The 142,157-nt window shown below is 41.2% G+C and overlaps 10 protein-coding genes across 13 annotated transcripts; 3 read left to right on the top strand and 7 right to left on the bottom strand.

Moving 5' to 3' along the window:
- Window positions 1-39,012: 39,012 nt before the first annotated feature.
- LOC125011928 (B-cell lymphoma 6 protein homolog) lies at window positions 39,013-44,716 on the bottom strand. Its single transcript, XM_047591449.1, has 2 exons — window positions 44,453-44,716; window positions 39,013-43,133 (listed from the first exon to the last, which is right to left on the bottom strand). Exons 1-2 carry the CDS (start codon window positions 44,622-44,624, stop codon window positions 40,294-40,296), a joined length of 3,012 nt encoding a protein of 1,003 aa, XP_047447405.1. The 5' UTR covers window positions 44,625-44,716; the 3' UTR covers window positions 39,013-40,293.
- Window positions 44,717-45,829: 1,113 nt separating this feature from the next.
- Window positions 45,830-50,196, bottom strand: LOC125011933 (zinc finger protein 771-like). The gene is made up of 2 exons (XM_047591455.1): window positions 49,951-50,196; window positions 45,830-49,483 (listed from the first exon to the last, which is right to left on the bottom strand). The coding sequence occupies exons 1-2, from the start codon at window positions 50,120-50,122 to the stop codon at window positions 48,453-48,455; spliced, it is 1,203 nt and encodes a 400-aa protein (XP_047447411.1). The 5' UTR covers window positions 50,123-50,196; the 3' UTR covers window positions 45,830-48,452.
- Window positions 50,197-51,061: 865 nt separating this feature from the next.
- LOC125011931 (RNA-binding protein 25-like) lies at window positions 51,062-57,475 on the bottom strand. Of its 2 annotated transcripts, XM_047591452.1 has the most exons (10): window positions 57,226-57,475; window positions 55,578-55,868; window positions 53,399-53,449; window positions 53,260-53,314; window positions 52,836-53,110; window positions 52,689-52,736; window positions 52,366-52,523; window positions 52,187-52,251; window positions 51,920-52,020; window positions 51,062-51,280 (listed from the first exon to the last, which is right to left on the bottom strand). In XM_047591452.1, exons 1-10 carry the CDS (start codon window positions 57,395-57,397, stop codon window positions 51,156-51,158), a joined length of 1,341 nt encoding a protein of 446 aa, XP_047447408.1. In that variant the 5' UTR covers window positions 57,398-57,475; the 3' UTR covers window positions 51,062-51,155. The 2 variants fall into 2 exon arrangements, with proteins under 2 accessions (XP_047447408.1, XP_047447409.1); XM_047591453.1 differs by lacking the exon at window positions 52,689-52,736.
- Window positions 57,476-57,925: 450 nt separating this feature from the next.
- LOC125011932 (zinc finger protein 37-like) lies at window positions 57,926-60,435 on the bottom strand. Its single transcript, XM_047591454.1, has 2 exons — window positions 59,992-60,435; window positions 57,926-59,570 (listed from the first exon to the last, which is right to left on the bottom strand). Exons 1-2 carry the CDS (start codon window positions 60,161-60,163, stop codon window positions 58,492-58,494), a joined length of 1,251 nt encoding a protein of 416 aa, XP_047447410.1. The 5' UTR covers window positions 60,164-60,435; the 3' UTR covers window positions 57,926-58,491.
- A 747-nt stretch (window positions 60,436-61,182) lies between these two features.
- LOC125011929 (endothelial zinc finger protein induced by tumor necrosis factor alpha-like) lies at window positions 61,183-66,015 on the bottom strand. Its single transcript, XM_047591450.1, has 4 exons — window positions 65,780-66,015; window positions 63,621-64,307; window positions 62,534-63,301; window positions 61,183-62,181 (listed from the first exon to the last, which is right to left on the bottom strand). The coding sequence occupies exons 1-4, from the start codon at window positions 65,949-65,951 to the stop codon at window positions 61,475-61,477; spliced, it is 2,334 nt and encodes a 777-aa protein (XP_047447406.1). The 5' UTR covers window positions 65,952-66,015; the 3' UTR covers window positions 61,183-61,474.
- Window positions 66,016-66,501: 486 nt separating this feature from the next.
- On the bottom strand, window positions 66,502-70,404 carry LOC125011934 (zinc finger and SCAN domain-containing protein 12-like). Its single transcript, XM_047591456.1, has 2 exons — window positions 70,130-70,404; window positions 66,502-68,939 (listed from the first exon to the last, which is right to left on the bottom strand). Exons 1-2 carry the CDS (start codon window positions 70,299-70,301, stop codon window positions 68,005-68,007), a joined length of 1,107 nt encoding a protein of 368 aa, XP_047447412.1. The 5' UTR covers window positions 70,302-70,404; the 3' UTR covers window positions 66,502-68,004.
- Window positions 70,405-71,391: 987 nt separating this feature from the next.
- On the top strand, window positions 71,392-77,616 carry cenatac (centrosomal AT-AC splicing factor). Its single transcript, XM_047590928.1, has 11 exons — window positions 71,392-71,710; window positions 72,476-72,642; window positions 72,925-73,023; window positions 73,105-73,171; window positions 74,075-74,137; window positions 74,419-74,486; window positions 74,582-74,696; window positions 74,819-74,849; window positions 75,721-75,822; window positions 76,832-76,964; window positions 77,141-77,616. Exons 1-11 carry the CDS (start codon window positions 71,594-71,596, stop codon window positions 77,259-77,261), a joined length of 1,083 nt encoding a protein of 360 aa, XP_047446884.1. The 5' UTR covers window positions 71,392-71,593; the 3' UTR covers window positions 77,262-77,616.
- Window positions 77,617-79,271: 1,655 nt separating this feature from the next.
- LOC125012325 (protein FAM214B) lies at window positions 79,272-109,618 on the top strand. Of its 3 annotated transcripts, none has more exons than XM_047592208.1 (11): window positions 79,272-79,634; window positions 93,911-94,104; window positions 101,024-101,209; window positions 101,300-101,515; window positions 102,112-103,468; window positions 104,829-104,887; window positions 105,239-105,338; window positions 106,303-106,461; window positions 107,499-107,567; window positions 107,724-107,929; window positions 108,075-109,618. In XM_047592208.1, exons 5-11 carry the CDS (start codon window positions 102,284-102,286, stop codon window positions 108,226-108,228), a joined length of 1,932 nt encoding a protein of 643 aa, XP_047448164.1. In that variant the 5' UTR covers window positions 79,272-79,634; window positions 93,911-94,104; window positions 101,024-101,209; window positions 101,300-101,515; window positions 102,112-102,283; the 3' UTR covers window positions 108,229-109,618. The 3 variants fall into 3 exon arrangements, with proteins under 3 accessions (XP_047448164.1, XP_047448166.1, XP_047448163.1); XM_047592207.1 differs by lacking the exon at window positions 79,272-79,634 and adding an exon at window positions 93,389-93,565; XM_047592210.1 differs by lacking the exon at window positions 93,911-94,104.
- A 2,989-nt stretch (window positions 109,619-112,607) lies between these two features.
- naaladl1 (N-acetylated alpha-linked acidic dipeptidase like 1) lies at window positions 112,608-122,696 on the bottom strand. Its single transcript, XM_047590854.1, has 19 exons — window positions 122,334-122,696; window positions 121,877-122,049; window positions 120,721-120,842; window positions 119,274-119,393; window positions 118,462-118,654; window positions 118,278-118,371; window positions 118,082-118,186; window positions 117,672-117,757; window positions 117,440-117,556; window positions 116,482-116,567; window positions 116,246-116,309; window positions 115,991-116,058; window positions 115,793-115,884; window positions 115,278-115,371; window positions 115,101-115,182; window positions 114,806-114,979; window positions 113,798-113,885; window positions 113,624-113,716; window positions 112,608-112,998 (listed from the first exon to the last, which is right to left on the bottom strand). The coding sequence occupies exons 1-19, from the start codon at window positions 122,531-122,533 to the stop codon at window positions 112,821-112,823; spliced, it is 2,229 nt and encodes a 742-aa protein (XP_047446810.1). The 5' UTR covers window positions 122,534-122,696; the 3' UTR covers window positions 112,608-112,820.
- A 1,398-nt stretch (window positions 122,697-124,094) lies between these two features.
- fxn (frataxin) lies at window positions 124,095-130,897 on the top strand. The gene is made up of 6 exons (XM_047592112.1): window positions 124,095-124,302; window positions 124,418-124,498; window positions 127,068-127,153; window positions 127,247-127,367; window positions 128,111-128,208; window positions 130,061-130,897. Exons 1-6 carry the CDS (start codon window positions 124,195-124,197, stop codon window positions 130,197-130,199), a joined length of 633 nt encoding a protein of 210 aa, XP_047448068.1. The 5' UTR covers window positions 124,095-124,194; the 3' UTR covers window positions 130,200-130,897.
- The last annotated feature ends 11,260 nt before the right edge of the window (window positions 130,898-142,157 follow it).

Genomic DNA, 142,157 nt, shown 5'->3' with positions numbered 1-142,157 from the left:
TTTCTTGCTGTAAAGTGTAAAAAAAAAAAAAAGAAAAAAGCGTAAAATGTAAGATGGATAAGTTAAATGACAAGAATTATTGGATCTGGACAAGTAATAGTTCATCATGTAACCAGGGTTAAATCATAAATTGTCATTTTAGTGCAGATAGTAGTGTTTTAAACATACAGTCCGTCTCCGGGGCATTAAATGTAAACATTTGCTGGTATCTTTGGTCTTTCATGAAGGCGAATGTCTGTCTGAGTTGCAGATTTCTCCGACGAAACATGACGATATTAGACATGAAGTGTTTCATCTTACAATTAAAAAAGCAAACAGCTTCTAGATTAGTCACTGATATATATAGAAAGAAATCTGTATGTGTTTAAATCGAGCTGAATAAACATCATGATTACACATCAGTCCAGCTATATTCATTCATTCATTTTCTGTCATCACTTGTCCTCTGGAGGGCCGTGGGGGGAGGTGGAGCCTATCCCAGATACCTTACGGTTATTAGTTTTACCAAATAATAAAAAGAATAATAAATTAATTTGAAAACAAAACGTCACTGTACTGTCTTGACGATTAAATGTAGCTTCTGTATTCTCATGTCAGTGTAAAACATCTGCTAGAAACACCAGACGAAAATGCAAATTCTCAAACAAGACCATGTAAATAAAATGTTCTCATATTTGATTCCAAGAAATCCCTTTTAACCTCGACACGCTACTACTGCATGTTATAATATATCTGCATTCTGAGCTGTCAGTAATTTATCAGCAAAACCGAACATGCCGCAGTATCATATATGTTACAGCAAAGGTGTTTACAGTTAGTTAATACAGGGAGATGGTATTACAGTGTAGTGTAATTAAGAGTATCTTTTCTTTCTCCAGCTCCATTCTCCAGTCGTATTCTCATGTGACAGGATAATGTGATGTGAATGTGTCTTCTGTGCTGCTTTAGGGCTGGATATGAGAACCTGATGAAGGCACAAACTGGCACACGAGGCAAACTCTAATTTGACTGTAAAGTTTTGTTGTTTTTTTTTTCTTCTTCTGAGGATTGCACATATGATTTGGTCCTGTGATGTACGCTTGACAGTGTTTGAAATCTGAAGAGTTATTGGGATTCTTAGAAGCTCTTGAAGGTGATTAATTGCTCAACTTGTTTTGGGAAAATAGTATAGTAAATCTTGTGTTTAACTTGTAGCCGTCTTGTAAAGGCCTAGCTCCAGTCTAGGGAAGGATCAGGCTGACAGAAGTGTTTTAAGTGTGGCTGGCTGTTAGCGCTAGAATAAAACTGTGAAGAAAAAGACAGGATTTCGTCAGTCTTCACTGAAACTAAGTGGAGTAAGTACAATATATCCATAACTATAGAAATAAATAGTTCCATGCATGCGTGCAGCACATGGCATGCAGTTGCGTAGCTAGCTAACGGGACAAGCAATAGATCTCGAAGCTATTCCAGAAACACATCGCTGAAATTCACAGAACACAGTTCATCTCTGTGGCAACTCAAACAACAAAACTAGATTTAGCAACCTTATCAAATCCACCTGCAACACTCTAAATAAAGCTTTGCTGCTCCGTTGGACTGATTGTTAGGCAGCCGAGCAACACTTTGTGCTCCCGGTTACACCGCGAAGCTAAGGGGTGGTCTGGTCTGTTATTCAAAACTGTTACTGATATGTTATCACTGTTTTCCATGTCCCGGCCCGAAATAACTCCCAGTTTTCTTCCATTAAAATAAATAACTGTATAACAACTTGTCTTCACTTGGGCTTTCGCTTTGACTGAAAGAGATAGAGGACCGTCTTAAGTAGAAGGTCTTGCCTGAGTATTTAGACTGGTCTTCTTTGAGATGAATCACATTGCCAGGAACATTTTTGACCCAACCAGAGTATTAACACAAAAATGCTTTTTAGAGAGCATTTCCAACGGTTATTTCAGATTTAGAGTGCAATCAAATCTCTGGCGTGTTTGCCCAGTGAGTACAATCTGTCTTTGCTGGTTTGAAACCTGTCAAATGAACCCTAATGAAGACCCAAACCACACATGCAACAGTGCGAGACACAGAAATGCCCCCTGAAGCACACTTTTGTACAAGAATTCACCTTTTACTTATCTGTTCATCTAGAGCATGTGGGACAACAGGGAAGATTTAACCGTTTTTTTGGTTAACGTATTAAAAAAAGCAATCTCAACCAAACCACATGCACAAAGCAACACAGTATTATATTTTCCCTGTTCTGGGTCAAATTAAATGACAAACGCTTGACAGTGTGCAGAGATCGAAAGCAGTTCTGTTGGCCCCATTTTCTGTATTACCCACAATAGCCAGCTCATTTCAAAAAAAGCTATTGTTGCTGGTGAAGGTCTTTGGTTTTGTTTTCAATGCAGCAAAGACCACAAATGGCGTCACTGGGCAGCTGCAACTAAATGGTGTTGCTATCATATATCTTTTTGTACCTATTGGTGCTCGGCGCACTTTACAGTCACAATGACACATCTACCCAATTGTTCACACAAGCGCACACCAGTGCCTGGCAACGGTGAGCATCTCAGGTTTCAGTTCCTTCTTGCTCAAGGACACTGCAGATTGTGGCCCATGTACTGTTGATCAACCCACTAAACCTGACCAGAGCCACAGCTAAAAGAAACAGATTCCTATGTGTTATTTGTTGAGAAGAATGTACTAGATCAGGCCAAGGACCCAAAACTGATGAAGAGATTAAGTAGGGCCCCCCTAGACACATCTAGTGCTATTTATAAACTTACATTACTCTTATTATTATCATTTTGCATTCAATATTAAGCTGTTCAAATAATACACAGGGTCAAATATTATATTATTATACATGTGCAACAGCAGAGTGGCCATCTAAACCTTAACATACCTGATATAAACACAGCAGTGTGCAACTGGGATTTCACCTGGGGGCTGAATAGGATCTCAGCCAATTGCCGGGAACCTGACAATGTGTAATATTCAGCCTTGTGATTGGCTCGGCAGCGATAGGGGCGGGTTAGATTGACAGGTCTCAGCAAGTGTGGTGCTTTGGGTCAAACAGTGCGGTGTTGAGACAGCTCCTGTATCAGTGAATGAGTGTTGAAGTGCTGACAGAAAAATAACGTCACTTATCCCTTGACTAAAATATGATGGATTCATGTTAATATGTATTTAAAGAGATTAACATTTGTGGGGGAAAATTAAAAAAAAATATATGAAAATGTCTAATCAACCAATGATTTTGTAACCTCACTTCCCCATGGACCCCATAGGGGTCGCAGGCCCCTTATTGAAGACCCATGTCTTAGCTGAATGTCTTAATCACGTTATTGATAGTTTAGTTCTGATCTTTCAAAGTAAAAGTGACCACTTTTAATCAAAAAGTTGATCAAAGAGTGAGCTAAAATCTTCTCAAAAGGCCGTATACCTGGTTATTCATTTATTTAATATTTTTCCGGTAACACCACTGTAACTTCTTTCATAAGAAAGAAGCTTGAGCTTTTATAAGCTGATCCTGAGGCGTTCATTTGATAGATGCGATTCTGATCCTGTTAGAAAATGTCCAGACTGCCTGTGATTTATCTGGTGTCTCTAGATTAAACAGTGCACGGCCTCGGAGACGAGCTGCACTCTGAACAATTTCAAATGTAAATACAACCTGACTATGAAAATCTATCTTTGAGCTTTAGGGCTTCACTGTGTTCTCAGAGCAAACCGGGCCAGGGAGCAGGAGCCAGATGATTGACTGTGCAGGGAGTCTTCCTTCAGCTAGTGAAAATATGAAAACCCGAAACCAGGAAATTGTGCAGAACAGACAATTTTATTTAGCTTGATACGGTTATATTATATTGGGTAAACGACAACGTGAATAGAGTGCTAACATTTGTTCTAGTTTAAGCAGAACAAGCTGAACAAGCCTTCCTGCAAAGTGATTATATTAACCTCAGCCTGTTTCCCTGTAAGAGAAAAAAAAAAAAAATCGTCTGAAAGCAAATGCTGGCAGCACAAACACGGTGCTGTATTAATGATGCACTGGGGAGTGGTTTGAGTCCAAGACATATTTCATGAGTCAGAAAAATGAGCGTTGAGGTTTCTGGTTTGGGGTCATCTGAAGAGTCAAGACCAAACATCCCTCATGGAGTCCCCACAGGAAGTCATCGCTAAGAGGGCAATTAGAGAGAAGAGGCCTCGGTTTCTGCTTTGGGAATCTTCCTGTCTAAAAAAGATAGCATCGGCAACTCTGTGTCGTGCTAGGATGCAAAAAAGACGATGGTTCAAAATGAGAAGGAGAAAGCCAGGACTTTGTTATGTAGGGAAATCTGCGAGATGTGACTCATCTTGTGATAAACTATGTTGTGTCTTCACATTTAAACCCGCAGAGCACAGATGACAAACAGGAAAAGGTTGACAACAACTCAGCAGTAATAGGCGGTTTAGGCTTCTGCGGCAATTTGAAATGAGCCTTTAGTCACACATTTCCATTTCATGCAATAAAATTACTGGATTTTCCGGAAAATACGATAAAGCTTCGACTATATTCATACAAAAGTTTGACTTAATCCATGAAAAACAAGTTCCCTTTCATGACTCATTTCTAGGTGCTAAGTTTGCAAAATCTGATTGGGAATTAGATGCTACTGTAGAAATTGATTGGTACAAATTAAACTGATTTTCCACATGATTTCCATTTTGTTTATCTAAATATGATCTTTTTCCAAATGACTGAGAAGGTAATCACCTTCATAGCGCTGACTGGTTTAAGAGAAAATTCTTGTTTCTCTAATAATATGTCTTAACAACTGAAAATCGCTTACAGCCAGAATGGAAACCTGCTGTATTAGTTGCAGCCTTTACAGTGATCGATGAACGCAATCCCTCTGACAATTTATCAGTCCAAATTTACAAAAGTAAAGCATCCTATTTCCTTGTGTGTTTCAGTTACATTTGACTGTAAATCCACAATAATGCATACAGCTTCAGCTGTTGTGAAAATTACAAGTTTTGAACTTCTGTTTGCCATGTATGTCCTTCTGGGCCCAATTTACTTGAGCTCATACAACAAAACATTATATAGATGAAACGTATTGTACTATTTATCACAGAGTGCTTTATCTCAATGTTCACCAAGGTCACTGTTTTGAAACCATTTAATTTTTTTTTTTAACTTTCCAAGCCTCTGTACGTTCATGCCTTCTGTTGCCGCGACTTTTTTTACGTGACCACTTATTCACAAAGCTGAATGATGTGTGTTTACACGTCGAAGAGTTTGGCATTAGCGGCGGGCGAGCTCCCGCTCCTGCCGATTGTTTATGTTCATTCTGGAGACCAACCACCTTCGACTCACATCAATTCAGGCGAGAGAGACACAACCACCATGTGTGAGTGTTCTCGTACTGTAAATATTTCCTTAGCTGTGCATTTGTCGGCTGCCCTCCCTGCCAGCGGTCACAATTTAAAAGAGGGGAGGTGGGCTAAGACAGATTTAGTCAGGGGTGGTTTATGTGCTACGGCACATCGGGGGCTACTGAGGATTGCCGGCCATGTATGTGTTTCTACATGAGGACTTTGGAGAGTTGGAAACAGGCACTCGTATTTATGAACTCGCTCTGCCCTCGTCGTTAGAAGGCGTCAGTGGTTACATAACTGACGCGCAAACCTGATGTCAAGTCAGTTTTCATGAAGTCTTAACATGCAAGGTGATGCCTGAATAGACAATGTTAATACTGGTCTGTTGCAGCTCTACAGACTTCACCTTACTTTTTGCTTGGGGAGGTTTATTCTCATGTAGAACATTTCATTTCTTAGTGTCAAGGAAAATTTAAGGAATGCACTGTGAGTGCCAAGGCTGTCTTCGAAAAATGTACTGACTCTAGGATGTGTGAGGGGGTCCATCTTGGCACTTCTGCATCATCCAAAAGCACTTTTAGTGCAGGTACTTCCTGCACAGTGTTGCCTGAGTCAGGGTTGTTTGCTCTTTCATAGAAACTGTGATACAATCAACCAACCGTACTTTAAAGAAGCAAAGAAGGTGTAGGGCCAGGCAGTAACAGTGGCAAATATACACCAATCAGCCACAACATTAAGATCACTGACGGGAAAAGGGAATAGCATTGCTCATCTTGTGATAATTCAGTGTTCTTTTGGGGAACTTTTGTACCTGGCATTTGTCATAGCAATGACACCCCTTGATGGCAGCAGACATCCCCAGCAGGATGCAGGCACACACAAAAAAACATTTAGGAACAACTCAAAAAACATGAAAAACTGCAGAAGGTGTTGATCTGGCCTCCATAGTCACTAGATCCCAAACTGATCAATTATCTGTGGGAATTATCCACAAGCGACCCTCTCCTCAACCCTAATCCAGACACCACAGGACATCCTGAGAAGGTCCATGTCCATTCTCTGATGAGTCACAACTGTTTTGGAGGCACAAAGGAGACCTGCACAATATTAGGAAGGTGGTCGTAATGTTATGCCTGATTGGTGCGTGTCAGTGAAGGATCCTTCTCTGAACAGACATAACACACAGAGATGTGTCTCTGTAAACCCTAACTCCCCACCAAGTCCTTTAGAAATGAAGAACCTACTTGGATGTGATGCAAAATGTCGTCAAGAAACTATTAATCCAGTTGCCTTTCTTCAAAGTTTCTGGATAGTGTCAGTACGGCAGTGAATATTTTACGCGCCTCATGAGATCATTAGCAAATTTTGCTAATGATCGGCAAGGAATGTGATTGATTACACAATAAAGAAATAACCATCTACAGTTCGTAAACACCTGACATAAAATCAAACATTATAAAAGTGAACAAAAGAGTATCAGAAGGGATTATATAGACCTATAATGGGACTGTGCTGGAGTGAATATGACTGATTGCTCAAGTTTACCAGGATGGGATGGGAGGCTGTTGTCATGGAATGAATCTTGTGCGTGAGTTTTATTTCACAGAAGCGTGACTAATATCACAGGTCAGTTACTTCTGTTCATGTCTTTTTTCAACACATTTGGTGACGTTGCAGCGTTCTCCCTAAACTGTCAGCGTCAAATAAACACTTTTATATTCCAGTCCAGAAAATAATGAGCAACCATACCATAACAGTCGGGGTTTGAAATGGATTTTTTCACAATAAATAATTAGTTGCTATGGCTATGCTGAAGGGAAAATATGATGTTGCTCCATTGGAATGTCTCCTCTGTGTCCTGCCAAATCTGAGCTGGAAACACTTAGTAGGGAACCTGTGTGTACTAGGAACTGCTAATAATTTGCTTAAGGGAACCCACATCTGGTCGGATGGCTGAGGCCGAGGTTAAGAGTGTCGAAACTGGGCCACCTCTCCTTGCCAGTTACAGGGCTGAGATTAGGGCCTAATGTTAAACAAAAATCTTAACTACAGGAAATAGGCCTGTTATCATAATATAACCATTTGCCTTGGCTGACAACCAGACTAAAATTGCTCCTTGTTTACTATTTTTGAGTAGGGCCAAAAGTTTATGGACGGATGAATCACAAATCCTTAGCCGAGCAACTGCGCTCCCGGAGCTGTTTATTTTTGGTATCGTGGCCAAAAAGTAAAGCAAATAGACGGAACAAGTGTGAAAAAAGGCACGTTTGTTTACACAGCTATCAGCTTTGTTTGAGGGCTTAGATGATAATCCAAAGAGTTCCACCCTCCGAGCTACTGAATCCTGACGACTGCTTCGTAACTTCTTACAACAGCTGCTTTTTGGAAACAGGAGCAAACGCAGAAAAAAAAGTGTTTAAAAGTTACAACCTGGCTGGAAGAGAACCTAAAACCAATTAAACAACATGAGCAGAGTGATGTTTTTTCAGCCTGCAGAGGATGTTTCTGTCATTTTGGGAGGTTATGAGCAGAAGTTGGGAGTCTCGAAGTAGAAAATGTCCAGAGGGAGACGAGAGGGGGGGGGGGCGACGACAGAGAAGAAAGATGAGAGGGAATTTCTGGCAAGGCATTTGTTTCTTAGCATCATGGATGAAAGTTTGTGCGTGCATTTTGGCCTCGAGGAGCTCACCTGTGTTCTCCAAACACCATTAAACTCTGCTGACAACGCATTCCTTCCATTCGCTCAACTTTCAGTTGTGTATGCAATAAACTAACTCAAACTGACAGCGGTGCACAGTTTGACAAGATCCGAAAGCGACTTCTCAAATCCCCTATGAAAGGGCCTTTCAGATGACGGCAGCAGGACCGGAGCAGCTCACTGGTGACCGGGAACAAACCTCAAGTCAGTCAGTGTGCTTCCTTGGCAGCGCCTTACACCGATGGAATCAGTGTTTTGGTTCCTGCGTTAGGGTGTAGTTTTTCCATCAGAAACAGGGTAAACCACATCCATATGAATAGCCGCATATTTGAGGTTATTAAAACAGGGGCTTAGCGGCCTATGCTGGCAAGTTGATCTGCAGTTCTGTCTATGATAAAGTTGTAGGACCTCGGGACAGCGCGGCACCTTTGTTACTACCCACGGGAGAGAGGCCTAGAGTAAGAGTGGGGGGGTGGTGGGGGGTTAGACCAGCTGGTACCACTTAAAACCAAAGCTAGCATGTTGAGCTGTTCCAAAAACAAAGTAAAGGTCTTCTGACTTGAATCGCAAATATATTTTAATTTGTTGCTTTGAATTTGTTGCTAAGAAGGTTCTTAGAAACTTTAAGTTCAGACTGAGGCCAAACTAATGTGTATTTATTAGACACACACTTAGTACATTCAATGCATTGCAGCCCAATCTACCGTACGTTATATCATGAGGTACGTATAGTTACACACTTCAGGTCCATTTCATCATATTTTACGGTAATTAAATGACACTCAAGATCATCGGGCGAAAGGACAGAGGTAGACAGACCTTCTTTGAAATTACCCGGTATGAAATAACATGCTGAACCACAAGTACATGACCTGACGTGCTACTCTTGCTCCACTGCTAAATATTTGCTTGCAGGTATCCAACTTTAGAGAGATCGCCATGTCGGAAAGCAACCACATTTGAGAATCTATCACATGACATGTGATTTTTTTTTTCCCCCCACTTTTTTTAATCCAACAATAAATGTGCACTTAACAGAAATTCAACATAAATCTCGACTTGGAAGGAACATAAAAGTAAAAGTGAGTATTGCATGCAGTGTGTTGTCTTACTATCAATTACACCAACACGCTCTGCAGACGACTCCAGAAGGATATAATTAATGTCTCAGACCAACAAAAAACAGATGTAATTCTGTTCGTAAAGAGGCCACCATGTAGCGTCTACTCGTGTATTACTGAGAAACTATTTGCTCCAGGCACTGCTACATGCGTATTTTTATTTTAACAAGGATTTTTTTTTTAGGCTCAGGGTTGCCTTACATCTAATTAGCAAGACAATGAGGAGAAAACTAGTTGAGAAATGGATTAAAGGTGATATTTACTGCAATGAGTAGACAGCACTAAGAGTGTTCAGAAACATCAAACCTTTCCTACAGGTGAAAAACTTCCGATTCAAGTTGAGTTGCTGCATTTTTTTAGTCCTCAGAAAAACAAATGAACATGTGCTGCAAGTTAAAAAGTGAGAAAGAGGAGAAATTATGGGTAGCACAAACCTTTCACATGTGTGTAAGGTCGTTGATATCACAGACAGCCTTTGATTTGAACACCACTTAAAAGCCCTCTTTGTGAAACCCAAGCAATTTGAGGATTTTCTTTTCAAAGCCAGAAAGAATGCAATCAGAATAATCACTAATGAACATAATGATGAGCTGCAATCCAGAGAACAGTGGAATTTAATTGCTGATGACTCTGTAGTGGCATCGGTAGTTCTGTACTGTTTGGTCTGCTGGAGCAGTAGCAGCACTTGGTAAGTAAGCCCATACTTGTATATTGTTTATTCTATTTTATTTTATGCCCATATATATGCTGTTGCAAACTGCAATTCCCCCACTGTGGGACAAATAAACATTTTCTAATTCTAATTGTAATTCTAATAGAGCAGGAGTCAGCAACCTTCAACACTCAAAGAGCCATTTGGATCTGTTTGCCACAGAAAAGAAAACACTTGGAGCCACAAAACCCCTTTGACATCTAAAATGAAGATAACGCTGCATATATCGTTTTCACCTCTATGCTAGGTCTATAGCGTGTTGCATTTATGAAATGAAAGAACTGCTACAGAGAAAACGAGATTGCATTTATGTAACATAACAGGGATTTATCCCTGGTTTGCTTACCTGGGGACGAAAAGTTGAATAATTAGCGGGCTGGGCGGGTGTCGCACATCGTCGGTTGTGACGTATTTTTTGAGCGACAAAAAATTAAATACATTGTTTTTTTTTTTGTTTTTTTTTTAATGTTAAAAGATCATCATCAATTCAAATTTAGAATTATATTTAAAAAACCAACGCATTAAAATAAAAATACATTTGAATTAAATACTCGAAAGCAACTAGTAAATGTGCTGCAATGCACTGTGGGAGTTCAGTGTTTTTTGGTTGTTTGATGTTACAACCATGAGTGCGGTTTGGCATTCAGTGTCATTCAGTTGTTGTGTAACTCTCGCTCGTTCACTGATGAGTGACTAGTTGCCGCTATTCTGAGGCAGTTAGCGTAAAAAAAGTGAACGGCTTTGATCAGTGTCCTTGTTCCGCACCGCTCGCCACAGAGGGTCACTGCATTGACGTCACTCCCGCATTGGCCACGCCCCTAAAGTAGGAAAAACAGTGTAATGTATCAATACAGTGAGACCTGGAAAAATGTGGATTATCAGATCAAATTATGGATAATTTGACTCAACAATGATTCATACTAACTAGTATGGATTTGGAAAAGTGGATTAACCTCAGTTTCAATTAGTTTAAGTTATGATAAATGTAGCTAAATAAAAGATGCTAATGCTAAAAGAGCTTTACTGAGAAGTAACGTTCAATACTGTAGCGTCTGACCGGACGTTAAAAAGACGACGAGGAGTGATTGCAAATATTCATTGTTTTATTGTTGTTTATTGTTGGAACTGAAATAGTTACTGTCGGCCGTAACTACGTCAAAACAACAACATAACAAACTTATCTGACAGCCCTCCAGAACGTAACTTAAGAAGTAACTTAAGGTATGATTTCATCAAAAAATACAGCATAAATTAATATTACCTGACACTAAATATGAACCACGACACCAGGTTTTGGTTTCTCCGTAATGCAGTGATCCATTCACTTCTCTTTTCGTTGTCACTCGGAGATATCTATAAAAATATGTCTCCGACTGCTTTTCAAATCTGTTGGTTCAGTCAATCGCACAACAGCTCTTCAACTGTTTTTAAAATAAATTTTACAGTTAGACACTATTAAAGCCAATGATTCAAACTAATGCTGCTAATCTCAATGTTCAATTGTCACTTTTTGCCGCTCAGTGGCCGTAACCATGGAGACTTTGCTTGTCTGGAGACGTAAGCTACGGGTCTGCACTGCTAGCTATGTGGTGAAATTGATGTAGAAGCCTAAAGCACCACCACACTGAGCTCCAAAACTGTTCTTTGGGAGTCCTAACATAAAGTAGGATTCGTCCATCTTCATGTAATCTTTTGTTTATCGCAGCATTTAAATTACTTTCTATAATAACATGTACATGTGGACACACGCTAGTTAGCTTATGCTAGCTGTTTTAAAGTATACATAGTTATTTCTTTTTACATGCTGGGTTGTCAGGTTTATGAGTCATGTGTGAAGTCCCAGCTTTTTTATTTCCCAGACACAAAAATGTCGTATAACATCTCAAAGTGAGTGCATGCCAGCTTTCCAGCTTTTTTTTTTTTTTTTTTTTGTCTTTGGTCACTCTGACTAACATGATGACTCACTTTTTAATAGGGAAGCTAAACAGGTCTTCGAGGTTTACTATTATTTTTTAATGGGGGGATTGGGGTTGTGAAGTCATGAGGTCATTACAATGCACACAGAGGATGTAATGTGAGGAAAATTAAGGAAATCATATCATGAGGACATTATATTAGTGTTAACTTTACTAGATACTAGGTCTTGTTTTAAAAGCTTTAACAGAGCAAAATAAAGGACTGAATCTGAACTTCTGCAGTATATGTTTTGATACAATTCTTATGCAACCTAATCCCTTTTTCTTTCTAAAGCTGATTCAACCGTTTCAGGGTGGCACAGGTAAAAGTCAGACGGAGCAGTAGATGTTTGTCTGCAGGCCTATCGGCAAAATCTGAGGGGAACGTAAAGCAGGGGGCTGTACCCAAATCTACAGACTCTTGTCGGAGTTCATTTCCCCCAAACCTCCTCCTCTCAATGAATTCCAGATGTTTCGCAGACGAAAGTGAATTTTAAGGAGTGGGGGGTGCTGGTGGTTGTAGAGAGCTGTTCTTGTTTGTACAGTATGTATAATGTGTGTATGTATGTTGCCTTGCTTAAAAAAAAAAGAAAAAAAAAAGTAGTATAGGCCCCAGACATATGGCAGAACCCCAAGGTTGCACTGAAATGTTTTCACCATAATCATTTAAGAAGTAAAAATCAGATAAACTATCTGCCTTTACAGTATATGCAAATGCAAAACAAAAAAAATGTACAGCTTGCACAGCTAAAAGCAAGCCCACACAAACTATATCATAGCCAACTGAGTTCAAGTAACACCCTGTACGGAAACTATTCCAAGTCTAATGAAGTCCTGACTTGCACATCTTTGGCACAGAAAGTCCACAATTCTGTGAACCCTCAAATTTAAATAGTAGGTCAGGCAAACAAGCCGAGGAGGCGTTTCAAATCTTCTGACTGTGTGTGGTCCGCTTCGCTGGAATAACCTGGGGTAATGAAGTCATGACTGGAAGAAATATACCGCTCTCCGTTTTTAATAAATATCAAATCCTTCTTGCCAGAGGGCCAGATGAAAAGAAGCCACAATCCAGTGTTCCTCTTGGCTCATAATAAAGTGGCAGCCCCGTTGCTAGATTCTCATACAAGGGAATCCAGTGAAGCAATGCAAGAAATGCAGTTACTGTCCCGACAGTCTCTGGAATCTAAAAGTAGAGAACATCGTTGGGGTCTTTCTGCACTTCCAAACAACTTAAGATTTTAGTAGACATTTAACACCTTTACATCTCTGAGCATGTTTTAGATTTTTTTGCTTCGAGTGGGTTTTTTGGCTTTCAAATATGAAGGAGGCTAATTAGTGTTCTACCATGAACTTCCCTGACCCCTCATCAGACCCATTACAGCGTCCCTCAAACCGACCCAAACGCCGCTGTCCTCAAACTACTCATGGAAATCTTGGTTTTTCGCGCCCGCCACTCGTTTGCCTGACTCACTCAACCGGGACTGCGGACTCATTGTTTGCTTTCCTTCCTGGTAGCGGCACACGTTGGCTACCGCGCATGACATTGGCAGCAGATGTGGCGGGGGCCCAGAAAAAATAAACCGGCCGACGATGATGCCGTCCACAGAAGCTAAATATTGACTTAGCGACCTGTAATCAGATTCACACACATGACAGAATGGAAATAAACAGCAACATTCGCCCGTGTCGCCTCTGCCGACCCTCCCACCACAACACAGGAAGCCCCAGCTCGCAGGAAAAACCAGCCGCTCTGTGGCTCTCGGCTCAGTCGATCTGGTAATGAGAACTTGCCTATGACGCCAAGGGGTGGGAATAAGAAAATGGGAAATATATTATGATGTATAATTACTTGTCTGACAGTCCTGCCTCTTACCAGCTCTAAAATCAAGCTTTGTGAAAGCTTTGGTGTGGACTCCTAAATTTCTTCCTAAAATAGAATTACACTTTAAAACCGAAAAGATTTCGAAGCAAAGCAACAGGCTTCCCCAGAAAACGTCTCGCTGTAAAGTTTGACCTTTTAACATAGCGCAACAATGAGCAAAAGTATTTTCATAGCCCATTCAGATGGCTTTACAGCCCCGGTTTTCTGTATGTGACTAAGACAAATGCGGACTGTTTAAGAGATAACCTTTCTCAACATCTGTTTATAAGATCAATGTTAATCCAAGCATCTGTTTATCTGCCTGAGTCACAGCGCTGGCTTCAACTTCCACAGAGAGAGAAAACATTAAGCCTGCATTCTCTGAGCTCTATAAATTAAGGTTCCAAATATAAGACCTTCATGTGGTTGGAATCTGGAGATTAAACAATGGTCGTAAATCAGGCGCATCTGGGGTGCAATAAATCTGTCGTTCTATCTTTGGGCTCATCTCACTCCGAGTCCTGTTTACCAGGATTTGAAGAGCTCTCGGTGCAGATAGAGGGATCACTTTGGGGTGGGGATTATCTCACGCTGTTGTATTGTTCATCCGTGAAAATCACTTTTTTTTTTTTTTTTTTTGCTGTGGAACAGTATGCACTTGGACTCAAACTGTCCGTGAATTTCATCAGACACTTGCTTTTAGGTCCAAGGATTACTTTGGCTCATAGCTTTGGTTTTGATTTCCAATGATCTGCAAAGAGGCTCTTGATTGATTCAGAGGTGACTAATACATCTTTGTACTGTGTGACCTGAAAACTTCTAGAAGGTTACACCTTGTGTGTTAGATTCCAGATGCGTATCCAGACTTTTTCTTCACTGGGCTGACAGCAGGAACCAGGCAACAATTGTGTTCCTTGTATTTGTTTTAATGCATTAGTCAAGACACCAGTAATTTCTCAGGACGCACACAGCCACGCCCTTCATTATGCACTGAAATAAAATATGGCACTCGTTCTGTCATTATGGAGTGTTTTTATGTGCTATTCAGAATGCCATTGAATGTGTTATTGTATCATTATGTAGCTGGAGAAAAAAAACACGCTTTGATCAAGCTGTAGTCTCGTCTGTATTTGAGTTACACACATAATTATTATTTCTCCCTATGTCTCCCCTGGTTTATGTGCAGCAGATGTTTTGAAATTGATTCTGTACTATAGTGCGAACCATCTGCTATTCATTCACTCTTTGTTTTGTTTTCGATGAATTGAACACGCTCAAAATGAATGCTTGGAATCTTTTATCACTTGCCAGTTGACCAAACTAATGAGGGTTATTGAAAGCTTTCTGCAAGGCCTTATGTTTGGGAGCCTTCAAACACATGCTTTTGTGCATACTGTACAGATACACTGATTGATCAGCCACAACATTAAAACCACCTGCTTAATACTGTGGAGGTCTCTCTTATGCCTCCAAAGCAGTTCTGACTAATCAGAGAATGAACATGGGCCTTCTGAGAGTGCCCTGTGGTGTCTGGAAATCTTGTTGTCGGGTTGAGAGTTAGGGCCTCTGTGGATCAAACTTGTCCCAGTGCATCTCGCATATACTTGATCGGTTGGGGATTTAGTGAATGGTGTTGAAGGCCAGGTCAACACCTTCTGTGTGTGTCAGTCAGTGCGTTTACATGCAGAGCTTAATCGAGCTATGCACAAAATTCGACTTTCTCGCTACAGTCCTTGTCCCAGTTTACATGTAGCGCAAGAAAATCGAATAACTGTTCTCCTCCTCCACACTAGGTGGCGATACGTGTCTTTTCAGGGGGTTAATACCATGTTAATACGGCCCGATTTCCGGTTGACCTATTAGGTGATATAATAAACTAGAGTTGTTCATGCGGCAGACTGGCATCTCAAACAACAACCAGACGGATAACAGTACATTTTTAATCTCGTACGTTATGTTCGCGCCACTTCTGGTGCAGGTAAAATCCGCGCTATCCCTCAGATGGTTCTTCTAACGGCTCCATTTCTCTTCTTCTTCTGCGACTGGCTTTCTTGAACGTTTTTGTTCCAGGGTCACACGCCAGCGCAGCGGTGGTGGAGCATGCGCACATGCATTATCCGATTGAAAACTCTGATTCCAATCCCATTATCTGGGTGTCTCAATCGGATAATGAGAACTCCGATTTTAATCTGAGTAACGTGTTTACATGCACTTAAGTTCTCCTGTTATAGTGAGGTCAGGGTGTCTGGTCTGGTCTAGGTGGGTGCTACATAAGTAACATCCAGACAAACGCAAGGATGCAAAGCTTCCCAGCAAAGACATTGAATTTTCACGAGGTGCTTATTGTTATTTACTTCTCCTGTCAGTGGTCATAATGTTGTGGCTGATCAGTGTACATGTATATTTTGGACATCAAGGTATTGTAATAATATCATATCAGAGGAATATCCTGTAGAGCGGTTAAAGTTATTCTACCAGCATAAAATAAGTGAACGTTTCCCATGCTCTACATTTTCAGTTTGCAGGCTTAATGAAGGATTAAAACCAAAACAATGTGGAACCGCTACAATGTTACCCTCCACTAACACATATTTATCCTCGACCGCAAACTTTTTGCTACGTCTAAAAGTTGTCCAGTAAAACAAAAACAGAACACCCATGGCTTTACTATTAAAAAAAATAACTATACATACAAGGTTTTAAAAGTTATTGAAGGTTGAAATAGATGAAAAAGTGCCGCTGACGCTTCTTTTCCAAAGCGGGTTTTGAACCAAACCCAGGTAAGACGACTGCCATGTGGTTCCATTTACTTGTGGGAATGTGTTTTTGACGTTTCCTCTCTATTGTTAAAATCTAAATGAAATATCTAAATGCTGCCTCTCGTTTCGGTGGAAGGCTGTAATTGTCGGATGCCTGAGTAAACTGTCAGCTTAGAACATTTTTTTTTTTTTTTTTTTTTTTCCACGGCCATCTGGACCATTCACGATTTGGCCCATTAGTCCCCCTTCAATGGCTGCACATTTTTGGCCTCACTACACAGAAGAGGAGATAGCGACTCAGATGACGCCAAAGGTAATCACAGGAACTTGAAAGAGCCTCCCGCCACTGGAGCACTGAGGGGACTGATAAGTTGGACAAAATGCACTTGGAGGTTGAGGAGGAGATTTTTTAGCCCCGGTCAGGCTAATTGCTGCTGATTGGTGGGTAGATTAGCTGGATAGCTGGCCAATCAAGAAGGCAGCAAATTGATTAAACCTTGGCCAGTTCTTTGAATGAGGGTCTGTTCCCTCCAAGTGAAATGACCCCGTTAAAAGGGAAAAAACACATGTCTCCCCATTGGAAGTGTCGCGTTTTTATACATGTATCTTTCTGGTCTGATTAGTGCAAGACTGTTGCCAGCGACATACATGTAAATAAAACACTCATCTGGCGCTGCTAGTTCTTAGGGAGCTGAAGTTGAGGAATGGTTGCCACTGAAATTAGTATTAGGCAATTTTTATTTTTTTTTAAATGTTCAGACCTGGTATTAACCAACATGTTCTTAAAATACAGTACATTTGATACTGAATAACTCAGATCCCATTTTGGGCTGCTTGCGATCACATTTTTTAACACACTATGGATCCCGGTGGTTAGCACTAATGCCCCGCAGCAAGAAGTAGTGATGTTCGATGCCACCGATTTCCTTTCCCATCCAATACTGAGTAACATTCAGGCTGGTATCGGCGCTGCCGATCCGATACTTTGTGTAAATACAGCCTAATGTGTCTGTTGAACCTAAATTAAGTAGTGTATTTCAAATCATAGCTTCATTAAGAAAACAACACATCAGAGTAATTTATTTATTTTAAACTGTGAAGTATATTGAGATAGTGGCCTTATTTACTATGTAGCCGAACTAATATAACAAAAGAAAAACAAACCCTGTTTCAAACTCTTAAAAAAAGGAATAAGTAAAATAATAAGACCATTAAAATCAATTATTGTTTAACTATTAAGAACTACTATAAAATGACAACTTGCATCTTTATTCTGTTCTCTCCTCTTCTGTCCTCCTCATCATAAACGCCTCATATTCTGTATTGTGGTTTAACCTGAGGTGTTTCACAAGGTTTGTTGTGTTGCCACAACTCAATAGTTTGTTATTTCATGTTCACGTACCAAAGACGAGTATCGGAGTATCGAATCCAGATCACTGGCGAATGTTCAGGGTTCGAACCCGAAGGCTCGGCGACCCAACATGACCCTCCAGAAGACAAGCGATTACAGAAAATTACTGCAACTAACGTCCTCATGTGGAGATGCATTGTAATGCTTTGTTTTGAGTACAAATACTTAGTTACACAGTTGAGATCAGGGGGGAAAAAATTGAGATTATTCTACACTGTTCAGATGCATTAATTGTGGAAAGAGATCAGATCAGAAATGCATTTAAATACAGTATGACCTGTAGCTGCAAATGTTTCCACCATAAGAATAACGTGTTTAGTTTGAGGGTGTTTTTGTATGAGAAAGTATTCAGGATAATCCTTAGCATTTTAATACAGCGAGAAACTTGCCATTAAGTGACTTCCCACACTATGGACTATGCTTATGGTCTGCGTTATGTGTGGAAACTCTTCCTGGCTGTCCTCCCTGGGTGTTGCCAGCAGATTGCATAAAGGCAGCTGCAGAAAAGTGAGCTAAGCTGCAGAAGTCAGAAATCCCAACTGAGACCAAGTGTTGTTTGCTTAGTGACACTTCTTCAAAGAGAAGCTGTTTGGCTTGTCCAGCTGTTTAAAGCGTGGGTTGTGAGCGTGACACTCTCACGCTTTTGAACTCTTCTAATGATGATGAATGGGAGGATAAAACAGTGGACTCGTAAAGTACTACTATCAGATCCTGGAGCACATCATCCCAAGAAAATCAGCCTGGACAGTGTCATACGTGTCATCTCTCCGACTTCCATCTCACCTAATCCGTTTTCTCTCGAGCTTTGCACAAATGAAACTCGTTTTCCCGTCTCCAGGCTGAAGGAATATTTGTTGTAAATGTTTATTTACTACTGCAGACTGCATCGACAGCAGGGAGTCACACACTGTATTCAGCCACATTCACCACTGCCTTATAAACAAATAGCCACATGTTCTTACTAAAAAAAACAACAGTTTATTTTAGTTTTGATTTAGGTTTATTTGACAAAAAGGAATAAGATGTTTTTTTTAACAATTGTGTTATTATTTTATTTTTAGTAACTTACAAGTATTTTTTCTTTTTACGAGTGTTTTTTTTTTTATATTTATGTGACTAAGCAATTTCTGTTGTGGATCAATAAAGTCTAATGACTTAGTCTTATGTCTTGTCAAACAAATTCTTAAATTATTCTGGCATTAAATTATTTTTGGTCACTTGGGGGCAGAGCAACAAACAATTATAATACAGTACTAATATTTTGTGGGGTTTTTTGTGTGTTGTATTTCTGGCCACTTCATTTCAAGAATTTGGATTCACCTTAGAGGAGCAGCTCACGGGCAACGTTGAATGCATTACATACTATGTCACTTATATTAGGTCGTATGAGTAAATGTGCACAGTTTCAAGTCCTGCACATGTTTCTTTGCCCATCTTTTTACAAGAAGTCTATTTTCATAGATTGTGAGGAGACATGCCACGGCATATATCTGGTTACTGTTGTCAAGAAGAGTGGGATCTCCGTCCAAGAACTTCCTTCCTTTACTCTGCAAATGAGGCGCTCAACATGCACCCAAAGGACGGTATAGAGGAAGCTGCTCCATGCTGTGATGCTGCTGGACTCATGGATTCCTTATCTGTCTGTAACATCCCGCTGCTTTAGGCCCAGTGACACATAAAGAATAAGAACATCTCTATTGGCTGCAGGGAATTAGTCTGTTAAAATAAAATAAAAATTTTCCATTATTTTGTCAGGAAGCTACTTTATTCAACCTGGAATTCAATCCAAATGTATATACTTAGTATAGATTCTATTACATTATTTAAATAATCGTGCAATAAAATCTAAATATATATATAAAGTGTGTAATAAAATGATAAAATTACTAGAATGTTCTAAATAGAGACACAAAGTCAAGTTACATGTAAATAATAAACCACTCAGTACTTATTGTAGTTGTCTCTGTGAAGGTGCCTCTCTGAGACTTTCACGTTGATCATACGTGCTGAGCAACAAACTACTACAATACAGTACAAATATTTTGTGTTTTTTTTGTGTTTTGTGTTTCTGGCCATTTCATTTAATTTCATTTGAAGGATTTTATTAAATCATACACAAAACAAACAAACGAGTCCCCACTGGTTATTTGTGTCTATCACTTTGGACACCTTACCACTGTAAAATAGAATATTTATTACAGAACGTATTACGTGTAAAATGTAAGCTTTGAGTATTGATACCAGGCACCTTCTATGATACATAAATATGTTATTTTTCCAGTTAAAAAAAAAAGAAACCTCTGCTACACATACTTATTCTTCATCATCTGTGAATCGTTTCAATCCAAATTTCTCTCCTCCTACATCACTAGAAGTCTGTTCTGAACGTGTGTGCTGCACTGGCTTTTAGTTTCCACATCAGGCCCATGTGGAAAGACTTTACATTTCCTATTGGAGCTGCAGCAATGTCACAAATTATCTGCACAGTACGGTCCGAGTTTTGGTTTAACTAAGCTAACTAAGCTCTGCTCCACCTCCACCAGTTACAGGGAGATGTTGGATTATACACTGTAAATTATTTAATTTTTTTTATTCATGGTTTGACGTTGTGGTCCCTGCTTTATGGAGTGGTTGCTATGGAAACTAGTAGTCGCTGTTATGTCACATCCTTTTTCTACAGCGTCAAAAAACTAACTATAACAAAACCTACGCAAAAATGTGATACTTGAACATGCATCAACATTATATCACCTACTTAAACTGCTTGAAATGACAGAAAACTTCATTGGAAAAAATATATATTTGATGTTGTGTGTTGTGTTTTAGTTTGGTCCATCCGCTACCATGGAGGGGGTGGAGCTTATGACTGCAGCCAGTCAACAGGGGGAGCTCTACTTGCGTTGGATTCCCTTTTGAGGGGCAGTTCATTTACACAGTCTACGGTCTTGAGAGTCACAGTAAAGCTGCACAACTACGGACCAAATAAACAACTTTAACGCTTGCAGCTGAGATTTGCGTAGGGCGAATCTAAATCCTCCTTATATCCGCTTGGGAAGGCCCATCAGAGACGCAGTTCAGTTGTTTATTCTTTAGCTTTCTCCAAGGCACTAAAGAAAATGCCAACAAGGTTTCCATTGTGAAAGAACAGACATCCTTTGTGTGCCCTGCCACTGAGTTCTGTGTTTCCATAGCCTTCTGCTCTCCACCCCCTAAATCATACAATATTCCTGAATTACAATGACATGTGCAGGATAGGGTTTCTCCACTCTCAGACGTTTCTGTCAGAGTGTCTTAAAGTTTTGTCTTCGCCAGGAAATCTGAGCTCTGCTCCAAACGTGGCTCTGCACCCTGACTGGAGACAATGCCTTTCAGTAATTTATTGGTTGGAAGAACTTGTGCACAGGCCATAGAAGAGGAACATTTACAATTGATTTTTAAATGTGGCATATTTTGGTGCCAGCAGCCTCTTAAGTGGATTTATGCGATGAACCAAATAAAAAGACTGAGAGTCTGCACAGTGAGCGGATCTGCGTGTGAATAATAATAGAAGAGAATAATGGAGAGCAGTGCTCATAACACTGACATTCTGATTGTTGGCTGCTATAACGTTTACCATATTCATCACATCCTTTTAGCATGTTAGCATGCTAACAATTGATTAATTGTGGAGTGGCTGCTCATACTTACTTTTGTTATTTGTCTTGATCTGATGATGGTCCTTTGTGAAACGGGAGAGTGTCTTAGTTGTTGCACTGCATTGTGATAGAGACGTGACCCTTTTCAGAAATGAATAATGCACAAATTGTCACATTGTCATACGACCACTGAGACTTTTCCTTTGAGTGTTTTGACATGTGTGAATAATATCAGATATAGGTAACTGTGTTACCTCACCGGTACGGAAATGGTTTGTTTGTGTCATGCCATCCCCTCTATCCCGGTCACTACCTTTTCCAACTGTTGCCTTCAGGCAGACGGTACAGATCAACAGAACGACAAACACACTCAAAAATAATGAGCACTATACTGTTTTCTATGCAATGACTTGTGTGTGTTTTATATGCTATTAATGTTTTTTTTTTATGTTTCTATTTATTTTGTTAGATTTGATGCACTAATTGGAGAACATTTTTAATTTCATTGTACTTGTAACAATGACAATAAAGCTCTATTCTATTCTATTCTATTCTATGCATGTGTCTCTATGAGATTCTGATTTTAGCTCCAAAACCACACACAAAAAAAAGAGGTAAAATGAAGCACAATGCCACCTTTGTAAGTGCTGTCTTTTCTTTATACTCTTTGGTTCTTGATATATACCAAATAGTTTTAATGAAGAAAAAAAAACATTTTGGAATCAATCCACCACATTGTCCAGCTATAGCTGTGGCTTTTCATCCAAACCACAAAAACCTAATTTAAAGTACAGTGGGAATCAGCCTACGCATGTGGCCGATGCCGGTGCAAGCCATTTATACTTGTTCGTTCATTCTGTAAAACCACCACCCGAACGCTAATCTGCGCTGGTGACCTTTCCTCCATGTGTTCCATCGTTATTGATTCAAAACAACCAATTAAAAAACTGCAGAGGTGGAGAAGCAGCTGGAAACGCTAAAGCAGGAGAGGAGAGGTGAACATCAGCTACGGCGCTAACGTCTGTGTAGAGTCTGCACCGTCACTGTAGCTACGGTGTCAAATTGATACAGAAGCCTAAGCTGCCTAATAAAGTGGTGCTAGAGGACGTATCCAACAGGTTTCAAAAACCAGAGCCATTATCAGTAGCATGGCCTCTCTGAAAATGCATGTTAACATCTGGTGCGTGTGAAGTGTGGGCTCCGTGGCTCCACCTGCCCACAGCTCCTGCACATTGGCTGAATCGGCTTTTCTGCTAGTCTGATACTCCAACCTTCCTTCAGTCTCCCTGCAGCTCTGCCTCCATTCCCTAAACTCCTCTTATTGGCTGTCAGAGACATGTCTGTGGTTCTGTGGGATCCTCCCATGTAAACAGGCAAGCTTTACCGCCAGCATCCTGCCAAAACCCCTCAATTTGTCACTTCCCAAAGTCAGTTGGTGTTTTGTGGCTTGCAAGGTGCTAGCAAAGGTACTTAAAGGGGAAAACCTCAGGCAAAGTGAGGCCAGAGATGGGAGAGATGTGGTCGACGGTTTGCGCTGTTTCGTAGGTGTGCTGAAAAGTACAAACCACCAGGCTGCCTCCAACAGAAACCAATGCAACATTCATGTGTTTACACTTCAGGCTTCCTTTTTTTAGTCCGGCAGATGTTGGTTCTTGGCGATTTAGACCGGCAGGTGATCATGTTACTCAAAGTTTAGCTAAACTGTGGAACTGATGGTCACTGGCAAGGCTCTGCACATCCACAGCTTGGCATCTGTGTGGTCTGAGCCACAAACCCGCCATTCATTAGCAGCACATGGCCGTGGAGGGTTGATATGCAAAGCACAGCTCCGCTCAAAAGATGCTCTCAGGAATATATTTCCACATGTCAGTTCATGTCAAAACAGATACATAGATGTTCAGTGAAAAATTATAAAAAAAAATGTTCTAATGATCTCAAACCTTGTTTAAATGACACATTATTTCACCTTGACTGCGCCTAATAGGGTCCTAACTTTAATATTTACCTGTAATTAAACCTACTTTAATGAGATGTTGTGTTTGCTATGTGAGAGGTCGGTGTTTGGGATACGTGCTGAAGAAAATTATCTTGTAAATGGTGTGATTAGGCAATTATTTTAAAAGAGAAATGCTCAAACTAATTACTGTTTTTTAACTTTTAAATGTGGAGAGGACGTTGCGGTGCAGCAGGAGAGCAGAGGACAGGAGGAGCAGTGTACAGCTGGATAAATAAAAATAAAGTGTTTTGTGTTTGTAATATTTTAGAAACCGATTCATCAAGCAGAGTCCTCCACACGTCCACAGTTAAAGTGCGAAGAGCTAGCCTGACCTAATTCACCGCAGGTAATTACCCTGAACATGATATTCACTGATTTCACAATGGCCTCAGACGTTTGTGCTTGTAACAGCTTGTCTGAGACGAGACAATCTATGGCTGTATCTTGATAATCCTGTGACAGTGTGAAACTTGAGGTTTCATGTGCACAAAAGCTGCCCAAACCTGAAACTAGCAAAATTCAAATTCAGATTTGATCAAATCTGTATAAATCTGTCTGTTATACGCATTGTTACATCGCACTGTTATAGTGTATTCATCATAACTGCTGTGTCTGGGCATTTAAGCCACTTTTAAATGGGATTTCATTTGACTCGATTAAAAAAGAAGAAATAAAATAAATATTTAGAACTGTTGCTAAACATATTTTTGTATTGCTTAGTCACAATTTACGAAATAACCGTATGAAACTTGTGGAGGGCTGCTGATACATTAATGATCCAAATACCCTTTTGTGCCATGAATGCATACATATTATACTGCATCTGTGTGGGTACAGGATTTAGAATCACCTTTTATCTCCAAGTCATCACCCTCCTCAACGCCGCACTGAAATCACATTAGTCACACATTCTCATGAACGGCTGCAGTGTGTATGACGACAATGTGTGTCTGAACAGGTACGGATGACTGTACTTTTATTATCTACTTATTTATATACATGTGTATTTATTTGAGAAATGGTGCGTCAGAATTTTTGTTGTCTAGGTGACACTGGAGCAGGAAATGGTAGATCAGCAATTTGTACAGTAAATCTTTATTTTTTCTTCTTTAAATGATGTTGACGTTAACTTTTCAAATGCTAATCCTTCCAAACCTCCAAACAAACCTCACCTTTACTTTACTTCTAAGCTCATCTTATCTGAAACAGTTACAATCCAGATATATCTAAGAACCTTTAGTGTCTCTCAGAGAGCAAAGACACTTTTCAGATGATGTTTATGATGTATAAATGGAATCAAATGGGAGAAGTAAAATCTAACTTGAAATCTGTTTCTTAATTTAGTAACAAAACAAACAAAAAGTATCCACAGTCACACAGAGTCTGCACTGAACGTAGCTGCTTTTCAAGTACTGAATAGGGTCCGTGTATGTTTTGGTCACTGGATTATCTGTTCAGAAAAGGATATTAAATGATTTTCATTTTTAAAATTCAGAAATTAAAATTGAAATTCAAGTAATTTTTCTTTTCTTTATCAGGGTCGAGAATGGATTCACAAAACTCAAAAACTGGTCTATTTTCATTTTCTAGTAATTGCCGTTTTCAAAGTAAGAGCACGTATGGGGACGATATGCAGACCTAGCACCTTAGCTTAGCATGCACCTCTCCAGAAATGTAACTACGCTCTGCGGCCAGAGCGCGAGAGCTGTGACTGGTCCGCTGTCGTATTTCCGGCTGCTTCTCCATCTTGTTTCAAATGGATTGTTTTGGATGAATAAATCTGGAACACATAGTGGAAAGGATAACTGGGGAGGCTCGGAGACAGAGACAGATTTGTATGACTCACGTCGTGCAAAATTTTAGCAAAAGTCTCAGTTGCCGTTGTTGATAGTGAAGCAGGGAAAATTAACGAGACGAGAAAAAAAACAGCGTTTGGTTTGAGTATAACGTAGGTTACACCATTTGTGTCCTGCGGTACTGTAAATGAGCCTTAGGACTTCTGAGGACGAGAGTGTGGAAGATGGTTCAGTCCTCTGACATATCAGCCACTGTTTTTATTCTCTCCAGTCACTTCTTGGACGAAAGCAGGTGGTCACACTTGTTGTTAAGGGGATCAAATCTGTGATGATCGTGAAAATGTTCCTGATATCACGATGAATTGGTGCATACGGAGAGATTTCTGTTGAGGTTGTCGGACGGCCTGGAGACTCTGTGGTTTTGTGGGTGTCTGTGGGTGTGGGTACAGAACCAAAAAAAAAAAAAAACTTTCGGACTGGATTTTTTTTGACAAAGACATACAGTTGCCTTTGTCATCTTGCACATATGTGCACGCACACATGCAGACGTGCACAGCCGCCCCCACACAGTACACACACACACACACACACACACACACACACACACACCCGCCTACACACTTTTCCCAGTACTTGTCTGTTGTCTCTCCACGGCTAATGTTCGCCAGATGCACCAAGAAACAGATGAGAGAGAGACTGACAAAGACAGGAGGAGAGAGAGACAGAAAGCAGTGAGAATAATGAGGAGGGGTTTGATGAAGTCAAAGAAAGGAGATAATAGACAGAGGTGGAAGGGAGGGGAAGGTGAGTGGAAGGGGGGAGTGGGGGTGGGTGCGTAGAGAAGTGTCTGATGATTCACGCCTGCGAGGTGAAGGAATTGCGTGGAGAGGTCAGGGAGAAAAGGGGGGAGGGAGGGGAAGAAATGTGGGGAGTGTGAAGCTCATTTGGCCGAGAGGAAGAAAACACATGCTGGCCTCCTGGTGATATCTGTGTTAGCCGTGAGAGCGCATCCGACCCCCTCGCCTTCTCCTTCTCCTTTTTCCATCCTCTTTTTTTTCTGCCGTCTCGCGTTTCCTCCTCGTTTCTCTTTCCTGTTTTCAAGCTTCTGATATGAGATCATTTATTTTCCCGTCTTCTTTCTACCTCGGGACAAGAGCTGAAACAACTAGATAGTTGAAAAAAAAAAACGTATTCTGTATCTAACAGAATGTTTTCTTTACACACACAACTCACTCATATACACCCAACAACACTGAACACTATAATAATCTATAACCATCCTTTTCTTATTGGGACCCTGTGGAAACTGCACGACTGCAAATACATCAGGCTCCAATTAATAATTCACAAAGTTGGTACGTTTTATCTGGTTTCTAGTATAGTTTGCACATAAGATATTCTAGGGGATCTAAATCTGACAAACCCACATTAGTGAGGTCCAATACCACCGATTTCAATCCCGATCAAAGTAAAAATCAGGCTGGTATCGGCGATACAGATCCGATACCGATACACTCTGTGTAAACACACCCTAACGTGTCTGGTGAACCTAAAAAAAGGAGAGTATTTCAAATTATAGCTTCATGAAGAATACAAGACACCAGAATAATTTATTTATATATTTTAAATTCTATAGTACATCGAGGTAGTGGCTCCATTTACTATATAGCCTAATACCGTAAAAGAAAAACCAAACAGAGGTTTCACAACCTCACAAAAAGAATAAGACCATTAAAATAAACTACTATAAAATGAAAACTTGCATCTTAATTCTGACTCTGTTCTCTCCTCTTCTGTCCTCCTCATCATAAGTTGTGTTGCCACAACTCAACAGTTTAGTCGCTTTCCACTGTGTTCCCACATTATCTATCGTATCGAAAGTATCGATATTTTGATTTGAGAATCGATCTCACAAACACACAAAGATCTGGTATCGGGAGCGTCGATATTTCGATCCGCTCGTCACTACACTCCACGCCCACCTTTGACACCTGGTTCCTTTACACTGATCCAGTGCAGTGAGATGTTCTTGCTTGCAGCATAAAGTCAGAACACAATCTCTTATTTGTTCATTTGGTATGGTTGGTTGGGAGGCCCAAAAAGATACTGGTCCAGTTTCTGGGCCAGTATCTTTTCTGTTTATAATAATACATTAGACAAGTACCTTTGCAGCTTATGTCATGTCCCCAAAGACAGTCTGTAAGTACAAATTTCTGTCTTGCATTTAAGACACAACTGCACATGTTTAATCTTTAGCTGTATGGTTTTGCATATCTCCACTGTTATCAGGAACAGGAAGAACCCACTGAGCTCTGAGTCCTTGTACGGCAACAGATACCTCAGCACACATGACCTTACAGGAAGAACTAATAGACATATTTCCGCCAAACTGAAACAACAATTTCTCAAGAGAAGATGTCCCCTAACTATCCGCTAAGGTTGCGCTGTGGAGTACATAATGCCATATCTGAGCCGCGTCTTGGGGGAATACTATCTTCTTCAACCGTTGGTTCAAATGATCCCAGACTGTTTTCTAAAGTCATGCATCTCATCCGTTTGTCTGTCTCACATTTCCACACATCCTTCCAGGGGCCACGGGGTCAAACCAGAACACAGAAAAAGCCCAGGAGCCTCCTGGAGATATCTGGAGAATGCCGAAACATGGCCGACAAATGAAGACACAGCTGCGCTCGTCTGAGAGCTCCCAGTCTCTCAGGAACGGGGAGTTATGAGGCCGCTCACACACACACGACTGTGTTTGCTTAGTCTCTGACACGGAAAGACAACCAACACGAGAGAGATGGGAAGAGGGAGAAAGAGAAAGGGAAGAAAAAAGGGGGGAGACGAGGGGCCGAGACGAAGGTGGGTGGGTGAAAGTCCGACGGTTGAGATCAAAGTTTGGACAAAGACGGATTCCGTGAAGAAAGAGTAATACCAGGAATATGTTGGAAGGACATGACTGTTATGGGAAAGGCCCTGCAGGCCCCATGATGCAGAACTAGCCAAGACTGCTTTCACAACACGCGGAGGCCAGACTGTACACTTGTTAGAGTCATGTGTCCATTTAAAGGAATATTAAGAAATACAAACATCAGGTGCTTTTGTTAATTATAATAAAGCAGCCAGGAGGACGTCTGGGCTGTTTCAGATAACGGCAAACATTCAAAAACGTGCTTCTTTTTACGAATATACTGGAGACTGGCATATTATAAAACTACAAAAAGGTGACTGTTTCTTTTCTGAGTGAGGTTCTGAGATTTGACATGGCCCCTGCGTGTTTTACTAGTTACACTTTTCTATTTGAGCAGCTGGTCACGTTAGCATGAGGTGCTGCTGTTTACCTGTTTACGTGTCAGGTATTATTTCATTAGTATTGATGTGACTCCCTTGTCGAGAAAAATTGTACAATGGTGTGCACTCTTCCCCACTTTGTATCGCATATTTAATTTTGTTCTGCTATAAAAAAAATCCAAATTGGATTCCTCAAGGAACATAAAATTCAATCAGCATGGCTTAACGGGTTTATTTGTTTGAAAGCCACATGTACTTTTCATGTTTGATGACTTTTAGCTGAAGAAGAAGATTTCAGACCCGCAGCCCTCGAGTCTTCAAAGCCAGTTGAAATAAAGCAATTTTGCCAAAATACACACGACCTTAACAATCAGACGATCTAGAAGGCCTAAAAATGACAGCAATAATCTATCTTTTATTATTTCAGGTAATTTATTTCAGTCCGTTGGCTGATAGTTTGGTTAGGAAAAAGAATAAAACATTTTTTTAAGACATCAACAAAACTTAAATAAATACTTAAAAACTGGCCTTGGAGGTAAACCAAGGTTTAAACACCAAACTTCATCCAAAAGGTGTCGGTGATTTCTCCTGGTTGGTGGCCCATTGACTGATGTCAATCTATAAAGACTACGCTCCTCCCCACCACACACACACATATAGAGTTAGAACAGCTGGCCACTTTAAACCTGTATGGCAACATGTTCATTTGAAGACAGGGGCTCTGTCTTTGAAGCTGTGTCACTTGGTCAGCGAGCCAACGCTTCAGCGAGCCGAGGGAGATTTACGACCTGCTCACCTCTGCTTTCCAACAGCTGCTTTCACACTATCTGCTGGTGACGGCTCAGCCGGGGAACCGATAAAGACCCACGTAAACGCCAAGAACACCACCTTTTAACAGGCAACGCGCGCACTGGCTAATTCAGTATTCGTGACGCTTTGCAGTTAATGCGCACGGACTGAAGATGTGGTTAGTGTGTGAGCCTGTAAATAATGAAAGGACGACCACTTCCTAATGCAGGTGTTGTGTGAATATAGCGTTGGAATTTAAAGTCTGATCCTTTTGGCAAACTGTTAAGCTGTGCCCACCCAGCCCAAATCCAGAGGTGTAGGGGAAAACTGATTCACGTTTAGGCTCTGAGAGCAGTCTACCAGTGAACTGGCGCCCCCTGCTGACCCACTGCACTCATTATTGACGGCAAGACTTGAAAAGGAAATCTGATTTTGATCCTTGGGCTTCTAGCTGGGCTGGACGATATTAGGTATAATCCACTGAAAGATAAATCTTTACAGTTAATCTGATAATCATAACAGTGGTTACATCCAGGTCTGCTCCCACAGTGAACGCTACAGGACATCATTCATATCATACTCAACCCAGCTGTACAAAAAGTCACCTTTCTGTAACAAATAACTCTTATTCAGGTTAATGCTTTTTCAACTATATTACTTCACCTTATAATTTATGCTTACTATGCATATACTGTATATTTAACTCTAATTCTATGTATTTTATTTATTTCATTATTATTTTTACTATTATTTTCTTTTATAATGTATTTCTTTTACTTATACTAATGTATTTTTTTTAGTTATTTAATTATAATATTTATTTGATATTTTTTAAAAAGTTTAATTTGTTCATATATATATATATATGGCTTTTTTTGACTGTCATCTATTTATATTTTTACTAGAAGTTTTCAAGTTTATTATTATTATTATTATTATTATTATTATAGTTATTATAGTTATTATTATTGTTAATGCAACTGAGCTACTGTGACCAAGCAATTTCCGTTGTGGATCAAAAAAGTTTATCCAAGTCCAGTTACTGTTTTAACTTTTAAAAAATACGGCAAAAATTCTGGTCTGTTTGCCAACTGGATGTTTGAACTTCTACATTTTATTGACACTGAGCGTAGAGACATTTATGCATCAGTTTGTATGCAAGTATTTCATTTCGGATTAATCTCAACTGATTTATTCCTCATTTCTTCTAAAGTAGCGCCGCCATGTTTAAATCCCCAGGAAATGCTTTTAAATGTTGTATTTTGTCTCGTGTTAATCATGTCACAGACTACATGAGGAAATCGGTAAATATTCACATTTGAAAACAAACAAAAATGTATTTTTGATGCACATTGAAATCTATGGTGTATTTTTTAACAGTTGGTTTTTTAATGCTTCTTCCCCTGCTGCTTTAAGGCCCAAACTTTAAGGCCTTTAAGAGCTCACCATTATATTTCTGTTTAATAAAAAAAAAAAAGTCTCACTGCGCTCTGTCTATATCACTGCAACAACCGAGCAGCACTTAAAGCTCATTATTTACGTTTGAGCTGAGGCAGAGACTCGAGCACTCGTCTCCTGCAGCAGAAGGAGGAAACGGTGCAGCCTCAGCCCAAACAAGTATCGTGACTATTACACAGCCTTTAACGCTCCCGCTTGGCTCCGAGACGGTGGAATAACTGCGTCTCGCTGCGATCAGATCCACAGTCGCTTCCCTTTAAAACGCTTAAAAAACACAGCTTTTCATTTATTATCGCACCGTGTCACACTGACAATCTGGGGATCCCGCTCCCTGTTCACTCAGAAGTTTCCATTAAACCGCCTGTCTCGCTTCTTTCATTACATTTTATTTGCTTTCAGAGCTCTTAAATGATTATACTGAGGTCATGGGAATATTGGAAGAGGGTTATTTCCCTGGCTATTGTACTACTTTTATTTGTTTTGCAGTGAAAGTACTGGAAGTCTGGAAATTTGATGAAGACAAAGAATGAGTTTAAACCTCTGTGGATGTTTTCTAGAGAATTAGGCTGATAGCTAATGTCAGGCATCAAAAGCGGAATGAAACGACATATGGGAAGTTAAAAGCAGAGCATGTTTTTTTTTTTTTTATGCCTAGACACATCGGGACATCCATATGAAACTGACAGAATGAAACCATTTCCTTTGGTAATGTCAGTTCCGGATACAGCCAACAGCGTGTGATCAATAGTTTTAGGCCGACGAGCTCAGACTTTCTAGCAACATCCACAGCCCACGGCGCACCTGTCGCTCTGGATTCACGTGCTTCCTGGACACAAATCTAACATTTATAAAATTAAAAAAAAATTAAAAAAAAAAAATCCCACATCCTGTGAAAACTAGGACTCGGTTTCAAAAGACATTCAGAACCTCTTACGCAAACAAACAAAGCCCCAGCAAAACCGGGGTCTCAAAATTGCCACGTTGCTAACCATGAAATTACAAGGTAACTTTTACAGTTTATACAGCTATAAAAACATAATTATGCACCGCGGGTTTATGAATATTGTGGCTTTTAAAATTAGGCCTCTTAGAAAAGCTAAATACCTTTCTGTTAATTTGTTCCCTCTTCCCGGGCCTTTGATTCGACCAGTGCGGGTGAGATAATCGTTTATAAATCACGGGGTTAGCAGCAGAGACACTTTCTGAGAGCGCACAAGTGTGTCGGGCCGGAATGAATATGGTTTTGATTTGGAGTACATGCCAACGCTGCAGCCAATGCTAATCGCTGGGGAAAGCTTGTGAAAACCATGATGGATTTCGCAGACATGGCTGTTGAGCTTGGGGTTTCATCACAAATCCATTTAAGCTTTTATGTAATTTGGTTAAATATACTAAATCCTTTTTATCTTTTTATGTGTCCATTTCGGACGCAGCAGACTCGCTGGAAAGTATGATATGGAAAAGGGGAAATTCCCATCGGAATCGACTTCTTTTCTGAAACTTGTGCTTGCATGTGTGTGTGTGTGTGGGTGCATGCATGTGCAAATATGCCAAAGTATAAGGGTGATGCTGATTGACAGAAGGTAAAACGAAGCGATGTTTGACCTTAGTTTGCTCCGGTGTTTTGTTTAAGGAGTTCTGCTGGCACCAGCATAAGGGAAGAGCTCAGCTTCCAGGCCTGACCGGCGTCCAATCCAATTTACACAGCGCTAACGAGAAAAAAAAAAAAAAAAAAAGATTTTCTGAAAAACAAAATGTCAGCCAGGCAATATGGGGCAGCGGCTGCCGCTGCTGAGCCTAATGAGAAATACAACAGACAGATAGAGTTGTTAACGAAGTCTTGTTTTCTGACCTGCGACGATCCCCGAGTATTTAAAGGTCTAATCCCTTTAAGCTGCCAAAGGTTTCGACCATTATTCCGGATGCTGCGTGGGTGCATTTGGGGGCTACAGTGTTGTTTTGGGGAAGTTTTCCAGCGAATTGCTGCAAGACTTAAAGAGCTGCGCCTTAATAAAAACAGCCTGCAATTGTTTTCTGCCGTGTCCTCAGACAAAACATTTGGATTTGAAATATTTCCATTAAACACATTACAGGACTGCAGAGACAGTCAAGTATTGTGCGTACAGTGTTTCAGGAAATGTTTTTCTGAGTGCAAAATGAGACATAGACTGGGTTTGTCTACAGGTGGACAGTCTGGATGGAACAGACATGGGCCTTCTGAGGGCGTCCTGTGGTGTCTGGCAACACAGTTTTTTTTGGTAGGGGCGGGCGATACTGGGAATTTTGGCATCGATTTGATAATATTGTTGATACCGATGCCGATACGTTTTTACTTGAAATGACGCCTTCGTTTAGTTGATTATGATAAAACCCGGGACAAATATTTTAGTAAATAAACCTGTTTCCATTAACTAATTACAATATAAAACAATTTAACAGAATAAAAACGAAATAATTATCCTTGTTCACAGTTCACAATTGTTTTAGAAAAAGGCAGTGAGTATCAAACCCTGTCCCATATCCCACCTTTTACGACAGGTGCTGTAGTAAATTGTGGCATGAACTCTGTGGTGATTAATTTCCTGGACATATAGAAGAGAAACTGTAACGAAAGTATCGATCTCATCATGCTAGTATCGATCCGATGCCGATACTAGCCTTGATATCGACGCCATTGATACTTAGATCGACACGCCGAGCCCTAGTTATACAGCTTTGGGTCCTATGGGTTGAGGGGAGGGGCCTCTGTGGATCATCCCACAAATACTTGATCAGTTTGGGATCTAGTGAATTTGTACTTCTTCATGTTTTTTGACTTGTTCCTAAAGCGTTGTGTGTGCGCCTGTGTCAGGCTGGTCTAAGTGCGTGTGCACGTGTCTACACAAATGCCAAGTCCGGAAGTTTCCCACCAGAAGACTGAATTGTCACAAGATGGTCAGTGTTTACTTATGTCTCCTGTGAGTGGTTTTAATGTTATGCCTGATCGGTGTATATCCCAACTTTAGCTGTGAGGCTGAAAATGAGACCCACCAGTAACGGATCATGTAATTCTCCATTAGGAGTTTTTGGACGGAAGATGAATCAGCATTTACACTGAAGTATCGTCTGATCCGCATTATCGCCACAACAGTGAGCGATCATCGCGTCAGCGATGTGCGTGCGTGTCTTAGTGCTGACCTGTAAGCAGGAAACACAAAATGCTTTAAGGGATCAAAAAGAAAATGAAAGGGATCATAAAGCAGCCTTTAAGACAGCTGAATCGAGTAAAGCCAGCAAATACAGACGACGAGTAAATAAATATGAAAAAACTAAAATACACAGACATGTCATAACAAACACGACACAAACACCAATTCAGATAGCCCTGAGTAAAAAAAGATAGAGTTTAAACAATGCTGTGTTTTGGAAATAATATGACATTCAGATTTGCAGGTTTCCCATGAAACACGATTTAACTGACACAAACCAGAAGCCGGGACAAACATCTTTGTTCTTCATCATCTCGATAGTAGTCTTTGTTTGGATTAAAACCTTTCACATATTCTGGCCATTTTCAAAGCGGACAGCGCTTCCCTGTTTCCATTAGTCACTGCCAGATATCCGTATTATTTCACAGATTGTTCGGCTGTTGCAGTTGACTGCTAGTTACAAGGTGGACGTGAAGCAAAATAATAGAAAATTATTCAGAACATTGACATGCACAGATGAAAATGTAACGGCAGCATACGCCGCTCTCCTATAGCGCTGCAGTTTACAGAACGGCAAAGCAAGAAATGTAAATATGCAGCAAAAACAAACTCAAACATCCGCCCCTTCTGTCCCCAGCTCACGGGGATTCACCAGCATGTAACAGCAACACCGCAATGCACTAGCCAAACAGGAAACAAACAGATCAACTCACATTAAAAGCAAATGAAAACTCTGTGCAGGTGGAGCACAAAGCAGAAATTAGCAGCCAGGAGATGCCAAAAAAGTGACCGAATGTGCACAGGATATTAAACTGACGCCAGCATCAGCAGCCCCTCAGCTCTAAGTATCCTCACAAAAAAGATGGCAAGACGTCGCAATGTGCACGTGTTCTTACCTTGGAGAAGCAAAGCAGGTGATGTCAGCATGAAGAGTGTTTTCCAGAGGTCATCAAGAGAGACATTGTCTTTTACTGCTTATTCTGTAGAGGATTGTGGGGTTGGGGCTTGGAGTTTGTCTATCCAAGCTGTCAATGGAGAAGAGACAGGGCAGTCTATTGAAGAGCTGACAAACAACCATTCACAATCACATGCACACCTACGAGCAGTTTAGGGGTGGCACAGGGGGAACATGCAAGCCCCACACAGAAAGGTCTCAGCTGGCAGGTAGGTTAGAACCCAAAACGCTTCTTGCTGTGAGGTAACAGCACCCACCTGTACAGCCTTCATAAATCCTTCCATAATCAATATAATAGGGCTGTTGAATAGTTTAACAACAAAACCTATTAAGGTCCAGAAGCAGCACTGCAGAAATTATGCAGAGGCTCTGGAAAAGCTGATATGCGAAGGTGGAAAGGTGCGTTTAAAAATCTAATTTCAGTGAATTTCTTATATGTGAGTGAACTTACCAGGATTAGCTCCATGCTTTAATTATATAGTGTGGCTCCATGCAAAGGTAACAACAAGTAACAGTAATGCTACTTCTGATGATAATTTAATGAAATGAATAATTTCAGTCAGTGCATTTACATGCACAGCTTAATCGAGCTATGCTCAAAATCCGACTTTCTGACCACAGCCCTCGTCCCAGTTTACATGCAAAGAGAAAATCGAATGACTGACGGAAACATGTCCTCCTCCTCCACACTAGGTGGCGATATGTGTCTTTTCAGCGTGACAATACCACGTTAATACGGTCCGTTTTCCAGTTGATTTCAAACAACAACCAGGCGGGTAATAGTACAGCTCTTTTAATTTCCTACGTAATATCCGCGCTACTGTGCAGGTAAGATGTGCGCCATCCCTCAGACTTTTCTTCTACCGGCTCTGTTTCCGGGGTTACACGTCAGTGCAGCAGCTGTGGAGCATGCGCACACGCATTATCCGATTGTAGTTCAATCAAGGCTGAGAAAACCGAATTCCAATCGCATTATCTAGGTGTCTTAATCGGATAAAGAGAACTCCAATTTTAATCGGAGTAACGTGTTTACATGCACTTACGTTGTCCAGCTAGAGTCCAATTAAGGGAATAATTTGTTTTTTTTCACATGCATGTAAACGCACTGAATGTTTTTTAGGCCAAGGACCCGCAAACTGATGAGAGATTAAGTAGAGACCCCCCTACCTACTATATGTTTTCTTTATTAAACTCGATCAAGTGCTATTTATACATGTATAATTTCACACTGAATAAGCTCTTGGCCAATTGTGGGGAACCTGACAGTCATTATATTACGTCCTTGTGATTGACTCAGCGGCGATAGGGGCGGGGCCTATTGTGTACAGGAAGCTAGTACAGGTCTTTTAGGTACATGTTTTTTAGTTGTTCCTAAAACGATTTTGTGTGTGTGTCAGGCTGCATCCTGCTGGGGATGGCTGCTGCCATCAAGGAGTGTCGTCACTATGGGGTGAGGGGTGTCTGGTCTGATAGGTGGGTGCTACATATCTAAGTAACATCCGAATGGCAGGTCTGAAAGTTTCCCAGCAGAACTTTGTATTGTCACAAGGTGTTCAGTGTCGTTCTATCTAGGCTACATGCAGACACAGTCCCAACCATGTAAAACTTGGTGGATAAATGCTTTCCAAAACAATATAAAGTGAAAAATACATTTTTATATCCCGTAGTTTGGGGCTGTACTTTGTTGCCCCGCTCACACACACCACTGCATCAGTCACACAACACAATTACAAAGCACAAGTCATGCAAGGTGATTACAAATACCTGCCTGTTTGAAAGTGATACGGCGGCGGTGGCTGGAGTCAGGAGAGGTTCGCAGCCAGCTGTGTAAACACAATCTGGGTGATTCATGAAGCCACCTGTGAGCTGCTAATGGTTCAAAAATGACACTGGAGCCACTGCAGCTCTGGAACCTCGGCCCACTGATTAACCGCCACAAATCAGACTGATAAATATACAGTAGAGAGAGGACGGTAGGTGGTCTCACGGGCTGACGAACGGGCAGTTCTTCCATTTTAATCAGTTTTTATCAGTCTGTATATGCGGCCACAGCCTGCGCTATCTGACAGCAGCCTCCGTGCTAAAATAATATTTTGAGTGAACCTTTGATTGTGCGCGAGTGTGTTTAACAGAAGAGAAGGAATGATGAAGAGATTGAAAAGTCTGTGTGTGTGGTTTTGTATTTATTAAGTTGTGCGGAAGGGGGCAGTTTTTCATGAAATATTAATGTTGTGAGAGATGAATTCAGATGAACAGGATGTCATCTTTGACCATAGTCACTATGACTCGGCCTGGGGAATAGTGTCACCAGCTACTATTTATTGAAACTGTAAACTTCCAGCGTAAGTGATGTGTGATCCAGGCCTATTTATTAAGTTGTGGTGAGAAATATTCTCATGGTGTACCAACGTTGTGGGGAAATTTTGGCTGGACCGCACAACTTTTTCATGGTTAAAACTTGTTAAGGACTGAGGTTTTAATGAGGTTTAAACATTTAATTGAGAGGATTAGGTTAGGTCAAGGGGAAGGAGAAGAGCTGAAATCTATACACTCAGGCTATTTAAAAGATTTGGAAGTGGACTGTATTAGTGGTTTAAGACATAATACATTTATTATCCTTGGGACAACACCTTTGTTTGTATTTTTTTAAATTTAGGAGCACACGCCTGGATTTTATCCTTTATTTATTTATTTTAGATTTTCTAGATATAACTACGGAAAATGTATAAATATATGTAAATAAATTGGAATGATGAAGAAGGTGAAGAGAGTCTGTGTGAATTTGGGATTAGAGGAGGCTTTTATTATTCTTGGGATAATACATACAAAAGCTTTGTTTGTACTTTTAAATATAAGAGCAGAAGCCTGGATTTCGGCTTTTTATTTTATTTATTTTTGGGGGGGGATTTCCTGGATATAACTACAGAAAATGCATAAATATATGTAAATAAAGCAGCCATAGAAATATGAAAATGCAATTAAGCAATTGCAGTGCACCCCAGAAGTATGTTTAAAGCTTATTTTTGCTCCCTTGATTTGAATCTGAGAAGAAAAGAAAAACGAAAGAAAAACATAAGTGGAAACTGTGTTTTTTCGCCTTTATTTGACCATTTACGTGCATTAACATTGAGTTATTTTACACAGGGGTGATGAAGAAATTAAAGTCTAATGTGTTGTTGCATAGCCCTTACACACCACTGTTAAGCATAGAAATGAAATGGTGTGTAAGTTGTATAAATGACCACATGATGGCAGAATGGGACCATGAGGGATTCAACACTGCGGGGGAGTGTGAGAGTTTTTCCAAACCTGCCTGCTTGGTCCGTTATGAGTTCATTAATGGGTGTGTTCTCTGAATTACGCAATGTTGCCATGGTTTCCACCCCTGAGACGACCGTTATTTTCGACACTGGTGTCAGTGAGGAGAACTGAAGGTCTGATCCTCACCCCCCCCAAAGTTCAGTTTCAGATCTTTGACGTTTAATGTAGATTTAAGGCTCAGAGATGTGAGTGATTATGTCTGTACATTTCTTTTGGTTGAAGGGAGGTTAGAAGGGCCTTGTTTCTACTTCCCCTTATAAAGGTTAGTGTGCATTAGTGCAAAGCTCAACAAGCACCTGTTTCTGAAGCAGCTCATACGGTTCAGGCATTTCTACGTTTTTGATAGTTGCAAAGAGAAATGAAGAACCACACGTGGCACACTGCATCACATCTTGAGATACACAGCGCACGTAGAAGATAACTTTTGTATCGCGGTGACACTTATTAATGGAAGTAAACTGTCACTTCCCCACAGCTGCTCTCTGCTTCTGCACCAGAACAGAAAGCAGAACTGGAGTAAAGTCAAGACTAAAAGGTGGGCCTGTACTATAACACCATGTGACTTCTTCTCGTTGTCTAGACTACTACACTCCCAGTCTGTTTTCTGTTTTGATGATAATGACTAATAGGTAGGTTACTGACATTTACAAAAACACGTCTGTGAACGGATTGTAAAACACGCAGCACACACAGTATCTGCATTTGTATTTGTAAAGATGAGGAAAGTGATGTAAAAATGTCCTTTATTTGCAAACAAAAAAGATGTTTTGATGTTGACTGTGAGTCTCAAATTCAATGATACAGATTCACTGGATTACAGTGGACGGACTGTAAAACAAGTTCACATTCACAGGAAATACAGTGACATTATACTTTCAACGGTGGAAAATATAACACTTCAGGATGGAATTTTTCTTTCTTCATGTGAAACAATTTCTGAAAGAAAAGAAGGGGTCCTGTTTATTAAAAACATGGATCTATCTAAGTGCTTTTTGAGATGAATTCAGAACATGTGCCATGTCAGATGAACAGGATATTATTTTGTTCATTAACACATTAGTGCTCTGGCTTTTTTTTTTTTTTTTTTTTTTTGAAGGCCCATGTTGTATTGAATAAATATATAAATATTGAAATTATGTTGAAGGAATTGTGCACATAGGCAGATTTTCTACACATCAGTGGTCTCTTCTTCCCAAACAGGATCTAAGGCACATGTATAATTTATTAACATGTGTAACAGGCACATGTATTTATTGAAAACACATGTATGTAAATACCTCACAACACATTAGAACAATTACAAAAACAGATTAAAAAATAAAATGTTTTTAAAAAGCAGTCAAAGCATTAAAGGTGAAGTAAGCCTTTGCTGTTTCACTGTGAGTTTTCTGCACATTAGTTTATGAGCAGTGTGTGTCGTTCTGTGTCGTTATTCGCCCGTTTTTCTTAGTGAGCTTCTGAATGTAACCGTTTGTTGAGTTTAAATATAAATAGGAATGTCTTTCTCTGGAATGGCTTACTAGGCCGGCTTCTTTTCCTCATTCTTCTTGTACAATCAGTATCATCCCATTTAAACAGATAAACAGCAAAGACATGCTATGTTAAGGCAAACATTTCTGGGCATTTAAGTACCGGCACAAAACAACGGGACTTTGTCCGTCGCTTGCAAAGGTGCTTCATTTCAATCTAAGGTCCAGTAGATTTTTGGCACATTGGTTTACATTCATTGTCGACTTCGTGAAAGAAGGTTGTGTCGATAAAATCTCAACCGTCAATAAAAGTGATTGTCACGATGCTTCTTTGTGCAATGTTTGGATGCTTTAAATAGATCTTGTACTCACACTAATTGTCCTGGATTCTTCTCATTGAAAGCAACTAAACCAAAGCTGCTCTTTGTGCTTTTAAAAGCCGCCTCAACACCTTTAAGTCCAAAGTGGGCCGTTGGAAGTCAGATAAGACACCATGTATTTATTTTATTACAAGTGTGATGCATCAAACGCACATATGTTACACGGTGGAGCTTTGTGCATCGGTTGAGTGTACGCGCTTATGTTTGTTGAGTTTTATCCAGGTGGAGAACTGTTCCTCACAGGTATTGCATTTGTAAGGTTTCTCTCCAGTGTGTAGCCTCATGTGGCCTTTCAGGTCGGTCCTGTGACCAAACATTTTGTCGCACACGCTGCACTTATATGGCTTTTCGCCCGTGTGCGTTCTGATGTGCCTCTTCAAAGTGGTCCTGGTGGCAAACTTTTTCTTGCAGTAGTTACACTTGAAGGGCTTTTCGCCCGTGTGCACTCGACGGTGATTTTTGAAAGAGGAAGAATCCGCAAACTCTTTCCCACAGTCGCTGCAGGTGTACGGCTTCTCGCCCGTGTGGATTCTCATATGCTTTCTCATATTGACGCAAGCGGTGAAGCTTTTCCCGCAGGTGCTGCATATGTACGGCTTCTCCCCGGTGTGCACCCTGAGGTGGAGGTCGAGGTTGTATCGGCGGGTGAAACCGTTACCGCAGACCTCGCATTTGAAAGGCTTCTCAGCGGAGTGAATGACTAGATGTTTATTTAAATCCCAACTCTCTCTGAACATTTTACCACAAGTTTCGCATTTGAACGTCTTTTCGACGGTGTGGGATTTCATGTGGAATTTGTAGTTTTTGAAATTAGACATCACTTTACCACACCGGTCACACTTGTATGGGTTTTTGTCGTCGTCGCCGCTGGCACCTGATGTGTTCTCGTCTTTCCTTCTTGATGATGTGCTCCTTTTGTGACGTTTCTCGCTTTGTTTTTCCTTTGCACCTCTGCTCTGTCTCCTCTTTCGTGTTGAGTAAGTACTTTCATTCAATTCTGTTTCACTCCCATCATTTTTCCTCTTAACTGATGACGTTGCCTCCTCATCAGTTGCATCACTGTTACCATTCTTAATTTGTGGTGGCTCAGTGTTTCCAACAGAACTTGTTTTCCTATCAGTGCGCCTCCTACGTTGTGTTGCTTTAGCGCTTGATTTTTCTTTACCCTCGCGGGACCTCCTCTTTGCTTTCTGATCTGTAATTCTAACTGGTGTCTTCTCGTCAAAATGTTCAATACTTCTACTGGATGTTGCGGCCTCCTCGTTGCAATTCACATCCGGTGGTAACTCTGTATATCCGGCTGATGTGCTCTTATCATCATAGCTTTTCTCATGTGGTAACAGCTCAATGCTTTCTTGTAATGGTGGGCTGTCATTACTAAAGTACTCAATCGGGGTCAAGTCAGTGTACTGAGCAGCTGTTGTGATCCACGTTGTTGTTGTTGTTGTTGTTATACTATTTGGTATGAGTTCAGTACTTACAGGTGATAAAGTTTCTTTTGGTTTAACGCTTGAAGCTGATCTGCCCTCAATGAGTATTGGTCTTGTCGTCTTCTCTGTACAATCAACACTGTCCTCTTTTGGTGTCGGCTTGGTGCATTCAGTTGATGTGATATCGCTGCCTTTCTCGAAACTTTCGGTCGAGGTTGGTCCCCCGTTTTGATGTGGTGTTGAGTCACCATTTCCTTTTAACATTATGCTTTCATTTGCATAATTCTCATTTGGTCTGATATCGTTGCATCTAGCTGCCATTGTCTCTGTACATGTGCTTTTCCCTTCATCATATTTGTTATTTACAAAACCTGACATTGTTTCTTCATTGGGTTTCCTAATTGTTGTCTGATCTGTGCTTCCATGCAGTGTTGTGGTCAATCTCTCACATGGCCTTGACTCTGCACTCTGAGATGATGTGTCATAATGACAAGCAGTATTTGGTATTGGCTCAGTATCTGCTGCTACTTCAGTCTCCCTGTTATCCATCTCGTTTGCTGTTGGCTCTGTACTTCTGGCTGATGTTGGATCCTTATCGTTGGCTTCCTCGTGTGCTATTAGCTGAAAACTTCCAGATGAAGTCAGTCTCTCATCTTGGATTTGGTCATTTGGTGTTGGTTCATTATTTCCTTTTAATCCGGAGTCCTCGTGATGACTTTCCTCATTTGGAGTGAGGCTGGTGCATCCGGCTCCTGATGGCATATTGCTACGTTGCTCATTCCGTGTCGGTTCAGTAGTTTCAGAGGGAGCTGCATTCTCACCACTTTCCTCTGCATTAGGTATTAGCTCAGGACTTAATGGTGTATTTAGCGCTAGCTCTTCAAGCATATCTGTTATGATCTCATTGTTCCATTCTTCAAACATTGTTAGCTCAGGGCAAATGGATGATGATGTGTTTTCAACAGGACTTTCCTCGTCCGGTGCCGGCTCAGCACTTGCAGATGATGCCGTGTTCTCTGGCTCAGCATTTGTAAATGATGCCGTATTCTCATCAACGCTCTCTTTATCCAGTGTTTGCTCAGTGCTTGCAGCTGATGTGTTCTCATCACTGCTTATTTTATTTGGCGTCGACTCAACATTTCCAGTCGGCGTTTCACTTCCATGGCTACTGATTATGTGACCTTGGCTCTCAGGTCCACTTAAGTCCTGAGAGAGGAGCTGTTGCTCACTGTTAGCTGCCGATGCTGCAGAAATCTCCCTCTCAGTTTCAGGTAATAAATCTTTGTCTGACATGTGGGATTGAGATGCATCTTCTTTCGCTGCACCACCAGCTTGGTCTTGCCGAGGCTGAGCACCACAGACACTTTGGCTACAAGTTGGACTGACTTTAGAGGCGCCGGCCTCCCGCTGCTGTGTGCACCGCTCTCGTTCCTCGCTGATGCACATCTCTTCATGTTCGTCTTTAATGCTTGCAGCATCTGTATCAGTCAAATGGGGCTCGTGGCTACTGTGCTGCTGCTGGTTTGGGCGAGCCTCACCCTCCTTACCGAGAGATGTCTGTGACAGCTCTAAACAAGAGGACAAAGGAATGGGACAATGATGAAATGCTCTACACATGTTTAGGCCTTGATCTAACAGCTGTGGTTCAGGAATTCTGTGTAATGTGCAACGAAAATGAAAACAGCAGTTCCTCTTACCAAGAACTAGGATTCAAAGACATGTCAACAGCAACTCTGTGTTTTTAGATAAAATAAAATAACACATCTTGGATGTTACTGAGCTATGGAAATCTCAAATTTAAATGAAACAGAATGCAATTCCCTTTAAAACTGTAAAGCAGTGGCTGTGTAAGTATTACGTAATACATCAGGGAGAAGGAGGTGTTACAGTCCTTTTTGGGCACTGGTATTTTGATCCGATGATACTAGTATCTGGTTTATTCTGTAAGGAAGTCAGTGTCTCATTACAGGTCTGTCATTTTTAATTCCTCTTTTCAGGCAATTTATTGTGAAAATAACTTTCAGGCAGCACAAACCAGTTATTTCTACTATTGCAATCGTCTTGTTTAAGTACATTAAATGTTGGTGGAGATTTAGGTCTAAAGTGTAACAATTCTCTTATCGTTTTAGATAAAATAATAATAATAAGTAATAAGATAATTATAAGTTAACACACATCAGAGGTGTCATTTAGATGCAGAGACTTTTCTCAATAAGGTTAAAATCAAAAAGGCCGTTAAGTGATCCGACCCCAGTCAATTGAATTCTCTGAATTATACGGTCATTTTATTCCTTTGGCCATTATATATATATCATTAGAATTAAAACCTTCTGGGAAATGTCACTTTAATAAAACTCAGAGCCTGAACCGTGCGATAAGATGGGAAGAGTTAACAGGGTTGCAAAACACCTGGCTAATCTTTAATCACGCCAACAGTGCAATTTACACCCTTTCATGAGATAAGACAAGGTGCTATTTTTAAGATGGAGTTAATGGACGAAAAGTACAAACACATCATATTGTACTTAAACTTGCTTTAAAGGTCAGGTGGGTGGGTTTGGGATCAGTTTGTGTATGATTGCCCCCCCTTAAGGGTACTTTAAATTAAAGATTTGACTTCTGCATGTGATATTTTATTAAATATTCTATTAACATAGGCTTAAATAACTGTTCCTCTAGTTATAATGTTTGGAAATCTTAATTTTTTTTCTATTTATGACGATTACGAGACAACACGTGTCGAAAACCAGATCACACACCTGTCAAACTGGTCTGACTTTAAGGGGAAGCTACACAAACAAAACAGTGAACGCGAATGCACCGACACATTCCGCCGCTGGAATAAATAGCAGCTCAATAAAGAAATAAAGTTGGCAATGTGACCAACCTGTCTGTTGTAGCTTAGTCTCGGGTGTAAACACTGTATCCAGCATCCTGCGCTGACGAGCGATTTCTGCTTCGTAGTCTTGAACTTTCTTTTCAAACGCTCCCAGGATTTCCTGAGCCGCCAGCGTCAGTCGATCACAGACAAACTTGCGCATACTTTGAACGGGATACATTGTCGGACTTGGACCGAGACGCTAAAACTTCATGAAAAAGTAAAAAACTCTTGAGCTGAGGGACCTGTGCTCGCACTTTTCCTGTTTACTTCCGCGTTAGATGACAGACCTGAGCAAACAGGAGACGCGGGCTGCGAAGCTAATGCTGCCCCCTAGTGGTCTGGCATTTGTAAAACATCTCATAATAAGTTGTATATTTCCAGAACAGGTTTGATCCTTTAAATGTATTTGTATTATAATATACACCAATCAGCTATGCCATTTAAACCACTGACAGGAGGCGTAAATAACATTGACCATCTTGTGACAATTCAGTGTTCTGCTTGGAAACTTTCGGACCTGACATTCATTCATATGGAGCTTAAACATGTACCACCACCGGACCAGGCACCTCCACCAAACAGAAATTACATTTCTTGATGGCAGGAGCCATCCCCAGCTACTAAAAAACAAAAACAAAAACCCAATGGTCCCCACTAGTAGCATCCTCAGAAGGCTTATAATCATTTTAACTGGTATTTGTCAAGCATCAGTGGCATTAGCATAATCTTAATTATTGTGTGTCAGTGGAAATTAAAGTAGTCCAATTAACGATTACTGATTACTCCTTTAAAAAGTAACGTAGTTACTTTAGTGATTACTTGATTTTAAAAGTAACTATGTTAGATTACAAGTTACTTTTTTACTTACATTCAGCAGCTGCTCCACCACCACCACCACTGAAAAATAAATAAATAAAATACATGTTTTTATCAAAAAATTAAGTGGTTCCTCTACAACATACTGCCCAATCAACTTCTTCTGCAGTTTTGCGCTAAGGTCTTGACTTACAGATTTTTATTTTTATTTTTTTCAGGCAATCTCTGCCTCTAACCACTACACATGCCATTACTCTCCTCCCACCATTGTTGTCTACAGGTGTGTCACTGCGTGGTGTCACACGTGAGTCGTTCTCATGCTGAAAACGTGACTTGTCGCATACGTGGCATCACTCCCCAAGACGCAAGAAGAAAGCAAAAATTTAAAATGGGAAGAAATAGTAACACATAGTAACTTGGATAAATAACCCGTTAGATTACTCTTTACTGAAAAAGTGGTCAGATTAGACACCTGTTACTAACATCACTGGTTACGGGATAGATTTCAGAGGAGTTGTCTCTTTCCTAAATACTGGTAGAACAAGGTAAAAGGCCGTGCAGATTTTATGAGATGTCAGTTTTATTGAAGCCTTTGATATGAGGTAATACACCCCCTGAAATACGTCCCAACACGAATAAATCAAGTTACAAACTGACACCACTTTACTGTTGCTTTCAATAACATTTCTCATTCGGGAACACGTAGCTTTCGTGCTTTTTGAGATTTGAGGAGGAAGTGAAGCCTCTGCCACAAGTTCTTACATTTATATGGTTTTTCCCCCGTGTGGATTCTGTAATGAACTTTAAGTGTCATGTTGTCATTAAATCTTTTCCCACACAGGCCGCATTCATAAGGCTTCTCTCCCGTGTGCACTCGAAGATGCCGCGACACAGACGACCTTGATGCAAACTCTTTTTTTGCAGATCTTGCAGCGGTAACGCTTCTCGCCTGCAGGCATCTTCATGTGCAGGTTCAAGTCTGTATAAATACTGAAACTCTGCCCACAAACGAGGCGCTTGTAGTGCTCCCCGACTGTTTTAACATGCCGAGCGTGGTCACCGCGTAGCTCAGGGACTTGAAGAGGACGATGAAGAGTGGAAATACAAATGACAGCGGAAAAACAGAAACATCACTTATCTGTTCCTCACTTAATGTTCTAACTTCCGCCGGACTCATTATAATGAAACTCCTGTTTTTTTTCCCGCAACAACACTTTATTAAGAAGTTCAAGGTACAAACCAAATTGTCAATTAGCTTTTCTTTCTTTAGTATTAAGACACAGAGTATTTAGATACTGTGAAATAAGCAATATAATAATAATAATAACAAAAGAACACCTAAAAACAACTAAAATGATAATAATAATAATAAACAGAGCAAAAATAATAACGGATGCAACACAGGAACACAGCAGGCATGTGGTACTACAGAAAAAAAAACCCCACAAATCTAAAAAAAAAAAAAAACAACAACCCTAAACATAAATATAAAAAAAAAAAATACACAAAATTAAAAGGTAGGCATCTATTCCATACTTCTATTTGTGGTTGAGTAAATAAAAATATGTGAAAGCCATTCTTGAACCTACTTTAATGACTCTATAAAAAAAAAAAAAAGATGTTTTTTTTTCCTATATCAAATAAATCCAAATTGTATTGTAGTTTAAGACAGTTTGTTGTTCAGAGTTCAGTCCAGACTAGTCAAATTACGAGAAAAGAAAAGATGGTCCTGTGGTGTTTCTCTTCCTTATTCATTGATTGACTTTTTTGAAGCTCCCACGAAGCTTTAATGCTTCACTGACGGCTTCTTATGTGTTTTACTGAATGTTGTTACGTCACCTTCAGCGGTGACGATAAACTACAACGTAGTGTGACTTCACCCCCTCATTTGTCTAATAGTAAAAAAAAACATAAAAAGACTTCACCTTGAACAATTCCTTAATTTTACAATCAAATAGGCCTGGAACAGGGCAGCGGTGTAACGTTAAAGGTTATTTCAGTGACTCCTCTATTCACACTCACATGAACGCTTGTGGCACATTTTCATGAATGCTTCAGGCATAAGGTCAAGGCATTTAAATACAGTCCCATCCACTCTCCATCCCCACTGTTCACTTTATCTCCCAACTTACAATTCTTACTCTTTTTGTAATGTGCTGCATTTTTTTTTTCTTTTGAATAAATCTGTGTAGCAGCTCAAAAACCCTGAGTTTCACCCTGGGAGTGGGTAGATGTCCCACAGATGGAGCATAACAAGTTTAGTGTACTTCCCGTCTATAATGTCTATATAGTGTATATTTTATTTTTCATATTTTCTCCCTGAATCAGTCATGAACCTGTAACAAACTAATATATGTATGAATTACAGAGCAACTCATGTGTTCACAGAACCAGGGTTACATCTGGTAACTACTATTCTTTTCCCAGAGACATTCAGTAATATTCTCTACAGAGCCATATATAACTAGTAAGGCATTGCCAGACTCATTTCTTATCAGAATACGAATCTGATAACACACCATTTGTAAAAATGCATCTGCATTTAGAAAAGAAAAATGACTTGAGTGCTACTGGTGAAAGTAAATGGAGAAATCATGCAAAAAAACGTATAATAAATCCAGGTCCAGGTACCTTCTTCAGGGTGAAGACGGAAGCTGAAATGCGTCGGTGTTTTTTTTTTTTTTTAATGACTCCAGCCCATTGAATTAAAGCCCTTTTACCATTTTAAACCCATTTGAGTGCCAGCACCTGGATTTTTTATGGGTTTTTTCTGCACGATTTTTCCATTTTCCTTCACACATCTGCATGTACGCCATTTTAAACAGCAGACCAACTTTCTGCCACAAACAGCGAACCTTTGACTGTCCTTTCAACATATTTCACAGCGAACACATTTGTATAAAACACAACAAAAGTCCTCTCACAAATCTTTCTATTTCTGCTTCTTTCTATCAACACTATACTGCACATTGCAAACTGGATGAGATAACATTCATCCGTTTAATTAAACTGGGAGCTTTAACATGATATTTGAACCAACTCAAGTCTTAAACAGTAATGTTGTGACATCTTTCACAGTTTTACAGTCATATAAAAGAAAACAACATTTTGGGGAACTCTTCTCAACAAAAACTTCTGTGGGTTCTTAGTGTTTAGTCCTCAGGCAACAAATGAACCCTCTCATAAAATGTCACTTTCCCTGATGTAATAATTTATGCTTCTTTAAGATGGAGGAACGAAAATATCCTTTCCCACAGACGTCACACTGATACGGCTTTTTGCCCGTGTGGGTCGTCACGTGGACTTCCAGACCAATACGAGATTTGAAATATTTCCCGCAGGTTTTGCAGTGATGTGGGTTTTTATCAGAGTGCAATATTTCATGCTTTCTCAAGTACATCGCCTGGCAAAATCTCTTCCCACACGTGGTGCAGGCGTAAGGTTTCTCACCCGTGTGTGTCCTGATGTGTTTCCGCAAAGCCGCCCTGTCTTTAAATGCGTAGCCGCAGGTGTCGCAAGAGTACGGCCTCTCTCCTGTGTGGACTCTCCGATGAATATTCAGGAGTGATGTCTGCCTGAATCTCTTACCACAGGTGTTACACGCGAAAGGCTTGGCTCCCGTGTGGACTCTTCTATGAACTTCCAGCATTGATTTATGAGTGAACCGTTTACTACAGTGGTCGCAAGGGTGCCGCTTCTGTCCGCTCTTGGATTTCTGGCGTCTGGTCGACTTAGAATGAAATGGAAATTCTTTCGCACAGGTGTCACATTTAAAAGAGCTTACGTAATCTCCAAGATCCGTTTGACTTGTCTGTGACACGGTAGAAATGTTGCGGTTGCTCTGTGTATTGTCTGTGTTTTGTACCTCTATCTCGGGGTTGAGGCTCGGGTTATTACTCGACCCCTCATCTACAATGTCTTCCTTTCTGTAATCTTGGCTCTCAGCTGACTGTGAGCAGGGACCAGTGAGTTCAGTGAGCTGGTCAGTGTTTGGTTGTGGTTCATCTTCCTGAGTTTCATTATGATTTAAGTGAAGATTTTCACCTCGACTCTGGTCCAGCTCCCCACATAAAAGACCAACCGCATCAGTCTCCTGTTTCACTGGAAACTGATCCGTGTCCTGACGGCTGCAGATTTCCTCCGGTTCCTTTTTTATTGGGACAGGCTCCGGCTCCTGAGGAGGAAAAAACGTCTCCTGGCCGACATGTAACTGTGGGACGTCTGGAAGGAATAAAGAGTTAAAAGCTAAATTACCAACATGATAAAAAAGGCAGCAAAGTGTCTCATCGTGAGCCTTAAGGAAGGACAACATCAAAGTCACAGCAACCTTGTTTTAAACGTCCACTTTTTAGATGGTTAGACTGGATGAAACTCCACAGCTCACAGCCTCCACTGATGATTGACATTATTACACAACATTATGACCACACAAGAAGTAAATAACAGTGGTCATCTTGAGACAAATCAATGTTCTACTTGGAAACTTGGTGTGAAAGGATCCACAGAGGCCCACAAAGGCCCTCACTAACATCATCATGATCTTGTGTTTTGATCTATTTTAGTTTAAAAAATAAAATAAATGATAAAATAAATAATCATAATTTAGCAAATAATTACAACAATATTCTGATTATATTATTATTATTATTTTTTTTTTTTTATATAGTTTACGTAAATAGTTTACCAACCTATCCTGTGGATCCTGACTTGAGGATTCAAGAAATCCAGTAGTTTTCTCTGGCGTTTGAGCTCCTCCTCGTACTCGGTAACAGTTTTCTCAAACACTGCGAATATTTCCTCTGCAGCAGCTGAAAGTCGCTCGCATAAAAACTGCCTGAAACGCTGAACTGAAGCCGTCATTATTTTTTTTTACGGAGGGAATATTTATCACTCCTGATAAACTCCTGTTTATCTCGGCGGTTTATTTCGATTGTCTTCTTTTTACTACTTCCGGTTGTGTCACAGCGTAAAGGTCCGGCACAGTATCAGCGAGGTGTTTTTTTTTTTGAATGAAGCTTTATTTTAAAACCACCTGCATTATCAAAAAATAAAAGGCGTTACAATTAACACTGACAATTAAATTTAAAAATAAATTAAGAAAAAATAAATTAAATGCACGTATAAGAACTTAAAACCTATTCTGTTTCTGTAATTTTTTTACATAGTTTGAGCTGTGTTTTAAAAGCAACAAAGCTCAAATCCTGCCAACACATTTACATGCAGGCCCACTGCGCAAAGAGACATCCAGACAACGTCTTTTCCAAGTCGTTTTTAGACGTCTAATGTAGGTCCCCCGAAGGTGTGAGGACGTCCGTATAAGAGCTAATTGTAGTTCAAATGTGGTCGCTGTAGACGTCTTTTCAACGTCAAATTTAAACGTGTTTCAGACGAAGCAGCATTGATGCTCCTTTGCTAGCATATATGCCATAGCTTCATTTGATCCAGATAACTAATACTAATGCATTTCCACTTCAAACCTGCTGCTGAGCCAAACTAAGCTACAGGAAAACTAAGTGCTACAACAAGGTGTAAAACTCCTTTTAATTCACAAAACTCTAGATGTCAAGGGGGCTGGAGTATTATTCCCTTTGTTTTAGTGCAAAGTAGAACATTATGAAAGTGTTTACATTTAATGAACTGCACTACAAAAAAGGTAATGAACCGGACACACACACACACATACTGTATATATATTATTATATTATTTTTTTTAAGTACAATTTGTTTAGTAGGTTTATAAATAAATCAAATCAAATAAATAAATCACCACTCTGTTATTTTGTCATCTTTATTATTGAACAGGTAACATTGCTGGCAGAACAAAATAAACAAATGTACAAAAAAATAAACAAATAAAAAAAAAATACAAAAACCCTAACGTAATTAACAATTCTCAATCCTGACTGACTCCTTTGTAGCCTCCGCCTCCACATCTTTGTGGTGCATGCTTCAGATGCTCTGAAGTATGCACCCTGATGAAGTCCTCTGTAGCTGCCTCATCAGCTCTCATGATTCCGTCTGGATTTATAGAAAAAGACAAATGATAAGAAATCTGCAAAAATATGTTGCCGCGGCATCTATTAGCAATACTGGGTTAATACAAAACCATCTCAGCAAATATTAGACAGTTGGTAAAATGTCACACTTTCCAAAACTCTTCTCACTACACTAACACTCACCCAAAAGCACTCATGCCGCCTTTGAAGTTGTGATCTTAAGTTTGACACTCGAGTGAATCCAAGTCTGGAGAATTTTCTGTAGTTATACATGTTCTTGTGTCCTGTTTAATTTCTTTCTGGTCAACTGGTTTTTCATGACTTGTGCTGCTGTAACATCTGAATTCCCCCAGTGGGGATCAATAAAGTATTATCTTATCTCATCTTATCTTGCTCTTGTTGGCAGTGAACAATAAAGTACTTTATCTTATCTTATCTTGCTATTGTTGGCAGTGAACATTGACAAGGAGAATTATTTGTGAAACTGTGACTGAATGCATTTTGACTGAGAACAATGCAAAAGAGAACACCGCTTGGCTCCACTTGCTGTGAAAGTAAGTAGACATTGCATCAAGACAAGTGCGATTTATTTATTTATTTTTTTGCTAATCAACACGTTAACTACAGATCATCTTCCCTTGCTCATGAAAAATGCCCTTACCTTGTATTGCTTTATAATGCTTTGTGTTCTCGAATGGCTTCTTGCCCTTGTTTCCCTTCCCCTTCATGTTGAATTTTGCCATCAGGGAATTGGTGAAGAGCCTGAAGAAAAATAAATTGCATTTACAATTCAATGTAAATATATGTAGGAATACTATTATTTATGTCAGAAATCCATTTTACTACGTTGACAGGGGGAGAGGGGCTAAAATGAAGTGATAGATTAGTGGGTGGGGGCAATAGTGTGTGTATGTGTGTAGATACATACCTATCAAGAACTTTGTAGACACAGTCCTTGGTGTTCTTCCCACCAATCCTGGCGATTTGCAGGACCTGTTGGAATAAGTCCATGATATAATTGACTATATTCCTCAGAGAACCCACCAGTGTGTGACTTTACTGTGTTATGCTAGGCTATCCGTTTCTTCCAGACTCGTAAAAACCTACCAAGGCATCAAAGGCTTTTGGATCGCAGAGGCGTTCCTCCTCTCTCTCAAAATCCTCAATGGTGTCTATCCTCTTGATGTGCGCTGCCGGGTTGTCGGGTTGTGTTTTGAGGTGACTGCGGATGTCTGTCAGCATCGTTAACACCCTTTTCTGGAACACTGAAACACATTTGTTGATTAAGATGTTGTCTCCACTTAGAATAGCAAGGCTAGCTAGCTAGCTGGTTCACAATCACTGGTGTTTTTCCCTATTTCCCTACTACTAAAAGTGTCTCTTTCTTGCTCAGTGTGTTGTCGTCTCATTGCCACTTGATCAATACCTACCATCCCAAGGAAATGGGAACACCCAGCTCGCATTCTTGGCAACTGCATCTGCACCACAGAATGTTTGTTTTAGAAATGACCAAATGCGAAACTTTCAACAGCTGCATAATAATGATTTATGAAATTTGCTGTCTTTAGCCGACTCACCGTGCCTTGGCCTGTCACAAGAGGGGCTGGGGATACCACCGTCCTGTGATTGTTCAGGTCTGGATTGGTCATCAGGTGACCCGTCCTGTCCAGACCTGATGGTGTGCCTGGATCTGGATCTGTAGATGTCCCCTGACCTGGATCTGGATCTGTAGATGTCCCCTGACCTGGATCTGGATCTGGATCTGGATCTGTAGAGGTCCCGCGACCTGGATCTGTAGCGGCTCCGTGACCTGGATCTGGATCGGTCCCGTGACCTGGATCCACTGCTGGACCTAGTGTCATTTAAATTTAGTTTAATCACTTTTAACCGACATAACACAAGACCATGTCAGACTGTCCCCCTACTGGTTGACCAACAACAAGGGCTGGAAACCAACCAGTAGAAGGCAACTGCTACTGTGCCTTATATTTGTTTCTTTACCTGGAGTGATGGAGAATTTCATCCCTTTCAGAACTTTGTGCTGGATGTCGAGATCCTGAGAAACACAAATATGTTCTTTCACTTCGCAATGCCTGAAAAGTAAAGTGTCTGTTTACTGTACTATGAAATGAATACTCACTGGGCGTCGACAGGTCTCTGCGTTGAGATGCTGGGCTTTCATCTTCGTGGCCTGAAAAAGAAAGATTAGAGAAGAACAAGAAAGAAAGAAAGAAAGAAAGTCACCCATGGGTGACGATAAGATTAATTAAGAATATCTGCTGTTTTGTGAGTGTTATTTATTTATTTTTTTTTATAAATATTCTCATTCATGAAGTCCCAGAGTTTCTGCCAGACATTTCTGGGGCATTACTTTGTAGTCCTCTTTAACAGCTCCATTAATATGTGATTTATGAATGTTGTTATCATTGGCATCGTGTTCCTCTAGAATAAATCAAAATATCTCGAATGTACTACCCTTCTCCAAGTCATCATGGTTTGGGTTACCAGCGCAATAGACCTGATGAAAGCAGCTTTTGTTTTTATCTGTATAATTTATCTAACGTTTATCGAAAATGCCAGTTATCCTCTACCTCTCCTCCTCTAATTAAACACCAGAGTTTGTTTCATGAGATATTTTCTCTGCCTCTTCTGGATTTGGCTCGAAGGTCTGATTTTTGTAAAGGGTTTACCACTTCATTCCAAGATGCTTTTCTTCGCTGGACCAGGAAATGGTCCCGTGAACCCCTTTTTCACTCTCCTTCTTCTTCTTTGTGTACAGTAGCATATCTCGCAATAATATAACCCAGATTTTTTTTGCAGCCATGTTTCCTCAGCGCATATTTAATTTGTCTGTATAAATGTGAAACTCCTCACCATTTATTGAGCAAGCAGTTGCAACTGAGATCTGCGTGCATCTTTTCCCAAGAAGCCTCTTTATTTCAGAGTTTGGCTCCTGCTTTGCTCTCTTATAATTCTTATATCCTTCTCTTCATTCACATGTGCATTCCTGAGTCAAATGCTTTATACTAAATTATTATAAAGCATTTAAGTGGACATCGTAGAACTTAATAATATCACACAGACCAGAAAAGTTTATTCAGTATGATGAATTCCCCGTTCGATATGAAATCAAACTTCCAGCACTGAAACACCTCTTACATGTTACAATGAATACCACTCTGTAAAGAACTACGACTAATTTTACTTTTATAGTCTAAGCTCGTCTTTATGCGGACTACTGAAACTTTCCACCTGTGACACAAAATAGTTACAAAAACATCCTAATAGGTCCAATCATCTGTTACAAAATACTGTATGCATTCACAAAAAAAAAAAATCGAGATTCCCATTATTTAACAAAATGCTGTTAAAAATAAGTAATTGACGGTACTTTTTGTACTTCTTTTAAACTAAGATATTGTGACATCTTATAAAAACAGTCAAATGAAGTAACCTAGTGTTCTCCACAGAGGAGCAGGTTTCAATGTGTCTACATTTACAACTAACCACTATCCACCAAATTTAGCTCAGTTCTGTGACTGTGATGTTAAAAGTCTCATCGTTCCCACGGGTGTCACACTGATGCGGTTACTTGTCAGTGTGGGTTTTCATGTGGACCGACAAATAACCAGGCGTTCTGTAGCTTTTCCCGCATACTTTGCAAGCGCAGGTCTTTCTTTCCGTGTGAATTCTCGTGTGCCTCGCAAAGTTCGACTTCAAGAGAAAGCTTTTCCCGCAGGTGCTGCAGAGGTACGGCTTCTCACCCGTGTGTCTCTTCAAGTGCCGCTTCAGGGTGGACGCGTCTCTAAAGCTGTAGTCACACTTGGTGCAGGAAAACGGCTTCTCGCCCGTGTGGATTCTTTTATGAACTATCAACAGGGATTTCTGAGCGAATGATTTACCGCAGACGCTGCAAGGAAACGGCTTCACCACCGTGTGGATCCTTTTGTGCACGTTCAATACGGATTTCTGAGCAAATCTTTTACCGCAGACGTCGCAAGGATGTGGCCTCAGTCCCGTGTGAATTATCAGGTGTTCGATCAGTCTGTACTTAGAGTCGAATATTTTCCCACAAGTGTCGCACTTGAAAAATTTTTGAACTCTCTGAATATTGCGGGGAGCCCTCGGCACTGTGTTGAATACGCTGTAACTGTGTATTTTGTAGGTGTTGTATGTTTTATTCGGTTCAGTCTCTGTGTTTGCGGCTGATTCTGAGTCTTCATCGTCCTCTCCTCTGTCATCTTGGCTCTCGGCTAAATCAGAGCTATGAGGGAGGAGCTGTTCGTCAGTGTTTGCTTCCACTACATCGGAGCTTTTACCTGGTAAGCTGTCTACAGAGCCGTCGTCATCATGATCGTCGTCATGATTTAAGCGCAGAGTTTGATCTTCGCTGTGATCTTGATCCTCAAAAGAGAGAGTCAACATAACTATATCCGGCTCCTCCTTCATTGCAATCTGCTCTCTGTCCGGATCCACGCAGATCTCCTCGGGTTCCTCTTTAATCTGCGGAGGCTCTGGGTCTGCTTGGTCCGGACTGGAGTTCCTCTCCTGGTCACAGAGTTGCTGATGGGCGAGAATCTGCTCCTCAGAGACATGTTGCTGTGGGAGCTCTGGAGGGAAAGTGACACAGGAAATAGGTTACGAAACATGATGGCGACAGGAAGAAAATCCCTCTGGTAGTGGAGCTTTTCTGCTTTCTCGGTCTCTGAAGTATTGTTTACATAAGAGGTCATTTTCAAGCCAAGGACCTTCAAACTGATGGAGAGATTAAGTAGGGACCCCCTACCTACTATATGCGTTCTATATTAAGCTCGGCCTAGCGCTATTTAGAAATACATAATAATATTGTAGGTGCATGTGGATTTCACATGGGGACTGAACAGGCTCTTGGCCAATTGCAGGGAACCTGACAGAGTCAGTATATGCAGCCTCATGATTGGCTCAGCATGAGGCTTAGATTGACAGGTCTGGCGAGTGTGGTGCTCTGTGTGAAACTGTGCGGTGTTGAGACAGCTCCTGTATCACTGAATGGGTGAAATCCTGACTGAAAGATAACGTCTTCTGCCTCCATTTATCCCTTTACTAAAATATGTTGGATTCATCTTAATGTGTATTTAAATACATTTGTATTTGTGCGGACCTCCTGTTGAAGACCTGTGGTTTACATCGTTTACCTTAATGTGTACGTTAACTTCACCTAACGGCTGCATATTTTTTAGAATCCAGACTAAATAATAATTTATCAAACCAAGGACCACAAAGTATTCAATCATGAGGCCTTAAGCAAAACTAAAGCTATTTAATAGTGTTGTTTCTGATATTTCACACAGTATTTAACATTTATGCTCATTAGCATTTACATATACACATAATGTAGCTCATATTTCATACCACTTTGCCCTATGTGTTTCTATCACTATACACTGTGCACAGTATTTACTATATAGGTTATTCCACCACACATCTTCATATCTATATTTATAGCATTTCTATATATTGTATACCTGTTTATTTTGTATATGCTTTATGCTTATGCTTTTTATATGCTTTAAATACATTGTATCACAATGTACTTTTATTTTTTTTAGCCATATCGCTGATTGAATTCCTCCTGTTCCTCCTTGAATTGTCATTCAAATTGTAAAACTAAATTTAAATGCTGTCTTATTAACTATTTTTTTTTACATGATGTAGATTTTTTTTCTTATAAAACACACAATAAGAGTAAAACAGTAAATAAGAGTACTAATGGCAGGGAGAAAAATAATCTTGTATGTTAAGACATAAATATTTACTGTGATTCTGCAAATGGCGACGAAGGCAGAGCACGTGAACGCTTTTTATTTCACTGCTACAATGGTGAAAAAAACATAAAAAACATAACTACGTGGTTAAACCATTATGTTGAGGCACAGGTCACGATTTTCTGCTACCTTTTTCTTTTACGAGCGTTAAAGTTGTACAGACCTACGCTGTGTGTGTTCACGTCAGGTTTCAGGACCATATGAAGCAGTTTTCTCTGGCGACTGATCTCTTCTTCGTACTCGACGATGGTTTTTTCAAACACTGTGAATATTTCTTCAGCGACAGCGGTGAGTCGCTCATTGAAACGCTGCCTCAAAACCTGCACCAAAGACATGGTTCCTGAATACGAGATGAAACAAGTTGCCACAGATTAGACGGCGATGAGGCACCTAACTAACAGTTTGTGTTTACTTCCGCTTGTGTCACACGGTTATAGGTCCGGCACCGGCAAGAGAAGCTGGTCCGACTTTTCTATCCGTGTTCAAGTGCTTCTTCTGTGGTGTTTTCTTGCGGTTGGCAAGTCTTTATTTATTTATTTTTTATTATTGATTGAATAAAATATATTGGCTCCAACAATTTTCTTGATTTATATTTTAATAACTAGTTAAAATTCTTGTAAGGTCATTATTCTGCATAATAATAAATCCAGACTTTTTAAGGCTGTTTTTCCTGAATGCAGTTTGTCTCTCTTATATATTTGCTATTAGACTTCTGGCATGCGATCTAATTAACATTCTGGTATGAGAAGTTGCATCTGAGGCTTCCAGTACAAAAGTACAAAACTTTAAAAATGTCAAAGAGAAGAGAGTAGACTGACCGCAGCGTAAGTGTGCAGACACTTTTATTAGTCTTTTACATAGTAAATCGTACATTGTCACCTTTGTTCTTGAAATAAATACAAGAGATCAGGAAACAACATTTTGTTGTCCTTATTCATCTTAGTACAAATGACTGGATGCTTCACTGTGACGACACTGTTGGTGTTTTTATACCTCAAATAATACAGTTCTTGAAATTCGGAACATCATTTCAAGTAGGCAGATCATAACTTTGCCTTTTACCACAAAAGCCCCAAATAGTGAGGAATGCAACCAAAACACAATTCAAAATCTAAAAATAATAATAAAAAAACAAAAACAAAAACATCCTGGTTGTAAGGATAAAAACAACAGAGGTGGAGATTGTACTGCAAAAACTATTAATTTGAGAGGTCCACTATTTACATTTGTAGAAAACACGAGCTCAATACGAACATTTCAAAGACGAATGTTGTTACAGACGGAAAGGAGTAACTGACAGTCGTTATAGTATTACATTACACATTAAGATACTGTGACCTCTTATTAATGCAGCTGTATCAAAGAAAAGTTGATGCACTTTTCTCAGCTAAGGAGAACAAAAGTTTTTGTTTTGTCCACGAACACATGGTCACTCGCCTGTATGTGACCTTGCATGTCTTACCAAGCTAGATGGAGCAAAGTACGCTTTCCCACAAGTGTCACACTGATACGGTTTCTTATCAGTGTGGGTTCTCATGTGGATTGACAAATAACGCGAAGATTTGAAAGCTCGCCCGCATGTTTTGCAGGAATACGGTTTTTCATCTGTGTGTATAACTACGTGCCTTTTTAAGTTTGACATCACGCGAAATCCTTTCCCACAGGTGTTGCAGAGGTGAGGCTTCTCGCCCGTGTGCCTCTTCATGTGACGTTTCAGCGTCGATGCGTCTCTAAACCTGTATCCACACGTGACACATGAAAAAGGCTTCTCGCCCGTGTGGATTCTTTTATGACACTTCAGCAGCGACCTGCTCCCGAATCGTTTACGGCAGACGTTACAAGAATGTGGTTTCTCGCCTGTGTGGATTCTTTTGTGCACTTTCAATATGGATTTCAGAGTGAATCGCTTACAACAAATGTCACAACTATACGGTCTCACTCCCGTGTGGTTTCTCTGGTGTCCAATTAATCTGGACTGACAGGGAAATACTTTCCCGCAAGTTTCACATTTAAAAGACTTTCTAGCTGTTCTACGAGTTTTGCGGGGAATTGGTGAAATGGTGGAATTTAATGCACTGGAACTGTGAGTTTTGTCGGTGTGACGCGTCTTCTTTTGCTCATCTGAGTCTTCATGTTCTAGGCTCTTAGTTAAATGAGAACTATGAGGGAGGAGCTGATGGTCAGTGTTTGATTGTGATACCTCAGAGATTTTAACTGGCATGCTGTCATCATCATCATCATCATCATTATTCAAGGAAAAAGTCTGATGTTCGCTGTGGTGATCTTCCCCATAAGAAACAGTCAACGTAACTAAATCAGACTCCTCCTTCGGTACAGGCTCCTGTCTGTCCTGACTGGTGAAGACTTTCTCCTCATCCTCTTCCTCTTTAATCTGTGGAGGCTCTGGATCCTCTTGGTCCAGACCGGAGATCCCCTCGTGGTTAAGGAATTGCTGGTCACTGACAACTTCCTCCTCCTCCTTCTTGTACACGTGTTGCTGTGGGAGCTCTGGAGGGTAAATTAGAAGAACAACGACAGAAAATAAATGTCTTGTAGTTGAGTCGAAACAACATTTCCCTTCTCTCGGGCTTTGAAACAGCCTTTATGCTCCGTGGACTTCTGTGTTGCGTTGGATTAATGACAACCTGACACACCTCTGGCTAGGTGATCTCTGTTTATTTAAGCAACTGCTGAAATGAACAAATAAGAAAAATGATCATGTAAACCAGCCACATGCTCCTGGTCCTATGTCAATGAAGCTAAAATAAGGAGACGGGAGGAAAGTTATCCTAGCACACACTGTAGGCTATATCATGAGTGCTTAATTTTACGGTTTATCCATTTAGTTAACAACTGACCTCGTGTTGTCAGAAAAAAATATTTTCAACCATTAGACTCCAATTATTTAGTTATCCAGTTTTTTACCAACCTATCCTGTGTATCTTGACTTGAGGCTTCAAAATAACATCCAGTAGTTTTCCCTGACGTTTGATTTCTTCCTCGTACTCGACGATGGTTTTTTCAAACACTGTAAATATTTCCTCTGCAGCAGCTGTAAGTCGTTCGCTGAAAAACTGTCTGAAACACTGAACTGAAGGCATCGTTGGTTTATAAAAAGGGAAATATTTATCTTCGATTCCGCCGTGATGAAGCCGCTACTCTGCTTCCGCTTATGGCGCGTAGTTTTCTTCTTCTTTTGTTTTTATTGGACTAGAGTGTGGAGAAATAATTATAAATATACAAAAACGGTACTTTTTTTAATTCTAAATTTAAAAATTCTAAGGCGTCGTTGGTTTGTTATTTATTATTACATGTGAATATACTGATCTATGATTCACACGTGAAACCGCTACTCTTACTTCTTGTTTACTTCCCCTGGTGTCACACTTTTTGTCGTCCGTCAGTGGGCGTGATTTCACCACCACGTTCGCATTTATTTACTACAGTCCTCTTCCCTCGCTACGTCACAGGGACATTTATATAATTATATAAATCATAATAATTACATGTAAGACAATGTGTCAAGAATTTAGCACACTTAAATAAAATGGTCAAACAACAGTGGACGTTTTGTGGCAGGTGGAGGTTTTTGTTTTTTAATTTAATATGACGTCCATCTGGTAATTTGTCAATTAAAGGTTTCTATAGCTGTGAATGAAGTTTACCATAATGCTACACAAAATTATATATTGATACTGGTGAGATACAGGACATAAGTTATCCTTCCTATAGTAGACAAATGTGTATGATTTTCATTTGTGAAATATTATTAAGAAGAAATTTCATGTCAGCGTTCTAAATAATTTCCTTTATGTCAACTTGTCATGTTGATCTGCAGCTTTAGATTTCAGTGCCAATCAGGTATTCCGATATGATCATTCTTTATTCTTTGAGGAACAGTATTTTAATGTTAATTAACACTGAGATCATAGTATGGATTGCTATCATCTTGCTGTTAGGGAGTTTGTAGTTACCCCGTTCATCCAAATCCCAAATGACTGAACAAGAATCAAAATAACCAGGACTGAAAGAAGAACCTTCAGTTAGACTCGATTATGTCAAAGGGACGCTATGTACAGCTGATGTTTCTAAAGATCGAAATAATGACAGTCCATCAAGATGAGATATGCAAAGCACATCAACTTTATAGCTGCAGATAAAAAGATTCTAGTTAGCAAGATGTTAGAACAACACAACTAGAATTCAGCTTTCACATCAGAGTTCACAATCCACACATGTAACAGATTGGAAAGTGTATAGAGAATAAAGGTAGCATATGGGGATAACACTGTAAAAATACAGAGCTCAGTAAGAAACTTGCACTCACTGCAAACAAAAACAAACAAGATTTTTCTTTTCACATGAATGGATTTATAGTGTGGTTTAAAAAGTCGGACTTCATAAGAAACCTTTTACACAGGTGTAGCAGAGGATAGACTCTTAGATGTGTGTCTGCCAAGATGTTTTTTAAGAGATGACATTTCTTTAAATTTGATCCCACAGATGTCACAAGAATACGGTTTCTCATCCACGTGAATTCTTCTGTGACCTTTCAGTATTGACGCCTGAGTGTAGGCTTTGCCGCAGATGTCACACAGATATGGTCTCACTCCCGTGTGGATTCTTTTATGAAGATTCAGCATCGTTATCTCGCTGAATGTTTTACTACAGATGTCACAAGTATAGGGCTTAACTCCAGTGTGGATTCTCTGATGAATTGTCAGAGCTGACGCCTGAATGAAACTTTTATCACATATATCACAAGGATACGGTTTCTCTCCCGTGTGGCTTCTCTGGTGTCTGATTAGTTTGGACAGGCACACACACACTTTCCCACAAGTGTCACACTTGAAAGACTTTCTGACCCAAGTATTGCAGGGAATTGATGACACTGTAGATTCTTTCTTTTTGTCGGAGCGATGGCCACTCCCTGCATTTGCACTTAATACAGAATCATTTTGACTTTCAGTCGAATGAGAGCTGAGTTCGTTCTCCTCTTCTTCCTCTCTCATCTGCAGAGGTTGTGAATCCTCTCGGTTCAGACTCGAGTTGGACTCCCTGTTAGTCAGTCGTGAGTCAGCAGGAACCTGCTCCTCACACACAGGTTTTTGTGGGAGCTCTGGAAGGAAAACAGTATTTTAAAGCATATAAATAATATATGAAAAGAATCTAGTTAGCAAGATGTCAGAACACCAGATATAATTCAGTTTCAACGTCAGAGTTCACAATCCACACACATAACAATTTGAATTTTCCCAATGGGGATCAATGAAGTACTATCTTAGGTAGCATATGGTGATAGTACTGTAAAAATAACTGGTATAACAAAACAATAACAAAAACAATCAAGAATTTTCCCCACACTCTTCAACGACAAGTGTTTTCATCTGAATGATTTATATTGTGGATTTTAAAGTCAGGCTGCATAAGAAATGCTTTCACACAGGTGTAACAAAGGAACACCTTCTTACCTGCGTGACTGCCAACATGCGTCTTGAGACACGTCGCGTCTTTGAATTTGAACCCGCAGACGTCACAAGAATACAGGTTCTTATCCGTGTGGATTCTTTTATGGACATTCAGCACTGACATCTGCCTGAATGTTTTACCACAGATGTCACAAGCATAGGGCTTAACCCCAGCGTGGATCCTTCGATGAATCGTCAGACCAGACGCCTGAAAGAAACTTTTACCACAGATGTCACAAGGATATGGTCTCTCTCCTGTGTGGCTTCTCTGGTGTCTTTTCAGTTTGGACAGATATATGCACACTTTCCCACAAGTGTCACACTTGAAGAACTTTTTGTCAACAGTATTGCAGGGAATTGTTGACATTGTAGATTGTTTATTTTGTTTTGTCTCTGCATTTGCACTTAATACCGGATCTTTTTGACTTTCAGTCGAATGAGAGCTGTGAGGGAGGAGCTGCTGCTCAGTGTCCTGTTCTGCTGCCTCAGAGATTTTAACTGTCCTGCTGTCCATACACTCAGCGTCATCATTATTCAAGGACAAACTCTGATCTTCACTGTGCTGATCTACTCCACAGGAAACAGACGACACATCTAGATCCCGACTGTCCTTCAGTACAAGCTCCATCTTGTCCTGACTGGGTTCATGCTCTTCTTCTTCCTCTCTCATCTGAAGAGGTTGTGAATCCTCTCGGTCCAGACTCAAGTTGGACTCCTGGTTTAAGAGTTGTGAGTCAGCAGGAACCTCATGCACAGGTTTTTGTGGGACCTCTGGAAGGAAAACAGTCTTTTAATGTCCGAGTTAATTAACACACAGATCATAGTATAAATTACTGTCACGCTGACAGAAAAGAAAATGATCAGTCAATGACTCGATTATGTCAAAGGGACGTTACGTACAGCTGTGTTTCTAAAGATCGAAATAATGAGTTCACAATCCACACATATAACAGTAGGAAAGTGTAAGGGGAGGAAAGGTAGCATATGGGGATAACACTGTAAAAACAACAATTTAAGAGCTCAGTTATGTACAGTTTTAAGAAACTAGAACTCAGTGCAAACAAACACAATCTAAGGAACAGCTTCTTACTTGCGTGTCTGCCAACGTGTTTTTTAAGAGTCGACGTGTCTCTGAATCTGAACCCGCAGATGTCACAAGAATACGGCCTCTCGTCCGTGTGGATTCTCCGATGAACCGTCAGATCTGACGCCTGAATGAAACTTTTACCACAGCTGTCGCAACGATACGGTTTCTCTCCCGTGTGGCTTCTCTGGTGCAGGATTAGTTTGGACAGGCACACACACACTTTCCCACAAGCGTCACACGTGAAAGACTTTTTAACCCGAGCGCTTCGAGGAACTGTTGAACTTGTAGATTTTTTCCTTTTGTTGGAGCGACGTGCGCTCTGTAGTTTTGTCTCTGCATTTCCACTTGATACAGGATCAGTTTGTCTTTCAGTGTCATGTTCTGGTGCGTCAGATATTTTAACCGGCATGCTGTCCACATACTCATCATCATCATTATTCAAGGACAAAGTTTGATCTTCAGTGCTGTGATCTATCACCCCACAGGAAACGGACACCACGACTATATCACGATTCTCCTTCAGTACGAGCTCCTCTGTGTTCTGACTGGGTGAGAATTCACCCTCCTCTACTTCCTCTTTAATCTGCAGAGTTTGTGAATCCTCTCGGTCCAGACTGAAGTTCAACCCCTGGTTAAAGAGTTGTGTGTCAGCAGGAACCTGCTCATCGCACACATTTTGTCGTGGGAGCTCTGGAAGGAAAAGTGGCAGAAGAAATAGGTTACTAACAGAATGACAGGAAAAACAAGCAGAAATAAACAGAAACAATATTTAAAGTAGCCTTTATGCAACTATCCTGCAGGTCTAAGTCCACACCACAACACTTGACAGCAAAGTAATAATTTGTTGGCTTGCATGTACTATAACTCCACAGTTTATAGTCTCCATTCACTCACTGAGTAGTGAATTTTCACCTGCTGTAATTCTAATTGCTGTATTAGACAATTTGTTTTCAATATGCAAAATGTGTCTTATAAATGATCATGTCTGTGTTTTAAAACACATATGTGGGACTGAAAGAACTCAAAGCAACTATATAAACGTAGTGATAATTGAGGTATAAATAACTGCATGCAATATGTTATGAAATACAAATAATTACTGTCAGTGATATAAAGTTTAATCTGAAGGTTCTCTTTGCACAAGATCCCCTGAGAGTCTTAGTAAGGGCCAAGATACATGACAGTTTTTGTCCTCTGTCCTCCAAGTCATGGTTTACCCAAAAGGTGCTTAAAAAAAGGCAACTGGACTTGTTGTGTTTCACTGTTCATCCATGTAGCTTCTTCAGTTGTAAGGAACTAGTGGGAAATTTAAGGTTCAAAAAGGAAACTCTGTCGGCAAAAACCCACCAGAAACTTGTTTCTGTAGCAACTTTTTGTACCTTAGCCAGAGACGACAGATGGTTCTATGTCAGATTGGACAAAACGTCTCTTAACAGAGGAGGTGAACTGAGATTTAATTTGGCATCAATTTACATCACAGTCTTAACTTCTGTCTCCAAGAAATTTCAACTCTTGAGACCGGAGCCTCTCCCTGATAATCGTTTTGTCAGAGCACCATTCATAGGGAAAGTGGTTAAGGGGCAAACAGTCCCCCATTTAACGACGGGCAAGTATCCAGCCGTTAATAGAAATTATGACCTGGATGATGGAGAACGTCTTTTCAAAACTCTACAAGTTGCCTTTTTATTTGTTTTTATTTATTTATTTATTTATTTATTTTTTGCCTTTGCAAGTTGCCTTTTTAAACACCTTTTGGACAGTGTTTGCCTGTTCCTCCGTTATATGTTTTCCTCAAATAATAAATCAGCTGCATTTTATTTTATTCTGCATTTTCTGTCTCTTTTTCATTTTTAATTTAAGCAATGCAGCTGTGAGACAAAATACACTCTAACCTGTTCCACAGCATGAATTTGCAAAGTAAGAAAATTACTTAGAAGACTACAATCTTTCAATGATAATACACGAATGAATGAAAATAACTGCCTTTCTCGACTTTTACTCTGTTTTAGTCGGAGAAGTGGACACCCCCAGGACTAAACAGCAAACGTATATGTGCCCAAACATTTTTCTTAAGAAAATAAGCATTCCTCTCATTTCCTTGTTAAATGTTGCCAATAAACTAAAGTGAGTCTGACACCCCTGTAATAACAGCGTTTACCAACCTATCCTGTGTATCCTGACTTCAGGATTCAAAAAGACATCCAGTAATTTTCTCTGGCGTTTCATCTCTGCCTCGTACTCGGCGACAGTTTTCTCAAACACTGAGAATATTTCCTCTGCAGCGGCTGCAAGTCGCTGGTTAAAAAACTGTCTGAAACGCTGAACTGAATGCATCGTTGGTTTATAAAAAAGGGAAATATTTATCTTCGTGGTGAAGCCGCTACTGTACTTCCGCTTATGGTGCATAGTTTTCTTCTTCTTTTGTTTTTATTTTGAATGGCTGTTGGCAAAACATCTTAAAGGCGCATTACCGCCCCCAACTGGACAGGAGGGTGGAGAAATAATATAAATATACAAGAACGGTACTTTTTTTTAAAAATTCTAAATTTACTCCTTTAGAAATTCGTATGTTTGTGTACAAGCTACTGGACACAAGAATTTCTATTCTATTCTATTCTATTCTATTCTATTCTATTCTATTCTACTTGGTCCAATAAAGTATCGCATGTTCAATGGTTTCTAATTGTGTTGCACTTTTAACTTAACTTGGATATGAATTCACTTTTATTTCCGTTTTCACTCAATGAGTCTTTATGCTCGTAATTTGGGTCATTTTCACCGTATTAATTATTTGAACTGTTGGTTTTTCATATACTTAATCATTTTGTTTAAAACAAGTAAGAGCAAGTCGATGGTACACGGTCATAAAGAAATAGGAATTTTCTTACATTATCGACTTTATTTCTTTAGAATAAATACGTAAGATCAGAAAGACATAATTTTAATGTCCATGTTCATTTCGATACAGATCATTGTATGCATGACTCTATGATCCTATTGGTAACATTGTATACATCCCATCTGTCAAATTCTTAAACTTTGGAAACATTTACCAGAATAATCAAAACTGGGTGAAATATGCATTAAACATATTCGACAACATCCCGATGTCAAATGTACATCATGTAGAAACATTTCTCCTCTCATGTCTAAAGTCTAAATATCACCAAGCTGATACAGTTAAAAATACAATAAAATGCAAAATTAAATTACAAGTGACAGATAAAAATAAAAAATAAAATAAAAAAGATTCCAGTTAGCAGGATGCCAACATGGGTGACCCAACAGGACTAGCACTCAGCTTCAACATCAGGGTTCACAAACCACTTTTGTAACCGAGGTAGTGTATACAGATAAATATTAATGCAAGTAGTCAGTCACTTACATTTGTAGGAACTATATGCACTCAATATGAACACATTTTTTGAAGATATAGGAGATTAAAATGGTTCCAGAAGAACAACGGTAACTAACAAAGTAAACTACAATAAAATCCACATGTCATGGAGTAAGAAAGAAAACTACGGCTTGAAAAGTTTGATCCCTTCTGTGTTTGTGGATGGAAGGGCTGAATGCAGAGAACAAATTGCGTACATGTGTGTACATATATACATGGCAAATACGGGTTAGGGTTGAATCCCTCTTTCCACAAGCGTAACACTAAAATGTAGAGCATAACTCCCTGTGAGCTAAGTATCCAAAACATCTGAAATCTTTGACCACAAGTTTCACAAATAATAATTTTTCCCACGTGTTGCAAAGGTAAGGCCTCTTCAAACGCTCTTTAAAAGTTGACGTGTCCTTTACTACAGAGTTTGTTGAAGAATATGGCTTACCTGCTGTATGAGGACTCTCAGGAGTTTGATCAATATGGATCCACTGTAAACTATATAGAAATCTGCACATGATTATGCTGAATATTCAGTCGAGGGACACGTTTTGGTACCAGACGCATTCTGGTTTCTGTTTGTAGTCTGAGTAGTTTTAGGACACCCTGGCCTCGCAGGTTTCTAATCGCTAACATCCACGTTTCTATGTAAACCCCAACTCCCCATTCGGCCTTTAGAGCTGAAGAAGCTGCTTCTCGAGGATGAGCGTTGAAATGTCTTCAAGACACTCCACAAGTCCAGTTGTTCCAGCTTGTGTTTGTGGAAATCATGTTTGAGCAGTTCTGTAGTCAGAATAGGCAGAGCACCATGTCATGATATATCGGTAGGCAAGCTCACATGAAAGCCACTGTAGCAATTTAAAAAATGTTAATCGTGTGCAAACTGTTCACTTAGATGTCTTCTCTGCACCATGATTCAAGCACAGAGTTTAATCTTCACCGTGGTTATTTCCTCAATAAGAAAGAGTCAACACAACTACAGTACATCTGTCTCCTGCTTCAGTGCAAGCTGTCTCTGTCCTGACCTGCGCAGAGTTCCTCCTCTTCTTCCTCCTCTTTAATCTGCAGAGGTTGCGGCCCCGCTTGGCTTCGGCTGAAGGTCCTTTCCTGGTTGCAGAGTTGCTGGTAAGGCTTCTCAGTTGTGTGTCGCTTCAGATGCCTCTTAAAAGTTGACGTGTCTCTGAATCTATACCCGCAGAAGTTACAAGAGTATGGCTTCTCCCCCGTGTGGATTCTCTTATGTATGTTTAATGCTGATTTCTGAGTGAAATTCTTACCGCAAATGTTACAAGAATATGGCTTCACTCCCGTGTGGATCATCAGGTGTCTGATCAGTTTGGAGTTACATGGAAATGCTTTCCCACAAGTGTCACACTTTAAAGACTTTTGACCTGTCTGAGCATTGCAGGTTTTTTTTGACGTGGCAGTCTTTAAAGCCTTCGTGCTCTGGATTTTGTTGGTGTGATTTTTTTTCTGTGGTTTTGTCTTTTTTTTGGTGGTTGGTTCTGAGTCTTCACGTTTGCCTTGTGCGAGTCCTTGGCTCTCGGCTGAATGTGAGCTGTGAGGGAGGAGCCGCTGGTCAGCGTCTGCTTTTGGTACTTCAGAGCTTTTAGCGAGCACGCTGTCCACGGACTCTTTCTTTGCTGCACTCTGAGCTTTGTCCTCATTCAGGCACAGAGTTTGATCTTCACTGCGGTCGCCGTCCTTATAGGAAAAAGAAAGCGTAAATGTATCAGTCTCCTGCTTCAGCGTCAACGCCTCTCTGTCCGCACTGGCACAGAGTTCCTCCGGTTCCTCTTTGATCTGAGGAGGTTCTGAGTCCTCTCGGTCCAGACTGGAGCTCCTCTCCTGGAATTGCTGATCAGTGAGAGCCTCATCCTCCTCCTCCTCGTCTTCGTCCTCCTTCTCCTTACAGACATGCGGGTTTTCAAGCTCTTGGGGGGATGCAACAGGAAAAAATAGATTAGTGACAAAGATGACAGAAAATCATGATGTTTACTTTTATAGTGTGTTTTTTATACTGTATTTCCATGCAGTCCCACTCCCTCCATGGTGCTGTAACAGCTCTCTACTCTAATACTAGTCATGCAATTCTGTGCCACTACTGAACAGCTGTTATCCGCTCCTAACTGAATGAACAATTCTCCAACCTGCTTATTTCTTATATTCCCAAACTGCCCTGTAACATCATCACCAGATTCCATATGTGAGCTTGAGTCAATTGTATGTTCATCTCGTTCCTCCCGTCCTATCTCTTCTCTCTCTTTTCTGTCGTTATACCAGGCTGGTCTTCGGCAGATGGATCCCTCCATATGAGCTGGGTTCTGCTCAAGGTTTTTTTTCCTGATAAAAGGGAGATTTTCCTTGCCACCGTCGCCTTCACACCAACTCTGGAGGTTTCGGACCAAATGTTCTAATTCCTCTCGGGACAATTTGTATCGTAACTGACGCTATATAAATAAAACTGAACTGCTGTAACACTGCAAATGCCCTCACTGTGGAATAAATTAAAGGATCACATTATTGTATGAGCAGCCTCCATCCACTTGACTTTAACCCTTTAACATTGTGCTAGGTCGTATATGGGACAGCAGTAGCTTTTTGAACCAGTCAGAGCTCTGCACACAAGTTGTGTTTGAGTAAAGGCTGAATGCAATATGTAATTTTCTTCTGAGTCCATTGATAAAATACATTATAGGATTCAACCAAGACATTTAAAGAAATAAAAAAGAAGAAAAAAAAGAAAACCCGTGTGCTTAAAGCCCAGTTTTCAGTTACATTATATTAAAAATAAAATAAAATAAAAAATGCTTCTTTCTTCTACTATTTTCTGAACTACAGTGTATTTGTTTCAGCTGCAACAGATTATGTCCTAAGACATATATGCACAGTTTTATGTGTTGCCATCGCATGCACTCTACATGCTTCTCCATCAGCTGACTCCTGAAAATGATAAACCCGCTTCATATTCATCTCTAATACGTCTCTGTCGCCATTGTGAAGGTGGGGCGTGTCCATTTATAATTGCAGCCATTAAAAATGAATAATAATTAAAAAAATAAATTATGTCCTATTACAGTTCATAGTTCTGTGACGGTACTTTAAAGATGAAGGTTTTACACACCTATCTTGAGAACGTTTAATTCAGGTTTCAAAACGATCTCCAGCACTTTTCTCTGGCGGATGATCTCCTCCTCGTACTCGGCGACGGTTTTCTCAAACAATGTGAATATTTCCTCTGCAGCGGCCGTAAGTCGCTCGTTTAAAAACTGCCTGAAACACTGAACCGAAGGCATTGTTGGTTTATTTACAAGTGGGAATATTTATCTTCGGCTCGACGTCAATAACGCTAACAACAGAAGCTTTATTGTTTACTTCCGCCGGCGTTACACTATTAAAAGTCCGGAAGTGGACGCGGCTTCAATCCCGTTCCGCTTTCAAATGGGATCGTTTAAATCACAGATTCATGCACTGCATTACATTACGCATTAATAATGTTTGTTTGTTTTTGTTTCGTAGAAAATATTTTCTAGCAAATATCTAACTGTACCAAGGCATTCCACCTCTCATGCTATGCACATTGACATGATTCTCTCTAAGAATGAAAATTATGTTATAAGTATATAAGCATGAATTTATTTATTTTTTTTGTCATATATCATATTTCATCATGTTAGTAACAAATAAACTAAAACTTGTTCATGTTTTTGTTCAGATTAAATGTTTCGTATCAGTGCAGAGGTTTGATGCAGTCTCTGACATCTGAGGAAAAACAGTGTTGTACCTAAGAACAGTAACAGATTGCATTTCACAACTGCATTTATTCTGTATTTTTTAATATGAGGACCTTTTGCTGCTCAAACTTTCACTGATTGAACTTTAATTCAGCCTGCAGCTAGTATACACTTCCAAATACCAGGAAGTGTGTTTCCCCAACTCACTTTACCAAGATAGTTTTAGTTGCCATCAACAGATATTCAAGATGTAGTCACATTATCACACGAACTTTAAGTGTTTCTTTAATTATGAGGTTTTTACATTCAATTTTTCAAACACAATCCTTTATTTTCAGCGGCTGAAAAGGGATTGCATAAATTCATTCCTGGTGATGCCTCCACTGTGTTTTACAGATCATATTGTAATCTTTATATCCAGTTCAGGAGCTATTCCAAGCCTTTTTGTTTTTGCCAAAATATAATCTGTTTTGAATTACTATGTATAGTAACTGTCACATATGCATAGATTAATTCTATTTAGTTGGCTAAAAATATATGTAACATAAAATAGGAGACAACGTCGTACTTTATAATGTAATGTTTACCAGGTTAGAGGAGAAGAAAAACACACCTGGTTGCTACTTTCTCTCTGCTTCCGGGGGGAAAACATTTCGTGACGGAACTGCTTCCTGTAACACACGACTGACACAAATCGTTGCTAACCTGCATTGGTCTATATCATTTTTAAGGTTTCATCAGAATTTGATGATTCGCAAAGACCGATTCGTAAAGACCGAAAATGTGTTGACTGTTTGTTTTTTATCACAGGTTTTATGTCAGTAAAAGTATTCAGGACCTTGCAAAGTGTCTAAATGGGTGCACATTACTGCGCCATATGCAGACAAACAACATTCACTGGCAAGGGACATATCTTCGGAAAAAATCACCAAAGCAGACTCAGAGTGGTTGTTCTCAAGTTCATAGAAAAGGTAAGTGGGTTAATGTTTTATTCTGATGTCAGGTTTTCATCACCGGGGCTGAACTTGACCTATTAGGGTGCTAGCCCCGATGCTAATGCTAGCTGCAAACTATGGTCATAATCCACATGGGTTTGGTTTTTCTCTTATAGACACGGATTAAATGTTTTTTTTTTTTTTTTTTTTTTTTTTTCGGATATATCTTGTGTTGCCATGTAAAGGTTTTGAGATAATGTAAGTAAAAAAGGCCAACAAAGAGGTGCATTAAAGTTATTTTTAAGCAGTCAAAATAGGCATAATGTAAACAACTTTAATTAGTAGAGAAGCTAAAGTTATGGAATATGCCCCCATTTCCTACACATTACACAAGTTCATTTTATTTGTAGTAATGATTTTATTGTTATTATTTTATATTGATAGATATTTCTCTCTCACAAAGAAGAACATGTGCATTAGCATTTAATAAACCATCCATCATGTGTCTCAGTGTTTTGTTCTGTCCACTTCTCTTAGCAAAACACTGGACAATTAAGGGATAGCAATTATTTTCATTCAAAAATTGCTGTGTTTTATGTAATTTTCGCACTTTGCAAACACATGTATGACTATCCCACCTGTAACCTAAACCTAAAACATCACAAACTACATAGTCTAAAATGACCATAACATTTTAAGACGTCATAGTTGATAACAGGACAGACGCTGTATTAGACTCCTTTAGATTCAATCTTCTCAGATCACATATACTTTCTCTGTTTCTCATCCACTGTCCCGAAGGTGAAGGAAGCTCGACGAACACTTAAAAAGCCCCAAGTAGAAAAGTTTGACTATACCCAGCACAAGCAGACGTTCTGGTGCTACTGCTGTGGACTTGAAGTCGAAAAAAATGTTACGGACGGCAACATGACTGTGCTGTTTGGAGGCTTGTTGGAACACATGGCCACGTAAGTTTTATTTGATGAGGTTTTATGTAGGGGAGGCTTACTATGTTCTTTGTCTGAAAGCCTAATAGCCTCTTTTTTCTGCTTTCCTCAATTCGTAATAGCTGAACCCAGCCTAATGTGTTTATAATGTTTAAAGGCTGCAAGTAGAAATATACCCATGCACATGACCCATAGTTGTATATTTCTTAAGTTCACAATAAAAGGAGCATTTTCAACACATTGCATGTGAGTTACTTATATATTCTTGTTTGTGGTTGATGTCTCAATTGTATTATTTTTCAGCCCGGAACACAAGAAGAACACACACAAGTTCTGGTGGGAAAATAAGGCCGACCCAAAGTTTAGAGACAAGGTCATTATCACAGAGGAGGAAACTGAAAGGTAGGCAGAGTGAGCCACATTATTAAAAATAGTCTGGTAAATAAAACATTATCTGGACTGATAACTCTTTATTTTGTTCAGGTTTAAAGCTGAGGTGGAAAAGGTGTTGGAATCATTTGTGGAGAAAGAGGATGAATACATTAAAGAGGTAAAGCAAACATCTTGTTTGACTGAATTTCTGCTGATTAATTATTCTGCAGCCATGTTCTGAAGCTTTGTGCATATGAACCTATTCACACAGACAGTGTCAACATACTGAAGTTAGAAAGCTCGCGAACTAAACCACATCAGTTTGAAATGTTGACGACTGTGCCAAATGAAAACTCAAGGCATGTCTAAAGTTAATACAGCCCATCATGAGAGTTGCTGATGATCCACCTCAGAAAAGGTCAAGGGATTCATTCAAGTGTTCTATGGAATTTTATTTTATCATTCATTAATACACAGGATAAGATGTTACAGTCCCTCGTGCCAAGATCCGAGGCAAAAACTCATTTAGAAGTCCAACTGAAAACCCGACCAGCAGGCAAAGAAGTCAGCTACCTGCTAGCAACCAAGAAAGAGACACCAGCTAACTAGCCTAGCCAACAGCAGTTGGGAAAGGGTGGGATGAGGATAAAGACCCTGGTTCGAGTAGGTGAAGAGGGTCGAGGACGGTGGGAGAATAAGGATACAGACTCAGGTTCGTGTAAGGGATGGGGATTGAGGATACAGGACTGAACCATAACCATAACCCGCACCCCCAAATACAAAATCAAACGACCAAACGGTCTTATGGTTCTTATCAAAATCAAAAGTAAAAACATACACACACAACCTCATATCTATGGCTCAGACCGAACCACGTAGCAGCTATTAAAACTACTCAGCTAGCCTTTAGCGACACCTTTAGCATGCTCCCCAGCTAGCATGATTCCTCCTTAACCACAGCCACTCACTTGCTCCCACTGCTGCCAGGGACGTGTTGTTTACTGTGACCCTTTGTCTTCTCACGTGATGATAACTAGTGAAATGAACCCATTGTTATCTGTTTTTCTTTTCATGTGTGCAGGAAGCTGATAATATCCGGGCCCAAGAAAAGCATCGTCAGGAGGTCTTTCAGTCGCTTTTAGAGGTTTGTTTGCCTTGGATGCAGTGGCAGTATCCATCATTGCCTTGACTGTTGCATATTTATGTAAGATGATAAATCCCATCATTCTTTAGCTTCATCATTGTAAAATACGTGTAGACAGGACAACGTGTGTCTGTTGGTCGAGGTGATTTAAGGACAAAAATACAAATATGAAAACAGTGGTTTAGTTTAATATTTGCAGGCGCAAGGGTTGAGATGAAGCTCAGTTTAGGTCTTAGACTTCCTCTGTGAACCACTGTTGGCTTTTCCTGAATCAAAATCAGCGTGACGCAGAGCCGGAGTTGTTCAATGGATCCAACGGCATCGAAGTGTCTGCAGAGGATTCTGTCAGGTGACGCTGTTTATAACTGCACCTATTTATTTATGTATTTATTCATTAGGATCATCAATAACACATCAAATGACTTTTGTTTGTCTGGGCAACAGCTCTCAGTTTATGCCTCAAGGATCAGCGCAGCAGGTCGGGAGCAGCTTTGTCGACTCAATGGCTGAAGTGCCGTGGGCTGCAGCGGGACCAGGCCTGACCTTCATCGGTTATCAGGTAGACCGACGGCCATCATAAACAAAGTGTTTAAGCTTAATAATTAATTACTTCCTTTGATACACTTCACTTTTATTGTTATAAAAGCCACTCAGTGGATTATTTGTCTTTTTCTGTTACAGGATTCATCAAACAGTGGAAATGTTCATACAGGTACAGTGATGCAATATTGTATGGAAAGATCAAGAGGAAGCTGAAATTATATACGCAGATCAGCCACAACATTAAAAACACTGATTTCATTAAATCCTAGCGCTACATCTTTCCCAGATAAACTATGCACATGCAACCAAAACATGATCCAAAAGAAAATATGACTCATCAGACCAGGTCCCTTTCTTCCATTGGTCCCCGGTTCAGTCCAGTCTGATGCTCACATGCTAACTAGCTAAATGCTAATGTACATCAACCCTGAGGACAGAACATTCACTTCCTACCTAATATATCCCACCCACTGACAGGCGCCATGATATTTCAGTTAATCAGTGTTATTGACTTGACCAGTGATTATGACGTAATGTTCTGGCTGATTGATGCATGTGGATGAACAAAACTGAAGGGAAACTTAAATTGTACTATTAGACAAGGACAGCTGTACATTGGGAAGTGGAGTTAAACTATGTTATTTTGTACATTAGAGAATGTGCCATGATTTTATTGGGGATTTAGACTTCCTAAGTGTCTTCTGTGTCTTTGTATAATTACTTATTCGCTCAATTGAGATGGATACTTTGTTATTCTTGTGTCTGGAGAAAGTTAGTTTTATGTGTATCTCTCTCAGCTGATGTGGTTTCGGGTCAATGTGTGAAGCCGCAAAATGAACTTACGACGATCAATGTTTCCTTAATGATGTGTGATGATAAGTAGGTGCGTTGTTTCATGCACCAAAGGAACAAAGCTGCTTTCTCAGTGAAGTTAGTAAAATGCTTGTGGTGCAGAACTCTAATCAGGTCTAACTAATAGCTATGAGCTCAGTTAACTTGTGAATGATTAAAAAGTAAGCATTACAGCCTCTGTCTTGTAGGTGCCCTCCCTCCTTGGCTCCAAGACGATCCACAGGAGGGGACCTCGGGAACTGACGGGCACCCAGAGATTGGCCCATCACATCAAGAATTCCTCAAGCAGAGTATGAAGTCCAGAAATATCTTAGCAATGCTGTTTTTATGCATTTATTTGGATAATGACTATACTTCTATTTCACATGACCATCTGGGTTTCCATTACAGTTTTTCACTAAACAAAAGAGATAGTGTTTTAGTGATATTTGAGAAGTTTTTTGAAATGTAGGCGTTTCCATTACCAGATTTTTATTGCAATATTTAGGTTTTGTGCATTTCTAGGAGTAATGGAAACGCAGCACTCAATGCGTTTACATTCTTTCTTTCTCAATGCTGGTCCTTGTCCCAGTTTACATGCAACATAGAAAAATCAAATAACTGATTGGAACATGTCCTCCTCCTCCTTTACACTAGGTGGTGATATATGTCTTGTCAGTAGGTTGTTACAGCCGTCTTTCCAGTTGACCTACTACGTCATATAATAAACGAGTCGTTCATGCATCAGACCAGCATTTCAAACAACAACAAGATAGATGATAGTTCAAATTTTTTTAATCTCATATGTAATGTGTGCGCTACTTCTGGAGCAGATAAGATGGCGCTATCCCTCAGGTGATTCTTCTACCGACTCTGTTTACCTTCTTCTTTTGCAACCAGCTTTCTTGGATGTTTTTATTCCGGGGTCATACGCCAGCGCAGTGGGTGTGGCGCATGCGCACGCAAGTTGTCCAGTTAAAGTCTAATTAAGGGCATATACATGACAGAGTAAATAGATTTTCAATCGTATGGTCTTGGTGTCTTAATCGGATAAAAAGAACTCAGATTGTAGTCAGAGTAACGCGTTTACATGTGCTTAAGTTGTCCAGTTAAAGTCGGATTAAGGCAATAATTTGTTATTTTTTCATGTGAATGTAAACGTACTAAGTTCTATACAAGAAATCACAGCAACAGCTTAATCAGTACTTAGTAGCGTCAACATAATATTCTCTGATCTTAACCTCCATGCATATTTATAAAATTGTCACAATCTCACAATACAAAACAACAGCAATAACACCGTCCTCTGTGTTTTGCCAGAGGAGCAAGAGAAGCTGAAAAAGCTTCCTCCAAACAGAGTGGGGGCCAACTTTGATCACAGCTCCCACACAGACGCCAACTGGCTTCCCTCCTTCGGTAGAGTGTGGAACAGCGGCCGACGCTGGCAGTCCAGGTGAGTTCACAGAAATCGTCACGACATCCGAGACTAATGTGACTTTTTTTCCCCCATGTATATTTTTTTTAGACATGTATATGTTTTTGTACCTTGTATTTAGCATCTTAGTGGCACTTGTTAACTCAAGCAAGCTGTCAGAAAATACTAAAACACTCAATCGGATTTCATTGTAGGCGCCAATTCAGACAGGAGGAAGGACAGAAGAACAGACAGAAGAGGAAGAAGGAGCACAGCACGGAGGCTTCAAAGAAAACAAAAACCACTGAGCCGCCGTCATATTCTGACAACACTTAAAACTAACTGTGTGATGATTCAGAGGCAACCATCATACTATGACATGTATATACTGTGGCTTGCACATTGTGAACAAGGGACTATATTTTTGATGAGATGTACTGAGAATGAATAATAGTGCTGATTATTTTATCAAGATGAAAAGTAATATGTAAGATTTTTTTTAAATACCTGACATGTTTTGACTGTTTTGTCTGTTGTGATATGAGAATCAGCACTATTATTCAAGTTAAATAAGACAAAATGAAGATTTTTGAAAGAACCACTGATGGCCAAGTGAGTGTGTGTGTATGGGAAATTGTACATGCACTTTATTGCTGTAAATATATGTACTTGGTAAAATAAAGCTGTGGCTACTGGGTAATTATTTTAAAAAGATACATTTGAATGTCATTATACACACTAAATATTTCAAACATAGTTGGAGATGCAAATTAATTGGTCTGTAAATCAGCGACTGCAAATCTACTCCTGGATTATGACCAAAGCTGGTTAGACTGAGATCTGAGGACAACACAACTTTTCCTCCACATGCACAGTAGGGGGCGCAAGGCACTAATCTAACAAAGACCACAGTGTGTTGAAGGTTAGTAGTTTTCAATGTGATCTTTTGTGCATATAACTGGAAAAAAAAGAAGTGATTCAATGATATTTAAATCTTGTAGCAGGTGTCTCTTAAACATTAACTTCTCAGTATAGTGGTATGTTTATTGAGACAGTAGTTCTGTTTATCCAGCATTAAGCTGTTCATCTGTGTGTGTGTGCGTGTTGCAGTGAACCTATGCACATGATGGGCTTTCATTTCCTTTTTCAGATCATGTTAGGCAGCAAAATACCGAAAGGCTGCCTATGTAAATGTAGTCGCTTTAAGCCGAATAATGCCCTTTAGCTAAGAAACTCCCTGAAACTGGTGTACATGTTAAGGGGAAGAGTGATATTTTAGTGTGTGTGCCAGGTGTCCTTTAAAACGACCAAGCTCAACCGGTTTCCTGATAAGGAGGAAGTCTGTTTCTCCCAGTGATAATTTCAGCTGTGTGGGGAAGACAAGCACAATTAAGATTGTCAGATAACATTCAGTTAACCGGCATCATAAAAAAATGGATGGTACACTCTGTGGGAAACTTCATCTACCACTCTTTAATAAGACAAAATGAAAATGAAAATAACACAAAGAATCGGGGCTCTAGAAAGGCAGACAACCCAACCTTTGGAGTTCTGCAGGTCTAAACTCGTCCTGCATGATAAATGATTTGGACTAATCAAAAATGAGTTTGTTTGAAATGATAAATAAAAAAAAATACTTAATGACAGATTTTGCTGTGACTGTATGTGAGAAATTGGGCAGAGGTTGGTTTTGCAAAGGGGAATATCAGTATACAGAGATTAATGACGGGTCAGGAACAGTAAATCCTAATTTTGCCCTCGTTGAGCTTGCAGGCCTTCCTGTCTTTTCTCCACTGCAGAGAGAGTACAACAAGGCCCCAGTGTACTCTGGGTAGATATGGGCGTGGATCTCCGTGCAGCTGGGAGGCAATATGGGGATACGACGTGTATCTAATCTATTCTTAGCTCGGTGACAACATGGCTATAGCTGATTCAGTAACGACGGAAGAAAAGAAGCTTGGTTGACGTGTTTATAGTTGAATAATAGGTGAATAATTTTACCGCACGCTGGTGCCACTTATGTGTAGCTGCACTCGTTTCTCTTTTATTTCATATTTCTGTTAAATATTGACGGAATAAAGTGAATTTCGAAGCTACTGGGCGGAGAGGAAAAAGCACGTGTACTGGGCGGGTCTTGAGCTAATCCACGGACCAATCACAGAGCGGAATTTTTGAATAAATCTGCATATCTTAAAGAGCCGTCATCTCTGAGTGCTGATTGGTCAAGAGAAACGGAAGCGGCCAATCGCTTAAATGACAGTCGCTCAGCTGGGCCCCCGAAGCCCCGCCCCTTTTTATATATTCGCCCAGAAAATCCCGGAAGTACATTCTGTTAAAGGGACAGGGGAGAATTTCTTTCTTCCTTTAAGCAAAGGTTGAAACAACGAAAACAGCTGCGAGCACACACACACACGCACACAAAAAAGGGAGACAGGCACAGAGAGGAAGGGACGTAGCAAAGCGAGCTATGTGGCAAGACAGAGTGGGAGGACGAGACTGAAACTGTGCGAGTAATTTTTTTTCTCCTCCCCATCGTAGCTATCGTTTACCAACGTTTAGCTTCGAATTCGTGTTTTTTTTCGTCCTGGAAACCGACAACGCAGCAGCTCGGCTCAGCAAAGAGATAATAAAAGAAAAAAGGCCAAATTCCCAGACGACAGGGACGCGTCAGCTGTGTTTCACCTTCCCCAGTCAACATTTTTCTGATAGGTGAGTAGACGCCAATATAATCAGATGTGTCAGACGTGTGACCGTGTGGATTGTGTAAAGTTTAAAGATGGCTATGAGTGTGAGCTTGAACAAAGGGTTTATTTATGTAGTGGGGAATCCGGATTGGTTTTTATTGAAGTCATGCGTATGTTTTAACAGTCTTTTGTTTTCGTTAATTGCGAATCTGAGTAAAGAATGACTGGAATCTAGCCTACGCCAGCTGATGACCTGACAGTATCTTTGCAGGGTGTAAGGGGGCGTTCCCTTGCTTTGTCTGTCTTCCGCACACCTTCTTTATGTGTGTGCTGTCTGCTCTGATCAGGGACAAAAATGATAGAAATCCCGATGCATCAATCACCGGCGTCCCTTGCGTGTCAATGCGTTTTTCTAAATATTCAATTTAGTTATAATTCACTATCACGCCCTCTTGGGATTGTGCACATATGCACTATGCAAGAAGGAGGGATCAAACCGGCTGTGGCATACATCCATGAGATTATGACTGTAGCTCAGCAAGTGGAGTGATGATGATCACTCCAAGCTTAGAGGAGAGGATAGCACTCAGTGCAGGGGATGTATTGTTCCTTTGGATTGCACTTTGGAGCTGCATTGCATCATGCGATGAGCAGAGAAATGATGCTGAGACCTTGTTCCCTTACGTGTAAAAGCCTGAAAAATGTGCAAGTCTGTTATTGCGGTGTTATTCTGCTGATCTAAAATGCAGAGCACTGCCTACCATTTTCCTGACAAGCAGTGCATGATGGCATTGACATACACAGTAGGCACACTGCATCACCCATAAAGCGCACGTGCACATGGGAAACCTAAAAGCTGTCTCGCATGCAGGCAGTGGAAGGGTTTTTGCACACACGTATTGTGATACACACTGCAGCAGCAGCAGCAGCAGCAGCAGCAAATCCATCTGCAAGTCATTTTTCTCTCTCCCTTGCTTGTCCATTTATTGCTCTGACAGCCACCCCCCACCTCTCTGTCTGGGAGAAGGTAGTGGGCTTTTGTCCTCAGCTGAGTGTGACGTCATGCAGATCTTTGCTTTAACCAACCCTGAAGGCGAGGTGCATGTTGTTCAGCAGGCCCGGGCCTGGGCTTGTCCTGTGCACAAACACTCTCTGACTTCGGTTTCCACAGAACAGAAAGGAGAAATCAAAACTGATAACATTATTTCGGCCTACTAATGACAGACTCCCACAAGCAAAAAATTAAATAAATAAGATTGAATGTATGCTTACTTCAAATGTAACTATCAAAACGTTTGTACTACCCTCTTGAGTTGGCTGGCTTAAGCAAACATTCAGTCATGAGTAGCTGTGTGTTTTCTCATGAAACAATGTGGAGCCACCAGTATCTAGTTAGACTGTTTACGGTGTGAGTGTAATACAGACAACATGATGCTAACTCGAGGCTTGTAATGCTGTAATTGCCCAGTTTCTCATGCTTATCCAGACTTACAATGTCACAGTCTTGCTCTTCCTACCTCGCCTCCATATCAGCTACAGTGTAGATGCGGTGTGTAGCATGTTTTGTCTAGTTTCTGATCATCTGTGATAATTCAAATTAAGGGACGCCGTTCATCATGTGATCTTCCAACTTGGAACAAATGAAAAATACCCTCTGTGCCGGTTATGCCTCTCTGACTGAGCGGTTATGGTCTGTGGTTACGATTTTCCCTTTTCCGCGTGTATACCTGGCTTTGTATGTGGAAAGTGGGGGTGGCCGTGAAATGCTTGAGCTGATGAATGCTTGTGTTTCTGCGGGATTTGTTGCTGGAGATTACAGATTATGTAGGTTAGAGCCAGTACTCAACACCGCTCTGGGGCTATATTGATTGATATTCGGTGGATGTGTCACTGCGTGCGTGGAAGTACGTATATTACTTCCTTAACAGGCCGATTGGAATAAGCATTTGCCTACAAAGAAGTTTGTATTTTGTAGTTTTCCATGCATGTGAATGTCAGTGTGGGCACATATTCTCAAAGGTTGTGACAATCGCAGAGATTGATGGCGGTATGCATCCTGTTTTTGATGCTTTCCACATTCCGTGCATCATCTCATGACCCCCTTAGGGAGCATCCATTGCTGGTTCGAGAGTCAATGCGGTACAAACGCAAGTCCGAGTGAATTTATCTCATTCAACATAGGGACACAAAAGAGGCCGAATGAGATGACGAACACTTCAAATAAGATGGAAAGTGAGGGGCAATGCCTGCATCATAACGACCAAAAGACAGACAGGACAAAGAAAAGACAGTTTTCATGTTCGTCTCCCTGGAAACAACCCATTTCATTAAGAAATTTAAAGTGCGTGTGAAATATGTAGTCTTACTTTATCAGCTTAAGCCCGAGCTCCTCAAATAGCACGTGCACGGCTTTGACCAGTGAGACCATCACTGTCACCTCTGGTCTTTCCATTTGTGCACACATTAACCGAACCCGGCTTCAGGCTTACCAACAAAGGTCAGGTAGTCCACTTAGCAGCCTGTCAATATGTGGAAGTAGTTAGGCCTCTTAAAAACCTTCCGTGTCCCTGCGTATGCAACTGTGTTTTCCCAACACTGTCTTCTGTGGTTAGTAGATTAACCTATTTATAGTGCAGTGGAGGAAATGCCATTGACTTCAAGGATGCTTGGAATACATGAGCATCATGAGACTTATTTTGGTGGTGGAGAAGGGGCCCTCTCACAATTAGAACCGATATTTTAACACAGAAATGAAGACTCAAAATAACGAGGTAGTCACCGGTGCAGTGTTTTAGACTTGATGCATTTGCTGGTTTAAAATTGTGTAGCGGGTGAGTCCAATTTAAGTGTCTCAAATGGGCCAGAGACTATTCAGAGGTTTGGCCGCCAGAGCGCTCCCAGCCAGAGACAAATGTCACTTTAATATGATGCTCCTGATTCATCTTGCAAATGCTATATACTGCTTGTTAGGCTTTTTAGATGCCAGAGATGGAAAGAGACAGAGCCATGAACTGTCGTGAAGCATTGATATATTGATATAATGATATAAAGCAGCTTTTCTTATTCATTCTGCCCTGTGGAAGATCCTTTAAATCATGAGAATGGGATTGTATATGTTTCTGTTTTGTGAATTTTAACGATCTTAAAGAATGATTACGTCACTCGTGTTTCAGCATGACCCCTTTTTAGAGACGACATGCAGTTTTCCGTCTTGTCAAGTTCTCTATCTTAAAGTGGAGGATTGCCAGGCGACGGTACCTCCTGCTGAATAAATCGACGTGGGTTGACGTTGCGATGCAAAGCACTGTGATAACCAGTCCTTTTGTCTCTGGCTCTGCTCAACTTTGCTAGCGATACTTGTACTCAGACCTCAGACATGTACATAATTCGTCAAGCAGAACTGCCAAACATTTGCTGTACAACTGGAAACAAACACTAAGTTGTCAGTTTATTAGGTACACTTTGCTAAAACCAGCACCTTTAATGTCACAGTACTGTAGTAAATCCTAAGTTTGTGAAGTTTATAATGTTAAATTGACACTGTATCGTCATTATGTAGCCTGTTATTTGTTGTTCTGTTGAACCTGATACTCATTCCCATATTCTAGCCTTTAAATTGTTCATTTCATTCACTATCTAATCGAAAATAGAGGAAAATCTATTATTATTCCAACATTTTGAAGTTAAACTATCACCCAGTGTTTGTTGCAACCTCAACTTAAGTGATTAGGGCTTTGAGGAGACGTTTTCGTAGCTTTCTAGCAGTTTGAGGACTCAATGATTCATTTATTATTCTGGAAAATAATTCACAGGATCGTTGGATGCAGAGTCGCAATGAAAATACACAAAGTATCCGGTGCCTGGATACTCGAAGATTAAACGGTAAATATACCGCAGCACCTAGCACCTATTGTTTGCTACATTGACTCTAGATTGATTATTGTTCTTTGTCATTGTGGTGTCATTGATGTGTAAAACGTCCTTTGTTAGCGGGCCTTGATACGTGGGTGGGGTTTCATACTTGAGCCAAATGGATAACTTGGCGTACAGAACATAATTCAGTGTAAAGTACTGAGGTCAATTTCCAGATACTAAAAGTTTACCATCAAAGATAACGTCCTGAATGTTTTTCATTTGCCCGTTAACTTCATAAAAGGGCAGTAAAGAGCGAAACAACAGCGCACTTGGTCAGGTTTCCCCAAGCATGTTGGAGAACGTGTCGTCGTTCTTTTGGCAGTCTCGTTGGTTGTGTCTCTTTGTAAATCCATCTGCTGCGATACTGCTCATTCTTCTTGTGTTCTGGGACACCAATGGTATTCCACCACGTTAAGTGCCAGGATGTTGAGTATGTAATCTAAGCCGTTCACAGTGCAGCCCTGACATCTCAGGGCCTCACCCTGAGTAAAGCTGTGCTTCTGTTTCTTGAACCCTACGGGAAAGGGTCCTGTCACAGAGACCTGTCTATCACCAGTGGCAAAACTATGGTGCTTCCAAGTTGGAAGCTAATATGGGATCTGGGAATGATCCCAGTAAATGATGTATTTTTTTTTTTTTTTTTTTTTTGTTCAGCAAATGTTTCAGCCTTAGGAAAGTCCCGCTGATGGCTCCTCTATAACTTCAGAAGGATTTACACTCCCATCACCAAAGAGGGGGGGGGGGCTAGGCCCTCATCCAGGCTCATCCATCCAACACTGGCCTGTTACAACTCCCTCTGTGCTGGTGCCCCCATGTCTACCATCAGACTCCTGTAGCTAATCCAGAATTCTGCTGCCGCCTTGTTGTTTTTCTACACACCACTTATTCATTCATCACTGTCCCTGCTGCAACTTGCATCCAGATAAAAACTTTTTTTTTTTTTTTAATGTAGTTTTAACATAAAGGTCAGTGAGACTGTTCTTTCCTGAAGCCAGGATTTTAGAATATCTCCCCAATCTGCTGCTGCAGTACAGTACATCTGAACCCTCGCTAGCACACATGTTTTCTATCATTCGCTCAAAAGCAAAGCAAATCTCCATTGAGGATCAAATCTCAAGCTCCTGCGTGGTTGTAATGCATTTAACGTCGCCTTAACAAAACACATCAATGTTAAGTAGTACGGCTTCTATACATTTTAATGGGTAGATGATGGATGGCAGATATATCTCTGTGCATTATATAGGTCAACGCAGAGCTTATCAAGCTAAAACACGTTCACTCTCTGCTCATTTTTGTCCATTGCTCTCCTATATGTTGTCATTTGTCTTCAAAGCCCTGCATCTCTCCGTGCTGCTTACATTCTCTCCATGTTAACGTTGGTTTATGTATGACAGGCCCGGGCTCTTTCCATGCGTCGTTTGTCACCTAAATTGACTTTTATACAGATTGAATGTTTAATGGTTAGATTAGAAAACGAGAGTGATGATCTTCGGGTCCAAAATGTGCAGTACGGGTGCTTTCACACAGAGAGCGTTTTTCCCCTCCAGCTGCTTCATTCAGGCTGGTGAGAAGACACCAATTGCGCTCTGTTCTGGTAGAATTGAAACGAGCTAAGCCTGGTTTGAGAGGGTGGTCTCGGCACAGTTGGGCCGAAACGACTTCCTTATAATAATATAACCAAGTAGTTTACCTGATGCATCTTTGGGAGCATGCGTAACTGGAGGACGTGTCTGCCAGCAGCAGTGGGTCTTCTCATCATGCATAGATTTACAGAACCAAGGTTAAATTCATTATAACAGTATTGCATCAGTTACAATTTTGAACAAAATACAGATGTGAAAGCATTGCCTATGCCTTTTTTTGTGTTGGAGTTTGCAGTTTGTATTCGTGGAAGTATGTTGGTCTTGAAAGCATTAGTACATTTTGCATCATTCCAAGTAGTTATTAAGCTGCGGCAGCCAAAACCTGTCTCGATAAGCACAGGGCTGTACATGTGCATTTCTTTGGTATGATGGCCTAAAGAGTAATGCGGTGCCCTGAAGCATTTCTTTTTATTGTTAAGGAATATCTGTGCCTTTACTTGTACGCTTAATTTGGCGGTGCATTTAAGTATTGTAGTGTAGATGTTTTGTATGCGCGCCTGGCTCGTGCTTTTCATCAGAGGCAGGGAAGGGAAGCTGTTTTGAGAAGTTTTACTTCTTGGCGGGATCCCATTAGTTTGTGGCTTGATATTACACCAAGGAAAAGCAATCACCAGTTGGGATGAAGTGAGAGAGAAAAAGGGAGAAGGAGAGTGACAGTTTTTGTGAGGGAGAAGAGCGAGTGAATGCCGTGAAGCAAAGGTCCACCTCGTCAGGTCACCCCTACTGTATAGTTTAACGTCATCAACATGTACACTCAACAGTTGGTATTATTTTTAGGGTCGATTAATCCTATATGTTATCCTCAAGGATATCAGTTAGCACGCAGTCAGCTCCAGGGCTGTTTTAAGACACTCTGGGGACCCCATTAGGGAGACTCCCAACGTGTCGTCATTGTAGTGTCTAAGTGGGTTTCACCATCTAGCTACTAGCAAGCAGCCGCTACAAGGGGGCCCCATTAGTGTCTATAAGGCTTCCATCATTGTCGTTGATATGGACCAATATCAGCCAATTCTAGGGGCCCCCTTCCAGTTTGGGGGGCCTAGCCGTTTGCCTAGTTTAGCCTGTTCCACTTACAGTGAACCTGGTCAGTGCTTCACAAATAGCTAACCTGTTGAGGAACAAAACAGCCCCAACGGAAATTATTTAGAAGAGATGTCAAGGGGTGCATTATGCGATTAGTGATTCACATAGTGATCTCAGGGAAATCATTATGAATGAACTGGCTGATTGTTATTCTTTGAAGACAACGATGGCTACGGGAGTTGAGGTGATGGACTGAATATCCAGTAGCAGTTTTTAGACAGAGCAGTGAAATATATGGTATTTAAATTATGTATTTCTGAAGATGAGTTACAATAACTTTGTATTTCCTTAACATCAACATCATCATTAAGTCAATAAATAAATATTTAAACTGATGTGGTCAACTCGTGGCATAGCTGTGCCTTTTCCCCAAGTCCCCTACGCCTCCTCTGGGTGCACTTTGATGCATTTGGAAGACAAAGACATGTCTTAAGTAGGTCGGTTATACCCTTAAAATTGCAGCCCCATTTGCTGCTGCTTTGGACGATTGCAAAAAATGAAAGTCTCTTTCATCAAGCAGATGGGTTTTTGTGATTTTCACACGAAGAAATAGTAAGTAGTGTATGTTGGATAGCATAACTAATTTGGGTTTTTTTGGATTTGTATGCTTTGTTAGTGTAAAACACAGCCATGTGTTGGCTTGTAAACACACACACAGTGAAGCTACTCTTACCGTGTGAAAGCTGTTCATTATTGACTGTTGCTTAACAACCACAAGTGTATGTGTGTGTGCGCGCGTGTGCGTTTGTGTGTGTTGGATTGATCTCAGGATTAACCCTAGCCAGACCTCTCACTGCCTTTTACTCTGGAGCCCCAACCCACACCCCCCACGCCCCGGAGCGAAACGGATGTGCTTGTGTGTCTACGAGCGTGCACTTTTGCAATTTAACGTCACTGTAAATATGTCGTTTTGCTGCGGACCACACACCTTCGACATATGTGGGCGTGGGTTAGCTCTAACCGCTATCGTGCTGTAATCTCCTTCAACCGTCCACTTTGGCTGGTTAATCTACTTCACCGTCCACTTTGGCTCGTAACCAGTCCTCAGCTCAGATTGGCCGGTTAAACAGTGACAGGATGCGGGTCAGGTATTAATGAGCTCCATAGCAAAGGAAGTGCGTTTTTTATTTATTTATTTATTTATTTATTTTCCGTATCCTTTCACAAGCCAGATGGCAGGCTGCACCACATTCAACCCGCTACCAGTCAGAGTGGTGCAACACTATCACGCTGTGTGAGTTTCCCAAGCGTGAAAGGAGGGAGAAGAAGAAAGGAATTGATTTAAACTGAAGGAAGACGGACAGGAAGGAAAAAAAAAAAAAGTAGGAAAAAGAAAGCAACCCAAAGGCCATGAGAAGGGAGAAGAGGAAGAAGCAGATAGAAAAAGTGAGGCGATAGGTGACGAGGCTGGCAGCTGAATTCGGTGTGAGGGATTGAGGACCAAGAGGAAAAAGAGGTGAAGTGAAGGAGAGCTTTATTTCCTGTCTTCCATGAATAGGCAACATATTTCTCTGGAACATTCCATCCTCTGAGCTGGCCCGGCTTGTCACCGAGACTCAGGGTGCCACACTACTCCCCATCTCTGAAGTTTTTATTTTATTTTCTTTCTTCTGAACTCCACGTCTTTTGCTGCTCACTCGTCTCCCTCTCTTCTTTTCACCTCTCGCCAAATGTGAGCTCACTGTTAATAGTTTTATCTTAAGAAGAAGGATCAGGTACCAGAAAAGGAAACATACTGTTTGATATTGTTGTTGGGAGACGTGTGTCACTGAGTAAATGTGTACACGGTCAAAAGTTTTAGAATACTCCAATATTTCTTTTTTTTTATTATTGAAATGCATCACAAACCAGCTCCATTTGGTTAAAGTCTAGAGACTGGGTCGTCCACTCCATGTTTTCAAGCTTTCCATGAGGTAGTTGTAGTTTACCTGGGTCATTATCTCTCCCTGACCAAATATACCAGAGGATACTGATGCTGTTGTAAAACGTTTGACAGGTAGTGTATGTTGGAAGTGGATTGATCTTGTTGATGAGAAGCCTGAACTAGATTAGAGCCAACTTTCTTTAACTATGCTTGGAAGTATATTTAGTCACAGTCACAGCTCACTGTGAGATACACAAAAGAAAAATCTTCCACGTTTCGCAGAATCGTATCATCTCAAAGTGCCTCTGCATATTGGATTACTGAACAGCGGAAATGACTGCAAAGAATGAAATGTTATTTAGTGAATGATTTATTTGGACATTACGGTTATAAAAAAGTCCATTTCTCGCTATTTAATATCGTATACACTCATGTGACTAATGTGACAAACATTAGGTACACTGTTGAAAATCTAATATAGCGGTCCTGCACTAACTCCTTCTTCATGACTGCTGTAATGTTCGGTTTATGTCGAAGGGTTTTGCTTCAGCTGTGCCGTCATTTTGCAGGATGCAGTTTATGGTGCCGTTAAAGGGATACGCCACCCCTACGTGAAATTTAGTCACTCGCCATATTCCCCAGAGCATTTTTAAATCAGTCCTAATCCGGCAGTGTAGCTGTTAGCTTTAGCTTAGCATAGGCGCTATTTCTTCTTGTGAGGTGTACATTTGCATCGAGTATAAGTGTCAATGCAGTTAACACAAAGGAATTGTCTAGGGCAGATATAGACCTGGGACTATATCTGACTTTAAGCTCTGCAGCCAGGCACAAAGACACCACGCAGCATCTGAAAACCCCCAACTTCCATCCACACACGGGCGTGACTGTTTTTTTCAGGTGCTGCGTGGTGTCTTTTTAGGACAATGCCTGGACTGATTTAAAACCACTTTTTCTCACTTATCCATCTCTGGGGAATACAGTGAGTGGCTAAACTTCACATAGGGGCGGTGTATCCCTTCAAACTGGATTGAATTAAACACTACAGCGCTTCTGTTATTTAGCCTGGGAGGTTGTTGAAATAAGAGAACAACCTTTGTTGAAGAAAAGGTAAGTGCAGGACTGTTATCTTAGATTGCGTTCAGTTTTCCCTGGTGTTCGGAATGAATTGGCAGCAAAGTGAGTGTGTATGTGTCTACAGGCCAGGCAGACTAGCCCTTAATTTGAGTAGGTTTCTGTTAATGTAGAAATAACTATATGGAAAATAACACTTTTTTTCCACAATGTCTGCACTCTACAGTAAATCCTTTACTTCCTGTATGAGCCTGTAGTATTTTCCCCCAGCAGTTGTCTCATTGCATTTAGTCCGGCCTGGTTCTAACACATTTGGCTGAATATGAGCATAATGTATGCGCCTCAATACCTCTGAATTCATCCCGCTGCGTCTGTCTCTCTGTCTGTCGGTAAACAATCATGCCACTTGACATTTACTGTCACTTAATCCTGAATTAAGTATAAAAATGTACGACCACGGTGCATTAATTGGGTAAATACATCTTATAAGTTTGCTTAACTGGCTAAGTTAAACAAACAACATTTTATTTAATTACCCCCCAGTGCAGAAAAGTTAAGTCCTTATGCTTAAATCTGCACACCTCCTTTCACCTTGGTGAGTTTATTTGTTAACACACAGCTACTGGTCAAACACCGAGAGTGTGTTCAGCTCACCAGATCATTACAGCGCTCCAGAAACGTAAACGTCCAGAAATCAGTCTGCGTGCGGGGGGGAAAAATAAGACGCTCAAACTGGCTGTTCTGATGGCGACGATGATAAAGTTTGTGTGTGGGATTATGTTTGTTGGGATTATAGCACTCAAACTGGCAGGTAAGCGTCTTATTCTAAAGTGCTGTCCGGTCGCCAGAAGAGGAGAGACGGTGGAACGCGCAGGACACAGTGGCCTTGAGAGAAATACGGGCTGAAGCTAAAATAGAGAGCTGACACATAATGATATGTCCAAATAGAAATGAAATGCAGAATAAAGCAGTCTAATTGTAATACACAACGCAAAGATAACTGGTTTATAGTGAAAAGTGGCTTGAAGCACAGTCAAAGGTGCAAGTAACCATCAGACGTCCCACAATATTTTGCTACATACAAATTCGCTCAGAAGTAAAACCAGAGACGTTACGTCACAAAATTCAAATGGGCTTGAATCAGCAACACCCCGCTGTCTGTAAACTCCCTTCAAACAGTAGCTGTGATAATTCCCTCTTGCTCATTGTCTGATGTGCACCTCTTAAACACGCTGGAAATGACACACAAACACGCTTGTGTACACGACAACAGAAAGCACATGGGGGCCCCTCGCCTCTTTAAACACGCTCAGCAATGTCGCCCAATGCTCAACAGACGCCCTCCCCTCTTCGCACATGCAGATCAAATACACTCACTTTCCTTTCCCACCCTTCCTCCACCTCCTCTCATCCACTCCTCCTTTTGTTCAGTCCCTCCCGGAGCAAAGAGAGTGACTCAGACCTTGTTTTTTCGATTTATAAAACTTGTCATCTAAAGCTGTGACTAACAGATTTTGAGCTGGTAAGGTCACTTTTATATATTTCTGAGGATGTGGCTGTTTGGGAGCGGATGGGTGAACTCCCACCAATGCGCAGCTGGTGTCACTTTGAGGGGCCTAGGAAAACAAGAGGCATGTGCGAGGCGGCGTTTGACACGCCAAGGGTCGCAACGTTGTCATATAGCCATCAAAACAAACACTGCCATGCGCTCGGGTCGGGATTGCATCAGTGTTTGAAGGAATGCGAGTCAGTGGGTGTTTTCAATGCATCGCTCTCTTCAGCTGCACTCAGAGTGCCCTTGAAGGGGGGCCGGTCTCCGGCGGCAGGACACTCCCCTTTCTCCAAATATGGAAGGCAGAGTGGGCTCTTAAAGGGATGGGAGGGTGCAAGCTATGTGTGTGTGTGTGTGTGTTAGGGTATGCCGATACACAAGATCCCGAAACAGAGTGCTGCTTACAAGCTTTTCTGTCAGAAGCGGAGCCCGTTAACAACAGAAACATTGCCTCGTTTCTGTCCCCGTCTGTCGGGTCGTCTCGCTCCGTCTCCCTCGGTTCCTCCTCCACCTCGCCCCTCCCCTGTCTCCCCTATCCCCACATCTCTATATTTGGAGGTGCGTGGCTGAAGACGTGTCTTGTTTTTCAAACCCTTCTCTTTGCTCCTTTATAGTGTTCACACACACACACGCACACACACTCACACAAAAACTAATGTCATGTCGTTGCATGCACCAGCGCTCACTGCACCGAGTGTAATTAGTACGTGTTGAGCTGAGACAATTAGTCATTGAATCAGTTAGTCGATGGCAGAAAATTAACTGTCGATCAATCACACAAGACAATTAAAAACAAAATACGGCTTAAAACACTCCCTGTTAAATGTTAGGCTTCATACTTGTCCATATAAACAAATCACAGTTCTTCATGGTGAATTAATGGTAAAATTTTACAGGCAATGAGCACAACAGATGAATTAACACTATGTACTGGTAAAGATTTGACATGAAAGCCTGTATCTAGCAGCATTTAGTCTGGTGGCTCTACTTGAAATAACGCATGCCCCAACCAGCCACAACATTAAAACCACTGACAAGAGAAGTAAATAACATTAATCACCCTGTGACAATTCAGTTTTCTGCTGGTGTTTGGACCTGTCTTTCCATGTGAATGCTACTTAGACCCAGACCTAGAAAAGACCAGGCACCCCGTCCCCATAGCAATGACACTCCCTGATGACAGCTGCCACCCCCCAGCAGCCTGACACACACACACAAACACAAAACACTTTAGGAACAACTCAAAAAACATGAAGAACAGGACAAGGTGTTGACCTGGCCCGATCAAGTATCTATGGCATGATTCACAGAGGTCCCTCCCCTCAGCCTCAACATCCTGTTTCCAGACGCCACAGGACGCCCTCAGAAGGCCCATGTCCATTCTCCCGTGAGCCACAACACTAAGGGAGACCTACACAACGTTAGGAAGGTGGTCATAATGTTATGCTGTAACGGTGTATAAGCGCGTTGCCGTCTGTTTTGAAATGGTTACGCATCAATAATTTGCACGTGAACTTTACCATCTCCAACACATAATATAGAAGCACGGCAGCAACCGGCGAGAATAAACTCTCCATCCTATTTTGGAAACAGACGCAGGGTGCCGCAGATGGCAGCTGAGCAGGAGTCAGACAAAGATCAGGACACGTGGAAAGACACTGACAGACACTGACTGACACATAAAGAGACGGGAGCCGTCAAAAGGTTTGTCTCGCACGTCTCTGATATATAAAAAAAATATATCAGGCCGGGTGGATGTGTGTGTCTCCAGCGAGAGGTCGGGTCAGACGGCGGCGTCTCGGTGTGTGTTCTTGACAGCTCCAAGTATGTTTTGTGTAAAGGGCTTCACCTCGCGCAATCTCCACCCACTGTATATCTGTGTGACACGTTTGTTTGGCCTGTGTGTACTTTAACCACACCAGCCTGTTTGAAAAAGTTCTTGCGTAGCCAACATGCTGTTCCTTATTAGCTCACAGATGCCGAAATGCTCATGTGTAACGCACACACACACACACGCACACACACACACACACACACATGCACAGCTGAGGCCTGCTCCTGGTACTCAACTGATAAACTTTTTAACATGCGCCTCGTTCTCTATCTGCACCCCAGCCACAGATAAGCCTCCTGCTTTTGTGCCCGTGCAGGCTACGCATGTGCCGTCTGCATTTCATGCTACACGCAACAGCCTCACGTCGTGTGTGTGTGTGTGTGAGAGAGAGAGAGAGAATAAGACGGCAAAGAAAGGGGGGGAGGGTGAGCTGCATCGACGTTTGCATCCTCATTCTCTGAGGCCTTAGCTCCTTTTTATTAAATGTTGTTCTTAAACTAATGCCGGTGCAAAAGAGAAACCGCGCATTTGGCCGGCGCACTGTGGGAAGAGATTACAAGTCAAACACTGCACACAAAGCACGCATAACGCACACACTTTGGAGAAAGTGATCTTTTATATCGGTGTGTACTTCTGCAGAACAGGCCAAGCAGGAGCAGGTGGGCGGGACTTTGGGTCCCTGCGCCTCCTCCCATACCTTCCCTCCCTCCCTTTTACTCCTTCCCCCCGGCCAATCAGGACCGGAGCCACTACAGCTGACCCCCCTTTTCTCTAGCCAATCAGCCGATCTCTTTCCCCTTGTATGCCTTCACTGCTGAGTGAGCAAAGCACGCCTCGCTCTATCAGCTGAGAGGAAACCGACAGAAAGAAAATACACAGCGAGTGCGAGAGAGAGAGAAGCTTTGGATAGCGAGGAAGCGTTGAAAGGAGGGGCCTGCGAGTAGATAGAGGAAGAGGCGAGAGGGTGAGGAAGAGGAGGAATGGGAGGAGAGAGGTAACTATAACATGTGAAGCTTTTGTAATCAGGATACTTTGGAGGTGTACGAACGGGAAGAAAGGGGAAAGGGAAAGGAGGAGGAGGAGGGGGGTGGCTTTTGAAAGAGGAAAGGACAGGGAGGGAACGAGCGAGACAAATAGGGAGCTGAGAGCTGTTGATGGGTTTTTGATTTGTGTGACTGAGGGTGGAGAGAGGTAGACAGGAAGAAAACAAGATACAGAAAGGCAGCGTTGGACTGGTGCAGGGCATTGGACATCCTGACAAAGAAGAAGAGGGGGGGGGGAGAAGAGACAGAACAACTTGACTCGTCTCACTGTGTGTTTCTCAACGCCACCTATGCAGGAGGAAGGAAGTAGAGAGAGTCTACCAACCGGGGAGTCGAGACCGAGAAGGCAGCCTGACCCAGCGGAAAGAGAAACACAGAGGAGGGCAGAAAGAAGAGGCAGCAGTCGCCCATTCAGCCAGCAGACGAAATAGAGGAAGGAAGGAGAGTGACAGAGCGAGGCAGCGAGATAAACCCCATCTTTTTCGAGAGGGTGAGTGTGATGAGTTCCCCTGCTGTCAAGTGCACCGACGTCGCCCCCCGAGTCGATCGCTGTCAGATTGTCAGCAGGGTTCAGATGTCTCCTAAAATGGCCACATGAGAGGCAGACAGACAGACAGACAGACAGACAGACAGATAGGCAGGCAAACATACATACAGACAGAGGGAGGGAGGGAGAGGGACAGAAAGGGACCCTGTGTCAAACAGCATTCTCAGCAACTATGTGCCTGAGCCAGCTTAGTTTAGACTGCTGTAACTCCCCAGCAGAGCACTGTGTGTGTGTGCATGTGAGGTGACGGTGGTTTATCGGTTTTCAATCAACTTTACCTCTCTCTTTCAGTCACTCTCTTTCTTTCTTCTTTCTTTCTTCCTTCGCCACTTCCTGCCTTCCGTTTGTTCGACACTTAGAAAACACACTCGCAGACAACAGTCAGCTGTCACTTAATCCCCTTGTGGACCGGGGCTCCTGTAATCTAATCAACAGCTGATTGTTTGCAGGATCACCCAGAAACTTTTTTTTTTGTGTTTGAGAATGTGCGCATGAGTATGTGTGTGTTTATCAGCCTCCAGGCACAGTGCAGGGCTGGGAGTAGCTCGGGCGGGGATCAGCTACAACTTGATGAGACAATCGGGGCATTTGGGAGGCGTCGAGCTTTAATGCTGATGCTATCATGCATCTCTGTCGTAGGCTATTCATAAAGAGCAGAGTGGCTGCTCCGAGGAAAGAAGAGCGCGGCCGAGCAGCTACAAGATATGCGTGTCACAAGAGAGGCTTTGAAGATGTCGGCTTATGTCAGTGATCAAAAATATATTCATAATTGGGTTCATTAGTGGTTGTTCCCGACCTTTTTCCCTTATTAGCTGATAGAAGTGACTTTGATGGCAAAACGCCGGCTTAGATGATGCCTTCACAAAAACTCAGAAGTTTCAGACTTCCAAAATCATCGCAGGTTGGGAGCCACTGGTCTACGCTGCTGTCTGTCACATTTTCTAAGAAGTGCATTTAACTAATGTTGCATTTTGTGCCTTTTGGCTAGAAAACACAAACTCTGCTGAACTGTATTGTTGGATTAATGTGGCATTGCACATTGTTTTCACTGAAAGCTTCCTTCTTCCTCTGCAACCAAACCCATTTTTAATTTTCTGAAAGGGGAAAGCTGTCAAACGTTTGCCCTCGATGCTCCCAAGTTGAAGTTTCTGATTCAGATTTTTCACCGAACTCACTTCTCACTTGGTCACATTCCTCACAATTAACTATTGTACAATGATGGTGACTCGAATCTGCTTCGTGAGAAGCTGCTTTGTGGCGTTTTTTTGGCGTTTGTGATGAATATACACAGGTCAAATGTCAGGCCGCTTTCCGAGGATAGGTGCTGGCTGTGAACTTTGCCCCGGTGCCACACATTTTACCGAGAGCTGGTTTCTCCAGCGTACGCCCTCATGACGCATTCCTGAATATGTTTTGCGAACAAGTGTGTTTTATTCTACCCATGTGCATCTGAAAAGTGTGCTTCCGCAGATGTTTTTCTTTTGCATACAAATCCTCCAGTTTCCACTCAACTTGCTGATCAGTTGCCTCGGCCTCATAATCTCTCATAAAGCTCAAAGAAAGTGTATGTGTGAGTCATTTGTATGCAGATCAAGTGACTCTTTGTCTCACTGTCGGCCTTTTACCACCTTTTCCTAACACCGCCTCCCTTGTGATGATGAAGTTAAATGCCTCTGGGCCTCCTGATGCACCGTAAGTCATCTGACCCTAGATGGCCTTTGACCTCGTGACCACAGTCTTCCTTTGCCTAAAATATGCTCACACACTGACACACAACAGTACTTATGTGCAGACCGCAGCTAGATATCCATCTTGAAGGCTTCTTCTGAACTCTGTGTTTTAGCTCCACAACAGGCGAGCACCACGTACCTTGTCATTATAAGATTGTAAATAAGAGCAGGGGTGCTGCCAGGAATTTTGGGCCCCATGAAGCCCCCCACCCCACCCCACCAAATAAAATTACCTTAACATTAAAGACAGTTAATTATATATAAACTGTCCACCTAAAATAAATTAAGATAACCTTTAAAACCTAGCTCCACACATTGAAACAAGAGACTAAATTGATCAAGGTTTTGAGGTTTGAAACATGGTCATAGCAAAGTAACAGAACCAGCCACCAAATTAAAAGGTGGCAGTTTTACTAAAATAACAGCTCAACAAGTTAGCCATGCTATTTGATAGCCATCGCTGGCCCTTGCTCGGCCCAAATCCCCAAGAGCCCAGCGTCGAGCCTTCTTGTCTAGTCCAGCTTTCTGTTCAACTGACTTTCAATGGACAACATGGCAAAGCCCGTCCTGCCACATTGTGAACCTCGTATCATTTTTTTTTTATCTTTTAGATTACTGGAAGCTCTCTCCCCTCCACAGATAGTCACAGGCAATAAACAAAATATGCGTAAAGCAATGCAGACGTCTCCAAAAATTCTTTGCAGCTGCCTCTTGTTTATGGCGTTCGGGAAACCAAGAGGGGACAAGTTAGGAAGACAAGTTGTCTCTCCTCCCTCTCTCTCTTTCTCCCTTTCCTTTTTATAAAAAACCCTTTTTCTTTTGCTACCGGGCAACATTGCGACTGCACTGCTGCCTGCTCCACCGATGCCCTAAAACAGGACCAAACCATTTCACGCAGAACCATGGAGGTGGTTGGTCAATATTATTTACCTTTAGATTGACAAAATCATGAGAAAACAATTATTTTACTAATATATTTTATAATTATATATATTTTTTATGATGGTGGTTTAACATCTATTTTTTTTTACCCCATCTTTCGGGGCCCCTGTCAGTCACAGGCCCTTGGAAGTGTCCTAGCTTTTCTACCTTATAAGGCACCACTGAATAAGAGCATTTTTTAAAATATTTTTGATGTTGTTTTGTTGTGAAGTCCTTGCAGCTTTAGTACAGGACATCTAGTAATAGCCAGGTCGGGTTTTATACTGCAAACAGAATCTTATGTAATAATGCCTGCTAATGATCTACCCCATTTGTTCTCCTAAAATGATTTCTATTGGAAAATCTTTTGCAGTTGTTTGGTTATTGGCTAATTTCATTTACAGTTTTTTTTGTATGCATCGTTCAGCTCGCTCTCCTTTTTGGTCCAGATGTAGAGCTGGACCAAGGAAAACTGGAGTTTTTTTTTTTAATGCAGTTTGTCTTGGTGCATGTCCAAATACAATTCATATTTTGTTTATTTTCATTCTTAATGCAGTCCTTAATTCTCATTACAATGCTTGTTATTGTTTCCACTGGTCTATTTTGAAAAGAAGGATTTTCTTTTTAAATGACGTACGCAGCGGGTTGCCATTTTATACATCTTAATTGTCCGGCCATGTCTCAGAACACGTGCAGGTTTATGCACCGTAGTCATGAACGACTCTTGCTTTAGCCCTGACATTGGGGGGGTTCTGTGTGTTCCCACTCTATTTATACTTTCCTCAAGGTCTTTGGCTGTGCTGTAGTTTCTCTCTGTTCCCCTCGTCCTCGGTCTCCTCTCTTTCTCCGTCCCCGTCTGGCTGTTGGTTCCTGTCATGTTTTTTCTTTTTTTTTTCCTCATTCCGTTTCATGTCATCTCTTTGCTTCTAATCTCAGTCTGTGTCTTGATCGTGTGCCGGCCCATTTTCAGCAGCGCTGCAGATGTTATGTTTAAGCTGTGCCAGGCTTGCCAATGATATGTAAACTTGTCATTACTTAACGTCAGTAATAATAACGTTCCGGCAGTGTAATGTGAGAATATTAAAGGGCGCTGAAAGCCTTTTAAAAGAATAACATTGCAATTTTATGTAGATAAAATATGAGTTATGTGTCATTTGGATTGCAAACATGAAATAACGAATGAATTTATGAATTTATATGAAAATGTTGCTCGCTGAGGCCATAAGCTGTACGATGTTTTTAATAATTTACAGGTGTTTTTTCTAATTGCCTCGACACTATGCGCAGCACAGTAGGTATGCGCACGGATTATGCATTTTACTCCGATCAGACTGTGCAAGAAGATTACAGGTGAATATGAGAACAATGCGATGGGGGGAGGAGAAGGGAGTGTGAGCATATTTAAGCCACCACCACGGCGCTCAGCGATGCAGTGAAAGAGTAATAAAGCTCTCACGTTGGTGCTGGCTCACAAACCCAGCAGACTGAAGCATTTCTTGCGGTGATGCCAGGGTTTCTCCTCCTCTGGCGGTTACTCGATCAAGCCTGGAAAGGGCTGGACATCACCCCCCCCCAGCCCCCCACCCCCGCCAGCCTCCTCCTCAGCTAGTTCAAAATAAGGTCAGAAATCAGGTGGGACCTTGCACTGAGCCTTTGGGTGCTCCCATCGAGCTCTACTGGCAATGACTATAAATACCGCCGCTGACCTCACCTCCTTCTCCTTGCGGCCGCCCCGGTAACGGAGCGACAAAACGAGTGGATGGGATTCCTTCTCCTGTGTTGATGGAACCCACATGTGTGAGTCATGCTGGCTATCGCTCTAGTCTGTAATGACATTAACCCGTTATCCCAGTTTGACTTGGACAGATCTGGTTTAGCGCTCCCTTTCCCCAAGGGTCCTGAAAATGTCCTCACATTGGCAGCAGTTCATATGGAACTATTCAATGTTTTCAGAACTTAAAGAAACATTGCCTCAGTCCCTCATACTTGCCATTTTTCAGTAAGTAAATAATATATAACTGTGATATGCCAGATTTGGTAAATATATAATTCATCGCTTCTGTGTCATTTGTGCTCTTGGTTGGAATGGTAGCATGTTATGTGATTTGGTTTGAGGTTCTTCTGTGGCGCAAACAAGAATGCAGCTTCTTACAAGTTTAATGTGGGTTGTAAGAAATGTGTCTTATGATATGTCATTGTGTGCGACGGACTGCCAAATGTTTTGTTTTGTAATTATAGGAGAGGTACTCGTGTTTGCGCTGAATCTGGATTTTCCCCTAAGGTGGTGTTGAGCGTGTGACTGCATAGAGACCATATGTCTTGTGAGTAATTACAGGTGGCGAGGGCGTCGCTCTTTACATCATCCCCGTGTGATTCTTTGTATGCAGCGGTCCGAACGCATGGCTACCTGATGATATACCATTATGTCAGCGAGCCGTATATAATCAGGCCTCAATGCACTGTAGGCTGGGATTGGGGGGTGTCAAGTATGACTCCATTTCTGTTGTGTCTATCTACTATCTGGATCCCTGCTCTTGTTGAAAGATTATCTGTCCCTTTCTTATTTTCCAGTCGAAGTTGAATGTTTTTTGTAAAGGAATACGAATCTGGCTTGTGAAAGACCTGAAACCAGTCATGTGAGTTTCATACACAACTTCCACAAACGCTCTTCATGAAAACCTTCATGAAGAGATGAAGATGCAGTGACTTGGGCACCTGAGAATCTTCTGACACACACATGCGTCCAACGATCCGGCATAACATTATGACCACCTTCTGTGGATGTTCTCCTTCCTGCTGCAATCAAGGAGTGTCATTGCTATAGGGGATGGGTTTTCTGGTCTGGTCTAGGTGCGTGGTACACCTCTAAGTAACACCCACATGAATGCCAGGTCCAAACATTGTATTGACAGTAGATGGTCAGTGTTATTTACGGTACAGCGGTTTTAATTTTATGCCTGATCGGTGTATGAACAGTGTTTGTCAGCCAAACTATTCATGCTGCACATCACCTGGAGTGCAGCTCGTCTGAGCATTTCATATTGATGTTTTATTTAATGCCCCTTGCAGTTCAGCTTGTGGATAAATTTCCCTGTGTGTTTCAGTCTAATGGAAAATACACTGAAATGACTCTTGTTATCTATATTTCCTTTTCATTCCCGTTCTTTTCTTTCTTCTCACTTGATCTTTAGAACAGTCATCACTTCTATGTACGCAATGGACCTTAATGTGCGTCATCACTTGGTGCTTTCAAAAGGAAATGCAAAAAAAAAGTGAAGTAACTGGTTGCTGGTAATGAAGGTCTAAAAGGGAACCAAGTGTACTTTTCGTCCTCATTAATTTACGTGAATGGGTGGTGGCTGGAACGTGCTTGTGTCAGATTTGGCTTCCTTAATTTCTTTGGGTGAAACCTTTAAGCACTGCAATGTGCAAATAGATTAACTTTATCAGAATGTTTGCCCATCCATAGGTATCTCAGAGAAGACGGCCATTTTTTTTTCTTAGATGTTTTGCATCTTTGCTGGTCTCCCCCTGCACCCCTGTCCCCCAGCACACCACCCCACCACCAAAACCACCACCACCACCATCCACCCTCTCTCTGTGTGACTCTCTCTCTCTAGCTCTGCTTCTCTTTCTCCCTCTTTGTGGACAAGCACAAAGGAGCCGTTATCCTTGGGCTACTGGTTGCCACGGTGACAGATCACTGCGACCCCCCCTCCGCATTCCCAAATTCTGGTCCAAGTGGGTCGGGAAACGACCCGCTTTTCTTGGCTGAACACCACTGGGTGCCAAGTTAGCTTCACAAGTGACTCCTCGCGTTTGATCCTCAACTCACAGCGTCGCGAGTCCTGTGTTAAAATTTGGGATATTTTTAGCGACGCGGACTGAGAATGCCCCCCCTCTACCCCCCCAACACCCCCCAACCTCCGTTTGGCCTGTTGAGGGCTTAAAATACATTTCAAGGGGATTGATTTGTGTTGCATCAGTCAGCAACAAACTGAAATATTGACTTCCTGTGTGTGTGTCTGTGGTTTCGTCTGCAGCAGCTGTGAGGACATACATGAGTTTCTGTGGCTTTGACTGGTGTAATTTTGAACTTGTCTATTGTAATCAGAGGGTGTCCCTGTTAGAAGGAATCTTTATGTCTGTTAATGGTGAAAGCAACTCATTGGACACTGATTTGATTTCATTTTGGATGTTTTTTTTTTCAGGGATTCTGGGTGGAATGACCCCATCATGATGCTACAGCTGTGCCACACCTCACGCCTGTGTGACCAAGGAGGGCGTGCCCGGCTATCGGCCAATCACAGAGGGAATCCCAATAGAGTTACCACCAACTTAGAGACATTTCCCCTCAAGAGATTCTTGCATCACTGACGCTCACTTCTCACCCTGTGGTAAGTTCTAGTCTACAGGACGATGATTTGATCCCAGCCACTTTCTATATTATATCTATATTATATCTACCACTCTTTTATTCCCCTCAGGTGTTTGCACTCCTGCCCCGCCTCCTTCGCCCCCTTCTCCCTCTGGAGTCCTTGCTGTTACCTGATTACCTGTCTTGGGATGTTGGCGTCATTTCGTGGCAGCTGCCATGGAGATAGACGAGTTCCTTTAGTAGGCCATTTCAGAAACAGCTTTCAGATGTTGTCCCAGAAACAACTCGTCAACTCGGGAAGGATCGGACAAGGACGGGCACAGAGGTGAGATGTTGACGTTAGGCATTGTACTCAGTGTGTTGTTCACATTACACAAACTGACTTTAAATTACCTTATATACAGTTTGCCCGAGTACTTAATCTCCCCTCAGGTTTTGTGACAAAAATATTTTTCTCAGGGCAGCAAAGGTTTACTCCCTACGACTTGTTCAGATAATGGCATAGTGCAATCATGACATCATTGTGTTTTAATGTCAAACGTACCACAGGCAACCACAGGCATGCCATTCCTCAGAAGTCACAGTAAAGAGACAAGCAGCCCAGCAGCTTTAAATGCTTTTTCATTAAGCTGGTATCTTTTCTCCCATAACATTGTCCATTATAATAAAATGGAAACGCTGTGGCATCTTTTGGCTAAACTGCTATAAAGCACGTATCAGAAGCAAATGATTTGCTTAGCAAATCCAGCATACATTTTTAAGATATACCTCAAGATTGTTGGTTAATTTACAGGCATTAAGCATTAACTCACAGACTTGGAAATCCTCAGCAGCACCCAATTCTTCCTTTTTCCTGCCATTGTATGTTTTCCACTGCTCATACTCTTCACGATTAGTAATAATGTATTTTGTTCCTACCAGGTGCTCTGCGGCTCAACTTCCCAATTCACACTGTTCGACATCACAGCAGGAACTATAGGACTTCCTATTCTTGTGGAACATCTTGCTCGGCCCTCCTGGCTCTTGTGAGGTCCTAATTGACCCTGTTGCACAATAGTTAGTTAAGACTCTTGTCCCCCCCAGCAGCGAAACCATGCGGCACATTCATGTGGAGTTAACCCACAAAAAGGCTCCACTAGAGCTTCCAGCACAGGAGGGGGACCTGCCTCCACCTACACCCCCAACACAGGGCCTAGACCCTGGGGTCAGACCAGGCGTGCCCAGGCATTTTGGCCAGGAGGAGCTGAAGCTCCAAAAGGTCTACCAGCTCTCGATTTTCTCCCAGTTGGGAGGATTTTCTACCTCCACAGAATCCCACACTGATACTCAACAGAGGCCTGTACGGTTAGGTGTAAAAAGGGGGCTAGAGGAGCCTCAGTTGACTCATAAGCGCCCCCACCTGGGGGACTCCTCAGACAGGGAGGTGTTGGAGGGAGGGGTGCTCTGTGGGCCAGCCCCAGCTCAAGGTGTGGGGATGGGTTTGGCGTCCGGGCCCGGTGTACATGGCTCCCTGTACTCTTGCATACAGATGGAGCACAGAGACTCAGAGGGGGGGCTGTCACCCAAGTCTCCACCTCTCTCCCCAAGCCACAACCCCTCCCGACGCCCAGCTCAGCACAATCACGATAGGCCCGTTCCTGATGTGTTCGCCCCACTCTCGCCTAAATCACCACCAATGTGTGACCCACACGTGTATCTCTGTGAGCAGGGCCATTCCCTTGGAAGCTCAGCCAGAACTGAGCCACCTAACGGGGGCCGTACACCAACCCACTCTCTAGGTAGCCCTGGAAATGACGGCTGTAGTAACGGGTCATCTGGAGGGCAACCCAGCCCCCACTTGTACGAAATGCCCACATACGAAACTCCCAACCCTGCCAGTCCCACCAGTCCCCCAGGTCCCTTCTCGCCACCACACCACACCGAGCTGCAGGAGCCGGGGGAGGCCACAGAATGGGACGCCGGGCTCGAATCCTCGCCGCCCGAACGAAGCGCCACCCAGGCCGCCTCCACCTCCAATGGCTTGGCCTCCTGGGAGAAAACCCCCAGCAGTAACGGACACCGTCTACTCTCTGGAGGCCACTGGCCCGCCAAAAAAAGACTGCTGTCCCCTAGTGACACGGGGGAGTCGTGCTCAGAAGATGAGGGACCCTCCACGTCGAAGAGAAGTAGGCTGTCACTGCTGGCTCCGGGAATCGGCCCAGCCTCGTGCCGTAGCACCGACTCGAAAGCTGCCCCTTACTGGAACCACCTCCTGCCGTCTGTGCGGGACCGGCCTAAGGTTAGCATGCGCGCTTACATCACTCTCCCCAATTGCTAGCGCTAGGTGTTAAGCTACGCGGGTGTAATAACAGGACCCCCATTTGGACACAGTGAACAAGGGCTAACTGGTTAGCTGCAGTCAAAAAATTACACAAAATCAAATCTTTATTTCGATACATATTGGTATGATTTTAATGGTATTCTTTTTATAAAGTACTTTAAGGAATGAAATTAGGATTGACAACACTAAAGAGGGTTTATTGAAGCTCACTGTACATGAAACGATCTTCTTTTAAACCAAAAAATAAATAATTTAGACCACCAAATGTGGGGCTTCTTAAAACTTTAAATACAGACTAATAGCACTTAAATGAGTGGTTGTAAGACATGTGTTGTCCTTGCCAAAACTGGAAAAAGAGGCTGGGGTGTAACTATCAAAAAAGACAAACTTCTATGAGTTTAAAAAAAAAAGGGTGCAAGAATGAAATGATCATTATCACAGCACACTGGAACAGCCACAGCAGCTCCAGAATAAAGCCCATTGAGGGACGGTCCATTGTTCCCACCCCCCCCACACACATGGGCGTGCATGTGTGTCTCATGCACATGCACACACATGCACACACACACATATACATACATCCCGCTTAAAAATGGTTCTGGAAGTGAATTGGCCATTTTTACACACTGGGAGGCCAGAAAGAGCTTTGAATATGCGGGATTGTGGGACGGTCATCGTGACAAAAGGGGTTCACTTGTTAGGTTTCATACAGTGGTAGGACCATCGCAACGGCAGGTGTTCAGAGTAGGTGTGAAGGAAGCGGAAAAGGACAGTGTTTAGTAAAAAGAAGGGCGAAATATATATTGTCGAAGCAGATGCTTCAGTAAATAAAAAACTAGGTGAGATGGAAAAATATTCTAAAATGTCAGGTGTGGATTTAACCGAGTGTGATGACGAGCTGACAAGCTGACAAACAACTCGAAGCTCTGTAGAGAGCCACTGTGACCAAGGGTTAGCTAATACCCATGAGCTAGCCATGGGTGAAAGTTTTGCCGTGAGAAAGTGGCTAACGGGTAGCGTAGGTTCAGCCGGTGACGAGACGTCTGAGCGCTGGGTGGCCTTCACGATGAGCGGAAGCCTCGAAATGGGGAACGTTTGTGCGCGCGACGCAACGTCCAATAGTGGGTGCTCAGTAAGTAAAAGGACACCTTAGATACACAATTACACTTCACGGGGAAAAAAAAGAAAAAACATAAACAGAAAAGATATGAGCCTCTTTATTTATGGATCTTTATCAAAGTTTTAGTTCAGGATATTAAACAGTGAAAACAAAACATAATTTTCTTTTTTTTTTTTTTTTTGTCTTGTGTTTTTTCAGACTGCCACAGATTGCACACGATCAGGGAGGCGACTAAAGAATGGGATGCGACTGAAAAGGTGAGTCCTCCAGCACATTTCTGATCTTGAAGTAACAATTTTCAATGAATCAATTATAGTGTAATTGTAGTATAACATTTAAATAACTTGGGTTGGAGTTTGTGTATTTAAATGCATGAATGTGGGAACGGATGACAGCTGTGTGGTGTCCGTCAGATTGAATCAACACAGAGAAAGGAGGTGGGCGTCAGGTTATGCTCCTTGTTATTCCGAAAAACCAAAGGGTTTTGTGCTTGGACTTGAATACCTAGATGCACTCGGAGGCATGTGACACGTCGGTTGAGACGAAATTAGTGTAATCTCGACCACTAACGACCGGTCTGTTTTGTGTGTTCTCGTGGTTACACTCAGCCGGCAGCTGCGCAGCGGCAGACACACAGACACCGGCCGCTCCACACGTTCCAGCTGGCCCTCGTCCTCCATCAGCAGATCACTACTCGGCAACTTTGAGGTACAGATTGTTAAACATTATTGCTGGAAACCGACGTGAACACATTCCAGGTGGAGACGGGGGGAGTCTTGGCATTTCCTTGAAGAAAAACACAACCTATTGCAACCTATTCAATAGCTCAAGTGTAATTTATACCTCTCCCCTTATAATGACCCGTGTTGGCAACATTGTCAGAAATGTAGAAGTTCATTTATATGCTTAGTACATAGACAAACAGGGTATTTTACAGCGCTACATTACATTGAGAGGAGTTCAGAATAATATTCTCCCATTTACACATATGAGAGGGCAAAGTCTTCATATGCTTCATGTATTGCATCATCTACAACCCCTAGTTATTATCTCCAGGCTAAAAAAAAAAAGACATTTGTGATTATATGGTAGCTGTTAAATTGCATCAGATTATGTTGACGTACCTAATAAAGCGTCTGCCTGTGAATGTGTTTACTAAACGTTTTTATGTCTTCATGTGGAAAACTACACCACCAGTTCATTCCCTTTACTGAGACTTTGTTTCTTATGTAGCAGAGCCACATATTTCTATTAATTTCATTTATCTTTACAAAGTAGATCTTTGTAATTTTAGATTTAAATGAGAACAGAAGAAACTCAACGATGACGCAAGAGTGGCTTAGTCAGTGCCATTAAGGCTTTAATCTCTGGCTTTCTGAAGATGACATGAGTGAGTTATTGCTGTTTGAAGAACTTTTAAGTGGTGCACAGGTAAAATGCAGAAAAGTTTTTGCTTTATTCCAAACAAAATATCCTAATATGTACTGCGTGCAATGAATGAAACAATGCCAGAGTTGCTGGCTGACAGATGCATATTTCTGTCTTCAACAAATGGTGTAGTTTCAATTAAAATAAATTCTAAAAACCTGTTATTGAACCCCATGTTTTGCAGACGTACTGTGTAGCCTTGACCACCGTTACAACCCTCTTCTCTGCTCCTTGTGTGTTCCAGGAGTCCATCCTGAAGGGACGATTCTCCCCATCCGGTCGGATTGAAGGCTTCACAGCGGAGATCGGTGCCAGCGGCTCGTATTGCCCGCAGCACGTCACGCTGCCTGTGCAGGTCACATACTACGACATCTCCGAACACAGCGCACCTTCGCCCTTCCTGGTCAGTCTGTGTGGCTTTGTGGGTTTGTGGGTTTGTGGGCTTGTGTGCGTCTGCGAGACATATTAAGCGTGCGCTGAAAAGGCACACGCAAGAAACCAAACATTGTGTCAGCACGAGAATAATACACTAAACACAATTAGAGGACTAAACCACCATCTGAAACCATACAAATATGGAGCATGCTTGGAGCTTTTGTTCTTTAGAACCAGATGTAAAAATAACAAAAAACAAATGAATAAATATGCGACTTGTTTTTCCTTTGGTGCAAATGGAATGCAGCTATTATCCACATATGTTCACTTCAGCACTGGATGCTATTTATTCACCGCATATATATTTAAATACAACAAGAATCATCGATTATGGTATTTACTCAACTATGAACCATCTGTAATCTGTTAATGGTTTTATTTGTGTTGTGCTTACAAGTACGCTGGACCAATTGGAAACCAGCTGTTTTCACTTGCTCGTATTTATGACTCACTTTGAACAGGATGCATATAAAAGTGAACGTCACGCCCCTTTATATTCAGCTCTTTGAACTGTTGATTGGCATTTAACATAATGCCGCTCCCCATGTTTTAGTGTGTGTGTGTCTGTGGAAGGTCTCAGTCATCCAGGTCAGAGTGCATCCAAAAAAGTAAAGCTGAAATGTCTAAAGTTAGACAGGTGGGGAGTTTAGTTTTATTCTGGGAACATCTTTTGATGGCACCCATCAGACACTCACATGCCTGGGGTCCTTTAACCGCCAGCTATTCTCTTCATAATTGGAGGAATTTGCTTTGATTCAGCGTTTGGTCATTTTAGCCCATGTGTGGGGTTATTACTTTTGATGATAAATTGCTTTTCCAGACATTATCTGTGCACATGTGCATGTTACAACCCATGGCTAGAACCAGAAATGGTAATAACTATTGTAATAACGCTGTTATAAAGGTTTCATTTTAAAGCACGTGACCCTGGTTCTGATGTAGAATTTCACACCTATTAATACGTAACAAAGCATAAAGGTTGCTCTCTGTCTGTCTCCCTCACAGGGGGTGATATCCCTTGAGCCTCTGGGAAAGAAAGGATACAGCATACCCAAAGCAGGGACCATTCAAGTGGTAGGTTTCTTTTTTTCCCCCCTCATGATCCATCCCATCTGTGATGCCGCAGCTTTTAAACAATCGAAGAAGGAAAATATTTCAGTATTGAAGCATTTTGTACTTGTCATTGTGAAAACCGTTTTGTTTTGAAAACTCTTCCATTGTTCTCCCCAGACCTTATTTAATCCCAACAAAACTGTGGTGAAGATGTTCCTGGTGACCTACAACTTTGGCGACATGCCCGTCAATCACATGACCTTCCTGCGCCATCGCATCTTCCTGGTGCCAGTAGAAGAGGGGGTGGAGGGGAAAGGCGAAGCGTCTCCTGGGAGTGGGGTGGTAGACAGGAAGAAGATTCTCTGCTACCTGATACATCTCAGGTACGATTCAGCTTTGCTTTTACTTTGTGTCCCAGGTTGAATACTGCCATTTTGTTGCACACTTTAAAATACAGAGTACCTTCGCTAATTACCATTAAATGTGTGTTTTTTTTTTTCTTTTTTGACACTATATTTGGTTCCTCAGATTCCAGAGCTCCAAATCTGGGAAGATCTACTTGCACAACGATATCCGGCTGCTATTCTCCCGTAAATCCATTGAAGTGGACACGGGGATCCCGTATGAGCTGAAATCTTTCACCGAGGTGCCAAGAAACCCTAAATACTCCCCCCGCGTGTAACCCCAGCCTGACGCTCCCGCCTCCCCCCACCCCCACCCCCCCCGATGCCAACGCAGCAAACCTCCTGTGCTTCCTAGAGAGGAGGGAGGGAAACGGACGGACTGCTGGAACGATGGACACAAAACTTGATAAGACTTGATGGGGACACACAGCAAGCACACGAGACACATGTGCACACACGGTGCAGCACGGTGCAGCGTGGGTCTTTGAAAAAATCCTCCTTTTTTATGTATTTACTCGGCTTAAAAACTCAAATACTGATGAAAAAAAATGTCTCTGAGGCAAACAAGGCATTCTTTGTATCACTCTCCCATAGAAAATACGACAGATGTTTAGTTAATAGATGTTAATAGACTATTGGTGCGTGGGCAGCCCAGCCAACATTCAATTATAAAAGCAGGACTTTTTCAAGACCTTCATCTGTACAAAGAAAGAAAGAACGAAAGGCACAAACACTGACACATGCATACACACCAAAACAGACTGACAAGACTCATGCACATGACATACTACAAGTATCACAGTACTCCTGGTGGCAACTCTCATGAGTTCAGTGTTAACATGCATGCCTTGTGACTTAAACACCTGAATTTTCCTCTAGTGCCGTATCACACTGTCCTTCACTCTGCCTGCAGCTCCAACTGCCTCATCGGACCAATCATTTTAACCCTGGATTTAACGGAACGCTGCAAGTAATGATCCCACATTATAGGACGATGCACACTTTGACGCCGTCTAACAAGCAGAGAGGAGATGAGCAGACACAAACTCTAGTGAAGCCGAGGGGCTGAACTAGGATCGGGCCGACCTGACCGGATGTCTTACCATAGAACGTAATGCGATTACTAAAAAAATAACCAACACCTTACACGATTTGACCAAACTCAGGACATCTGCTGGCGAATAAAGTTCTCTTTATGTACTATTTAACCTACCACGGTACAGACCACTGTGCACACATGTCGTGAAAAAACATGGGAAATCCAGTTCATTGTATGTAGCCAGACTGAGGGACACTGTGCTGTTTTCTTTTATTAAAATTCTCTTTATTTTTTTTAGACTCTGTCCATAACAGTCGAGTTGTCGGAGCAGAAATTGAAAAAAAAAGACGAAAAAAAGGAAAAAAAAGACGAGCTGTAGTATTTTTAATTTATGTTTTTCGCAAATGTCTTAATAAGCAATATGCTGCACAAAGTAGAGTGTGTTTTTTCAGCTGGACAAGCTTTCTCCATGGAGGGCGGAACAAAGGAAGCAAAGGATTGAGAGTGAGGGAACAACTGGGAGGAGGGAGGGAGGGAGGGATAACGAGGGAGGGAAGGGTGGTGGGGTATTTAATATGGGGAAAAAAAAGTCTATGTATATTTAAAACAATAAACTCCGCGACTGGCGAGTATGGCTCTTGTTGTTTTTGATTGACATTCATTAACCAAATTTTTTTTGTGCCACAGCAGACTCATATGTGGGTCATCCCACAGATACTTGATCAGTTTGGGATCTAGTGAATTTGGAGGTCAGGTCTGGCCAGGCTTTTTCTTCAGGTTTTTTTTAGTTGTTCAAAAACCGTTTCTATATGTGTGTCTGTGTCAGGCTGTCAGGCATCAAAGAGTGTCATGGCCATGGGTTTTGGGGGGTGTCTGAGCACAAGAGCTAGATTAATTCTATGCTTCAGCCAAGACAAAAGTCAGTCAGTTCATTTAATTTCATTTTGCACAGATCAGACTCTAGAAAGCATCACTGCCGTCAGTTTCCACAGCTCATATTCATACCTCGCTGACTGCAATCAGGGAGGATTTTATGATAACAATATAACTTGAAGAGTGACACAGCAATTTAAATGGAACTGCTGCAATTTGACAGACAAAGATTTCCAAGAGTAATTGAAGCGACGGGGGTTGAGAGTCTAAGTGCAAAAAAAAAACTCAGTTTCACTGTCAATAACAAAACGATTTCCCAAAGAAATGTTCCACTGGGCTTATGTGTGTTACATTTTTAGCATCAGTTTTTCTCACCAACTGTACTTATGTATTTTATTAAAAGGAAATTTAGGGAATTACAGGCTCAAAAGCCTGAGAACGGGCATTTTATTTCCATGCTTGCAGATCTGCATGAGAGGAACCTTTAACGTGCTTTCTCCCTGACTTCTGCTGCAGCGCTGAAACCGCTCGGTGGCTACAGACAGACAGACTTTGATTGTTCTGGACAGATCTGCAGCTATTAATGCCAAAGCGTGCGCATGCCATGTCAGTCACAGGATTGCCCAAGAAAAGAAAAACAACATGGTCTGCAAGTATTTGCTGCTAAAAATACTGAGGAACATCTATATGGATTCTATCAACAAAGTGATCATTACTAAAATACACTGGTCATAATGTCATGATGATAGAAATCTGAAACTTAAAGACTTGTTTGTTTGACTAATTTACCTGATGTTCTCCTCTAGTGCCCTTGAATGCATCTTTTTAAACCGTCAACCACACCACACCTAATCCGGAACCAAAATAGCCCAACTTTTTTTTTTTTTTTTTTTTTTACTTTAGACTCCGAGTTCAAAAATAAATGAACTCACCAACTCAAACACAGTTATCCATTTACACACTAGCGGTGTCCCTAAGACACACTAAAGCAGCTCCAAGGCCTCTAACGGGTGTGGCCAGCGCTGCAGACGTTTACCAGAGTAGGAAAAGGCCGGACAAAACCGGCGAGCCCTCTGAGACCCGTGTTTACGAGAGACTCTGAATAGGAAAGAACATATGAGGTCAGAGAGGGTCAGAGTCTTTCGTGCTTCTATGATTTTTTTTCTTCACAGATTTTCACTTGATTAATATCTCACGGAGTTCTTGGCAGTGCCGTCTTAAGATGGATCATTAAAATGGCTTTGCCAGATGGCTGATTTCACTTGATTTGCAGCTTCCACTGTCACAGGGCTTTTGTGATACAACACTCACAAAATGCCTCTAATCCCAAATGCTGCTCTGGTGCAGATCTTGTAGCATTTTCTGACCCCTGGTGGCAGGAAACAAGACTGCGGCTCCACTTCCAGGCCTGAGGTAGGACAGCAGACTGGTAGCAAGGTGCCATTGAGGCCCACAGAGGTTTTCAGCAAGGTGCAGCATGTTAATGCTGCTAAAATCCACACTTGGATACTCCCCCAGAGTTGGAGGTAAACCTAGGCTTTAGACCTCATTGCAGAGGTGATTCAAGTCTGCACCATTTGCTGCACGTCATCCCCTCTTTCTTCCTCCATCATCAAACACATATTTTCATCCAGATTCCTAAACTTTTATCCCTCTGTAGGCCATTATATCACGCCGTACCTGCAGTGGGTGGTGGTGTTTACCCATAAAAGATGACATCATAAACCCAGTAAATCTACACTGCACCATTCTCCTTCTATGTCTCTGCGGTGTGTGTCTGCTCTCCACATTTACAGACAGTGAGGAGGGTTATATTCATGTCTCATCCTACCTCGTTGATTATGTTTCACAGAACAGGTGCGTCTGGAGTGAGCTCTTTCTCGAGACTGTAAAAAAATGTGTAATTGTCCTTGTTTGTGAAGGTTATATGGAGATTTGCATCTATTGTACCATTATACTATAGAGGGTATGCATTGACGTCATTAGCGCCTGGGGCCACGCCCCCTGAGTGTCAAAAACACAGTGAAATGTAACAGTAAATACAGTGAGAGCTGGAAAAATGTGGATTTCAAATTCAAATTAAAGGAGAACTGGAGTCGACAATGATCCATATGAAGTCGCGTGGATTTGGAAAAGTGGATTAACCTCAGTTTGAGTAAGTTTTAGGTCATTTTAGTTATGATAAATGTAGCTAAATAAAAGATGCTAACGCTAAGAGCTTTACTGAGAAGAAAAGTAATTATACAATACTGTAGCGTTAACGAGGAGTGACGAGGAGTGATAAAATATTCCATTTATCGTTTTATTGTTGTTTATTGTTGGAACTGAAAGTTACTGTCGGTCGTAACTACGCCAGAACAACAACCCTCCAGAACATAACTTAATAAGTAACTTAAGATATGACTTCACCAAAACAATACAGCATAAATTAATATTACCTGACACTAAATGAGAACCACAACACCAGGTTTCTATGTTTTAATTTATTTTTTTTTTTAAATGAAGATGCTTTTAAAACCAATGATTCAAACTAATGTTCAACTGTCGCTTTTTACCACTCAGTGGCCGTAACCATGGAGACTTCGCTAGCTGTGACGTCACGTGCATACCCTCTATTACTCCTTAGCTCTTTAAATGTATTTATATGAAAATATTATTTAGTGTAATACTGAAATCCTATTATGCATGAGTAGCAGTGGAGAAAAAAAAATCCTGCAACGGATGTGTGAATGAACCAGTCTCCGATGAGAGAAAGTAGTCCCCTTTTAATGAAAATTACACAGGATATTTAAATACATATTAATCTTGTGACAAAGATAGGAGACATCATCACACCAGTGATTCCCACGTCCCCCTTTTACATGACATCATTCATAAACAGACGCATCAGTGCTTTCTAGACATGTGTCGCATGATTAAATTCCTGAGTTAGTGCGTTTCCTCCACCGTCGCTTGTGCCTATATCACTTCGGTCAGTGTGCTGGCGGCGCCATCGATGGCTTGGCTCAGCACCGACAGGTGGTAGTGGACTTTGCTCCAATCGCCGGACGCTACAGATGAATTAGCGGCGGCGAAGGCATCAGCCAGGCCAGGGAAGGTGGGCTTGCCGGCGCTACTTGAAGCCCAGATAACGTGCCTGTGCAACACACATGGATACAAAGAGTGGCACGAAAAATGACATGAGAAGAGTCACAATAAAGCAGATAATGACTTGAACCGATCTTGGAAAGAAGTGCGAGATTCAGAGAGGTACTGGACACTTCATGTCCGCGACCCCTAGTGTGTCCGCAGAGGTACTACTGCAGGGGAGTCGCATCATTTTTGGTTGATTACACATTTTTATATATTTTTCAAATTTTGCTCCACAGTTTTTCATTAACATGAATCTAGCATATGTTAGTAAAGGGATCAATGGAGGCAGAAGATGTTATTTTTCAGTGAGAACTTCACTCATTCAGCGATACAGTCTCATTAGCACGCTGTTTCACACACAGCACCACACTAGCCGAGCTCTGTCGGGTTCCCCGTTGCACGAGTTTGAAGTGAAAAAGTATTTGAAACGACTGCAAAATGAAGACAATAATGTGTATTTATAAATAGCACTAGGCCGAGTTTAATCCCTACTTAATCTCTCCATCAGTTTGGGGATCCTTGGTCTGAATAAAGTTGAAGATCCCTGCATTTCTACTTTGCAAAAACCGTCATGTACCCCTAATTACCATAAATTATTATTATTTTTGACTGACAAGTCATCTCTTTACCTGAATGCATATTTGTCTGGGAAGGCCAGAGGGTTCAGGAAAGCCCGGTCAAGCAGCATGAGCTGGTCATTGATCTTTCGTACCACCAGCGGCCTGAGAGAGAGAGAGAGAGGGAGGTATTGATTTCTGGGTGGATTCATGTAAATATGTTTGTACACGCGTGTGTGTACCTACGTTTCATTGGCCAGGTCCAAATTGCGAATCGTCTGCTCCATACCATCGGCTGCGCGGCGAAAGCTTACAACTGCATTTTTTAGTGATTCTGAAACAAAACACAGATTATCACAGACTTTCAGTTCAATTGTGGGATGGAGCCTTTTTTTTATGCTGCAAGAAGTATTTTAGTCAATATCCTAGTCAAAGACACACAATAAGAGCTGTTACAAGCATTATACACTGCCTGGCCAGAAAAAAGTCGCCACCTGGATTTAATTAAGCAAAAAAGTACAAGCCTCCTATTGTAAAATTACTGCATGGGCGATTATCTTTTAGCTGGCAACAAGTTATTTGACCCCAACTGATGCAATGAATAGCTTCTCATTTCTTAAAACAACCATGTGGAAAGACACATCCTGTGGTCATGGAAAAGATGTTTGCGTGTTTGAGAAGGGTCAGATCATTGTTATGCATCAAGTAGAGAAAACATCTAAGGAGACTAAAGCAGAAACTACTAAAACTGGGTTAAAAGCATTATTAAAAACTGGAACGATAGTGGGGAACCATCATTATGGGCGCATCAGGGTAAGAAGAGAGGCAGATGAAGTCATGCCCCCATCATGCCTAATGTACAAGTCTGCTATGTGGGGTTGCTGCAGTTGCTCGGGTCCAGGTTCAGCAACATTATGCCCAAAGAATGAGGTCAGTTGACTACCTAAATATACTGAAAGACCAAGTTATTCCATCAATGGAACGGGTATATTCCAAGATGACAATACCAGGCTCAAATTGTAAAAGAGTGGTTCAGGGAGCATGAGGCATCATTTTCACACATGGATTGGCCACCACAGAGTCCAGACCACAGTCACACAGTCAAGGCCACAGCGAATGCTGCTGTAGTCAAAAATAAAGGCGGTCCAACAAAATTATTATTATTATTATTATTATTATTATTATTATTATTATTATTATTATTATTATTATTTTGGCCAGGCAGTGTAATTCAGTGTTCTGTCTTTCCCTTACCCATAGACACATTTTTCTCTTGAAGTTTGACCTCATATAGGTCCACTGCAGTCTTTAGGTAAGCCTCCAGAATCTCAGCGTAGTCAGTGTAGCTGAGTGGCAACACCAGACTGTCAGCCAGTCGGATGAGAACATTTCCCGCCGTCCTGGCAATGGCCTGGTGACTGGTGAACCCTGAGAGGAAGAGCGGGAAAAATGGTAAAACATGAAGATAAGTGAAAATATTATAGAGGCCTTTTGATTTGTCAAATCTCACAATACATAAAAAAAAAAAAAACAAAACAGCATTGCTCACCAGGGTCAATGAATTTTGAGGCATAGTCAAAGGTATCGTACGCTGTGTGGTACGCAGGGTAAATCCGAGCATTTGTTTTAGTCTATACAAGGAAAACATAATAATATTTACTGTATATAGAATAATTCAGGCTCAACTAAAAAGCTTTGAAATCAGCAGTCAACACGTCCTTAGTACCCTGTCATATGTGTACGAAATGTCCACAGCAGCGATTCCCAGGTAATGGACAAAGGCAGCATAATCGCTCCCAGCTCCTGACAGATATCCCATCCTGTTGAAGGAAGACAAATAAAGCATTTTTTATTGAGAGAAAAATAGATCTGCCATTTCTACACGGACACATGTGCATTAAATAAATAGGAACCCATTTACATCCATTCATTCTGCAGGGGAGCATTTTCAATACACATTTAACAAATTTTTAACAAGTAACTTATATATGTAAGTGTCATCATCATGTACAATCGAAGAAAAGGAACAAAACTGAATACTACATATAATTCTTTCATGGATTTGTTGAAGATATTTAGCTCTGATCCCGAATTTAAACAGAAACTAGAATGTTTCTCTAAAAACCTATTGACTAAAGATGATGCTTATTTGTGTAGAAGAATGTCAATAACTTTTATACATAATTTAAAAAAAAATTCAAACAGAAATGTTGGATTTACATGAATACATTACTACATTACCTTGGAATTAATCCATGGGCCGGACTCGATCTGTTGGAGTAACGGATCCAGTTGTCGTACACAGTCGTAGATCCCAGTCCAGGGGCATTGACCTAGAGAACAAACACACATTTAAAAAACTGGAGAGAAGCACCGGAATTTATTAGATTATTATTATTATTATTTATTTTTATATTTATTTTTTTTACAAGAGATAACCTGTTGTGAAGCTTTGAAGATGATATTCTGCATTGACGGCATCCCTGAAGCTCTGAGAGTGGCATTGGCTGAAAAGTGGAAGATAAAGGATTGTTTTAGATTAGCATCAGCCAATTCCAGCAAACACTGAAGAAATTATGAAATTATGAAAGAAATTATGAAGCCAAGAACATAGATTTTCTGGTGCTTTGTGTAAGTCCTACAACACAGTTACACTTGTGATAGATTGTACAGTTGGAGTACAGAGGGACTTACCAAACACAGCTATGTCCACGTTTATGTAAGCAACAGTGCGCTCACTGAGCTTGGTGAAGTATTGCTGAAGGAGAAACAAATCAAAGTTATTTTTGTAGTATGAAAGCAATACTTGAAGACAGACCACAGTATATATCTTGCTGAAAAGAGTAGAACAAGTAGTTTGTTCCAAATGTATCGTGTATGTATTGTAATATTGCTTGGTGTTGTGTCTAATATGGTGGATTTCTAATCACCTCTGTGTATTCCGCCGACCCAATGAGGCCAAACTCCTCTGCTCCCCAACTCCCAAAGATAATGGACCTCCGAGGCCTCCATTTGCCTGCAGTAAAGTCAAGTCGGGTCAAACTTTATTTATATACCACACTTAAAAACAACGTCTGTTGACCAAAGTTCCGCACAACCAATGCAAATATAAAGCATTGCTGTTAGTTTTGTTTGGGCAGATAGATTCGTAAATCATTTCTGGACCTCGAGGAAAGCATATATAACAATAAAAGAATGAGGCCTAAGGTAGAGCCTTGAGATACGTCACAGTTAAGGGGGGATGCAGATAAAGAATACTTGCCTAGGTTTACCTTTAATGCCTACACGCAAGTCGAGATGTGACATGAGGCAGCAGTCAAGCTCAGGAGAACCAGTTACCAGAATCAAAAGTGTAAAGCAGGTTGCTAAAAACTCTTAAAGGGGTGTTTCTGTACTATGGTACGATGTGAAACTAGACTAGAACTACTCAGAAATACCATACAAGTCGAGGTATGACCGCAGTTAGTCATAAACTACTTTTCCTAAGCGCTATGATAGAGAAGAGAGCTTGGAAATGGGCCCGAAGTTAGACAGAAGGGTAGAGATTGTTCTTTTTGATGTAGAGCTGTACTACAGCATGTTTGAAAGCAGCTGGAACACAGCCAGACATCAGGGAGGAATTAATGAGGTCAGCAATACATGACCCAAGGGATTTAAAACATCCTTGAGGGGATGAGGTGGGATGCAGTCTTGGCGGGCAGTAAGATGACTGCAAATGCGAAGTATTTTAGTTTAAAAAGGGAGAGACACATGCTCAAATTTCTCAAAAAACAACTGGGCGTCTAGGAGAAACAGCAGGATCTGAGACAGGAGGAGAAGAGGAAGACCTGATAGCAGATGGCTTATCTGATCTGGATGGTCATTTATTCCACCTATGAGTCTCCTCACCCTGTTTGACCATCGTGCCCAGCACCCTGCTCAATTCCAGCATGACTGCGGTCCCGCTGCATTCGATGGCACCGTGCACCCAGCTGTCCCTGTGGTTCCCATAGATCACATACCGGTCTGTGGACACACAAAGAGTATAAACACAGAGCAGTCAAATGCTAATTAAGAGCTGGAAGCGGTCGATATTGATCCGCTGGTTCGGACTTTCACCCTCTAACCCCGAGTCTCTCACCTGGCTCGACGCTTCCTCTGATAATTCCCATCACGTTGGAGGAGTTCTTCAGAGTTTCAGAGTTGAAGATTTCTAGTTTCACATCACTGAAAACAAACTCAGAAGCGTCAAATAACTAGGAAGATGGACAGGCTCCTCTACACAAAAGAATGTGTTTGGAAATACAAGAAATGGAGATGGAGATGTTTGATTGCTGAGTGAGGAAAATGCATCAGACCGATAATTTCACCCATTTTTCTTTAACTCTGTAATCTACATACTATCCATTTGAATCACTGGAGGTTGCAGACATGTCAGATGACAGTTTGAAGTGGATTCAGGGTTGTAGAAAAATACATCAATCATGTTTTGATTGAAGATTTAATACTCAGACTTTCATATTTCTTTGTATCCTGCAGACTGTCACCTACCTGTCATTGAAGGGAGATGTGGGTTTGAACCCCGGCCCACCGAAATTATACGCACACTTGAATCCTCCCTGCCACGAGTCTGGAGCTTTAGTGCCGCCCAACTCACTGAAATGATGGGAAAATGGGCAACAATCATAACTAGCCCACTTTCAGCTGTGGCAACACCACAGGCAGGTTTTTTTTGCTCATCACAAACCAGATTAATTTTTCGGCATCCTCAAATCCAATCGGTTGAGTCGGAATGGGAGGGATCCCTGTGATGTCCTCCTTTGGAATTCTGTAAGTGTCCTCTGAAAAGTAAATTATTAAAAGATTATTCTTTGAGGATTGATGATTTTTTTGAAGCTATAGCTGAAGGTGTTGTAAACGTCATTATTTACCCTTGGCAGCCAGGTAGGGTGTGAGCATGTCTCCAAACATAACGTTGTAGGAACCTCTCTCCACACCGGAGGGAGGCAAGTACCAGGAGTGAGGGTACGTCTCGTTGACGTCTGACATGAGGCCATCGTTCATGTCCCAAGGATCCGTGTATACGAGCACACCAATGACGCCGTAGGGTGCTGCATTGATGGCCTGGATGAGACATGTGTAGCATTAGATAAATAACTGGGGTTTGACAATTCCTACCAGGCTAGTTCCTACAGCTCTACCGTTTGGTATGTAGCCGATGTAGCATCAGTGTGTTTCAGTTCTGTTGCGTTACATTTGCTAGAGTTACATCTGAAGACTTGCATCCGTAGAGCACAAGGTTGTGGGAAAAAAAAAAGTTCAAGAGGTTCAAGTGAAATAACTTTTTTGTATGCTTGCTTCATCCATTAGTTAAAATGTTTGCCATTTGTGCATGTTTATCTTTGCGCTCACTCAGCTGCTAACAATTTGTGAATCTCTCTTTGAGCAGAACAATACTAATCATGTGTTATTTTGTGTGATTCGTCACTTGGATACACGTGTAACGGGTAAAAATTTTCCAAGAGTGCAGTTAAAACAATTTGACTCAGGCCATAAACTAATAACTGTAACATGATTGTCCTCCACAGTTTTTACTATGACAATAAAAGATTAGATTTCAGTCTGTTGATAAACATCACTGATAAACTCCGAATTGATGCCAAAAGTTTTTAAAGCTGAGACGTTCATGTCAGGTTTGAGACGAGGCTTTGGTGTCTCTAAAGAAAGAACGTGTGCTACTCACCTTAGCTGATCTTCCTGCGCCACCGTATCTGGTGATAGCGATGGTCCCTCTGAGGTCCACTGTCTTGTTCAAGAGCGCGTAGTCGCTCGCTTTCCCCTGATTGGCAAAAACCAGCTTCCCCTAAAACATTCAGAGAGTTCAGCGCTTTATCGATTGCAGCAGGGATTACAATATTCATCATCATCACAAGGCAGTTCAAGATCCTCAGTCAGACAGATTTCCAAACTGAGCATCTTTATTTGAGTTCTTATCACGTTTTATTTCAGATTTTTAAATGTTCCTCCTTTATAACCCTCCTTTATAATATGACTCCTTTATGAGACATAGTTGAAAGTGTGTGTCATCTCACCTTAGCTGGCTCTTGTTGGTTCATTAACTCATTCTGCATCATAAATTGTAACTTTATCTTTATGCGATAAGATATACAAAACATTTTAGGCTTTAATGTGCCTTTAGGGTTAGAAATTATATTCTCCGGTAAACCAGAAGAGATTGTATGTAACAATAAGACTTAAATGGAAAAAAAGAAATACCACTTTAAAGGAGAATCTTTTAACATTTGAATTTATGTAGCGTCTGTTTTTTGTTTTTTTGTTTGTTTTTTCATTTCACTGTCGATGCATTGTTGTTTAAAGCACGAGCTTCCTCGTCTTCCACGATATTACTGGGTGCAGTCAAGTAGCTGCCGTTGCCAAACGCATGCTTTTTCGTAACATTGGTTGTCAAAGAATAACAGATGAACACCTCTTATCTGTCTTATGTCAGGAGTTGGAAGGTGTTCCGAAGGTTATGACGAATAAAGTTAAGTTAAATATGTGACCATAATGTGATTTATTTTTATTGTGTTGGTACATCATTGTCAGAGGTCACGGATCTGTAATAATCCGGGCTGCGCTTCTTGCTTGTTCTTGCATCTGTCTAGGTGTGGTTCAGTTAGGCACTCTGGGACAGTTTGATCAGTGCTATGGACCAGTTTGTCTTTTTTGTCCTTATCCTGTTTGTAATTCGACTAAGCGTTGTTCCTCTGAGCCTCCTCTGCCAATGCCAACAACCTGTTCGGCTAAACCGGCCAGTCATGCCTCAGCCGCCGGCCTCCGCCACTCTCACTTTCAACTATAAGCATTCGTATGCAAGTCGCAAGCGTAAGACTCCATCTGCTTTTGTGTCCTCGAGCAAACAAGAGTTATGTGGACAGTATCATGTAATCACAGGAAGTCCCAGTACTGTGCCCATGGATACTCCGGAAATTGAAAGCCTCTCTACGGTTTGCAAATCATGAAATCCGCTACATTAAACACAGCAGAGTCAATATTTCCTTACTTTACTTTGAGGGATTTGCGGTATATTAATTAGTCTGATCAAATAACCTGAATTTAAATATTTACCAATTAAATACAGTGTTTTAGAGCTGTAAGGACATTTGAACAATGTAGATGTAGTTTTTTACCTTTGGCTTTCCTGCGGGAGAGTATGCGGCGTATGGCTGAACCACTTCAGGATTTTCTTGGTCTGGGGTGTAAACCTTCTCTTTTTCTCTAACAGTGTACAGCACACTATTAGACGAGTTCACTGAAATGAAAAGCTCAGGGTTACCGGTCTGCTAGTATGTATGCATGTAAGCAAAGAGCACTTTAATGTAAGACAGGGGTCATCAACTTTTTTCAGGTCAAGGACCCCCAAACTGATGAGAGATGAAGTAGCAACCTCCTACCTACTATACGTGCTCTATATTAAAACTCGGCCTAGGTCTATTTATAAATATACATTATTATTATCATTTTGCAATCAGTATTAAGCTATTCAAATATTACACAGGTTCAAATATTCATGTTTTTTTTTAAATTTTATTTCATGCTAATATTGCAGCGTGTTTCTGGATTTCACCTGGGGACAGAATAGGCTCTCGGCCAACTGACGGAGTCAGCGTGAAATATGCGGCCTTGTGATTGGCTCAGCAGCAATAGGGGCGAGGCCTAGTGTGTACAGGAGGCTTAGATTGACGGGTCTCAGCTATAGCCTCCTGCGTGAAAGGCTGCACCGATGAGACAGCTCTTGAAAGATAACGTCGTCTGCCTCCATTTATCCCTTTACTAAAATATGTTGGATTCATGTAAATGTGTGTTTAAAGAAATTTAAATTGGTGGGAAAAAAAAAAAAATGTATATAAGAATGTCTATTCAACCAAAGATTTTGCAACCCCCCCTGCAGTACCTCTGTGGAACCCCTAGGGGTCACGGACCCCCTGCTAAAGACCTATGATATAAGATATTAAAGAAATTTAGACTCAAGTTCTCAGATTGCAGCCGCTTTCAGATCAGATTAGTTCCATTTTTTTTTAGGAAGCTGGACTTAGTACGAAATGTAAATTTGGTTGTGTAGTAACACGCGCAAACACCACTAATGCAGTAAACCATACAGCACAACATGTGCCCGAGTCAAGCTCATAATCTCATGTTTTATTTGAAAACTTTATATGCATATTCTGGACCCAGCTAATTACTCTTTATCCATTAACTTTCTTTAAAACACGCTGAATGGAGACGGATGGTGTGACCGAACACCTATGCTCTCATTCCAGGACGTTTAACAATCACTTTACTCACCTACTGTGACTTTGTTGGGATTTTTAGCGTCAGGAAAAGACAGGTAGACCATGTACTCTTCTCTCCAGGCCGCGTCCAGACCCGAGTCGGGATCCTGCCACCTCTTTAGCATCAGCTGCACCGTCTTCTCGTCTCCAGGACTGGTGGCCATATGGGGGACTTCTGTCAGCTGCCTGTGGAGGAGGATGAGGACAAATAAAAGCTTGATCTGATAATGCGTTGACTAGTACGCTATTAAAAAGGGGCTATAGTGAATTTGAAGTGTTGAAGTGCATAACGAAAACACAAATGGATCTTTATACCTGTTGAATTTTAGTTTTAATTGACACGCTTTCCACTTTCAGATCTCCTTTTCTGATTTCTTATTTTTTTTTTTAAATCTTTTTCTTAACAAAGGAACGAAACAATTAGAACTGAGAGCACAACAGCATCTATATTTCAACATTCATCATCTCACCTTAGGTTTTCTTGAATGTTGATGTTATTCACCTCAGACAAGAACTGCTCAATGAAGCTCTCGTCCACATCCTTCATCACATCCTTCACCCAGACTGGCCCCGAATCGACGTTCTGTTTGATACCAAAGTGACCGATCAGGATACCTATGGTCAATATGCCACCAAAGCACAGGATCCCCAGCAACACCTTTTTTATCATTGTCCTGACTCTGAGATGAGCTCCTCAGTAACAAAGTTCACTGCCTTTTTGGAGATGAATCCTGAGTCGGACTAAGGAGTTTTTGGAGTACTGCTTATGAATCCGGACTTCTGCAGGAGACAGTTCTCACATCTGATTCCCAGTGTCTGGATTCTGGCTGGATTCACCTCCCATAAGACACTTATGTGACTGTAAAGGTTACTCATTAATGTTTGCAGATTGGATGGACTTTATCCTTTTGAGTTTGTGTGTGAGGAGGGTGAAAATCACGCATTTACAATCCCAATTTTTGTTTGTTTGCTATTTGTTTTGTCTTTTTGCTTTTTGGATTATAAGTGCAATTTCGAGCTGAGCTATCGAGTAGATTTATTATTTACAAAGTGATTAAAGAAAGAAATGACTCCCGGGGTTAGCACAGGACGAAAGAATTGTTATTTTACACCAACGGTTCATGGATGTGACCTGAGTTTGAATGCATGAATCTTTTGAGTCTAACTTTTTTTTTTGTCTGTGCCAGATAAACACAATCTTAGTCCTTCAAACAAATAAACTTGAAACCAATTTGATACGAGGTACAACTGTAACTTCTCCCATGTGTTCTTCCATGAATGTCTTGTTTAATTTGTTTTTAAACCAAATGGACAGATTTCACCACTACCTAATTAATGTTATAAAGTGTTTAAATGTTACAGCCCTATAATCAAGAGTGAAAAACATATTGTTTGATTCAGTTGCATTCACATTTTTTTTGTTTTTATTTCTATGCTACATTAATTTCTGAGAGTTCTTTGTGTTTACACAATCAAAATTAGTTGATTAGCAATTTGCTTAATTCTTAGATGATCTACTTGCGTTTCCAATGACACGTTTAACATTCTGTTTTAACCTATATTTTGTGCAATGTGCACAAGATATGCAATACCTGTAAAATATATTTTTACATTTCTTTTTATATTTTCTGTGCAATCCCTGTCACCCTCTGTGCAACGAGCTGTGGCTGGTGGGCATCTCGTTCAGCCAGCGGATCATCCCACCCAGAACCGAACACTTCAGACGCTCCTTTGTGCCCACTGCCATCAGACTGCACAACAGCACACAGCTCTGACCTCACTGAGCCGGTATGCAGCCTATTTACATAGTCACTTTATGCACAACTGTTGCCACTTTGTTCGTGAGTAGTGTATTTGTTGTTGTGTTCGTCCTATTTAAAATATATTTTTGCTGCCTGCTCTCAGTGTCCTATAAAATTTCTTTTCTATTTTGAATATACTTTGTGTCTGCATTGATGAGGAGACTCTCTCTAATCTCGTTTTACACTATTCTATTCTATTCTATTCTATTCTATTCTATTCTATTCTATTCTCCAAAAGGCTGAATCAGCTTTTCTCCCAAAGTGAACGCAACTTCTTTTATACCTTATTCTATCCAGCTGTATAATAACTCCCCTTTTAGCAACAACTAAGCCACTGTGACCGAGCACTTTCCCTTGTGGATCATTCAAGTCGATCTAAAGCGCTGATTTTTTTTTTATCCTGCAGAGGGCGCTGATGCGCCTAGTAACGTCAAAACGGACCAAAACAGAAAATCCGCGAAGAAGAAGATGCGGAAGTGGAAAGGGGAGAAATATCCAGAAACTTATCTAAACACACAGCTAGAAGACCATGCTTTCCTTCACTAAGACATCGCGTCTTTATTCACAGATATGCCAGATACGGAGCACGCAACTCAGCGCGCTGACAGCGCACAGAACCGTGGACCTTCCGAACCAGGTTAGTCTATTACCAGAGGATGTTAGACACTGCTGAGTTGATGCATAGTTACTGCTGGCTGGTTCATTGAGAATAACACATTAACTGTCACATTTATGTTATCTTGACATTTCAGCTTAGGCGATCGACTCCCCTTACAGGGGTCCGTCCATTTACCAAAGACACAATGCGTCCCATCTGTCGACCTTCAAACAAAGTAAGTTCTGTATCCAGTTGACTATTGGGAAGGTACAGCCAGCCATAACATTAAAACCAGTGACAGGAAGTTAACAACTTTGCCCATCTTGTGACAATACAATGTTCTTTCCAGCAGGAAGCAGCCTGACACGGACACACACACACACAAACGATTTAGGAACACCTCAAGTTGTTGACCTGGCCTCCAAATTCACGATATCCCAAACTGATCAAATATCTGTGGGATGATCCACAGAGTACCATCCCATCAACCCACAGCAGGCCTATCAGATAGTCATAATGTTTTGGCTGATCGGTGTAAAGTGAATAGACTGGATCTTACTTTTTGTATAAGGATCCAAAGTGTTAATTCTGTGCATGGAAATATATTTGACATCACACCAACAGAGTATTTGACTTACAGGTCCAGATCTGAGATGGAGTCCTTTAGAAGATCTTCTTGAAATTGGCAACTATTGTGTTGAAGGGTCTGATATATATAATATACTGAGGATGACTGAGGCTTTAGTGCCTCAATACCACTGTGCTCTGTATGAACACAGGACTTTGAATCTGTCTATAATGGGGCTGGTCCACCACTCTTTTATTCATCCATATCTTTTAATAGTTTTTGTCTTACATGACCTAACTGCGTTATGTTGTTTAGTTATGGTTGATTATTTGGGCCAAAGGGAAACACATCACATACTGTTATACTGTGTATTTCTTCTTCTTATCATTATTAGGGCCACCCCGAGGCACTGGCCCCTACAACTATTTCATAGCTGTAGGGGCTTGTGTATTGGTGTATTAATTTTGATAGGTCATATAGTTTTTGATCAATCGCTGTTCAATGACATGATCATTTTTGGAGAAATTTTGAGATTGTAATGGGTGTGTATTGCACAGAATGTTCACAGACACAGGTGACTTGTGTGATTATGGCTCAGTGACTCAGTGCTCAGTGAAAGATGATCATATGTCTGTCTGATTAGCTCTGGTCGTGGGTTTGATTCCCCAGGGAATAGCTCCCTGTGGCTAATTCAAAATTTCCCAGAGGGAATTTTTTAGGAATGTACTATATATGGAGAAACACAAATTATGTGAGATGAGTGTTTATGTCTATATAAAACTTTTATTAAGATATTGTTTAAAAAAATAAACAAACAAACAAACAAAAAAAAAACACCTGGCCCATAGGATGAATTTGCAAAGTTAAAAAAATAATAATTAAATGCAATGTTTCTAATAAAATTGGCACCTTTTGCCTACAACAGTGAGAACCAGAACTAAACAGCAGATGGCAGTAATGTACCGAAAATGCATTTAGAAAGAAAGTCTGGTTGTTCATAAAATGTTTTGTAAAAGTGTAGTTCATTAGATTAAATTCATTAGATTAGATCGGCTTTCATAATGTACCTGCACTTATATGTACAAAAATTTGATTCTTCCTCTCCTATACACTTCCTCCGTGGATTAAGTCAAAATTAACCAAAATGGAAACAAATCTACCTTACAGCAACACATAATATTAAAAATATCAAAGTCTAACACGAATGACAAATGGATGGGTATTATAGAAACAGAAATATTAATAGAAAAAAAAACGAATAGCTCTGTATAAAAACTTTATTTGGCCACCCCTTCTAGCAGCAATGCGCTGCAGTCGTGATGTCCGTTTGTCATGATGTCATCTGTCCACACTTCAGTTACAAACCTGGTCTCCTGCTTTGTGCTAATGTGTCTCATTTTTCACTTGTTTAAATTGGTGCCAAAGAAAAATGGAATCCATCTGTGGTTCAATTTATCTAGACTGACAGTGGACTTTTATGTTAGTCTGAAGTTCATTTTTATTTATATTGCGTCAGTAACAATACTAATTGTCTCAGGATGGTTTACAGAACCAGAAGTAGTACTAAGGTGACAGTTCTTCTCTGACTAAATCATATAGAATCTAATCATGATTACAAGCAAGAGTAGCTGATGCATGTTACATGTGGATATAAACAAGAACACGGTGGCATAAAACCGCTAGTGAGTAGTTCTGGTACATGTGAGTTAGCTAATGTACAAATATAAGAGCTGTCATGGGCAGGGTCAGGTTAGCATATGCATTCAGGCAAGAATAGATAACTATAAGGAATGAAGACAGGGCGGGTTTATGAGGGCAGGACCGCAGTTGAGCAATGTGCAGCTCCACAGCTCAGAAATACAGCGGAAAAAGGTTCCTCTGATGTCCCAGACTGTGACCCAGGGGGAGGTTTCAAAGGTGAAATCGTGGATCAGCCAGAAAAATCTGAAAGTCCAGATAAAACGTTAGGCGTGAGAAGAGCCCCGAAGCCTTTTCCAGTTGTGATTATTGGTTGAATGTGGGTCTGGAGCTGGGGAAAGAAATCAAATGCAGGAAGGAGGTCACGTGTTGTGGACTAACTAGTGCACTGCTGGCAGTAAATAGCATGCACAGTGTGCACTTTGCAGAGAAATGGTGAAATTAAAGGAACCCAAACTGATTTTGTGCAACTAATCAGTGGTAATTGAGTCATTGTTATTCCTGGTTTAGTAGCTAACATCTGTTTCTTCTGTGCCAGTGTCTTGGGAGCAGGATTGATGGTGGTTTGTGCAGCAGCATCATCCATCTCACATCAGCAAGGAAATCCACCTTAGTGCAGAAAAGGTAACTGACAGTTATGTTGTTGTCCAGGCATCAGCAGCAAACGTTAAACACAGAGTCGAGTTCATTTAAAATGTTTGTGTCCCTTTCTAAAAGGGAGTTGACAGAACCTGCGTATGAGAAGCTGGCAGATGAGACACTGGATAGTCTCGCTGATTACTTTGAAGACCTGATGGATGAAGCTTTCACCGGACCAGAGTACGATGTCGTCTTCTCCGTAAGTCGACCTGTTTCCTGCACTTTGACTGTGACGAATGGTAGATTTACAAAGTATAACAGGTAGATAGCAATAAGGTAATTAAGAAGCTTTCAGACTTTTTATTATGTTTCTTATTAACATCATTTATTGTGAGTGTAATTACGTAGAACTGTAGATAAAATAGTGAATTTAAATCATAAAAGTAAATACATTTCTATCATATATATACTTTTCAGGCACTCACTCTATAATAATATTATAAAACTTGATAATAAATATTATTCACCATAACTGTTAACCCTGGGTAATTTATGTGTGAGTGTGCGTCATAAGTGAGCTTATAGCAACGTGTGTCACACCTGGAATATTGACACCTGGAAGCGCGGTTCAATTAAAAATAATGTAGATTGGAAGGGTGAGAAAACAATGCTTTATGCATGCGCTCATGACACACGGATTACTCAGACAAACCCACGGGGTGCAGGTAATTTTAAAACGTGTTGCGCATGCGTAACCCCGCGGCTTCATTTCCGAAGCGGCGGATAGAATCCGTACCAAGCATTTCCGTGTGCGCTCCCCTCTGGGCGGTGTGTTTGTGTCGCGGTGCATTTCTACACACGATAAATTGACTCATCAAGAATTTTTGTCATTTATGTATTTAGATTTATTCGTTTCACGCAGTCGTATTATGAGGCCAGCGTGGGTCCTGTTTTTAGAGATGTGAGTGAATGTGAATGTTTTGTTGTGTGATCTGTGTGCAGAGTGGGGTGCTGTCGGTGAAGGTGGGTGGGGAGCACGGCACCTACGTTATCAACAAGCAAACACCAAACAGGCAGATCTGGCTTTCCTCTCCTACCAGGTAAGAAGAACGAAGATGAACCGGACGTCTTTTCCCGTCATTTTACCATAAAACGACACACAAGCATCACATGTTCATACATATTGTCAGCAAAATCCATTTAAATCAACATTGACAGTTACTTCTGTCGTGTCCTTCTTCAGAAAACACACCATACACTAAGAGGTGACGACTTACTGTAGCACGAGAGTTCTCCGATCATTTAATATGTCACAGAAAAGCCCTGTTCTGGACTGTATCATTCACTACACAAGTCTCTTTTCATTCCCACAAAAACAGCATTCAGTGTTGATTGAGTAATAACTTGTTGGCCAATCTGATAATGCGACGAGCGTGACACTGGTTCAGACTTCGAGCAGAAAATGTCCAGAGAGAGAAGCTGCATCTATGTGAGGGTGCATTTTCCACTTTATTATAGAAGTTGTCGCCTTGATAGGTGAATCTCTGTCAGCGTCTTCTGCTCAATGAGAGGTGGTAGCATCATGTTTCCATAACTTTTTCCATTGCATATCAAAAGATCTTATTCTTAAATGTCCCAGGAGCTGGTGAATTGCTGTCAAATATTTGTATGTGGTTAGGTAAGTAGTAGGTAGTTGTTCTATTTTTTTTATTTTTTTTTATTTTTACAGCTAGACCGATAACTCACCTCTACAATCTGTCTGTGTCTGGAGTTACCCAAGCACCCGGCCTCAGTTCGGGGCACTAGTGCGGCATTGTGCAAACAGCTGCTTTATCAAAACAGTAGATCTAAGAGACTTATCTCCACCCTGTTGTAAATAATTTAAGAAACCAGTGCAAAGTTCAAATTAGAACTGAAACTCTGCTTCTCTAGGTAGAGTGAGTATTATAATTATATAATAGAAGGTATGCATGTGACGTCACAGCCAGTGAAGTCTCCATGGTTACGGCCACTGAGTGGCAAAGAGTGACAGATGAACATGGAGATTAGCAGCATTAGTTTGAATCATTGGCTTTAATAGCGTTGTAAAAAAAAAGTTGTAAAATTATTTTTTTTAAAAAGATGAAGAACTGTTGTGTGATTGACTGAACCAACAGATTTTAAAAATTGGATCACTGCATTACAAAGAAACAACTGGAATCCAGGCACAGAAACCTGGTGTTGTGGTTCACATTTAGTGCCAGCTAATGTTTATTTATGCTGTATTTTTTGATGAGGTCAAACCTTAAGTTACTTCTTAAGTTACGTTCTGGAGGGCTGTCAGATGCGTTTGTGGTTGTTGTTGTTTTGGCGTAGTTACGGACGACAGTAACTATTTCAGTTCCAGCAATAAATAACAATAAAACAATAAACTGAATATTTGTGATCACTCCTCATCGTCCTTTTAACATCCGGTCGGATGCTACAGTATTGTTTGGCTAGCGTTAGCATCTATTATTTAGCTACATTTATCGTAACTGAAATGACCTAAAACTAACTTAAACTAATTGAAACTGAGGCTAATCCACTTTTCGAAATCCATACTAGTTCATATGGATCAGTGTCGAGTCCAATTGTCCTTAATTTTATCTGATAATTCACATTTTTTCTGGACTCTGTATTTACAGATACATTTCACCATGTTTTTTCCAGTCAGGGGCGCGTGGCCTCAGGCTGCAGTGATGTCATAGCAAACCCTCTATTGAGAAAATACTTAGCGATGCATGGCTATTTTGCAGACGTCAATACAAACACATGCTTGTTCATGTTTCTTTTTCTCATAATATTTTAATTTGTCTTAAAATAATAAGTCTTAATAAGTCTTCTGCTTTAGATTAGTTATTATTTAGTTAACAACTGCAGCTTTGTTAATATCACCACCTATACCCAACGCATCTTGTCTTGTGTTTGCAGCGGACCGAAGCGCTATGACTGGACAGGCGAACGCTGGGTTTACGTTCACGACGGTATCAGCCTGCACCAGCTGCTTTCTAAGGAATTCTCCATCATCTTCAATAGAGATATAGACTTGGGTGACCTTCGGTATTCCTGAATCATGTGCCGATGATGACCTAACTAAGATATGACCACACTCAGTGATGCTCAGTATGTATAGTAGACAAAGGGAAAATGATCTCCATGTGATCAATGCTCTGTCAGATATTTATTCTATAAGTGTATTAGTGTATTTCTTATAGTCGCATACAGATTGTACATGCAGCCATTCTATGGACGGAGCAGTAGGGATTTTTACCTGCAGATTCTCGACGTGGCCAAACGCAGTTTTTATATGTAGCGAGTGAAATGAACAGTCAACACTACAGCTGAGCTCTTCTGTCTTGACATTAAAGACATTCGGTGTTTAATTTATAATGTACCTATAAAGAACCAATCCCATCAATTAGATTTGTGAGGTGGCACTTAGTTATAATGAACAAGATAACTTTATGGTAAGCCTCTCTGAAAATAATCAAATTGATAATGAGGTTTGACTAAATTTGGCAATTTAGCTTTGTGAAAACACAATCAAGTCAAAGGCTCAAAGTGTCTTTACTGTTACATTTTCTAATGCAGAAAACAATTCTCGAAATAGTTGAGGCCTCTAAGACAAGAGCATGGAGTAAGGGTTTTAACAAAATACACCTGGATCCGTTATCCCTTACTCTGCATCCTGAACTCAGTCCCTTTACATGTCGGCGTTATTTTATTGTATTCGTTTTGTTCTTTGAATAAAACCAGTGTTGCGCAAAAGTTGTGCTTGTGTCTTTTGTTTTACCTTCTATGAATATCTGTAACAAAGTGGGTATTTTTTAAAAAATTGTGAAGAAGTAAATTCGCAGCATTAGGTGGTGAGAGAGGAGCCAGGACATCAACAGTCCCAGCACTGATCTGTGTCTAAAACAAACTGAGAGGGAGGGAATTAAATGTTCTACTGGGATCCAGTCCATAACCACAGTTGGGGAATTTATGACATACTTTTGTAAATTAAAATAATAAAAACGTTCTGCATCAGTATCAGGATGTTATCGTGCTCCTTGTGCACACAGTTGCTCTGTGAATCAAAGATAGCAGCAGGATTTTACTGGCAAACATTGTTTTTTGTCTTATTTTTTCTTCTTATTTCACACTACATATGCGTGCGACAGCTCGTATCCACCCCCATGTCACTATAAGCAAAGCATTTAAAGGCTTTTTTTAGAGTACTGCAGGATATAGATAGGATAACTTACACACATAGCCTTCGCCGTTGTGAGACATTTATACCGTATTTCCTCTAATAGTGGCCGCTATTCAATTAATAGCCCGATCTCTTGGCGTGACGCTATTCAACCATTTATAAATGTAGTAACACATAGGTTCCACAGGTGGCAGCAGCTACATTTGAAGTGCAGCATGAACCCAGATTTTCAACGAAACACTGTCAAAACGACAGTGAGTTTTAGCAGCGTGGCACAAAGAAGAAAACTTGAACTTCAAGGAGAAGGTTCTGAAATATGGAGGTCAAAATACAGGAGAGCAAGCTGTGAAACGCTTTATTATCAACCTGTGAAGTATAAGTTGTTGTGACACTGGGACGGTTACCCTCTGGTACCCTCTGGGCATTTAAGTTGCAGTAAATTTATCATGTGTTGGTCTGTTCTGGCCATCCGTGCTTAAGCATTTATTATTCTTGCCTGGCTGCTGTTGCACGTATGGTGTACCTGCTAAAGTGAAAATAAATAATGAAAATAAAATAAAGTAAGTAAATGGTAGGAAAATTTGAGTTAATGTACCAGTACATACTGGTATGAAACAAATGGAATTATTAGAGGAAATATGGTACTTGTATCCTCGTCAGTCTGTCTCACTCTGTAAAAACGCCTCCCAAACACTAGTAGGCGCTGTGTCTTTTTCTTACCATTCAGGTTCAACTACTTCCTGCTTCACTTTCAGCAATGGTGACTGAAACTTTCAAAACGAGTTATGTAAATGTTTGTGTCTCTGAACCTCCTCAGTTAACTTTTCCTCGTCGTGTTCCATATTAATTGATCCAGCTGATAATACTAAAGCGGAAACGAGGAAGCGCACTTCTACCAAGTGGACCAATCACAGCTCTTGCAGTCTGCATCATCACGGTAGGACCTAAGAATGTCCTCTTATGTGGACATGAGGATTATTTCTCCGTATATTCCAAAAAAAGTCACCAATTTGTAACAATAACAATAAAACATATTATTTTTTAATACCTTAGACAGATTTGCAAACAATGAAATTCCAACATCCTCAAGCAAGCTCCAGGCTAATTAGCTACATTTTAGCACGTTACCACTGACAGAATTTGTTAAATTTGTGTGTCATATCAAACTAGAAAAGTTAAAAAGCGTTAACACGTTCCAACCCTAGAATCTGATGAGGTTTTGTTCCTTGTCCACTTTTGTCCTGTGATCGGCTGAAGAATGAATCGTGTTCCAACACCAACTTTCGTATGGACCCTTTGCTACCGCTAGGTGGCAGACTCAAGCGTCCATTAAGGTCATATTTTCATATATTAACTTCTGTGTGGACACAGAGATACACACACACAAAAAAGGAAGAAAAACGTAATATGTCTCACAAACTCTACTTTCACTTTTTGTGCACGTTTGCCATTACGGTACTGGACTTGCCCCTGTTATTCTGCATACTATAGATTTAACATGGATTTCTTATCCTGATTGAATGCTTGTGAAATAAGCACTGGCACAAATTGAATCCCCCACTTTTAATGACATACAAGAGTCATCTCACCGTAGGTTGACCAATACTAAGATTGCTGGCTCCTTCACACTAAGGCAGAGTATTAGATGCGCCCTCACACACAAGCCTCTGCACTCGCACACATACACAGAAATCTTGCATACGGCTGCAGTAGCGGGGCAGCCATACTCCTCCATCTCTCCCTCCATCTCTCTCCTCTCCTTCTCTCCCCCTCCCCGCCCCTCTCTTTGTCTTTATCTCTCTCCTTCACAGTCCTGCAGGGTGTCCTCTCTGTCAACAGCTCCTGCATCCCTTCCCATCTCTCTTCTCTCCCCATTTGTTTATCTCTCCGTCACTGGTATCGGCTTTCACCATGCGGCTCGGCATCTCTGCCTTTATTTCGGATATCCTGAGCACCTCCAGTAACGTCTGTTTCTGCTGGACTGAGGACAAGGTAGAGTCAAACTTCCTCCACCATAAAACCACCCCCCACTCCTCCCACACCTCCCTGCTGCTGTGCATCCAGAGCACAGCAGCAGCAGCAGGACTCGGGGCCTCTGGGTGCTGCTGGGGGTGCACATGCTCCAGTTTGATTATGATGTTCCAGTAGCAGCTGTGTGTGGCATGTGTTTGTTGAGAGTCAGTGTGTGTGTGTGGGATTTGTCGGTGTTAAGCTTGCTCACATCTTTACTACTGTCTCAGTGGAGTTGATATTAAGTTACAATTTATAGTAGAAAATTCTGTGTGTGTGTCACGAGTGAATTTGTATTTTCTTTTATAGAGATGACTTGTAGTTTTAGGTATTTTTAACATCAAAACGTCCTCATTTATTGATGGAAAATGTTCTGAGAAATAAGTTGCGTCTTATGAAATATAAAAGGTCAGCTCTATTAAGGCAGCTTAACTTGAATAAATGCATGTAATTGTTGGATATTACATCAATTTAATCTGGAGCTGGAAGGAGGAAAACCTACTAGCACAGTAAAATGTCTCTTTCAAACGTGGAAAGCTGCACCCTCCAACGAAATTCAAATACTGACTCACATGCATATTTTTACATATTAAAGAATGCACAAAAAAGGAGGGGAGGTTAACTGGTTGCCAGTTGAATGCTGTAAATTATTTGGTGGTAAATGTCTCTTTCTCAGCCCCTGCTCAGAAGTTATTCCTCCGCCTCTTTTAGCAATATATGTGCGTGTACTAAAAGTAGTGTTTTGTAGCGATGGAAGTGAGGCTTAATGTACGGGAAGCATAGCTCTGCAACATGGAAAACAACCCATTAACTGGAGTACCTGCTGTTTGCCATTCCCCTGGCAGGTCCTGGGCATCAGGCTAGCCAGGGGCAAATGGGAGACAGTACATGGAAAGCATAGCCCCAAACGAAGCCCCAAGGTTTCCCACCGACATGTTTTTCAATTTTTTAAAAACAATTTTCAACACTGAAGTTTTATTTGGTGAAATCTCAACTTGGAGACTCCAGCGACCACATTAAAATGTATTCTTCAGGGCAGAGCAAGCGACGTCATGTCTGCAAGTCTGGCTGAGATTATTAGACAGATTTATGGATTTATGGATAATGCATTTCAGTTTGTTCATGTCTGCATTGATTCTTCCACCCACTTAAATGATAGCCTGATAGCCTTGCTGTTCACGTAGTTCTATGCCAGGACCAATGCTTTTCACATGCTTCCCTTAGGCAATATCATTAGGAAACACTGCGTACGCTTCCCTCGCTATGCAGATGACACCCAGCTATATTTATCTGTGAAGCCAGATTAAAATGTCAAATGTCAACCATGCCTGAAACACAAAAGGTCTACATAGAAATAGGTTGTGTGCCGCCAAACACCTCCAAAACACACTGTGTAATCTTATAGTTATTACTGTTAGAAACCTTGGTGTCATTTCTGTCTAGGACATATCCTTTAACTCGCAGGACTGCCTTCTTTCCTCTGCGTATTAATGTAAAAATTAAGAACATTCTAGATCTTACTGATAGAGGTTTTTATATATATATATATAATTAAGTAAAAATATCCAACTCCTCCTGTACCCAAATTTGTTTCGGTTGCCTTGCCTTCATCACGTCCTTGCCGTCCAAGATCAATCCATTTGTATAGATGCGCGAGTGTAAAAGTTTAGGATATTGATTATTGGACTTGGTGCAGAACATTGCAGGTTTATTGTTCAAGACTGGTGTCTGGGCTTGAAATGGATGAGCTGCTGTAGGTGGATGAGTTTTCCCTTTCTCTTACTTTTTCCTCCCTTTTAGTTTTTTCCCCAAACTATTGTTTTTTGTTATTTGACTGTAACAGATGAATTTCTCCTCTCACTTTTTGCCCTGCATTCCCCTCACTGCACATGTTATAGTACAGTGTGTTTGGTTGTACGAATTCATGTTTTGTTCACCTGTATTTTGTTTCGCTTGACTCTGGGTGTGTGCTGCACAAGAGCAACAAACAGGAAGAGTAAAAGAGACAGAGGTGTGTGGAGAGACTTTTGGATTTTTACTAGAACTGGAGCAGTGTTTGGAGTCTCAGTTCTGCAGAGGCTCTCTCTCCCTGACAAGCCAGTCAAACATTACAGCAGCCTCTCTCTAGCAGAGAGGACGAGTACATAGTGCAATCCTGCACTGTTTTCTCCAGTTGTTATAACTGTAACCCACCAAGGTACTGATTCAGCTTAAGCTAGGGTGTGGCAAGGTCAAGGTGAACACTGTCAGGAGTATTATCTCATACCGTGCACAGGAGGGTGTGATATAAGCTGCAGAGGATACACTGACGATACAGAAAAATAGTGCTACACAGCAATGCAAGATAATGACATATAATGAATATGCATAAGTGATTTTAAACCGCTACACACTAGCTCCGGTTTCATACATAGCAAAGCGGGGATCAGCTCAATCGCAATCAATCCCATTAACCCAGGAGTGGGACTACAGGGAACTGGTGGCTAATTTGTTATGATAGGGGTGTAGCATAAGCAGAAGGCTCATGTTATCCATTACATTCACCTTTTCTGATGGCGGCGGTAATGGATAGCCTAAATTGTGATAGCCTCGACAGTCCCATTCTGATACAGCAACGTGTTGGTAAATGGTGTTTCTATAGTGCCTTTCCACCTATAGGTACTCGAGGTGCTTTACAGTCACACTGTCACATCCATGCACTCGTTCACACTTTCACACACCAGCTTGTCAAGGACACTTGGGCATGTGGTCCATGTACTGGGAATCAAATCATTAACCCCCAGGTTTGTGGACAACCCGCTCTACATACTGAGCCACAGCTGCACTCTGTCTGCGTAATGCGCTCTCCTTCTGCGGAATCAGTTTCGGTTTGAATAGATATGGGTGAATTAAAGGTGATTTAAGCTTTAAACCTACACACACCATAACACCGTAGCCAGATGTGCACCTCCCCAGAAATGTAACAATGCGTCACAGCAACACAGACCGCAAGAGATGTGATTGGCTCGATTGGTTGTAGTGTATTTCTACTTTAATATTTCCGGCTGCTTTTGCATCTCCGCAAATTTTTTTTTGGATCAATAAAGTTGAACACATGGAGGATCTCAAAATTTCATTTACCATTGAAAGTGAAGTGAAGCAGAAAGTAGAAACACAAATTAACCTAACTGCCAAAAAAAGATATAGCGGCGAATAGGTGGCGTTGTTACAGAGAGAGCCAGACTGACGAGTGCACGAGTATTAATGGCTCCCACCGGCGTAGGTTACATGTGCAGGTTATGTAGTCTTTGTCTCGCAGAGGCATAAACTCTGCTTTAATCCCATCATTACAACATTTTGTAGTTTCAGACTCGGCGGCAGAGCAGATCTACCGGGTCATTGGTGGGGGGGGCACTGCACCGCAGTGCCGACATCATAGTCCAACACAGCAGAAATGTTGTTAAAAACGGGTAAATTTGAGAGACTGCAAGCTCAAACTGTGGGGAGACCACTGGAAATGCCACAGACGGTGCAACTGTTTATGTCTATTTACAGCTCAACGTTACGTTTCGAAAGCAAAATCAAATGTTACAAGTTTACTCAGTGAGTAATGAGCATTGACCAGTAGCTTAGTAGCCTAACGTGCTATGCACGCACAACCAAAATGATGCATTTTCCCTGTTCATTTTATTTTGAGTCATTTATTTAAGTTACAGTTTGCACATTTAATATAGAAGGTATGCACTGATGTCACTACAGCGCGGGGCCACGCCCCCCTGAGTGGCAAAAACATGGTGAAACATATCAGTAAATACATTATCAGATCAAATTAAGAACAATTGGACTCAACAATGATCAATACGAACTAGTATAGATTTGCCAAAGTGGATTAGCCTCAGTTTCAGTTAGTTTTATTTCGTTTTAGGTCATTTCAGTTATGATAAATGTAGCTAAATAAAAGGTGCTAATACTAAGAGCTTCACTGAGAAGTAACGTTCTCTCACTGCTTTTCAAATCTGTTGGTTCAGTCAATCACACAACAGTTCTTCCCCTGTTTCTAAATAAATTTTACAACTTAGACGCTATTAAAGCCTATGATTCAAACTAATGCTGCTAATATCTATAGTCAGCTGTCACTTTTTCCCACTCAGTGGCCGTAATCATGGAGACTTTGTTGGCTGTGACCTCACGTGCGTACCCTCTATTAGAAGATTAACTAAAAGGGACATTTTTTGGTCATGCCATGGCCTGGGGTATGGAGGCCATTGATTGCCCCACTATCGACGTTGGTAGCTGTAGTCTCCAAACATGACTGACAAAACAAAATAATGCACATTCTGGGAACAATTTTAACAGAGTTTTAAAGCGTATGCACGGTAAAATACAACAATTTAACACTGGGCTGGTGAATGCTGGCGTACACTGTGTAACACCCTGAGGTTTATTTGGAAGAGAGCCTTTACAAAACTTTTTTTACTGAATTAGAAATAAGAGCTGGGACTGAGTCAGGAAACGTCCCTTAAAACACTGACTTGCCTTACATGTAGAGGAATGTGAATGTCTGTGGACGTGAGCGCTTCTCTTCCGCAGTGAAGACTGTTTGTGTCAGCACAATGACACCCTAGGCTAGATGGGAGGAGCCGGGTGTCATTTTTAGTTTGGTGCCTCACGTGTGCGCCTGTGGCGGAGTGCAAGCATCATCATTAGCGAGGGCCGGTGGGTCCGTATATCTTATTCTAATCAGAGCTGTCCCGTCCGGGCTATAGGCGGAAGCTTTTACGGATTGATGTCCCTCTATTGATTAATCCATTTGATAGTATGGATGGCAACCTGAGGTGACAGAAGGGCGACACAAGCCACCGTCTGTCTTTGAATGATCACACGCCGCTGCACACTGAAACACACTGGAATAATACTGACACGCACGTAGCTCAAAGGAGTAGCGGAGAGCTTCCAATAAGGATAATCAGCACCTGCTACATGTTCAACGGTCAGATTTAACCGCGAGGTGACAGGTTTCCCTCGGGTTCAGCAGCTCCACGTCTGCGCCTTATTACATTTTATTGACTGCCGAATCCCACGGGTATAGTACGGCCTCTCTAATGTCCCTGAAAGGTTTCTTGTACAAATGTATGTTCTGGACAAAAGTGTTCTCTGTCATTTTTAAGCCTCTGCACCAGGAGCTTAGGCAGAAATCAGCGCTGGTGTGCTCAGAGAAAATCAGGAAGGACTAACCCATCCAAGACCATAATGTTAATGTTATTATGACCTGGACAAACGTTACGTAACTACATTTGCAGGAGCAACAGGCTCAACAGCGCTAATGTTATTAAGTTTTATCTGTTTCGTTGTTTTTTTTTTTTTAAATGCCTTACCGTCATGTCAAGATTGGAACAGAGAGATATAGGCAGTAGTCATCTCTGTATCTGTTAAAGTAACTAGCCACATGTAGCCTGCTAACACATTTCATGATGCCACAACTTCATGTAATAATTTAATTTATCATTACACGTGATTTTTAATGAACATTTAGCTTCTCTAGTCTGATTGATATGGCCGTCTCCTCCTCCTCAATGGCTGTGATAGTGGTTTCAGTCACATTTTTACATTTTTAGAAAACAATTGAACAAACCAAAACACATCATAAGGAGGAAAGACCTAGACTTTCCTATAAGTATAAACCCAGCAGATTGGGCTTTATGCAACAGCTGAAATTACTTTGTAGTCTCAATGGCTACTTGAGTCCTGCACGTACAGTAGATTTGTCTGAATTCATGTTTGTGTTATCCACCTTGAAGGTGCTCTGGATGAATGTTATTGCAAGTGAGTGTCAAGGCAACCTGGTATTCAAGGCCACGCACCGGGAAAAATTACCTTTCTGACGGCACAAGAAGATTGATGGTGAACATACTTGTCATTGGCTAGGGACACGCAATTAATACAACTTTAAGTTTGTTTTAAGTAATGCTTCCAATGTAGGTATATTTAATCATTAACAACTCATTACCAAATCCAAACAGAGGACATGCTCTTGTTCTTAAACAGAGAACCAATATGAATATTTCCATGATCACGCTGTGTATTCACGAGAGCGGGTGTCACGGTTCAATCTCTCTCACCTCCAAGCAGATAAAGTCAAGTTGGTGTAGGAATGTTGTTCAGCTTGGTCTTGGATTCGTACGTTCATCTCAGAGTGTTTTGCCTGGAACGTGACCTGCAGCCCTGATAACAGTGGGGAGTGTTGAGGGCAATTCATTCCGCCGTGTCGCACTTTCTTTGTACATGCATTGACTCTTTGATGACTCAAATCAAACACGGCGAGTTTGGTTTTTCCAAGCCTTTACCTTTTATCCTCTCCTACTCTCTTAAAAGACACTACTCCAGGGTCATAAATTTGACTCTTAATTCCCCGTGACCACAGGTACACATCTGGACAAAGGCTGACATAACCGGTGACTGCGTAAGAAAAACAGTGACACGTCGTGTTTGTATACTTTTATGGGATATGAATGAACCAAGGCGTGAAGTGTCTTTTAAGAGGGTGAATTAAGAGTATCTGTCTTAATAAGAGGTTGTTTTTACATGCTGCTAGACTGAACCTTTTAATAACAGCCTTTATCGCCGGCCTGACGCCAAATCCCGATAATTGTAGTAAACCCAGGCCTAAATTTATGCTACAATGTGTGGGTGTGTGTACGCAGACGCCCTGCAGCAGTATTAATTAGCAGAGGTCAGACAGATGAGATGACAGCATGTTACATCGCCCTCTGCAGCACCACTCCAGTTGTCCCGCATGTGCTGATATACAAACGTTTGCAAAGCCAAACACGGTGCTGTGTGGTGCGGTGCAGTGCAGCGCAAACGTGTTCTTATTAATAGTGACTCTGGGGTGAAAATGATGTGTTATTTTAGTCGTGTTGCTATTTTTGGTTCCTTGATAAAAAAAAGTATTTTTGGTAGCAGCTCAGAGGGTGACAGTTATGAGGGTTGAAGACGAACGCTTAGATTTGCCCGTGCGTGGCAATCATTTTTCACACCGGTCCAGAAATAGTGTTTGCATCTGACTCAATGGAGCAGGAGGCAGAGCAATAAAGAAAAAAAAGAATAACTGAAAAGTAAAACCCATCCAGGTTGTCAGGACCTTTTGGGTCTGCTATCTTAGCCAGCATGATGTGCCTTCGTTAATAAGCTCAGCAGCCAGCAGCACCAGGCGGAACAACATAAGTCATGGCAAACTGGAGCTTGCTTGGGCTGGGAAAACCGCTTTTTAAGGTTCTGTAAACCAAGTCTGCTTTGAGGTAGAGTGGGGTTACAACAGACACCAGTCTCCAGGCGTATTGAAGGGGTGAAGCGGCATAAAACTTAACCAACAAGAGAGCAAATCCCACCACTGGAGGCAGCTACTAAAATGACATGACTGTTTCAGAATAAGGCACTGACAACTGGGCTAATGAATTCTAAACCACATAACTTCTCTGTTGTTGCTATATATCTGAGAACCAAATTGCTCGATTGCTGGAAGGGTACTACATTAGAAGGCCCGAATAGAAAGGCTACAAGCACATCGACTGAGAAATGGAAGGAACGCAGCTGGAGACTGAAAGGCTCCAACAGCTACGACGACCGAGCTGAGGATGAAATTTGATTAGTTTGTGAATCTAATTGAATTGAATTGATCGTGGGTGTAATGTCAAAGAATGCAACACTCTTTATGGCAGCACAAGCCCAGATCAAGAAAGCCTAGAGGTCTCAGATGTGACACACTGAATGCAGACTTTGATTATGTATTAATCAGCCTGCCATCTGCCTCTACTTGTTGCTTCATGTTGCTCCTACTTTATCGCGCTTGATCAAAGTCCTGTCCCGAACACAACTGGCATCGGGGAAGTTATGACCCATTGTTCCAGTCTGGGCTCCTCATTGTGAAGTTTGTGCTGTAGTCGTGCCCATGCAGTAACACTGGGGTTTGCCAATGATAACAAACAAGCCCACGATGTCAGATCTGAGAGCATGAAATCACACTACCGCATACTCACAAACAACGTTCCTTCTGAAAACAGTAAATTGATTTACATGGAATTTACGTGTTGTGTTCTTCACATGACTCCTACCAACTATGGGCAGTTTCTCCCTCGCAGCTGTCGCACCAACTCAAAAAAGGGGAAAGGAAGATTCACAACAGTTTCAACCATCAATATATGTCAATTACTGCCACTATCTTTTCTTTGTCCTTCTATATACCTAGTCCAATCTATAAACAGTCCAATCAAGGTGAAGCTTCGTCCCATTTGCCGAGTGAGGTTTTGTTCCCGCTATGAGGTGCAGGTTGGGAGGCCTAAAGAAACAGGGCAGGCCTGAAATCCTCACAGGAGTAATTAGACAGCTGACATGCTTTGCATTGATTATCTGACAATTACGCGACGTAACGCGTAACAGCGGCAAAGTTGAATTCTCACATCCGGCCTTGACTGAATTAGCTGAAACAGAAATGCTTTGCTTTGCTCAAAATAAACCTTGTGGCTAAAATATATAAACTTTAGTTGTTAGGGAATGTGAAAAGGAGGATGGGTCGAGGGAGGAGGCAGGAAGTAAAGGAGGCACAGTCCAGCAGGAATCCAATAAAAGTACTTTAATGAGTAAAGAAAAACACTTAGATATAACATGACTTTTTATTTGTCTTATTTGTTGATTGTCACCACCCTTGAATAACCCGTATGATTAAATACAATAAAGAGAGAAGCGGTATACTTCAAGCTTGTTATGCAAATAAGTAATCTGATTTATAAATCTTTTACTTGTTACGTAATAGTGTTGTACTCAGTGGAACAAGTGATGTTGCGCTTT

Source organism: Mugil cephalus, chromosome 8 (assembly GCF_022458985.1).
Source record: "Mugil cephalus isolate CIBA_MC_2020 chromosome 8, CIBA_Mcephalus_1.1, whole genome shotgun sequence".
NCBI classification, from domain to species: domain Eukaryota; kingdom Metazoa; phylum Chordata; class Actinopteri; order Mugiliformes; family Mugilidae; genus Mugil; species Mugil cephalus.
This window is presented reverse-complemented; position numbering and strand designations above follow the sequence as displayed.

What these genes read in the sequence shown, in the direction of transcription:
- LOC125011928 (XM_047591449.1), bottom strand. Translation starts at nt 44,624, where the DNA reads ATGTATCCCGTTCAAAGTATGCGCAAGTTTGTCTGTGATCGACTGACG. An exon ending in GACTAAGCTACAACAGACAG is followed by an intron (nt 43,134 to 44,452) that starts GTTGGTCACATT and finishes CCTCTTGTTTAG; the next exon opens with AGCTGTCACAGACATCTCTC.
- LOC125011933 (XM_047591455.1), bottom strand. Translation starts at nt 50,122, where the DNA reads ATGACGGCTTCAGTTCAGCGTTTCAGGCAGTTTTTATGCGAGCGACTT. An exon ending in AGTCAGGATCCACAGGATAG is followed by an intron (nt 49,484 to 49,950) that starts GTTGGTAAACTA and finishes TATTCCTTCCAG; the next exon opens with ACGTCCCACAGTTACATGTC.
- LOC125011931 (XM_047591452.1), bottom strand. Translation starts at nt 57,397, where the DNA reads ATGTCTTTGGTGCAGGTTTTGAGGCAGCGTTTCAATGAGCGACTCACC. An exon ending in CAGAGACCTGTCGACGCCCA is followed by an intron (nt 53,315 to 53,398) that starts GTGAGTATTCAT and finishes TGTGTTTCTCAG; the next exon opens with GATCTCGACATCCAGCACAA. An exon ending in GCATTATAAAGCAATACAAG is followed by an intron (nt 51,281 to 51,919) that starts GTAAGGGCATTT and finishes CTATAAATCCAG; the next exon opens with ACGGAATCATGAGAGCTGAT.
- LOC125011932 (XM_047591454.1), bottom strand. Translation starts at nt 60,163, where the DNA reads ATGCCTTCAGTTCAGTGTTTCAGACAGTTTTTCAGCGAACGACTTACA. An exon ending in AGTCAAGATACACAGGATAG is followed by an intron (nt 59,571 to 59,991) that starts GTTGGTAAAAAA and finishes TTTACCCTCCAG; the next exon opens with AGCTCCCACAGCAACACGTG.
- LOC125011929 (XM_047591450.1), bottom strand. Translation starts at nt 65,951, where the DNA reads ATGCATTCAGTTCAGCGTTTCAGACAGTTTTTTAACCAGCGACTTGCA. An exon ending in ACACGTTGGCAGACACGCAA is followed by an intron (nt 63,302 to 63,620) that starts GTAAGAAGCTGT and finishes TTTTCCTTCCAG; the next exon opens with AGGTCCCACAAAAACCTGTG. An exon ending in GCATGTTGGCAGTCACGCAG is followed by an intron (nt 62,182 to 62,533) that starts GTAAGAAGGTGT and finishes TTTTCCTTCCAG; the next exon opens with AGCTCCCACAAAAACCTGTG.
- LOC125011934 (XM_047591456.1), bottom strand. Translation starts at nt 70,301, where the DNA reads ATGCCTTCGGTTCAGTGTTTCAGGCAGTTTTTAAACGAGCGACTTACG. An exon ending in ATTAAACGTTCTCAAGATAG is followed by an intron (nt 68,940 to 70,129) that starts GTGTGTAAAACC and finishes CATCCCCCCAAG; the next exon opens with AGCTTGAAAACCCGCATGTC.
- cenatac (XM_047590928.1), top strand. Translation starts at nt 71,594, where the DNA reads ATGGGTGCACATTACTGCGCCATATGCAGACAAACAACATTCACTGGC. An exon ending in TTGTTGGAACACATGGCCAC is followed by an intron (nt 72,643 to 72,924) that starts GTAAGTTTTATT and finishes ATTATTTTTCAG; the next exon opens with CCCGGAACACAAGAAGAACA. An exon ending in GGCCGACGCTGGCAGTCCAG is followed by an intron (nt 76,965 to 77,140) that starts GTGAGTTCACAG and finishes ATTTCATTGTAG; the next exon opens with GCGCCAATTCAGACAGGAGG.
- LOC125012325 (XM_047592210.1), top strand. Translation starts at nt 102,284, where the DNA reads ATGCGGCACATTCATGTGGAGTTAACCCACAAAAAGGCTCCACTAGAG. An exon ending in CACTACTCGGCAACTTTGAG is followed by an intron (nt 105,339 to 106,302) that starts GTACAGATTGTT and finishes TGTGTGTTCCAG; the next exon opens with GAGTCCATCCTGAAGGGACG. An exon ending in GCGCACCTTCGCCCTTCCTG is followed by an intron (nt 106,462 to 107,498) that starts GTCAGTCTGTGT and finishes TCTCCCTCACAG; the next exon opens with GGGGTGATATCCCTTGAGCC.
- naaladl1 (XM_047590854.1), bottom strand. Translation starts at nt 122,533, where the DNA reads ATGATAAAAAAGGTGTTGCTGGGGATCCTGTGCTTTGGTGGCATATTG. An exon ending in AGAGAAAAATGTGTCTATGG is followed by an intron (nt 113,886 to 114,805) that starts GTAAGGGAAAGA and finishes GTTTTGTTTCAG; the next exon opens with AATCACTAAAAAATGCAGTT. An exon ending in TTGGACCTGGCCAATGAAAC is followed by an intron (nt 113,717 to 113,797) that starts GTAGGTACACAC and finishes TCTCTCTCTCAG; the next exon opens with GCCGCTGGTGGTACGAAAGA.
- fxn (XM_047592112.1), top strand. Translation starts at nt 124,195, where the DNA reads ATGCTTTCCTTCACTAAGACATCGCGTCTTTATTCACAGATATGCCAG. An exon ending in CCGTGGACCTTCCGAACCAG is followed by an intron (nt 124,303 to 124,417) that starts GTTAGTCTATTA and finishes TTGACATTTCAG; the next exon opens with CTTAGGCGATCGACTCCCCT. An exon ending in TGGCTTTCCTCTCCTACCAG is followed by an intron (nt 128,209 to 130,060) that starts GTAAGAAGAACG and finishes TTGTGTTTGCAG; the next exon opens with CGGACCGAAGCGCTATGACT.